Source organism: Triticum aestivum, chromosome 1B, assembly GCF_018294505.1.
Source record: "Triticum aestivum cultivar Chinese Spring chromosome 1B, IWGSC CS RefSeq v2.1, whole genome shotgun sequence".
In the NCBI taxonomy this organism is placed as follows: Eukaryota; Viridiplantae; Streptophyta; class Magnoliopsida; order Poales; family Poaceae; genus Triticum; species Triticum aestivum.
In genome coordinates this window covers 609,907,461-610,051,639 of record NC_057795.1, presented here as the reverse complement: position 1 = coordinate 610,051,639, position 144,179 = coordinate 609,907,461, and positions in this window count along the sequence as shown.

The window sequence follows — 144,179 nt, the reverse complement described above, 5'->3', positions numbered from 1 at the left end:
ATTATGGGCTCTGGCATAGTTGAGTAAGTTGTGTGACCTCTTTCCGTGGTAGACTAGAAGATGTAGTGGGAAAGTAGGTGTACCGGTATACCAAGGGTTTATAGGAAATGCTTCAGAAAGACTATGTCTCGATCTTCTGATCATGGATGCGGTCGAGTCTTGTGGGGAAAAGTGCGCAAACCTCTGCAGAGTGTACAAACTAATCATGGTTAGCCGTGTCCCCGGTTATAGACAATTTGAGTATCTGGAATCGAATTCTTTGTTGATCTCATCACTCTTTAATTAATGTATTGGGTTATTGTTTTTACTTGGTAATTTTGGGATTGAGTTGGAGGAACCTTCTCAATAATGGCATAAACTTGGTAATAAATAAAATTCATTCCTTTGTTGTAGGGAAAATATTAGCTTTATGCCAAAAAAATAAACATAGAGCCTCCACCAGCCAAATATGCATGTAGATATAGGCTCTTTCATTCATTGCTCAATAGTGTGACTTTGCCAGCATGTCCCATGTGCTGACCTACACGGCTGCAACGTCTCATGTTGTAGAGTTTTCAGACGAAGAATAAGGCGCGCTAGGTCATTGTCATGCACTCAATTTTGCCGTGGAGTTGATGGACTCATTTATCTTCGAAGCTTCCGCAGTTATTTTATTTAGTTGGCCTTCAGCCATATTATTGTAATAGACACTCTTTATGAGGACCTTGATGTAATAAGTGTGTGACTAAACTCTGTCATAATTCCTCGAGTACTTCGTGTGTCAGCATACTGATCCAGGGATGACACTTATGCACAGACACTTCAATCCATTGGGATCGGGTCACTACATGCAGTGCTCATGAGAGCCACTACACATGAGCTGAAGACGGTGATTCCTGACCCAGTGTAGGGCGGGATGCCAGTCGACATCATTCGTTGGACCATGAATCAGGTCGTCTCCGACGACGCTAAACAGAGGAAGAAGTGGTCCAAGTACAAGAGCTACTAGGCTCCTAATGACCGCCGTGCCGCAGTGTACTGGGAGAGGGCAATCGTGCCGCTGGCGGTCATTGCTGGGGAGCCTAAGGAGGAGGAGGAAGAACCGGTGCAGATGCCAGCGAGGGCGCCGGAGCCAGGCCGTCGTACCTGGCAAATCAACCTCAACTATGCCGAGGACGACGACGATGACGCGCCGCCCCGCACGGCGATGAAGAAGAAGATGAAGGCCATCCACTCAACCTGCCACTCCGCACGCCGATGACGGTGGCCACGGTTAGCCAGTGTCTGTTTTGTACCCCCAATCCCCCAATCCCCCTTCTACTCCAATCACATCTACCTCTATTCCGATCTTGCATGAACTACTATGAACTCCTATGTACTCGTATGAACTAGTATGAACTACTATGAACTGCCATGCTTATCTACCTCTATTCCCCATTCCCCTCTCTGCCGTTGATCGAATCTACCGCCGGATCGAAAGCGAAAAAGTAGTGCATGAAGAACAGAGAAGTGCTTACCACCATTGCTGCTGCCCAGGTGACGATCCGCTCGCCCGTGATGGAGTCCGGTGGTCTTCTTGCTCTCCTCCGATCTGCCGCTGTCGGTGAGAGTTGGGAGAGGGAGCGGTGAGGGGCAATGAGGCTAATAACTGCCAAAACTTTGGGAAGCAACACAGCTTCTCGAGCGTGGCCACGCGCGTGCAGCCGCCGCCGCCCACGTGCACCGCTCGGGCCTAGCCCTAGAGAAACTGCCAATTCGAGCGTTCCCAGGGAGCCAGTGTTGGGGAAAGTAGTAATTTCAAAAAAATTCCTACGCACACGCAAGATCATGGTGATGCATAGCAACAAGAGGGGAGCGTGTTATCCACGTACCCTCATAGACCTAAAGTGGAAGCATTAGCACAACGCGGTTGATGTAGTTATATGTCTTTACTATCCGACCGATCAAGTACCAAACGTACAACACCTCGGAGTTCAGCACACGTTCAGCTCGATGACGTCCCATGAACTCCGATCCAGCAGAGCTTTGCGGGAGAGTTCCGTCAGCACGATGGTGTGATGAGGGTGTTGATGATGCTACCGACGCAGGGCTTCGCCTAAGCACCGCTACGATATTACCAATGTGGAATATGGTGGAGAGGGGCACCGCACACGGCTAACAGATCAAGAGATCAATTGTTGTGTCTAGAGGTGCCCCCCTGCCCCCATATATAAAGGATCAAGGGGGAGGGGGCAGCCGACCAGGAGGAGGGCGCGCCAGGGAGGAGTCCTACTCCCACCGGGAGTAGGACTCCCTCTTTTCCTAGTTGGAGTAGGAGGGGGAAAGGAAGGGAGAGAGGAGAGGAAGGAAAGGGGGGGCGCCGCCCCCCTCCTTGTCCAATTCGGACTAGAGGGGGAGGGGGCACGCGGCCTGCACTACCCGCCCCTCCTCTTCTCCACTAGGGCTCATGAGTCCCACTAAATCTCCCGGGGGGTTCCGGTAACCCCCTGGTACTCCAGTATATGTCCGAAACCTCCCGAAACACTTCCGCTGTCCGAACATAGTCATCCAATATATCGACCTTTACATGTCAACCATTTCGAGACTCCTCGTCATGTCCGTGATCATATCCGTGACTCTGAACTACGTTCGGTACATCAAAACACAAAAACTCATAATACCGATCGTCACCAAACTTTAAGCGTACGGGTTCGAGAACTATGTAGACATGACCGAGACACGTCTCCGGTCAATAACCAATAGCGGAACCTGGATGCTCATATTGGCTCCTACATATTTTACGAAGATCTTTATCGGTCAAACCGCATAACAACATATGTTGTTCCCTTTGTCATCGGTATGTTACTTGCCCGAGATTCGATCGTCGGTATCACAATACCTAGTTCAATCCGTTACCGGCAAGTCTCTTTACTTGTTACATAATGCATCATCCCGCAACTAACTCATTTAGCTACATTGCTTGCAAGGCTTATAGTGATGTGCATTACCGAGAGGGCCCAGAGATACCTCTCCGACAATCGAAGTGACAAATCCTAATCTCAAAATACACCAACTCAGCATGTACCTTCAGAAACAGTTGTAGAGCTCCTTTATAATCACCCAGTTATGTTGTGACGTTTGGTGGCACACAAAGTGTTCCTCCGGTAAACGGGAGTGACGTAATCTCATAGTCATAGGAACATGTATAAGTCATGAAGAAAGCAATGGCAACATACTAAACGATCAAGTGCTAAGCTAACAGAATGGGTCAAGTCAATCAGATCATTCTCCTAATGATGTGATGCCGTTAATCAAATGACAACTCATGTCTATGGCCAGGAAACACAACCATCTTTGATCAACGAGCCAGTCAAGTAGAGGCATACTAGTGACACTATGTTTGTCTATGTATTCACACATGTATTATGTTTCTGGTTAATACAATTCTAGCATGAATAATAAACATTTATCATCATATGAGGAAATAAATAATAACTTTATTATTGCATCTAGGGCATATTTCCTTCAGTCTCCCACTTGCACTAGAGTCAATAATCTAGATTACATAGTAATGATTCTAACACCCATGGAGCCTTGGTGCTGATCATGTTTTGCTCGTGGAAGAGGCTTAGTCAACGGGTCTGCAACATTCAAATCTGTATGTATCTTGCAAATCACTATGTCCCCCACCTGGACTTGGTCCCAGATGGAATTGAAGCGTCTCTTGATGTGCTTGGTTCTCTTGTGAAATCTGGAGTGCTTTAAGGTTCATGCCATGCGGGCCGAACAGTAAAAGTAGGCAACCAAACAGGCTGGATTCTTCCCGCGCGGGCCAGGTTGGGCCTCATGCAAGCAACCAAACACGCCCAGTGTTGTCGTCGAGGCTATCTGGACTGGATGGCCTTATTCAGTAAGTTTTCTTTTAGCTTGAAAAAGTTTTCTATATTATTGGAAGAAGGAAGTAATATAAGACCGATTATATTTCCGTCAAAAAATCATTTAGATCACTTATAGGGGGAGCAAGTCTTAAGATCTATGTGTGAGGTAGCGTTCTGCTTCGGTGCTCCCCCTAGGTTGAGCGCAAGGGGTAAAACTCAAGGACGGCGAGGATCAACCAAAAATCCTTCGGAATGAGGGGCACAATCATCTTTGTTGCCCCCGCGTATAGCCGTCGAGGAGCCCTGGGAGGCCTGTATGGGCCCGGTTAGATCGTATGCCCGGCCATATACGTATTTGCATACAGCGGGTGTTTCGTTTTCGCGAGCAGCCGCCCGCGGCCGTGGGTAGCACATGTCCATGGGAACATGCCAAATACGTCCCATCAAATAAATGTGGAGGGGAACCACCTCTGGCTGCATCGCCCACCATTTCCCCCTGCCGCATCATCTCCCTTTTCTCTCACACCGCGTCGTCTCCCTCTCCCCCACTGCATCCTATCCATCACCTCCATTGCCATGTAGGACGCAGGAGGCGAGCGCCCCGATTAGGGCGCAGATCTGGTGGCGATGGTGCAGCAAGTCATGGCACCCGCAGCGGTGAAGGGAGATGCCGGTGTCCAGTCGGTGTAGCAGATACTACAGATCTGGAGAAGGTGGAGGTAGGCTGGAGCGATGTAGTCCAGCCAGATGCGCCCGCTCTGGCGAGCTCCGGCGAGGCACAAAAGGTGGAGGCGGGCTCTGGCGAGGCACACAAGGTGGACATGGTGGAGACCGGCTCTGGCGAGGAGCGGGTGGAGTAGAAGGTAATTCCTTATCCCTTTTAGTTGGTAGTTTTTAGATTCAAGAGTTTGGCCAGAAGTTTCTTGGGTTAGATTAGTTGGATGGAGGGTTTTCTCTGCATTAGGGTTTACTGTATTTGATTCGTGCAAGAATGGTGGACCACATATGATTATTAGATTAGGTTAGAAGTAGCCGGATTGGGGGATGTGTTTTTTTTCAGATGCTTATTAGATTAGTAGTTGAAATTTTGCTTCCAAGATTTTAATTAGTATGAGGTTGAAAACCTTATTTATGTGGGAATTTAAGGACATATAGACCATATATGATTATTAGATCCGTAGTTCAATGCTATAGACATATATGATTATTAGATTAGATATGTGGTTCAATGCTACACAGATTGGTGTTTTTTATGTCATATGCCCAAATGGAATGCATTAATTTTGATGTGCCAATGAATTGATTTAGATGATACTTGATTCATCTATAGTATAAATTTTTGTTGTTTAGGTAAGTAATGAAATTTTAGATGTTAGTTGGAGATGTATGCATTTATAGTTGAAGTTGTACCTAAGTAACTAATGCATTATGTTAATATATGTAGGAGCTTTGGTGCATTATCCCAAAAAATGCTTAGTTACTTTTAAATTATTCTTTTGTGTAGGTTTCCGGTAATTAGAAAGTTTTCCAGAATATGTAGTTATGTTAGCTATGTTGTTCAGATTGTGTGCATGAAAATGGAAAATGCAAGTATGATCATAGTTTAGATAAGCTGATCAATGTGTCATGTGTGCATATTAAAATTTGCAGTTGGTTTCTGTAATTAGTACTAATGGATGTAATTTCATATTTAGGTGGATGGTTCTGTGGAGAAGAAGAGGAAGCTGGACATGACTGACTTTGAAGACCCGTATAGTGAAGGCTCTGGTGATGACGAAGTCTTTGAGGTAAGCCCACCATGAAATTTAGATTGTTCATTCAGTTCATTTGACATGTTGTCATATACATTGGAGAATATATGATGGAAACATATGGTGGGCTCAAAACTTAGACACTAATGTAAATTAAGAGTTTTATTTTACAATATAGGTTTATTAGGTATAAATTTCCAATCATGGATGTAATTATGTAGAGTGGAGAATCTATGATGAAAATAAAGGTTGGGCTCAACACTTAGACAATAGTGTAAATTAAATTTTTTATTTAAAGTATAGGTTCATTAACTTAAATTTTGAATCAAGGATATAATTATAGAGTGGAGAGCCTATGATGTAAACAGAGTCTGGGCTCAAAACCTAGACAATCCTGTCAATACATCGTGTTTCTGTTGTATAATTTCATCTACGAACCTGTGAGGTTTGTGTCTTCTCTGTCTTGCCAGATGCTAGAGGAAGCAAATGACTGAGGCCAGCTAGCTAGTTGGGTCACGTGTTAATTAAGGCCAGATGATGTTTGCTTCATCCACAACTGTGGGATGTATATGAACATGATGCCTTAAGTGATTTGCTTGCATGGCTGAAGGCCTATACATATATATAGTAGTCTATTTCTAGCACAATTATATGGTAGGCTGAAGCCTATATTGTATTATCAGCACTGGTTTTATATAAGTAATAATGGAATTCATTCATGTGTGTAGTATGACTCTGGAGATGAGGTGGACCACACCAACGTCGAATATTTCATAGAGAAGGAGGTGTAGAAGATCAGGGACAAGGGTCTTTCTTGCTACTACAAGGGGAAGAAGTTTGTATGCCCCTACTTCACGAAGCCAAAGCCCAAGGATGGGCTCTATGAGCATCTTCTGTCTCATGCACATGCTTCATCGGTCAGCGAGGACGACGTGAAGATCAAGGCACAACATGCTGCTCTCGTGAAGGCCCTGTATCCAGTGTAGTTGCGCTACATCATGCTGATCATCTGAAGCTGGAAGCCCTACTCATTATTAGTAGATTTGATGATGTTTTACTTTTGGAAAGCTGCATTTGGGTGTGAACTGTGGGAAACTAGCTCTACTAATCTAACGTATTAATGTAACATATTATGTGTCTGAATTGGATCTGTTGTGAACTGGATGGTACCTGTGGTGGTAATCTAGAATGATATCTATTTGTGTGGCCTTAAATTTATTTGTGGTGAATGCTACCTTCTGCTTAAATGTTGTTTCAGTGTGTAGTTTACGAGTTTCGATGGTGCAAGGATCACAAATGTTGCTTCAGTGTTGCTTCAGACATGCTGCAACACTTATCCATGTTGTGGCAAGTGCAACATGCTGTGCCCATGTGCAAATCCTACCAAATTTAGAATCTGGCAATGTTCCAAATTAGTTGTGTCATGAATTATGGTACATGGGATTAGTAAAGTTACTGATAATTGTTCATCCTCACACATTCCATCTTTGCATCATTTGAATAAGCAAAAAGATCAAATATTCCATCATTTCAACAACTCTTGCAATAACAGAGCAAATATTCCATCATCGAAGTGTGAAGGAAATAAAATGTAAATTTATAAGAGTAATGTAATACTAGTTAAAAACTAGAAGAACGCCCGTGCATTGCAACAGGGTCACATTAACTTTGAGAGTTCAATATTACGACATTGGCGACCTTTTTTACCATCAAATCCTCACACACACACTCTCCTCCCTCCCTCTTCCTCACTCTCTCTCCCTCTCTCTCTAACATACACACACATAGCCTATTTTTCCCGCCAATAAGACTTATTCAATTGGCACGGGCTTTTTAAAAACTTACTTATTGCGTATATAAACATAATGCATGTCAAATTTCAGATGTGTAGAAAAATTGAATTCCACTTTAATTGCAATGTATTTAGATAAAAAAATGTAATTCAATGACCTATACTGACTCATCTGATGCACAAAATAAAAGAAGGTGGTTTAAGAATATATAACAATTTTGCACTGCATCACAAACGATAGATAACACCTGAAAGCGTTTTTATACAGGTGCTATCTACTCCCTCCATTCCTAAATATAAGTCTTTTTCGAGATTCTAACGTGTAGTACATACGGAGAAAATAGTTTAAATGTCATATATTTGGAGTCTTAAATACTTCAAACAAAAGGCAAACAAGCCATCATGTTTGACCACATAGATTAAAATATCTGAACCATAAATTTCACATATTAACAGATGCGATTTAAAAATGTAGCATTACTTATAAATATTACCATGTATAAGTAGTTTAACATGTCACATATCATTCTGAAAAAATTACAGATAGATCAATGCCTTTCTATTAAAAAACTTAGCTGCGTAATATGACAACCACAAGGTTTTCGGTAACCATCTTATGGTAGACTAAAAAAAGAATCCAAATAAAAAAAGAAGACCCTAAGGAAGAGTCCAATCAAAACACATGTGATTATGTTCAATACCAGAAGGAGAAGTCAGACTCCTGCTTCTTTCTTATAACTTACTCAACTCTTTAGAAGAAAACTTTCTGTACTTAGATTGGAAAATAGATTTGTAGTATACATATCAAAAAAAGCTTGGGAAAGATCAATTGATCTAGATTATAATGGTTGAGATCTAAAATCTAATAATAGTTATGTACCATGTAATTTTTTGGAAGTTAAAAACAAATAATTTAGTTTTGGTTCTTCGCCTTCTAGGCAAAGGCCGTGATGCAAGACCCTTAGGTTCTTGTCGCTAGTCCTGGCCTTCTCCTCCGTGAGCCAAGCAAAGGAAGCAAGCAAATGAACCAAGCGATGCAGCGTTGAGCTACACAGGAAGAGCAAGTCAGGGGAGGAAATCCAAACCAGATCAAAGCACAAAATCAGTAAATAAGCCATCCATCTCACTGGTCCTGTCTACAAAAGCAATTTTCCTCATATCCCAGGTTGGCAACCAATTTGTTCCACATACCAACATGAACCTCGAGCCAGAGCCTAAGATACTAACGTAAGATCTGAGAAATAATTAGAGGAAATGGACATTGTAGGTTTTAAATAATGCTAAATCTCATGGGTAAACTCAGGAGCGTGTATTATTTTTTCTTGATATTCCTCAAAATTAAATTCACCTATTGTACTTCAAAATAGGTGTGTCCCTGAACTAAGAGATACAAAATAAGGCATCAATTTGAGAAATCCAAACGACGAGCATGAGCCATCTAGCATAACACACACACACACAAACACACACACACAGAGAGAGAGAGAGAGAGAGAGAGAGGGAGAGAGAGAGAAGAAAAGGAAAGCATGAAGGAAGAAAAGTGAATACAAAACACACATCCAGTTATGTTTACTATACTGCAATAAATCATACACCCACATAAGACCCAAAAAAACTACACTATAAGCAACAATGCTAGATACAAAATAAAATGGATATACTTCATAATTTCTCATGTTTGAAGGTGCCACCTCCATTAGTAATGACAGATATGAACTTTACATGAATTAAACGGGATAATTGTTTATTTGCTTCACTTCAACCCATGTAGAAATATAATGACTACTTCTTGTAATTAATCTAAATGGTTCCAATAAATTAATATTCAAGGTTGACTACATGGGAAAGTTGTATTTGAAATACATCCATAAGGAAGTTGACTAAAAGGTGAACAATGTACTAAAAATATCATTAAAAATTAAGACTTGCAGGTCAATACATATCATTAAAATCTCTAAGATTTATGTTATGACGTACTGGTAGATTTTGAGATTAAAGGGAGATTAAGAGCATATGCCCTTCTGTTTCAATACCAGTAAATTTCGATAATGGCTTACAATCTAGTCAGGATATACATGCATAGGAAGGCATCTACTTGCTGAACAAGATGTTGTCTGCAAGACTGCAATCAAAACATTGTGTTTCTCACTTAGTCTTTGCATATTACTGAAGAATATACAATCTGCAATCAAAATATTGTGTCTCAGCCTTTTGTAGGCAGCATCTAAGATTTTGTAAGCTCTGATAGTAAAAGACCAACGAGTGCCAGAGTTGGAACACAGAAGAATCTTACCTAGGCATGATGCCATCAGGTTCTATGCCAAGATCGAGGTAGTAGAGCTCCCTCAATCTCTCTTGCCAAGCCCTCCCTCTGACAATCAATAGAACAGTCACTCTCGCTTGCCCTGCTTTTGAAATCTCCTTCTGCGCCGCCGCAGATCAGTTGGCAGCATAGGCCGAGCTCTCCCATGTATCATCACATTGAACAAAATACGCATCTATGCTTACTTCTCTTGTATCATCACAACGGATGCTATAAATTTGCTTGTGTCCTCGTCATAAATCTGAATCCTGCACAATATGAAAAAGAAAGAAAGTCAGATTTGTTAATACAACATAATGATAGTTCTTTGGAAACACGTACTACATCGAAACTGGCCATGATAGTACGGATGTCATGTGGATGGACGTATTTGTCCAGGAATAACTAGGAAGAGTACTCAGAGCTCGACAACCCACCGGAGAGATCAGTGCACCCTACTTTAAACGTAGTTTTGTGGTTATGGCCGAGGCACATGTCGCCACAGTTGTTGATGTTGCAGCAGTACCTGAGTCTGGCTTCAAAATTCAAAGAGCATGGCTCCATCGACAACACCCAAGGATGCAGTGAGAGCACGGAGACCGCTCTGCCAAACGGGATCAACGCCATGTTCAGCAGGAACAGGTACTGCCGTCCTTTGGCATGGGTCGAGAAGGCTTTGAAGCCATCACAGAGCTGGACCTCGATGCACACCCATGCCCGAAGCTCAGTCGTGCACGGCCACCCATGCGCGTCGGCGAAGTGGTCCAGGAGCTCCCGTGGAGCGAGCGAAACCGCAGTCTGCCCGCGGACAGTAGCACGACATCGTGAGGGCACGCGTTGAGGTGGGGGGGGGGTCGTAGTAGGCCGGCGTGTCAGTGCAGCAGTGGGCGGCGTTGGCGCAAGGCACCCGGATGGACTCCATTAGCCTCTCCAGTGCGATGTTCCAGTGATAGCCGACGGTCAACCGGACGTGACACACATGGAACCTCCTTGCAACCATCATCTTGTCGCAGCACCGCGAGCATATGGTATGACCGAAGCCACACTGCACCTGAGCAGAAATGACGTTCCAGTGTTATTGGTACACAAACTTGTGATGGATCGGCCTAGCATGGACGACGAGCGTACGCACTTGGAAGACTGCTGGCTTGAGAGGGAGGTAGCAGATGGCACAGTTGAGGGTATCGGCGTCATCCACTATCACAGTATCATGTTTGCAAGCGCCATGCGCTTCGCTGCCGGCTCCATCGTACCTAGAACCCGAGATGGTCGTCATTCTTGTTCTTCTTCTCTTTTTTCCCTCTAGAAATACTAACCACATTTCCTCCCTCTTTGGTGGTCTCAGGCCAACACCTTGAATCTGGAGGCGTCGCAGGCGCTCCTCCTGATGCCACAAACCCTCACCGTCGTCTGCCTCACACGGATGGCCGTCCTATCCCGCATCCTGCCTTGTACCGCAACACCGACACCAGCACCACCGATCCCCGTTTCCGGTGCCACCCTGCCATCGCAAATTAAATAGGTACATAAATGCTTTCATGATGAGATTTATTTGTCATGATAGGTATATGCATGTGCGTTGCATCGGGCATTAATTTTTTTAAGCGATAGGGGAACATATGGGCACACATCATGATGCAAATCAAATAACAAAAAGGAGATTATGTTTTGGTTATGAAGCATAGAACTTCTGACAACTTTGTCCTAAGATATAGTAAAGCCAAAGAATATCATAGAGGGAAATCAAATTATCTGAAAGGCATGATGTTATTTCACAAAATAAGTTAAATGTACATTTAAAATTTAAAATTTCCAATTGGTTATCTTTACATGTAAATAAAAAGGTGGGAGTCAATATTACAATACCCTTACCAAAAAAGTTCCTCTACAAAAAATTATCATGAAGAATCACCTGCCAAGAATAAAAACTGAGAGCAAGTCTGCAAAATAACAAATTGTTAACAATATGTTCAGTAATATAAATCTCACTATTCTTGCACACCCTTGAGACTTGAGAGCATATCATTTTTTTCCTTCAGACTATACTCTCGTCTATGAACAGAAAAAGAAAATCATAGAAACTAAATTCAAGTCTGCAGAATAACACAAAGCATCACTAATAGTTCAGTACCATGTGAATGGAGACATACCATACTATCCTTTTTACCTTCTGACTGCACTTCTATTTGTGAGAATTCCAGTAAGTAGATGGGCAATTTAGCAAAATACAACCATTGGAATATGGGAAGCCGTATACACTGAATAATGTAGATAATATCACATGTGCATTATTGGCCTCTAAGATGGAACAAAACTGAATACTACCCAAAACAACACACAAATCTGACTGACACTTTTAAAATTTCATATCTCTCCTATACTACCTAATAAATTCAAGTTGTATACACCTTTTCCAATTGCACAAAATTTAATTCAGCTTCTAAAGTCTGCAATAGCCCCATAATTCAAAACAGTCTGCAATACCCCCATTACTAACTCTAGTTCAACAAATCCCTCAGGAAGAGTCATTGGTGAGGATGGGCTAACTCCGCCATATACCATAACTATTCTCAACTACCATATCCAGAAAAAGTATTGTTAATTTGACAGGATACCAAAGTTGAGTTACAAATAGAAATAACAAAAGTAAAATGTCAAGAATAAGTAGTCTATTCAGAGGAATCATTCCCAAAAGCAATTTTGAGCTGAACACTAGAGCACAGCAAGTTGTGACAACTCACGTCCCAAATGATAGCAGATTTATTTAAACTGCCAGTGGCATCACAGTACAAACGTTAAAACCAGTAGCATCACACAGGAACACTGTACAGTCAGTTAATGCATGCACACCTGCCGGTAACCTTGCTGCCATCACCGCTCACACTCCTCTGTGTGTCCTTCATCGTCATCTTTCCTTCGACCTAATGCTTCGGCAACTCCAACAACACGTTGTTGCTCCAAGAAATCAGTGAACACCATAGAGAGGGGCGTACTTGGATCCTAAACTCCAAGCAAACAATTAATTAAGATCCCTTGCACACGCACAGACACACAGAGAGAGAGAGAGAGAGATCAGGGTATCCCAGGGTGAGGGATGAGAGAATCTGAGCTACGGAGTGCGACGCCAGTTGTGTGTCGCCGACTCGCCACTACCGCTGCAGAGATAACACGACCATCGCCGTAAGACGCAGAATCTCTCGGCGCTCGCTCGCTTGGAACCGACGAGGAACACCGCCGCCAAGAACTTGGAGTTCAAGCCCCGCCGCTGGACCTCCTCCCGTGCCTCCGAGATCATCTTCACACCATCCCCGGAACACGATCAGACTCCTACTCACCTCCTCAACCGGATCTGGCCGGAGATCGCCGTCACCGTGCCCAGCGGCGCGCAGCAGCGTGGCGGTGGGTGGTGAGGCACTGGAGGCGGCACACTGGAGGTGGGGGGTGGCACACAGCAACGTGGTGGCGGGTGGCGGTGCATTGGAGGCGTGGGAGGGGTCGTGCGGGTGGGGGTTCTTTTTTTATTTTCTCTCTTTGTTAGGAATGTAATGCGTACTTTATTAATATGGAAGGAGATCGGTGGGAGAAATAAATCACACTGGAGCACTGTACAGACAGTTAATGCATGCATACCTGTCGGTAACCTTGCTGCCATCACCGCTCACACTCCTCTGTGTGTCCTTCATCGTCATCTTTCCTTCAACCTAATGCTTCGGCAACTCCAACAACACGTTGTTGCTCCAAGAAATCAGTGAACACCATAGAGAGGGGCGTACTTGGATCCTAAACTCCAAGCAAACAATTAATTAAGATCCCTTGCACACACACACACACACACACACACACACAGAGAGAGAGAGATCAGGGTATCCCAGGGTGAGGGATGAGAGAATCTGACCTACGGAGCACGGCGCCAGTTGTGTGTCACCAACTCACCACTGCCGCTGCAGAGATAACACGACCATCGCTGCAAGACGCAGAATCTGTCAGAGCTCGCTCGCTCGGAACTAGCAAGGAACGCCGCCGCCAAGAACTTGGAGTTCAAGCCCCGCCGCTGGACCTCCTCCCGCGCCTCCTAGATCATCTCCATGCCGTCCCCAGAACAGGATCCGACTCCTACTCGCCTCCTCAGCCAGATCTGGTCGGAGATCGCCGTCGCCGCGCCCGGCGGCGCGCAGCAGTGTGGCGGTGGGTGGCGGGGCACTAGAGGTGGGGGGGGGGTGGCGCGCAGCAACATGTTGGCGGGTGGCGGCGCACTGGAGGCGTGGGAGGTGTCGTGCGGGTGGGGGGGTTCTTTTTTTATTTTCTCTCTTCGTTAGGAATGTAATGCGTACTTTATTAGTATGGAAGGAGATCGGTGGGAGAAATAAATCAGAGAGGGAGGTGATTTGTTTGGAAGGTGATCTTCTGCATATGGTATTATTTTTGAAATCTTAATTATCAAATATTTACATGATTAAATTGAATCGACACCTGCCAGATCAAGCACGAATATACGGTAACTAATCTGATGGGTTTATGTGGGTGGTGAAGCGAAAAGGCAGGTGGGAGGGAGACGAAATAAAACCAGCGAAATAAAACCAACGAAAGTGGTGAGACGAAAAAAAACCTGCGAAAAATAATCGACGGACTATTCACCAACTGCTCCATTAGGAGTAGATGTTGTGTGTGAAATAAAGTTATATTATCCTGTTTATGAGAATTTTGAAAATGTCACTTATTTTTAAGAAAAGAAAATATAAATATTTAAAGAGTTGTGTTTGATAAAAATACCTTTTGAATTCATAGGGAATAATTAAAAAGTATGTAATTTACATGTAATTTTTTGAGGGGCCAGGTAATTTTTTTGTAAACAAAAGGAAAAGCATGGGCCAGCCTAGCCATCTAGACCCATGCGTGGTCCAACACGCGGGTTAGGATGGAATGTGAAAGCCCATCTAATTTGGCCCATTGCATGGGCGCACCAGGGCAGAGCAGACGGTGGTGGGAGTTTAGCCCCACCTCACCAAGCAAGAGGCAGTCGCACCAGCTTATATACCCGGCTGCCAGTACCTTAGCACGAGCCTCTTTCCCCCAAACTTAAGCCAGTTTTTGAACAAAGGTGGTTTTTCCCACCACCTCCAAATCACCCCAATTTTCTTTTACATGATGACCTACATGTGCCAAACATGGCTATGAAAGAAAATTAAAAAAAGTATTTTACAATGCCCACTTTAGGTGTAGACCGATATTTTGATTAGTCAAACTAGAGGGCAGTATAAATAAAAAAAATATGAACATTGAAAACCTAGGTGTGTTTGTTCAAGAGATCATGTGTGCACAAATTGATGTGATTTGTAGGTGTTCAAAAAATCACCGCCAAACTAAGGCAGGAGAATTCATACACCACAACCTCATATTTGTTGAAATTCCATTCATAGCCATGTGTATTACATGTAAGTTAGCATGTGTAAAATTTATGAGGTGATTTGAAGAAGGCAAAACATTAACATGCCACATATGCAAAAAAATTGTGTATTACATGTAAGTGAGCATGTAAGATTTAGGAGGTGATTTGAAGAAGGTCAAAACATTAACATGTCACATATGCAAAAAATGCCTATCTACTAAGAGGCAGGAGAATTCATACACCACGGCCTGCATACGACTAGGAACCCAACAGATTATGGACCAGGATGCAGACCCGTGGGGCAGAATTCGCTGCTGCTTGTAGGCCCCATGGGGCAGAGCGATGATGGTTAGGCAATGTACTGCCTGCATATGAGAGGAGCTTGAGAGGAGAGTCGTAGCAGGGTATATAAACCGGTGTGATGTCCTCTTGCTTAGCGAGGTGGGACTAAAACTCCCACCACCCCATGGCTGTGCCCTGTGCAGCTCTGCCTTGGGCCCAATTTGGGTGGGCTGGCCCAGGGCAGCCTCACCCGCGCGCTGAAATAATTTACTTTTATAAATTCTTATATTCTTTTTTTGTTTTTTATTCTATTTTATTTCAGTTCTTAATTCCAATATTTCTTTTATTTTTTATATTTCAAATATCTTAAATTCAAATCTCTGTTTTTTCTATTTTATTTCTAATAGTGTTTAGTAAAATTCAAAAATGTACCAAAATATGTTGTGTTTTATTTCATTTGGTCATTCTCTTTTTTATATTTGAAATATTTACAAAATGTAAGATAAAATGATGTGTTTTATTTCACTTCTTCATTCTAATTTTTCTTATCTTTTTATATTCGACATATTTTTAAAATATGAGATAAAATGTTGTGTTTTATTTCACTTCTTCATTCTAATATTTCTGCTCTTCTTTATATTTGAAATATTTTTAAAATGTAAGACAATATGTTATATTTTATTTCACTTCTTCATTCTAATAGATCTTATTTTTTATATTTGAAGTATTTTTAAAATGTAAGATAATATTTTGTCTTTTATTTCACTTATTCATTCAATTTTTTCTTCTCTTTTCTATATTCTCCTCTTTTGTTTGTTCTGACAGTTATAAATTTCAAAAATGTACGATATCATGTTGTCTTTTATTTCACTTTTCATGTTTGTCCTTCCTAATTATAAATTTTCTTTTCTGTTTGATACTTGAAATATTTTTCTATCAAATCTAGTTGGGACCATCGCATGTATGCCTCCACATGCACGATGTACTACAAGCAGGTTTTTCTTCCCGGTCTCACCAATTGAGACCAAATTTTATGCGCACCCTAAGATGACCATGGCAAGCATACATGACAAGTATCGTTCATTTCCGACACTCGATGAATTCTCTAGGATTTTTTCGTTGAAAAAACCATATAACGCTGCCTCGACGTGACGCAACATGCGTTTTATGTCCGAATTCATGCAGACCTAGCCTGGGGACCACATTGGCCATGCCGACATGGTCCCAAAAGTTGGGTTCATCTCATGCATGCCTCCACATGTACCATGTACAAGCATGACCATTCGGGTTTGTCAGAGAGCAAGTCTGAAAGAGGTTTTCCTTACCAGTCCCACCAATTGATCCCAAACTTTAAGCACACCATAGGATGACCATGGCAAGCATGCATGACAAGTATCGTTCATTTCCGACACTCGACACATTTTCTAGGGTTTTTCCGGCGAAAAAACCATAGAACACTGCCCCGATGTGATGCAACATGTGTTTTGTGTCCAAATTCATGCAGACCTTGCCTGGCGGACCACATTGGCCATGCCCACATGGTCCCAAAAGTTGGGGTCATCTCATACATGTCTCCACATGCACCTTGTACAAGCAGGACCATTCGGGTTTGCCGGAGGGCAAGTCTGAAAGAGTTTTTCCTTGCTGGTCCCACCAATTGATCCCAAACATTATGCACACCCTAGGATGACCATGGAAAGCATGCATGACAAGTATCGGTCATTTTCGACACTTGATGTATTTTCTAGGGTTTTTCTGGCAAAAAAACCATAGAACACTGCCCCGACGTGACGCAACCTGCATTTTGTATCCGAATTCGTGCAGATCTTGCCTGAGGGATGATACGTCTCCAATGTATCTATAATTTATGAAGCATTCAAGCTATTTTATTATCTGTTTTGAATGATTATGGGCTTTATTATACACTTTTATATTACTTTTGGGACTAACCTACTAACCGGAGGCCCAACCCATATTGTTGTTTTATTGCCTGTTTCAGTATTTCGAAGAAAAGGAATATCAAACGGAGTCCAAACGGAATGAAACCTTCAGGAGCTTGATTTTCGGAAAGGATATGATCCGGGAGACTTGGAGTTCAAGCCAGGAAAGGTTCGAGGAAGCCAGGAGATAGGAGGGCGCGCCCACCCCCCTGGGCGCGCCCCTTGTCTCCTGGGCCCCTCGAGGCTCCCCCGACCGACTTCTTTCGCCTATATAAGTCCACGTACCCTAAAAACATCGAAGAAGAAGATAGATCGGGAGTTCCGCCGCCGCAAGCCTCTGTAGCCACCAAAAACCTCTCGGGAGCCCATTTCGGCACCTCGCCGGAGGGGGGATCCCTCACCGGTGGCCATCTTCATCATCCCGACGCTCTCCATGACGAGGATGGAGTAGTTCACCCTCAGGGCTGAGGGTATGTACCATTAGCTATGTGTTTGATCTCTCTCTCTCTCTCTCTCTCTCTCTCTATCTATCTCTCTCTCTCGTGCTCTCTCTATGTTACGATCTTGATGTATCGCGAGCTTTGCTATTATAGTTGGATCTTATGATGTTTCTCCCCCTCTACTCTCTTGTGATGAATTGAGTTTTCCTCTTGAAGTTATCTTATCAGATTGAGTCTTTAATGATTTGAGAACACTTGATGTATGTCTTGCCGTGCGTATCTGTGGTGACAATGGGATACCGGGTGATTCACTTGATGTATGTTTTGGTGATCAACTTGAGGGTTCCGGCCATGAACCTATGCATAGGGGTTGGCACATGTTTTCATCTTGACTCTCCGGTAGAAACTTTGGCGCACTCTTTGAAGTACTTTGTGTTGGTTGAATAGATGAATCTGAGATTGTGTGATCCATATCGTATAATCATGCCCACGGATACTTGAGGTGACAATGGAGTATCTAGGTGACATTAGGGTTTTGGTTGATTTTTGTCTTAAGGTGTTATTCTAGTATGAACTCTATGATAGATTGAATGGAAAGAATAGCTTCATGTTATTTTACTATGAACTCTTGAATAGATAGAACAGAAAGGATAACTTTGAGGTGGTTTCATACCCTACCATAATCTCTTCGTTTGTTCTCCGCTAATAGTGGCTTTGGAGTGACTCTTTGTTGCATGTTGAGGGATTGTTATATGATCTATCTATGTTATTATTGTTGAGAGAACTGGCACTGGTGTCGGGGGAAACTGATCCACGAACACCTATGGGACCGGAGCCCCTTTCGGTTCGGCGGGGGGCGGAGATCGCACGAAGAGCAGATCGAGGCGGAGCACACGAGCAGTTTACCCAGCTTCGGAGCTCTCCGGAGAGATAACACTCCTACTACTGCTTGTCTGATTCTATTATGTTCTTGCTCTAGAGCGAGCTAAGTGTTTTTCTAGCTTATGAAAGAGTCGAACCTCTCCTACGTTGCGCATGGGCCTCCTTTTATACGTTAAAGGGGTCACCGACAGGTGGCAACGCAGAGAAGGGTACAAATGTAAAAAGTGAGGTGGTTGGTACAGTCACTTGTACAGTGTTTCCTACCTAACCCTGACGGCAGGGGACAAGGGCATTAAATGCCCGTCTGCGTCGCCCAAACAATGCAGGAGAAGTACCGTCGGGGACGCCTCCGTTCGCCATGATGGCGATCTTGTCAGCGTCGCATGCCACTGCGCACCCCTAGCTGCACAGCCTCCCACCACGCGTGCCTGGAAAAGCCCTCAGGGCGACACGTAGGTGGATGCGCTGGAGCGCGGGCGCAGAGTGGCCGCTTGCCGCGGCAAGCGCCTTGCGGCGGCCGTTGTCTTGTCGGGCTCGGAAGCTTGTCTCTCGCCGAGCCTTGAGGTGCCTTGGTTGGCCTTCCCGGCAAGCTCCTCTTGCCGGGGCCTTGTCTCTTGAGCTTAAATACCTTGTTCTTGAATGGCTCCAAAGGAGCCATGGAGGATCTTGGCAGTCACCTGGCAAGCCCTTGATGCGGGGCGCTACAACTGCCCGTGCACAAGTTCGGGGTACTAGGGTACCCCTATTCTAGTACATCGACAGGAGCCCCCGGGCCTGGGCCATACATGGTGCCGAGCGCTGTTGGGCCAGGCCCAAAACAGGGCACGGGCACACGCGTCCTGGATTTTGCCATTACTCACCCCGTATCCACCGCGCCCTCCCTAACAGCACGCGTTGAACGTGGCATCATGGGAGAGATCGTGGGTGGATTCTTTATTCGGAAGGGCGAAACGTTCGCCCTGTACCTCTTTATAAGCAGGGGAAACAGGGGCAGTTTCCCCACTTCGCCGTTCATTGCTCCAAGTCTAGAAATCTCCGCCGCTCCCCCCTCCTCCTCAGAGCCGAAAGAGAGCAGTGTTCCGTCCCCCATCGCCACCAGCACCACCACGCCGCCGATCTCCCCTGCCACTTCCGCCCTCAGCTCGGCGCCAAGGAGCTGAGGGAATACTACTACCTTTTCTGGTCGACGAAGACGCGTGCGCACCCGCGCACGAGGGTACTCCCGGCCACCGCATCGGAGATGGCTCCAACCGGGTACCCGTTCTTCGCACTTTTCTTCTACTGCGGGCTCTGCCCGCCCTTCTCGGAGTTCTTTTGTGATATCATGAACACGTACGGCCTCCGCCTCCTAGACTTCACCCCCAACGCCGTGCTTACGATGGCAGTTTTTGCACATTTGTGCGAAAACTTTGTCGGAGTCCACCCCAATGTAGCCCTTTTCCGCCATTTCTTCATGCCTCGGGTCGAGAGAGGAGAGCCGCTTGCCGGAGGGATCGCCTGGATCTCGACAGTCGGCAAGAAGGAGGCGTATCTGGAGGGTGAGCTTCGCAGCAAATGGGAGGAGTGGAGAGCGGAGTGGTGTTGGATTGTTGAGGAGAACCCGCAGCCGTTCACTGCCATGCGCCAAGCCCCAATAGTACGCGGCAACGATTGGAGCAATGTGGCCCCGGAAGATGACAGGCTTAAGATCGCCGTCACCAGAATCCTCCGTCTTAGGCTTGTCGGGCTCACTGTAGGCGCCGTCGGTGCAGACTTCCTTCGCCGCCGCATCGCCCCCCTGCAGGAGAGAGGGAGGCCTGCCTGGGAGTTCAAGAACTCAGCGGACATCATGAGGCTGCGCCCGGGCCTCAACTTCAATTTCACCGTCTTGGAGATTGATGCAATGCTCATGGATCTCTTCAAACGCGACCCCCAGCACCCATTCCTGTTGCCGAGGGGCGTCGTTCCGCTGTGCAACAATTCGTCACTTGACCGGATCCGCGCGATGATGCCGTTGTGCGACGCTCACGGAATCACCCCAACTTGGCAAGAGCCGGCGGATGACGTCGTGCGGGCGTTCTTCGATAGCTTGGAGGAAGTGCCGGTCCGCGCCGACGAGCAGAGGAGCCTCACCCGTGACACCACCGATGAGGAGCTGCAGCGCATCGCCACTAGGGCGGAAGAGGCTGCGGCAGCAGCTGCCGCGGGCGAGTTCGGGTTCACCGAGGCGGAGGCAGAGGCAGTAGAGGCGGCAAGCCTTGCCGAGCGCGAGGAGTTCGCCGGCGAGGAAGATCTTGCCGGCCCCGAAGCCGAGCCGAGCGAGCCCGGCGAGGAAGAGCCAGAGCCTTCAGACAGCCTGCCGCAAGTGGAGCCCCCGGCTGCACCAAGAAGGCGTCTCCGTAGGACCGGTGACGCAGCAGGGCGCCAGACAGGGCAACAACCGCCGAGCCGTGCGACACGCTCCACCGCGGTAAGCACCGTCGCCGCGGGAGCGCCTCCCGCCGCTACGACAACTAGATCGGGACCTTCCTGGTCCACCGCTGCTGCTCCCGCCAAGCGGACAAGGGAGCCCACTCCTCCGCCTCGTCGCACCGGAGGCGAGCCGGACTTCGACCTCTCCGCGCTCAGCTCCGATGACGAAGAAGAAGAGTAAGCTTTTCTTGCTGTCTTCATAGTTCTTCAATTCTTGTTGTTCTTCAATCTTATTCCTGACTTGCTTCGATCTGAACTTATTCCTTTTCAGGATGCTGGCTCAAAGAGCGGCAAAGAGAGCCAAGGCCGCGGTGATCGTCATTGAAGATGATCCTACCGTGTCAGCAGGGGGCGTGCATGAGCCCACCTTGCCGGACCTGGCCACTACTCCGCAGAGCAGCCCCCAGCGCAGCCCCCAACGTAAGTTTATAATTTATTCCCCATCGTCAGGTGCGCATGGTTGCTCTTTTCTCTTACTGATATCTTGATTGTTGGACTTGTGCAGGAGCAGAGGAGCCTCACCAGGAGCGCCCGGAAGCCGTCCCCGAAGCGCCGTCTGCTTTGACTATGCCGCCAAGGGTGGAAAACCCGGCAAGGGAGCGCTCTCCGGCAAGGAGAACTCTCCGGCAAGGGCTGGTTCTCCGGCAAGGGAAGACGTCAGTGATCCTCCGGCGGCTGAGACCGTGACCGCAGATCCCATCACAGGTAATCCGCTCGCCTAAAAACTTGCCCTTGGATTTTTGTTCTTCTGACTTTATTTTGCATATTTGCTTGACTCCTCTCCATTCTTCTCCCTTCTTCGTTCCTCAGATCCATCTGCTGCGGAGCCAATGGGGACTGAGGGCGCCGGCGAGGAAGGCGCGCGTGGCAGCAACGTCGATGCTGCCGCTAACGAAGAAGGGGCCGATGCTGATGAACCCGCCGGCGAGGAGGCCGCCAAGGCTGCCGGCGCAGAAGCTGGCGAGGGGTCGGGCGATCGCACTGACGGCCCTGAGGCCGCAGGAGCGCCAGGTGCCGCACCGACCGCCGATCCCTCCGCCGCCGCTGCGGAGCCAGGCTCCGAAGAGCCTCAGCCTGGCGCCTACTTGAAGGCCGGCGACGGCATCTTCATCAAGCTCCCCTGGGCATCGAGCTCCAGGGCGCCGGTCGAAGGAGAGACTTTCGATGAGGAGCTGCTCGCCTCCACTGGGCTGTCCTTGGTCGACGCGCCAAGCAGCAGTGGCGAGCCTGAGGAGGAACAACTGCTGCGCAAGCTGCTGTCACTCTACCGCACCCGACAAGCCAAGCTGGCTTCCCGGGAAGCACTTGTCGCAAAGGCGGGAGTGGATATGGAGAAGCGCGCGGAGGAGCTCCGGAGCATCAACCAGGAAGCTCTCCGGTCCCTGGCATAGGAGCGGGAGAGACTCGCAGAGGAGCGTACGGCCTTCCTTCTTGAGAAGGCCGAAGTTGAGGAGGAACAAAGGCTCGCTGCCGAGAAGCAGTCCGTGCGAGAAGGCGAGTTGGTGCAGCGGAAGGCCTATCTTGACAGCTACGAGGAGGAGCTCGTCGCGCATGAGGAAAAACTTGGCGGGACTCTCAAGGAAGCAAGGGATGCTGCCGCAACTGCAGAGGCCGCCAAGAAGGAGCTGGAGGCGAGGGTGGCGCAGCTGGAGGCAAACATCCAGAAGAGCGGCGAGGAGCTTGCCGTGCTCCAGCGCGAGCGTGAGAAGGATGCTGCTGCTCATGGTGAGCTGCAGGGTCTTCTCGCTGAGAGGAGCAGGGAGCTCAGCGCCGCCAAGGACTCCAACGCGGATCTCGGGCTGAAGCTGACCACGCTAACTCAGACGCTGGACGGCGCCAAGGAGCGGGAGAAGACTTTATCGGAGAAGGTCCAGGCCGACGAGGCGCTGCTGGCGAGCATCACCGTCACCCAGAATGCATTCAAGGAGACTGTGGAGCACTAGACCGAGGGTCTGGTGAACATCGCCGCAGTCATCGACGGGGAGCTGGCGCAGCTGGGGATGGAAGACCTCGGGTACTCTTCTGACGAGCATCTCCAACCCAGCGCCAAGCTCAGCCTATTCTTCAAGGGCGTGACGACAGCTCTCCAGCGGCTTCGGGAGAAAATCCCAAAGCAGCTGGCCGACGAGTCGCGCAAGATTTGTGCCGGCGCTCTTCAGAAGGTGCTGATGAAGGTGGCTTTCCGCAACCCAGGCCTCAACTTCACCAACGTCCTCAAGTCCTTGCCGCCGGATGCCGACGTGGAAGCGCTCAAGGCCCTTTGTCGCACCCATTGTGGACAAGGTGAGCGGGATCAAGAGGGTCGAGGGCGATCATGTAGACTAGGCCGCCCGTTTTATCTTGTTTTCCCTTGTCGCTGCTAATCATGTTATGAAAACAGTCTGTTAGAGCTGCGACAAGTTATCTTGTAATATAACTTTATCTCTGGTATTGATTTCTACGTTATTTCCTTTACTAGATAATTTGCTTTGTATGTTTTTACCCTACGCTTTTAGGGAACTTGTCGACGCAGGCACCCGAGCCGCGAGCGCTGAGTGCGGAACATCAGCAGCCTGCTGGTGGTGCCGCCCCGACAAGAAACCTTGTCGCGACTAGTTGCAGCACACTTAAGTTGTTCAGCGGACTCGAAACAAAGTAAGGGCGCATCTAGTTACGAGCTGGTTCCTCCGCGCACAGGTTTTCCACACAAAGCAGAGTCGTTTGAGGAAGATAACTTAAAAACTAAAACTAATTGCTCAGACTTTGGCAACTTAGCTTTTCTGTCGTTTGCTTCCCGGCAAGGCAAATGCAAGGCAAATCTTCCTTGAACTACGCCTGGTCCATACCATCATCTTCTCCTTCCCCCCGGCAAACTTGTGTGCGAGGAAACCTTCTTTTCCTTTGTTTGAGAAAAAGAAAGAAGAGAAAATATAGATATGGGGCCTTTCGGCGCGTTATTGCTTACCGGGGATAGGTGCTGCACAAAGTGTCAGATAAAGTATGCAAATGTAAAGTAAAAAGCATGAAATTGACAAGATGTGCGAAGCACATGAGCTTTACTGATGCACGGGATCTGCGCCCGGCTTTGTACAAAGGATTACATGCAACAGCGGCAAGACTTGTACAAAAGGTGGTTGCCGGAACAGGTTCCGGCAACCGTGCCCTACGGGTAAAACTTACGAAGATGTTCAATGTTCTAGGAGTTGCTCACCGGAATGCCATCTTTGGTCTCAAGGCGGACAACGCCAGGCCTAGTGACTCGTTTCACCCGGTAAGGGCCTTCGCACTTCGGCGTCAACTTGTTGGAATTCTTGGCGGATTAAACGCGCCGAAGAACAAGGTCGCCTTCCTCGAAGCTTTTGGCATTAACTTTGCGGCTATGGTAGCGGCGCAAAGCTTGCTGGTATGGAGCAGCTCGTACAGCAGCCTGAAGACGATCCTCCTCAAGGAGCAGCGCGTCATCTTGTCACAGCTGCTCTTGCTCAAGCTCATCATAAGCGAGCACTCGAGGTGACCCGCATACGAGTTCCATGGGGAGAACTGCCTCTGCTCCATAGACTAGAGCGAAAGGTGTCTGTCCAGTGGCTCGATTTGGCGTCGTTCTGATCGACCAAAGAGCCACCGGCAGCTCCTCGATCCAGTTTCTTCCGCACTTGTGCAGCCTATGAAAGTCCTGGTCTTGAGCCCGCGCAGCACTTCGGCATTTGCCCTCTCCGCTTGACCGTTGCTTCTCGGATGAGCAACAGAAGCAAAGCAGACCTTGGCGCCAAGGTCTTGGACATACTGCATGAAGGTGCGGCTCGTGAATTGCGTGCCGTTGTCGGTGATGATCCTGTTAGGGATCCCGAAACGGCAAACAATCGACCTGAATAACTTGACTGCTGACTGTGCTATCACCTTCCTCACTGGTTCCACTTTCGGCCACTTTGTGAACTTGTCGATTGCAACGTACAAGTACTCAAAGCCCCCGACAGCTCGGGGGAAGGGGCCGAGGATATCGAGCCCCCAGACCGAAAATGGCCAGGATAAAGGGATCGTCTGGAGAGCTTGAGCTGGTTGGTGAATCTGCTTGGAATGGAACTAGCATGCTTCACACTTGGTTACTTGTGCAGTTGCATCCTGAAGGGCTGTCGGCCAAAAGAAACCTTGCCGGAAAGCTTTGCCGGCAAGTGCTCTGGCGCCAATGTGGTGACCACATATGACTCCATGTATTTTTGCCAACAGCTTCTGTCCGTCTTACCGGCAAATACACTTCAATTTCACGCCATTGAGTCTTCTTCTGTACAGTATGTTGTCAACAAACTGGTACATACTTGACTGCCGGGCTACATTTTCCGCTTCTTCTTGCTCTTCGGGAAGTTCTCCTGTCTGAAGGAAACGGACAATTCGCTGTGCCCATGCTGGAGCTTGTGGCTCGACAACAAGGACTAAAGGCACATCTGCTGCTGCGGGAACATCCGCTTCTATGGCGAGAACCTTGGGCTCAACCGGAGCTTGATGTCCCCCGGCAAGCTTGCCGGAGCAAAACTTGTCGGGAGCGTCTGCTTCAACGGAACAAGCACTAAGACTTGCCGGAGCAAACTGCTTCTCAGCATTGTTGGCGTTGATCTTGGTGACCTTCTTGGCGGCGGCTTCGGGAAGGTCTGCCGGAAAGTAGTCACCAGAAATCAACTTTCTCTTCTTGCTCTGTCCAGTTGATGGTGCTACGGATGGATGAGTCAGCTTGAACACAAAGATCCCTGGTTCCACAGGTAACTTAAGTGCGGCGCACTTTGACAGGCCATCAGCAACGTCATTCTGAGCTCTTGGAACATGTTCCATCTGTAGGCCGTCAAAATGCTCTTCTAACTTTCTCACTTCATCAACATAAGCTTCCATCAATGGACTCTGGTAACTCTTGTTTACCTGGCGAACGACAAGCTGTGAGTCTCCCCTGACAATGAGTTTCTTAATCCCAAGGTCTGTCGCGATTCTGAGACCGGCAAGCAAGCCTTCATACTCTGCAGTATTGTTCGTTGCTTGCTCCTTGGGAAAGTGCATCTGGACTACGTACTTGAGGTGCTCTCCGGTGGGCGCGACAAGCAGGACGCCCGCACCGGCGCCTTGCAGCGAAAAGGCACCATCAAAGTACATCAGCCACTCTTTGCTTGCCTCCTCGATGGGGATGCTCGTCTCTGGAATATCCTCATCTGGTGTTGGCGTCCACTCTGCTATGAACTCTGCCAATGCTCTGCTTTGGATAGTTGAAGTGCTTTCAAACCTGAGGCCAAAGCTTGACAGTTCCAGTGCCCACTCGACAATCCTGCCTGTTGCTTCTAGATTTTGCAGTATCCTCTTCAACGGAAAGCGAGTGACAACTGTGATCTCATGTGCTTGGAAGTAATGGCGCAGCTTTCTCGAGGCCATGAGAAGGCTGAAAAGCAACTTCTCCACACCGGAGTACCTTGACCTAGCCCCCTGCAAAAGGGAACTGACAAAGTAAACTGGGCGCTGCACCATTCTCTTCTGCACCTCCTTATGTGTCTGCGCAGATCCATCTTTGTCGGGACAGAAGCTTGACGGACCAGAGCTTGTCGGTGAAGCCCCCTGCTTGTCGCTGGATGCATCTGCCGTGGTTGCTGGCTCATCATCTGCCTCCCTCTCCGCCACTAACGCAGCACCAACCACTTGATTGGTTGCCGCTATATACAGCAGCAACTTCTCTTGTGGCCTAGGTGCGACAAGTGTTGGAGCGGAGGACAGGTATCTCTTCAAGTCCTGCAACGCAGCCTCCGCTTCCGGAGTCCATTTCATTGGACCTGCCTTCTTCAAAATTTTGAAGAATGGCAGGGCGCGCTCAGCAGATCTAGAGATGAACCTGCTGAGAGCAGCCACGCAACCGGCAAGCCTTCGCACATCCTTGACGCGCTTTGGTGCTTCGATCTGCTCGATGGCCTTGATCTTGTCGGGATTTGCTTCAATTCCCCTCTGAGACACGAAGAACCCGAGAAGCTTGCCGGAGGGGACTCCAAACACACACTTCTCGGGGTTCAGCTTGAGGTTGATCTTGCGCAGATTTGCAAATGTCTCATCTAAATCTTGAATCAGGGTTGCCCTGTCCTTGCTCTTGACCACTATGTCATCCATGTAAGCTTCCACATTTCTGTGCATTTGTGGCTCAAAAGCATGATGGACTACCCTTGCAAATGTCGAACCAACATTCTTCAAACCAAAGGGCATCCGTACAAAGCAGTATGTGCCACATGGGGTAATGAACGCGGTTTTCTCCTCATCGTCTTCTGCCATGAAGATCTGATGGTATCCTGAGTATGCATCAAGAAATGAAAGCAAGTCACATCCGGCTGTGGAGTCAACAATCTGGTCGATGCGCGGCAAGGGAAATGGGTCTTTGGGACAAGCTTTATTGGCATCAGTAAAATCAATACAAAGCCTCCATTTCCCATTGGCTTTGCGCACGACAACAGGATTGGCCAACCACGTAGGATGGAGCACTCCTCTGACAAGGCCTGCCGCTTCCAACTTCTTGATTTCTTCTGCAATGAACTCTTGGCGCTCCACTGCCTGCTTCCTGACTTTTTGCTTGATGGGCCGCGCATGAGGACAGACGGCAAGGTGGTGCTCAATTACTTTCCTGGGAACACCGGGGATGTCAGACGGTTGCCACGCAAACACGTCAACGTTCGCCCGCAGGAAAGCAATGAGCGCGCTTTCCTATTTAGGGTCGAGCGTGGCACTGATGGTGAAGGTACCACCAATGTCGTCCTCCTTGGCGGACACCTTCTTGGTCTCTGGTGGAGCTGCCATTGCCTTCTTACACTTGCCAGTGGAGCTCGATGGTGCGTTCTCGACGGTAGCGCAGCACTCCGAAGAGGTGCGCTTGCCGGAGTGGGCATCAGAACTCCTGCCGGACTTGGCCTTCTTCTTCCCTCCGGGAGCTTCAGTGGCAAGTGACTTGCGATCAGCGGCGGCTGCTGCTTCCCGGTAGATGTTGTCGGCGCAGATAAGGGCATCTTTCTTGTCGCCAGGGACAGAGATGACACTTATCGGGCCTGGCATCTTCAGAACGTTGTAGGCATAGTGAGAGGCTGCCATGAACTTGGCGAGCGCTGGACGGCCAAGTATCCCATTGTAGGGCAATGGAAAATCAGCAACGTCAAAAGTGACCCTCTCAGTCCTGAAGTTCAGCTCGCTGCCAAATGTTACCGGCAACGTGATCTTTCCCTTCGGCTTGCTCCTTCCCGGGTTGATTCCTTGGAATGTGCCGGTCTCTTCGAGCTCGCTGTCAGGGATCTGGAGTTTCTGGAGCACCGCGAAGGAGATCAGGTTCAGGCCGGCCCCGCCGTCAACTAACATCTTGGTGACCTTGAGGTTGCGGATAGTTGGTGAAACCAACATCGGCAAGCACCCGACCGCAGTTATGCGATCAGGGTGGTCCTCAATATCAAAGATGATAGGCGTGCTGGACCATTTCAGACGCTTGCGCGACTCGACGGGTGGTTCTGCTGCATTGACTTCCCGCACCCATTGCTTGAGCTGGCGGTGCGAAGTATGCAGAGAAGCACCACCGTCAACGCATAGGACCTCTGTGGCCTTCTGGAACTCCTGCTCGTCAGTCTCGTCGTCATCCATGTCTTCGTCATCGTCGTCTTGATCCTCGTCGCAGCCGCGGGGAGGCCTGTCTCCTTGCCGCTGCTTGGCCTTGCCGCGGCGTCCTCCCCGGCCGGGACGCTTCTTGCCGGATCCTACAACACCCTCTTGGGCCTTCTCCTTGTCGCATCGCTCGTATTCAGCTTTCTGCTGCTCAACAAGCTACTTGACTTTCTTGCAGCTCTGGAGATCATGACCCTTGGTGCGGTGGATCTTGCAGTACTGCTTGTTGGTGCCGTCCTGCTTGTCGGCAGCCGCCACAGCCTCCGCGGCAGTCTCCTTGCCGGAGCTACCAGTTTTGGCTTTGTTGGCGCCACCTCCGTTGCCAGACTGCTCGACAACTAGCACCTCTTTACCTTTCTTCCTTCGGTTATTCCGCCGCCGGTTCTTCCTTGTCGGGGCGGTATCCTCACTGTCAGATCCTCCTGCTCCTATATTCTCTCCGGGGAGTCTCCTCCCTTCCTCAGCACGTGCACACTTGTTGGCCAGGGCATATAGCTCACTGACGTCACTGATCTTGCACATCGCCATCTCCTCCCGCATCCTGCGGTTCCGCACGTTCTGATGGAACACGTGATTACCGCGGCAGGGTGGATGTCTGGGATGTTGTGTTGTACGTTGCTGAATCTCTGTATGTACTTGCGCAGGGATTCTCCTTCCTTCTGGGCAAGCAGGTGAAGGTCACTCTCTTGGCCAGGAGGTTTGTGGCTTCCTGTGAAGGCGCCGACAAACTGATGGCACAGGTCAGCCCAGGAGGATATGGAGTTGTCCGGCAAGTGCATGAGCCAGGATTTGACGTTGGGTTTGAGCACCAGTGGGAAGTAGTTGGCAAGGATCTTGTCGTCTCGCCCCCCGGCAGCCTGCACCGCGATGGTGTAGATGCTGAGGAACTCCGACGGGTGTGTCTTGCCGTCGTACTTCTCCGGCACATCCGGCTTGAAGTTCTTCGTGCTGGGCCACTGGACCTGCCGCAGCTCACGAGTGAACGCAGGGCAACCTACCGCGTACGGCAAGTCGCCTGGTTCTCCGGGCGCGTGCATGTCAACAGAGGGCCCAGCGCGCTTGTCGGATTGACGTCGCGCTTCTCTTCGGCGCTCGATGCGAGTACGAGCGTCTTCTTGTTGTCGTTCATGAAGAACTTGGCGCTGATCATGACGAGCTCGTGGATCCGACGATGCGGTGGAGTCGCTGTCGAGGTGGATCCGGCGAGTCGGCGATCTTGGCCTTCGGGGTGGAGAGTGCACGGTGGTTGCACCATCACCAGTTTTATCGCCGTCGGCTCGCGCCTGGCAACCCTGCCGCGGCAGCGACGCGCTCGGCTGCCATGGAGTGTCGCCGTTGGCGAAGCCAATGAGACTCTGAATGGTGGCCCTCCATTGGTCGAGCTTGTCTTCCGCAGGAGGATAATCCAGGAGCAGCTGAGCTCGCGCTAATGCTTCTGCTGGAGTGGTGGGCGGTAGTGGCGAGCGGTGCGAGGAGCGGGATGTGCTCGGACTTCTAACTATGTTAGAAGGAGCAGTACCCCGTCCAGGCGACCGTACTTCACTCGTGCCAGCATGTTGGCGTGCATGCTGGTCTTGGGCATCCCGAGACCCACCAGGTTGATCTTGGTCCAACAAGCGTATGGTACTGCGAATACCATGACGCTGTCGGTCTTGCGTCTCCTGAGAGGGACGCGGCGGATGCGAAGACGCCAAGATTTGTGCAGCCTTGTCCTTGGACCTGGCAGCACCGTGAGCATCCTTGCCGATGTCCGTTCTTCCACCAGCGTCAACCTCACCACCCGTTTGCTCCGGTGGCGGTGAGATCGACGCGGACGGAGCAGGTAGGAAACACTGTACAAGTGACTGTACCAACCACCTCACTTTTTACATTTGTACCCTTCTCTGCGTTGCCACCTGTCGGTGACCCCTTTAACGTATAAAAGGAGGCCCATGGGCAACGTAGGAGAGGTTCGACTCTTTCATAAGCCAGAAAAACACTTAGCTCTCTCTAGAGCAAGAACATAATAGAATCAGACAAGCAGCAGTAGGAGTGTTATCTCTCCGGAGAGCTCCGAAGCTGGGTAAACTGCTCATGTGCTCCGCCTCGATCTGCTCTTCGTGCGATCTCCGCCCCCCGCCGAACCGAAACGGGCTCCGGTCCCATAGGTGTTCGTGGATCAGTTTCCCCCGACATCTTTTTAATATCTTTCGTGAGTATGATGAAAAGGAAAATTGTGCTCAAGTGCTAGAAGAAGAAATTTATAAAATGCTTGATACTAAATCTTTGAATGATGAGCATGATTGCATTGTTGTTAGTATGAACTCTTTGAATATCCATAGTACTAATGATGATTGCACTAGTTATGATGAAAATATCTCTTATAAGCATGTCAATTTTTGTGGAGTAGATAGGGTTTGCAAGTACACACCAAATAGGGAAAATAGATATTGCAAGAGGCATAAGTATTTAGAAACTAAAGGGTTGCAAGAAAGTCTTGATGATTGTGCTGAAAAATTCAATATTTTTCGCGCTCCTTGTGAACTTTGCAATGAACGTGGTCATTTAAATCTCCAATGCAAATTGTTTCAAGACCAAATCATGTCTAAAAATTGTGATAAATTGATTACCCTTGAGCATCATAAAGAGCTTAGTCTTATTTTGGGGTATGAAGAAATGAAACGTATAACTGAGGGTATTCCAAAATTTAATCTTGATAGATGTCTTGATTTTGATCTAGAGAAGATTTATTTATATTGTGCGGTGAATTGCATTGAAAATCCTTATATGTCCAATTAACTAAAGAAAAGAAAGTAATTAGAAGATGAGAATACTAATGAAAGGGAAGAGACTTCCCAATCTCCTCGTATTATTTCTTATGATGAATCAGGTAACGAGGAGGAGCTTTCTATTCAACCAATCTCATCAATAAGGAGCTCAAAGAACAAGGTTGAACCCACACATAATGTGAAGAAGAAAAAGAAAATAAGGAGCAACAAAGGTAAAAAGGTATCTCTCTCAAATGAAGTTGCTCCTACTACTCATTGTGATGATGATAATTGCTATACTATTGGTGCTATCCATACTATTAATGATGAGAGTGACTATGCTTATGATATGAAAAGGCCCAAACTTGGGGAAGCTATGTTTGATGAGGATGACATATCTGAGAATATATTTGCTGCAATTAATGTTTGTCCCAAGCTTGGGGATGCTATGTTTAATGAAGATGATATTTTTAGCATCCCAAGTTTCGATATGCAAAGTTGTTATGATGATAGCATGCCTCTTACCTATGATGATTATATTGATGAAAGTGGGTTTGGAAGAGTGTCAACTTTAGGAAGTAGTGATCCCACTATTTTGGAGGATGTTGAATCTTATTGTGATGAATATGAAAGTAGATTTGGAAGAGTGTCAACTTTATTTAGTGATGATTCCACTACCTTGGAAGAGGTTTCAATCGATTATGATGAGAACAAAGTTGCTACTTATGATGATTATTGTGATAAAACTTATGCTATAAAAAGTAGTGATGATTATATTTATAAAACCTGTCATGATTATGATTACCCTTTTTCTGAACATTACTCTTTTAATGTGGAAACAATTTATAGTATTCAAGTCTCTTATGATACTCCCACTATTCTGAATAAGAAGAATTTTGCTTATGTGGAGAGTAGTAAATTTTCTATGCTTGTAGATCATGAAAAGAATGCTTTAGGTTCTGGTTATATTGTTGAATTCATTCATGATGCTACTGAAAATTATTATGAGGGAGGAACATATGCTTGTAGGAATTGCAATAATATCAAGTTTCCTCTCTATGTGCTTAAAATTTTAAAACTATGCTTGTTTTACCTTCCTATGCTAGTTGATTATTGTTCCCATAAGTTATTTGCTCACAAAATCCTTATGCATAGGAAGTGGGTTAGACTTAAATGTGCTAGTCATATGCTTCATGATGCTCCCGTTATGTTTCAATTCTTATCTTTTATGTGAGCATCATTGTCATCATCATGCCTAGCTACAAAGGCACTAAAGAAAAGCGCTTGTTGGGAGACAACCCAATATTTACCTTTACTGTTTTTATGTGTTCACATGATTATGCTACTGTAGTAATCATGTTTTATAGCTTTTGTTTCAATAAAGTGCCAAGTAAGACCTTTAGGATAGTTTACAGTGATAGTTGTGTTGATCCTGCTGAAAATCAGAAACTTTTGCACCAAGTGAGTTAGTTTTGTTAATTCACAGAGACATGCTTCTGATCGGATTCTTTTTGCACTGGATTGGTAAAAAAATTTCGTAGGACTTCCTAATTTGGTAGGATTTTTGGAGTTCCAGAAGTATACATTTGATACAGATTACTACAGACTGTTCTGTTTTTGACAGATTCTGTTTTCAATGTGTTGTTTGCTTATTTTGATGAATCTATGAGTAGTATCGGAAGGTATGAACCATAGATAAGTTGGAGTATAGTAGATATTAAACCAATATAAATTTATAATGAGTTCATTACAGTACCTAAGTGGTGGTTTTATTTTCTTATACTAACAAAGCTTACGAGTTTTCTGTTGAGTTTTATGTTGTGAAGTTTTCAAGTTTTGGGTAAAGATTCGATGGACTATGGAATAAGGAGTGACAAGTGACTAATCTTGGGGATGCCCAAGGCACCCCAAGATATTCGAGAATAGCCAAAAGCCTAAGCTTGGGGATGCCCCCGGAAGGCATCCCCTCTTCCGTCTTCGTTCATCGGTAACTTTACTTGGAGCTATATTTTAATTCACCACATGATATGTGTTTTGCTTGGAGCGTCATTTTCTTTTGTTAGTATTTTCTTGATGTTATTTAGAATAATGTTTTGCATCTTTAGTTTCAATAAAAATGTCAAGGATAGCCTTTACCATGCTTATTTTGCTGGTATACATGTTGCTGTTTGAAAACAGAAAGTTTACCGCTGTTGCAAAAATTCTCTAGAAACGTCAGAGAATGGTATAATGTTGAAACTTTTTGCATATTGAGCTCTGATAAATCTTCTACAGAGTAGTATTTTTCTCATAATTTTTGGAGTTAGGTAAGTATTTATACTCTTGCATTCTTTACAGACTGTACTGTTTTGGCAGATTGCTGTTATGTTTGCATTGTTTGCATATGTTTGCTTGTGTAATGATTCTATTTGAGGATAGGAGTATTACATATGCAGAGGCATTTACTATTTAATATTGAATAATAATTATAGTGATTTGTTACAGTAGAAAATGATAAGGTTTTGCATTGGTTTATACTAACCTATCTCACGAGTTCTTGTTGAGTTTGGTGTGGATGAAGCTTTTGATAAAAAGAGAAACCATGATATGAGAGGAATTAAGGAGACACAAAAGTTCAAGCGTGGGGATTCCCAAGGCACCCCAAGATAATATTTCAAGAAGTCTCAAGAATCTAAGCTTGGTGATGCCCCGTTAGGCATCCCACCTTTCTTCTTCAACAACTATCGGTTAGTATCGGTTGAACCTAAGTTTTTGCTTCTTCACATGAGTTGTGCTATCCTTGCAATGTCATTTTTTTTGCTTTCTGTTTGAATAAAGTACCAAGATCGGAAATTCTTAAATGAGAGAGAGTCTTCACATAGTTACACAATTATTTAGCTACTCATTGATCTTCACTTATATCTTTTTGGAGTAGTTTGTCTTTTACTCGTGTGCTTCACTTATATCCTATGAGTAAATGGTTGAATGAGTTGAATGTCATAAATCTGAAATTTTATATGTTTCATTTGCTTATCCCATGGGCAGTAATGGATTCACATCTATGAAGTAGAGGTTGTAAATTTATTGAAGGTTAGCAAGCATTGTATTAGTCATTTGAACAATTCATGAAAGAATATTGAAGGAAGAGAGATTCCACATATAAATATACTATCCTAGACATCTCTTATAATTGTGAGCACTCATTAAGTATGACATGCTAAAGAGTTGATGTTGGACAAGGAAGACAACGTAGTGGGTTATGTTTTCTCACATCTCAGTTAAAGTATATTGTCATGGATCATTCAAACATGTTGAGCTTGCCTTTCCCCCTCATGCTAACCAAAATTCCTTGACCAAGTACAGATACTACTTGTGCTTCCAAATATCCTTAAACCCAGTTTTGCCATGAGAGTCCACCATACCTACCTATGGATTGAGTAAGATCCTTCAAGTAAGTTGTCATCGGTGCAAGCAATAAAAATTGCTCTCTAAATATGTATGATCTATTAGTGTGAAGAAAATAAGCTTTATACGATCTTGTTATGGAAGCAATAAAAGCGACGGACTGCATAATAAAGGTCCATATACAAGTGGCAATATAAAGTGACGTTCTTTTGCATTAAGATTTTGTGCATCCAACCATAAAAGCGCATGACAATCTCTGCTTCCCTCTGCGAAGGGCCTATCTTTTACTTTATGTTACTTTATGCAAGAGTCAAGGTGATCTTCACCTTTCCCTTTTTCATTTTATCCTTTGGCAAGCACCTCGTGTTGGAAAGATCCTGATATATATATCCTATTGGATGTAAGTTAGCATGAACTATTATGTTGACATCACCCAAAGGTGAATACGTTGGGAGGCAACACTATAAGCCCCTATCTTTCTCAGTGTCCGATTAAAACTCCATAACCATTAGTATTGCGTGAGTGTTAGCAATTGTAGAAGACTATATGATAGTTGAGTATGTGGAGTTTGCTAAATCAAAGCTCTGACATAGACCCTTCCTGAAAATAAGATGAATTATAATTGTTTGATGACTTAGAATGAAGTTTGCTAGTTTTCAAGAAAGTTTATGGTCTATGCTTTAACATGTGAATAGCTTGTTACTTGATCTTGAGAAGTTTTATGAGATGAACTACTGTTATGACATATAATCATGCTAGAAAAGGTGATTGAAATTATCATTGATGAAACTTGTGCACCTTCTAGCAATCACACTTCATAAATTCTTTCTTTAATCATTTACCTACTCGAGGACGAGTATGAATTAAGCTTGGGGATGCTGATACGTCTCCAACGTATCTATAATTTATGAAGCATTCATGCTATTTTATTATCTGTTTTGAATGATTACAGGCTTTATTATACACTTTTATATTACTTTTGGGACTAACCTACTATCCGGAGGCCCAGCCCATATTGCTGTTTTATTGCCTGTTTTTAGCATTTCGATGAAAAGGAATATCAAATGGAGTCCAAATGGAATGAAACCTTCAGGAGCATGATTTTTGGAAAGGCTATGATCCGCGAGACTTGGAGTTCAAGCCAGGGAAGGTTCGAGGAAGCCAGGAGATAGGAGGGCGCGTCCACCCCCCTGGGCGCGCCCCCTGTCTCCTGGGCCCCTCAAGGCTCCCCCGAGCGACTTCTTTCGCCTATATAAGTCCATGTACCCTAAAAGCATCTAAGAAGAAGATAGATCGAGAGTTCCGCCACCGCAAGCCTCTGTAGCCACCAAAAATCTCTCGGGAGCCCATTCCGGCACCCTGCCGGAGGGGGGATCCCTCACCGGTGGCCATCTTCATCATCCCGACGCTCTCCATGACGAGGAGGGAGTAGTTCACCCTCGGGGCTGAGGGTATGTACCATTAGCTATGTGTTTGATCTCTCTCTCTCTCTCTCGTGCTCTCTCTATGGCACGATCTTGATGTATCACGAGCTTTGCTATTATAGTTGGATCTTATGATGTTTCTCCCCCTCTACTCTCTTGTAATGAATTGAGTTTTCCTCTTGAAGTTATCTTATCGGATTGAGTCCTTAATGATTTGAGAACACTTGATGTATGTCTTGCCGTGCGTATCTATGGTGACAATGGGATATCACGTGATTCACTTGATGTATGTTTTGGTGATCAACTTGCGGGTTCCGCCCATGTTCCTATGCATAGGGGTCAGCACATGTTTTTGTCTTGACTCTCCGGTACAAAACTTTGGGGCACGCTTTGAAGTACTTTGTGTTGGTTGAATAGATGAATCTGAGATTGTGTGATGCATATCGTATAATCATGCCCACGGATACTTGAGGTGACAATGGAGTATCTTGGTGACATTAGGGTTTTGGTTGATTTGTGTCTTAAGGTGTTATTCTAGTATGAATTCTATGATAGATTGAACGGAAAGAATAGCTTCATGTTATTTTACTACAAACTCTTAAATAGATAGAACAGAAAGGATAACTTTGAGGTGGTTTCGAACCCTACCATAATCTCTTCGTTTGTTCTCCGCTATTTGTGGCTTTGGAGTGACTCTTTGTTGCATGTTAAGGGATTGTTATATGATCTATCTATGTTATTATTGTTGAGAGAACTTGCACTAGTGAAAGTATGAACCTTAGGCCTTGTTTCCTAGCATTGCAATACCGTTTACGCTCACTTTTATCATTAGTTACCTTTCTGTTTTTGTAATTTCGGATTACAAATACTCATATCTACCATCCATATTGCACTTGTATCACCATCTCTTCGCCGAACTAGTGCACCTATACAACGTACCATTGTTTTGGGTGTGTTGGGGACACAAGAGACTTTTTGTTATTTGGTTGCAGGATTGTTTGAGAGAGACCATCTTCATCCTACGCCTCCCACGGATTGATAAACCTTAGGTCATCCACTTGAGGGAAATTTGCTACTGTCCTACAAACCTGTGCACTTGGAGGCCCAACAACGTCTACAAGAAGAAGGTTGTGTAGTAGACATCAAGGGACTACATTGTCCATGCCCATGTGGTCCCAAAAGTTGGGGTCATCCCATGCATGCCCCCACATCCACCATGTACAAGTAGGACCATTCGGGTCTGTTAGAGGGCAAGTCTGAAAGAGGTTTTCCTTGTCGGTCCCACCAATTGATCACAAACTTTACGACCTTGGCAAGCATTCATGACAAGTATCTGTCATTTTCGACACTCGATGCATTTTCTAGGGTTTTTCCGGTGAAAAAACCCTAGAACACTACCCCAACATGATGCAAGCTGTGTTTTGTGCCCGAATTCATGCAGACCTTGCCTGAGGGACCACATTGGCCACGCCCACATGGTCCCAAAAGTTGGGTCATCTCATGCATGCCTCCATATGCACCATGTACAACCAGGACCATTCGGGTCTGCCGGAGGGCAAGCCTGAAAGAGGTTTCCCTAGCCGGTCCCACCAATTAGGAAGTCAAAAATAGGACAACATTTTATCATACCTATTTGAAATTGAAAACTATGAGAAGAAATGATATGGAATTATAAAACATAAAAAACAATTAGGAATAAGAAGGTGAAAACATAAATAACAGGAAAACCAAAAAAGAAAATAGGAACAATACATTTGAATTTAAAATATTGCAGATATGAAAGAGATACTATAAATATTGTTAAACATAAACAAATATACAACAACTAATAGGTGAAACAAAGATTATATATTGTTTTTTTATGGAAGAAACAAAGATTTTTTTGAGCATCAGAAACAAAGATGATATGGTTATAGAGGTAGGTTGGTGGGCCGACCCAGATCGCAAATACTAGTCGTATCCATTGTGTGGGGTCCCACAATGGTGTGTTTTTCATGCACGTCGATCAAATGCACGTCGATCACATGAGTAGTTGCCGTTTTGTTACACAATTCTGGGACCGTGCTAATCCATATCTTCCTAATCCCTACGATTGAGGAGCACGTTGTGCCTTGTGTCAATGGAGGAAAATATAGATCCGGAGATACACCGCAGGGAAGTTATGACGACTTAGGAGATCGACCTCGTATATAATCTCCACCTGCTCGCACATGTCGTCGTGTAGATTGCCTCCTGTCAGCGAGTCATCGACAGCTCCGTCCGCCGCATCCCACACGCCACAAAAAACCCAAGAACATCAAGGTCGTCTTAACGTGGTGGCTGCCCTCGACGAACTACGTCGACACTGCATCGCTGACTACTTCCATCTTTATCGAATGATCAAGTATGTTGTCCTCCTTACCGCCTTCATAGCAAGCTAGTTCCTACATGTCATTTCTTTGATGGACCTAGGATTAGCATATATTTTCAAATAATATAAACTCGACAAGATGCGTTCTGACCAGATGGCGTAGATGAACTAAATCTTTTATTATTTGATAGCATGGTCGAATAAGATGTTGTTTCTCGACTAGCATGATCCAATAATTTTTTTGTCACATGATCCAGTTATATTATTATGCACAAACAACATTAAAGAGTTATGCATTAGATGTTGATGAACCTCAAATAGGCACCATTGCTATAGACTAATCAATTTGTCACCGTGTTAATAAGACAACTTGACAAATTTCTAATAGTTTACTATATTAAATTAACTGAGTATATAATTTATCTGATACTCAAAGAAATTGATCAGATGCTAGTAAATTCAATTACCAATTATAGTTTTTGTTTGATAGCCTCATATCAACACGCTTCACTGCATGTTGCAGTATGCCTGATTCTTCTATTGTTATTTTTGCATTACTGTTAGCTACTGTCAGAAAGTTTTATATTTTTTTTAAACAGAATGGATGAGCTCAATGGAGAAATTGTGTGCGCCGTTGAAAAATGGTGCAAGCTTGTTGCCGCTCTATTGAGCGGTCAACGTGCTAAAGGCGCCGAAACAACACTACATAACATGCTTTAGATACCATCGCTTAAGATGCATACACTATTGATAAGGTACATGGTTGAGAATTTTGAGGCCAACACGACCAGATTCATTATACAAGAGCAGGTTGGGGAGGTGTCTCTCGATGCCGTGGACGTCAAGTGCATCTTCAACTTGGAGAACCAAGAACTGTCCGCTTCAGACATTCTCATTGAAGAAGGTGAGGATATTAAGGACCGGGTGCTGCCACAATTTCTAAGTAAGATAACAGGTAACATAGTCATTGCTGATCTTATTGCGGACATCGTTAAAAATAAATCCACCAACGACGATTTCCTTCGGGAAGTAGTCCTTGTCCTGCTAGGAACAGTTCTTGCTCCCATGTCGAGCAAGATTGTCCCAAAACAGTCTGATGCATTGGTGAATGATGTCAAATGTATTTCCAAGATTAACTGGAATGAGTTCACCCTCTGTGTTTCTTCGATTGCCTTCGCATAGCCAAGAAAGGCAAACACCTCCGCCAATGGTCGAAAGGAAATTTAGCTCTCTTGCAGGTACACATATGAGACCTATTGCATATTGTCAAATATTATATCATTGCAATTTTATATGATGTATTGTACTAACTTTAAATCTTGTGTCTTTCTTAAATGTTTTGTAAGTAAATAATATTTATTTTTAGTACATTGATACATCCATTTTGCATCATGCTTTTATATCAATATTGATTGCATCATGGGCTGTTACTACACATTATGTCACAATACTTATGCCTTTTCTCTCTTATTTTACAAGGTTTATATAAAGACGGAGAATGCTGGCAGCTGGAATTTTGGGCTGGAAAAGGAGCAAATATTTAGAGACCTATTCTGCACAACTCCAAAAGTCCTGAAACTCCACGAAAGTCAGTTTTGGAATATATTAAGAATATTGGGTGAAGAAAGCACCAGAGGGGGGCACCCACCATCCACGAGAGTGGAGGGAGCGCCCTACCCCCCTGGGTGCGCCCCCTGCCTCGTCGGCCACCTGGCAGGCCCCTGATGCCCATCTTCTGCTATACGGTGTCTTTTGCCCTGAAAAATATCATAAGGAAGATTTTGGGACGACGCGCCGCTATCTCGAGGCGGAACCTTGGTGGAACCTGTCGGTGTACTAGAATAGGGGTACCCTAGTACCCCGAACTTGTGCACGGGCAGTTGCAGCACCCCGCGGCAAAGGCTTGCCGGGTGATCGCCAAGATCCCCCAAGGTTCCCTTGGAGCCATCCGAGAACAAAGTATTTAAGCTAAGGAGACAAGACCCCGGCAAGAGGAGCTTGCCAGGAAGGTCAACCAAGACGCTCCAAGGAACTTGCCACGACGCGCCACACGCTCCGGCAAGGCAGCAAGGCCCCGGCAAGAGGATCTTGCCGGGAAGACCAACCAAGGTACCTCGAAGCCCGGTGAGCGACAAGCTTCCGGACCCGACAAGATAACAAACAGCGGCAAGGCGCTTGCCGCGGCAGGCGGCCACTCTGCGTCCACGCTCCAGCGCATCCACCAACGTGTCGCTCTGGGGGCCTCTCCGGGCGTGCGTGGCGGGAGGCTGTGCAGCCAGCGGTGTGCAGTGGCATGCGAAGCTGACAAGATCGCCATCATGGCGAACGATGGCGCCCCTAACGGTCCTTTTCTGCACTGTTCGGGCGACTCAGACGGGCATTTAATGCCCTTGTCCCCTGCCGTCAGGGTTAGGTAGGGTGCACTGTGCAAGCAACTGTATCAACTACCTCGCTTTTTACGTTTTTACCCTCCTCTGCGTTGCTACCTGTCGGTGACCCCTTTAGCGTATAAAAGGAGGCCCATGCGCAACGTAGGGGGGGTTCGGCTAATAGGTTCAGAGCCTCAGACAATTTGCATCGATCCATTGGTAGCCCAGAGAACATCACACTCTCGCTTTGGAGAGCAAGAACACCAGATAATACAACCAGACAAGCAGCAGTAGGAGTGTTATCTCTCCGGAGAGCTCCGAAGCTGGGTAAACTGCTCGTGTGCCTCGCCTCGATCTGCTCTTCGTGCGATCTCCGCCCCCCGCCGAACCGAAAGGGGTCCGGTCCGCCGGCCCCATAGGTGTTCGAGGATCAGTTCACCCCGACATCTTTGGCGCGCCAGGTAGGGGGCGTCGAGATTGCGTGAATCTGATCCGGCGTTCACACGAGCTAGATCCTTATTCCCTTCATCAACATGCCACCGAAGAAGAAGACTTCAGCGGCGGCCGCTCCATCCACGTCACTTCCGCCACCGTTGGAGCAAACGAGTGGTGGGATGGACGCCGGCGGAAGAAAAGACGTCGACGAGGAAGCCCATGATGCCGCCAGGTCCAAGAACAAGGCTGCACAAACCTCGGCGACTGTACATGTTCCACGCCACTCTCAGGAGGCGCAAGATCAACAGCGTCATGGCACTAGTAGTGCCATACGCATGATAGCCCAAGACCAAGCTGGTGGATCTCGGAGCGCTCAAGACCAGCATGCACGCCAGCGTGCTGGCACGAGCGGGGCACGGTCGCCTGGACGGGATACTGCTCCTTCTAACATAGTTAGAAGTTCGAGCACGTCCCGTTCCTCGCGCCGTCCGCCACTGCCACCCACCACTCCAGCAGAAGCTTTGGCGCGAGCTCAACTTCTCCTAGATTACCCTCCGACGTCGGACAAGATCGACGAATGGAGAGCCACCATTCAGAGTCTCATCGGCTACGCCAACGGCGACACTCCACGGCGGCCGAGCGCGTCGCCGCCGCGGCAGGACCGCCGGACGCGAGCCGGTGGCGACGAAACGGGCGGAGGTGCAACTACCATGCAATCACCGCCCCGAAGGCCAAGATCGCCGACTCGCCGGATCCACCTCGACAGCGACTCCACTGCATCTTCGGATCCACGAGCTCGTCGCGATCAGCGCCAAGTTCTTCATGATCGACAACAAGAAGACGCTCGAACCCGCATCGAGCGCCGAAGAGAAGCGCGACGTCAATCCGACAAGCGCGCTGGGCCCTCTGTTGACATGCATGCGCCAGGGGAACCAGGCGATCTGCCGTACGCGGTAGGTTGTCCTGCGTTCACTCGTGAGCTGCGGCAAGTCCAGTGGCCCAGTACAAAGAACTTCAAGCCAGACGTACCGGAGAAGTACGACGGCAAGACGCATCCGTCAGAGTTCCTCAGCATCTACACCATTGCGGTGCAAGCTGCCGGGGGACGAGATGACAAGATCCTTGCCAACTACTTCCCGCTGGTGCTCAAGCCCAATGTCAGATCCTGGCTCATGCACTTGCCGGACAACTCCATATCCTCTTGGGCTGATCTGTGCCATCAGTTTGTCGGCGCCTTTACAGGCGGACACAAGCCTCATGGCCAGGAGAGTGATCTTCATCTGCTCGCCCAGAAGGAAGGAGAGCCCCTGCGCAAGTACATTCAGAGATTCAGTAGTGTGCAGCACAACATCCCAGACGTCCACCCTGCTGCGGTGATCAGCGCGTTCCATCAGAACGTGCGGAACCGCAGGATGCGGGAGGAAATGGCGATGTGCAAGATCAGGGACGTCAGTGAGTTATATGCACTGGCCGACAAGTGCGCGCGTGCTGAGGAAGGGAGGAGACTCCCCGGAGAAAATATAGGAGCAGGGGGATCTGACAGTGAAGATGCTGCCCCGACAAGGAAAAACCGGCGGCGGAACAACAGAAGGAGGAAAGGCAAAGAAGTGCTAGTTGTTGAGCAGTCCGGCAACGGTGGTAGCGCCAAGGAAGCCAAAGCTGGTGACTCCGGCAAGGAGGTTGCCGCGGAGGTAGCGGTCGCCGACAAGCAGGATGGCACCAACAAGCAGTATTGCAAGATTCACCGCACCAAGGGCCATGATCTTCAGAACTGTAAGAGAGTCGAGCAGCTTGTTGAGCAACAGAAAGCTGAATACGAGCGGCGCGACAAAGAGAAGGCCCAGGAAGGAGCTGGTGGATCCGGCAAGAAACGTCCCGGCCGAGGAGGACGCCGCGGCAAGGCCAAGCAGCGGCAAGGAGACAGACCTCCTCGCGGCCGCGACAAGGATGAAGATGACGGCGACGATGAAGATATGGATGATGAGGAGACTGATGAGCAGGAGTTCCAGAAAGCCACAGAGGTCCTGTGCGTTGACGGTGGTGCTTCTCTGCATGCCTCGCACCGCCAGCTCAAGCAGTGGGTGCGGGAAGTTAATGCAGCAGAACCACCCGTCGAGTCACGCAAGCCTCTGAAATGGTCCGGCACGCCTATCATCTTTGATATTGAGGACCACCCGGATCGCATAACTGCGGTCGGGTGCTTGCCGATGTTGGTTTCACCAACAATCCGCAACCTCAAGGTCACTAAGATGCTAGTTGACGGCGGGGCCGGCTTGAATCTGATCTCCTCCGCGGTGCTCCAGAAACTCCAGATCCCTGACAGCGAGCTCGAAGAGACCGGCACATTTCAAGGAATCAACCCGGGAAGGAGCAAGCCAAAGGGAAAGATCACGTTGCCGGTAACATTTGGCAGTGAGCTGAACTTCAGGACTGAGAGGGTCACGTTTGACGTTGCCGACATTCCATTACCTTACAATGGAATCCTTGGCCGTCCGGCACTCGCCAAGTTCATGGCAGCCTCTCACTATGCGTACAACGTACTGAAAATGCCAGGCCCAATAAGTGTCATCTCTGTCCCTGGCGACAAGAAGGATGCTCTTATCTGTGCCGACAAGATCTACCGGGAAGCAGCAGCCGCAGCAGAACGAAGGACACTTGCCGCTGAAGCTCCCGGGGGGAAGAAGAAGACCAAGTCCGGCAAGAGCTCTGATGCCTACTCCGGCAAGCGCACCTCCTTCGGAGTGCTGCGCTACCGTCGAGGACGCACCATCGAGCTCCACCGGCAAGTGTAAGAAGGCAATGGCAGCTCCACCTGAGACTAAGAAGGTGTCCGCCAAGGAGGATGGCACTGGTGGTACCTTCACCATCAGCGCCACTCTTGACCCCAAATAGGAAAGCGCGCTCGTTGCTTTCCTGCGGGCGAATGTCGACGTGTTTGCGTGGCAACCGTCTGATATCCCCGGTGTTCCCAGGAAAGTGATTGAGCACCACCTTGCCGTCTGTCCTCATGCGCGGCCCGTCAAGCAGAGAGTCAGGAAGCAGGCAGTAGAGCGCCAAGAATTCATCGCAGAAGAAATCAAGAAGTTGGAAGCAGCAGGCCTTGTCAGAGGAGTACTCCATCCCACGTGGTTGGCCAATCCTGTTGTTGTGCGCAAGGCTAATGGGAAATGGAGACTTTGTATTGACTTCACTGATGTTAATAAAGCTTGTCCCAAAGACCCATTTCCCTTGCCGCGTATTGACCAGATTGTTGACTCCACAGCCGGATGTGATTTGCTTTCATTTCTTGATGCATACTCAGGATATCATCAGATCTTCATGGCAGAAGAGGATGAAGAGAAAACCGCATTTATCACCCCGTGTGGCACGTACTGCTTCGTACGGATGCCTTTCGGTTTGAAGAATGCTGGTTCAACATTCGCAAGGGTAGTCCACCATGCTTTTGAGCCACAAATACACAGAAATGTGGAAGCTTACATGGATGACATAGTGGTCAAGAGCAAGAGCAAGGCGACCTTGATTCAAGATTTAGACGAAACATTTGCAAACCTGCGCAAGATCAACCTCAAGCTTAACCCCGAGAAGTGCGTGTTTGGAGTCCCTTCCGGCAAGCTTCTCGGGTTCTTCGTGTCTCAGCGGGGAATTGAAGCCAATCCCGACAAGATCAAAGCCATCGAGCAGATCGAAGCACCAAAGCGCGTCAAGGATGTACGAAGGCTTGCCGGTTGCGTGGCTGCTCTCAGCAGGTTTATCTCTAGATCTGCTGAGCGCGCCCTGCCATTTTTCAAAATTTTGAAAAAGGCAGGTCCAATGAAATGGACTCCGGAAGCGGAGGCTGCGCTGCAGGACTTGAAGAGATACCTGTCCTCCACTCCAACGCTTGTCGCACCTAAGCCGCAAGAGAAGTTGCTGCTGTATATAGCAGCAACCAATCAAGTGGTTAGTGCTGCGTTAGTGGCGGAGAGGGAGGCGGATGATGAGCCAGCAACCACGGCAGATCCATCCAGCGACAAGCAGGGGGCTTCGCCGACAAGCTCTGGTCCCGACAAACATGGGTTTGCGCAGGAGCATGATGAGATGCCAAGGAGAATGGTGCAGCGCCCAGTTTACTTTGTCAGTTCTCTTCTGCAGGGGGCTAGATCAAGGTACTCTGGTGTGCAGAAGTTGCTTTTCGGCCTCCTCATGGCCTCGAGAAAGCTGCGCCATTACTTCCAAGCACATGAGATCACAGTCGTCACTCGCTTTCCGCTGAAGAGGATACTGCAAAATCCAGAAGCAACGGGCAGGATTGTCGAGTGGGCGCTGGAACTGTCAAGCTTTGGCCTCAAATTTGAGAGCACCTCAACTATCCAAAGCAGAGCATTGGCAGAGTTCGTAGCAGAGTGGACGCCAACCCCAGATGAAGAAATTTCAGAAACGAGCATCCCCGTCAAAGAGGCAAACAAAGAGTGGCTGATGTACTTTGATGGTGCCTTCTCGCTGCAAGGCGCCGGTGCAGGCGTGCTGCTTGTCGCACCCACCGGAGAGCACCTCAAGTACATAGTCCAGATGCACTTTCCCAAAGAGCAAGCAACCAACAATACAGCAGAGTATGAAGGATTACTTGCCGGTCTCAGAATCGCAGCAGACCTTGGGATCAAGAAGCTCATTGTCAGGGGTGACTCACAGCTTGTCGTCCGACAAGTGAACAAGAACTACCAGAGTCCGTTGATGGAAGCGTATGTCGATGAAGTGAGGAAGCTAGAAGAGCACTTTGACGGCCTACAAATGGAGCATATCCCAAGAGCTCAGAATGATATTGCTGACGGCCTGTCAAAGTGCGCCGCACTAAAGTTACCTGTGGAACCAGGGATCTTTGTGCTTAAGTTGACTCAACCATCCGTAACACCATCAACTGGACAAAGCAAGAAGAGGAAGTTGGTTTCTGGTGACTACTTTCCGGCAGAGCTCCCCGAAGCCGCCGCCAAGAAAGTCCCCAAGATCAACATCAAGGATGCTGAGGGGCAGTCTGCTCCGGCAAGCCTTATGGTTTGTTCCGTTGAAGCAGACGCTCCCGACAAGTTTTGCTCCGGCAAGCTTGCCGGGGAACATCAAGCTCCGGCAGGGCCGCAAGTCCTTGCCGTAGAAGCGGATGTTCCCGCAGCAGCAGATGTGCCTTTAGTCCTTGTTGTCGAGCCACAAGCTCCAGCATGGGCACAGCAGATTGTCCATTTCCTTCAGACAGGAGAACTTCCCGAAGAGCAAGAAGAAGCGGAAAGAGTAGCCCGGCAGTCAAGTATGTACCAGTTTGTCGATAGCATACTGTACAGAAGAAGACTCAACGGTGTGAAATTGAAGTGTATTCGCCGGGAAGATGGACAAAAGCTGTTGGCAGAGATACATGGAGGCATATGTGGCCACCACATAGGCGCAAGAGCACTTGCCGGCAAAGCTTTCCGGCAAGGTTTCTTTTGGCCGACAGCCCTCCAGGATGCAACTGCACAAGTAACCAAGTGTGAAGCGTGCCAGTTCCACTCCAAACAGATACACCAGCCAGCTCAAGCTCTCCAGACGATCCCTTTATCCTGGCCATTTTCGGTCTGGGGGCTCGATATCATCGGCCCCTTCCCCCGAGCTGTCGGGGGCTTTGAGTACTTGTACGTCGCAATCGACAAGTTCACAAAGTGGCCGGAAGTGCAGCCAGTGAGGAAGGTGACAGCACAGTCAGCAGTCAAGTTCTTTAGGTCGATTGTTTGCCGTTTCGGGATCCCTAACAGGATCATCACCGACAACGGCACGCAATTCACGAGCCGCACCTTCATGCAGTACGTCCAAGACCTTGGCGCCAAGGTCTGCTTCGCTTCTGTTGCTCATCCGAGAAGCAACGGTCAAGCAGAGAGGGCAAATGCTGAAGTGCTGCGCGGGACTCAAGACCAGAACTTTCGACAGGCTGCACAGGTGCGGAAGGAACTGGATCGAGGAGCTGCCGGTGGTTCTTTGGTCGATCAGAACGACGCCAAATCGAGCCACTGGCCAGACACCTTTCGCTCTAGTCTATGGAGCAGAGGCAGTTCTCCCCACGGAACTCGTATACGGATCACCTCGAGTGCTCGCTTATGATGAGCTTGAGCAAGAACAGCTGCGGCAAGACGACGCGCTGCTCCTTGAGGAAGATCGTCTTCAGGCTGCTGTACGAGCTGCTCGATACCAGCAAGCTTTGCGCCGCTATCATAGCCGCAAAGTTAAAGCCAGAAGCTTCGAGGAAGGCGACCTTGTTCTTCGGCGCGTTCAGTCCGCCAAGAATTCCAACAAGTTGACGCCGAAGTGGGAAGGCCCTTATCGGGTGAGACGAGTCACAAGGCCTGGCGCTGTCCGCCTTGAGACCGAAGATGGCATTCCAGTGAGCAACTCCTGGAACATAGAACATCTTCGTAAGTTTTTCCCATAAGGCGCGGTTGCCGGAACCCGTTCCGGCAACCACCTTTTGTACAAGTCTTGCCGCTGTTGCATGTAATCCTTTGTACAAAGCCGGGCGCAGATCCCGTGCATAAGTAAAACCCCATGTGCTCCGCACAGCTTGTCCATTTCATGCGTTAGTTCCTTTCTTGCATGTGATTATCTGACACTTTGTGCAGCACTTACATCCGGTAAGCAGTAACGAGCCGAAGAGCTCCATATTATTATTTTCTCTTCTTTCTTTTTCTTTTAAAGGAAAAGAAGGTTCTCTCGCACACAAGTTTGCCGGGGGGAAGGAGAAGATTGTGGTGTGGGCCAAGCGTCGTTCAAGCAAGACTTGCCTTACCGGGAAGCAGATGACAGAAAAGCTAAGTTGCCAACGTTTGAGCAATCACTTTTTAAATTTTTGAGTTATCTTCCTCGAACGACCCTGCTTTGTATGGAAAACCTGTGCGCGGAGGAACCAACTCATGGCTAGTTGCGCCCTTACTTTGTTTCGAGTCCGCTCAACAGCTTAAGCGTGCTGCATCTAGTCGCGACAAGGTTTCTTGTCGGAAGCAGCGCCGCCAGCAGGCTGTTGAAGTTCCGCACTCAGCGCTCGCGGCTCGGGTGCCTGCGCCGACAAGTTCCCTAGAAGCGTAGGGTAATAACATACAAAGGAAGGAATCTAGTAGAGGAAATAACATTGCAATTGATAAACAGAAATAAAGTTATATTACAAAGATAACTTGTCGCAGCTCTAACAGACTGTTCTCATAACATGACTAGCAGCGACAAGGGAAAAGAAGAAATGGGCGGCCTAATCTACGCGTCCGCCCTCGACTCGCTTGATCTCCCTCACCTTGTCCACAATGGGTGCGACAAGGGCCTTGAGTGCATCCAGATCGGCGTCAGGCGGCAAGGATCGGTTGGTGAAGCTGAGGCCTGGATTGCGGAAGGCTACCTTCATCAGCACCTTCTGGAGAATCCCGGCGCAGATTTTGCATGACTCATCGGCCAGCTGCTTCAGGATCCTCTCTCGGAGCCGCTGGAGTGCCGTCGCCACGGCCTTAAAGAATAGACTGAGCTTGGCGCTGGGTTGAAGGCTCTCATCGGAAGGATACCCAAAGTCATCCATCCCCAGCTGTGCTAGCTCCTCGTTGATGACGGCGGCAGTGTTCACCAGACCCTCGGTCCAGTGCTCCACCGTGTCTCTGAACGAGTTCTGGGTAACCGCAATGCTCTCCAGCAACGCCGCGTCAGCCTTGACCTTCTCCGCCAAGGTCTTCTCCCGCTCCTTGGCAGCCTGCAGCGTCAGCGTCAGCGTCGCCAGCTTCAGCTCCAGGTCTGCTTTGGAATCCTTGGCGGCGCTGAGCTCCTTGCCTCTCTCAGCGAGAAGGCCTTGCAGCTCACCGTGGGTGGCAGCATCCTTCTCGCGCTCACACTTGAGCGCGGCAATCTCCTCGCCGCTCTTCCCAATATCGGCCTCCAGCCGCGCCACTTTCTCCTCTAGCTCTTTCTTGGCGGCCTCTGCAGTTGCCGCGGCGTCCTTTGCCTCCTTGAGCGCCCTGCCAAGTGCTCGCTCGCGCTCGGCGAGCTATTCCTCATAGCTGTCGAGGTGGGCCTTCCGCTGCACTAGCTCGCCTTCCCGCGCGGACTGCTTCTCGGCAGCAAGCCTTTGTTCCTCCTCAGCCTCGGCCTTCTCGAGAAGAAAGGCCATGCGCTCCTCGTCTACTCGCTCCCGCTCCTGCGCCAGGGACCGAAGAGTTTCTTGATTTTGGCTCCGGAGCTCTTCCGCGCGCTTTTCCATGTCAACTCTCGCCTTCGCGACAAGCCCTTCCCGGGAAGCCAGCTTGGCTTGCCGGGTGCAGTAGAGTGACAGCAGCTTCCGCAGCAGCTGCTCCTCCTCAGGCTCGCCGCTGCTGCTGCCGGGCGCGTCGACCAATGACAGCCCAGCAGAGGCGAGCACCTCCCCGTCAAAAGTCTCCCCCTCGACCGGCGCACTGGAGCTCGACGCCCATGGTAGCTTGATGAAGATGTCGTCGCCGGCCTTCAAATTGGCGCCGGACTGGGGCTCCTCGGAGCCCGGCTCCGCAGAAGCGGCAGAGGGTTCGGCGGTCGGTGCAGCGCCCAGCGCTCCTGCGGCCTCAGGGTCATCAGTGCGATCGCCCGACCCCTCGCCGGCTTCCGCAGCAGCAGCCCCGGCGGCCTCCTCGCCGGCGGTCACATCAGCACCGGCACCTTCCTCGCCGGCGCCCTCAGTCTCCATTGGCTCAGCCGAAGATGGGTCTGAAGAACGAAGAGGGGAGGAAAATCAATCAGAAAATCCAAGAAAGGAAAAACGAAAGAAGCAGAACCAAAGGGAAAGTTTTTGGCAAGTGGATTACCTGCGCCAAGATCTTCAGTTGCGGCCTCGGTCGCCGCAGGATCAGCAGTGCCGTCCCTTGCCGGAGAGTCCCCCCTTGCCGGAGAGCGCTCCCTTGCCGGGGACTCCTCCCTTGGCGGCGCAGTCGAAGAAGGTGGCACTTCGGGACCAGCCTCCGGGCACTCCTGATGAGGCTGCTCTGCTCCTGCACAAGTCAACAAGCAAGATATCAACAAAGGAAAAAGCACTCAAGCGCGCCCGACAGCAGAAGGCTAAACTATGAACTTACGCTGGGGGCTGCTCCGAGGGGTGATTGCCGGGTCCGTCAAGATGGTCTCGGGCCCACCTCCTGCCGACGTGATGGGGTCATCCTCGATGACGATCACCGCGGCCTTGGCCCTCTTCGCCGCTCTCTGGGACAGTGTTTTGAAAAGAAAAGAGTCCAGATTGGAGCAAGTCAGATACAAGATATAAACAGCAAGATTGAAGGATTATAAGAGCACCAAAGAAACTCACTCTTCTTCCTCCTCGTCGGAGCTGAGCGCGGAGAGATCGAAGTTCGGCCCTCCTCCGGCGCGACGAGGTGGAGGAGTAGGATCCCTTGCCCGCTTGGCGGGGGCAGTGGCGGTGGCCCGGGAAGATCCCGCTCCAGTTGCCGCTGTTGCGTGAGGCGCTCCCGCGGCAACATTGCTTGCCGCGGTAGAGCGCGTCGTGCGGCTCGGTGGCTGTGGAGCCGGCTGCCGCCCCGCTGTGTCCTCGGCCCTGCGAAGGCGCCTCCTTGGCGGGGCCGGGGGCTCCGCCTGCGGCAAGCTCTCTGAAGGCTCAGCCTCCTCCTCGCCGGCCTCGCTCGACTCGGCTTCAGAACCGGCAGGCTCCTCTTCGCCCATGAACTCCGCGCGTTCGGCAAGGTTTGCCGCCTCTGCAGCCTCCGCCTCCTCCACAGTGAACCCAAACACACCCGCAGCAGCTGCGGCCGCAGCCTCTTCCGCCCTAGTAGCGATGAGTTGCAGCTCCTCGTCGGTGGTGTCACGGGTGAGGCTCTTCTGCTCGTCGGTGCGGACTGGCACTTCCTCCAAGGTGTCAAAGAACGTTTGCACAACGTCATCCATAGGCTCTTGCCAAGTTGGGACGATGCCGTGTGAATCGCACAACGGCATCATGGCGCGGATCCGGTCAAGCGAAGAGTTATTGCACAAAGGAACTACGCCCCTCGGCAGTGTGAATGGGTGCTGGGGGTCGCGTTTGAATAATTCCAAGAGCATTGCATCCAACTCCAAGACGGTGAAGTTGTAGTTGTGGCCCGGCCGCAGCCTCATGATGTCCGCCAAATTCTTGAATTCCCAGGCGGGCCTCCCCCTCTCCTGCAGGGGGGCAATGCGGCGGCGGAGGAAATCTGCCCCGACAGCACCTACGGTGAGCCCGGCAAGCCTGAGGCGAAGAATCCTAGTGATGGCGATCTTCAGCCTCTCGTCTTCCGGGACCACGTTGCTCCAGTCATTGCCGCGCACTATTGGAGTTTGGCGCACGGCGGTGAAGGGCTGCGGATCCTCCTCGACGATCCAACACCATTCCGCTCTCCACTCCTCCCACTTGCTGCGGAGCTCACCCTCCAAGTACGCATCCTTCTTGCCGACTCTCGAGATCCAAGCAATCCCTCCGGCAAGCGGCTCTCCTCTCTCTACCCGAGGCATGAAGTAATGGCGGAAAAGGGCTACACTAGGGTGGACTCCGACAAAGTTTTCGCACAAGTGTGCGAAAACTGCCATGGTCAGGACAGCATTGGGGGTGAAGTCAAGGAGGCGGAAGCCATATGTGTTCATAATGTCACAAAAAAACTCCGAGAAGGGCGGGCAGAGCCTGCAATAGAAGAATAGCGGGAAGAACGGGTACCCATTTGGAGCCGACCCCGAGGCAGTGGCCGGAAGTACCCTCGTGCGCGGATGCGCACGCGTCTCCGTCGCCCAAAATAGGTAGAAGTACTCCCTCAGCTCCTGCACGCCGAGCTGGGGGGTGAAGATCGCCCGCTCCTTCCGCTGCGCCACGAGCCGCTGCGCCTCGGCCGACTTCACGCCCTTTCCCTTGTCGGCTTTCGGGGCCATGGCGGAGGTGGTGGAGAAGGTCGACGGCGTGGTGATGCTGGTGGCAATGGGGGGGCGGAACGTAGCTCTCTCGGCTTTGAGAAGAAGGAGGGAGCGATGGAGTTTGTGAAGAAAGAGTAGCAGCAACCAGCGAGGAGGGACGAACTGCCCCTGTTTCCTCTGCTTATAAAGAGGGACGGGGCAGACGTTTCGGCCTTCCGAATAAACAACCACCCACGATCTCTCCCACGATGCCGCATTCAATGCGTGCCATTATGGGAGAGTGCGGTGGATACGGAACAAGATTTGGCGTGGCCCGGCCCGCGTCTGCCCGTGCCCTGACTTGGGCCTGGCCCAACAGCGCTCGGCACCGTGTCTGGCCTAGGCCCGGGGGCTCCTGTCGGTGTACTAGAATAGGGGTACCCTAGTACCCCGAACTTGTGCACGGACAGTTGCAGCACCCCACGGCAAAGGCTCGCTGGGTGATCGCCAAGATCCCCCAAGGTTCCCTTGGAGCCATCCAAGAACAAAGTATTTAAGCTAAGGAGACAAGACCCCGGCAAGAGGAGCTTGCCGGGAAGGTCAACCAAGGCGCTCCAAGGAACTAGCCGCGACGCGCCACGTGCTCCGGCAAGGCAACAAGGCCCCGGCAAGAGGAGCTTGCCGAGAAGACCAACCAAGGTACCTCGAAGCCCGGTGAGCGACAAGCTTCCGGACCCGACAAGATAACAAACAGCGGCAAGGCGCTTGCCGTGGCAGGCGGCCACTCTGCGTCCACGCTCCAGCGCATCCACCAACGTGTCGCTCTGGGGGCCTCTCCGGGCGTGCATGGCGGGAGGCTGTGCAGCTAGCGGTGCGCAGTGGCATGCGAAGCTGACAAGATCACCATCGTGGCGAACGATGGCGCCCCTATCGGTCCTTTTCTGCACTGTTCGGGCGACTCAGACGGGCATTTAATGCCCTTGTCCCCTGCCGTCAGGGTTAGGTAGGGTGCACTGTGCAAGCAACTGTATCAACTACCTCGCTTTTGGTTTTTACCCTCCTCTGCGTTGCCACCTGTCGGTGACCCCTTTAGCGTATAAAAGGAGGCCCATGCACAACGTAGGGTGGTTCGGCTAATATGTTTGGAGCCTCAGACAGTTTGCTTCGATCCATTGGTAGCCCAGAGAACATCACACTCTCGCTTTGGAGAGCAAGAACACCAGATAATACAACCAGACAAGCAGCAGTAGGAGTGTTATCTCTCCGGAGAGCTCCGGAGCTGGGTAAACTGCTCGTGTGCCTCGCCTCGATCTGCTCTTCGTGCGATCTCCGCCCCCCGCCGAACCGAAAGGGGTCCGGTCCGCTGGCCCCATAGGTGTTCGAGGATCAGTTCACCCCGACAGAACCAATCTAGGGCTCTGGCGGAGCTGTTCTGCCGGGGAAACATCCCTCCGGGAGGGGGAAATCATCGCCAACGTCATCACCATCGATCCTCTCATCGATAGGGGGGTCGATCGCCATCAACATCTTCACCAGCACCATCTCCTCTCAAACCCTAGTTCACCTCTTGTATCTGATCTTTGTCTCAAAACCTTAGATTGGTACATGTGGGTTGCTAGTAGTGTTGATTACTCCTTGTAGTTGATGCTAGTTGGTTTACTCGGTGGAAGATCATATGTTCAGATCCTTTATGCATATTAATACCCCTCTGATTATGAACATGAATATGATTTGTGAGTTGTTATATTTGTTCCTGAGGACATGGGAAAAGTCTTGTTATAAGTAGTCATGTGAATTTGGTATTCATTCGATATTTTGATGAGATGTATGTTGTCTCTCCTCTAGTTGTGTTATGTGAACGTCGACTACATGACACTTCACCATTGTTTGGGCCTATGGAAAGGCATTGGGAAGTAATAAATAGATGATGGGTTGCTAGCGTGGCAGAAGCTTAAACCCTAGTTTATGCCTTGCTTCGTAAGGGGCTGATTTGGATCCATATGTTTCATGCTATGGTTAGGTTTGCCTTAATTCTTCTTTAGTAGTTGCGGATGCTTGCGAGAGGGGTTAATCATAAGTGGGATGCTTGTCCAAGGAAGGGCAGTACCCAAGCACCGGCCCACCAACATATCAAATTATCAAAGTAACGAACGTGAATCATATGAGCATGATGAAAACTAGCTTGACGATAATTCCCATGTGTCCTCGGGAGCGCTTTGCTTTATATAAGAGTTTGTCCAGGCTTGTCCTTTGCTACAAAAAGGATTGGGCCACCTTGCTGAACCTTAGTTACTTTTGTTACTTGTTACCCGTTACGAATTACCTTATCACAAAACTATCTGTTACCGATAATTTCAGTGCTTGCAGAGAATACCTTACTGAAAACCGCTTGTCATTTCCTTCTGCTCCTCGTTGGGTTCAACACTCTTACTTATCGAAAGGACTACGATAGATCCCCTATACTTGTGGGTAATCAAGACTCTTTTCTTGCGCCGTTGCCGGGGAGTGAAGCGCCTTTGGTAGGTGGAATTTGGTAAGGAAACATATATATAGTGTGCTGAAATTTACTTTCACTTGTTAGTATGGAAAATAATCCTTTAACGGGCTTGTTCGGGGTATCTTCACCCCGAACATAAGAGCAAAGAGTTGCTCCTCAACCTACTGAACCTACTGAAAATGTTTACTTTGAAATCCCTTTGGGCAGGATAGAGAAACTGCTAGCTAATCCTTTTACAGGAGATGAAACATTACATCCCGATATGCACCTAATCTATGTGGATGATTTAAGCTTGCAAGTATGCCCGAGGATGTTATCAAGAAGAAGGTCCTCCCTTTATCTTTGAAGGGAAAGGCATTGACATGGCTTAGGCTATGTGATGATATTGGGTCATGGAACTACAACAGGTTGAAATTGGAATTTCGTAAGAAGTTCTATCCTATGCATCTGGTTCATCGTGGTCTTAATTTTATATATAACTTTTGGCCTCACAAAGGAGAAAGTATCGCTCAAGCTTGGGGGAGGCTTAAGTCGATGTTATATTCATGCCCCAATCATGAGCTCTCAAGAGAAAGTATTTTTCAAAAATTTTATGCTCGGCTTTCTCTCAATAATCGCTCCATGCTCGATACTTCTTGTACTGGTTCTTTTATGATGAAGACTAGTGAATTCAGATGGGATTTATTGGAAAGAATTAAACGCAACTCTGAAGATTGGGAGCTCGATGAAGGTAAGGAGTCAGGTATAACACCTAAGTTTGATTGTGTTAAATCTTTTATGGATACCGATGCTTTTCGTGAATTTAGCACTAAATATGGACTTGACTCTGAGATAGTAGCTTCTTTCTATGAATCATTTGCTACTCATGTTGATCTCCCTAAGGAGAAGTGGTTTAAATATCATCCTCCCATTGAAGTAAAAGTAGTAGAACCTATTAAAGCTGAAGAAAAGACTATTACTTATAATGTTGATCCTATTGTTCCTACCGCTTACATTGAGAAACCACCTTTCTCTGTTAGAATAAAGGATCATGCTAAAGCTTCAATTGTGGTTCGTAAGAGTAATGCTAGAACACCTACACCCCCTAAGCAAATTAAAGTTGAACCTAGTATCGCTATGGTTAAAGATCTCTTGGTCGATAATATTGATGGGCATGTTATTTACTTTTGTGATGAAGCTGCTAGAATTGCTAGACCCGATATTAAAAATAAACATAGACCTGTTGTTGGCATGCCTGTTGTTTATTTTAAAATAGGAGATCATTGTTATCATGGCTTATGTGATATGGGTGCTAGTGCGAGTGCAATACCTCATTCCTTATACGAAGAAATTATGCATGATATCGCACCTGCTGAAATAGAAGGTATTGATGTTACTATTAAGCTTGCCAATAGAGACACCATTTCACCAATTGGGATTGTTAGAGATGTTGAAGTCTTGTGTGGGAAAATGAAATATCCTACTGATTTTCTTGTTCTTGGTTCCCCACAAGATGACTTTTGTCCCATTATATTTGGTAGACCCTTCTTGAATACTGTTAATGCTAAGATAGACTGCGAAAAGAATATTGTTACTGTTGGTTTAGGGGATATGTCTCATGATTTTTAATTTTGCTAAATTCCGTAGACAACCCCATGATAAAGAATTGCCTAGTAAAGATGAAATAATTGGTCTTGCTTCTATTGCCATGCCTCCTAATGATCATTTAGAACAATATTTGGTAGACCATGAAAATGACATGTTTATGAATGAAAGAAGGGAAATAGATGAAGTATTCTTTAAACAGGGACCTATCTTGAAACACAACTTGCCTGTTGAAATCCTTGGGGATCCTCCTCCACCCGAGGATGATCCCGTGTTTGATCTTAAACAATTACCTAATACTCTCGAATATGCTTATCTTGATGAAAAGAAGATATATCCTGTTATTATTAGTGCTAACCTTTCAGAGCCTTAAGAAGAAAAAATATTGAAAACTCTGAAGAAGCACTGTGCTGCTATTGGATATACTCTTGATGATCTTAAGGGCATCAGTCCCACTCTATGCCAACACAAAATAAAACTGGAGAAAGATGCTAAACCAGTTGTTGATCACCAACTATGGTTAAATCCCAAGATGAAAGAAGTGGTAAGAAATAAAATACTAAAGCTTGTGGAAGAAGCTATAATTTATCCTGTTGATGATAGTCAGTTGGTAAGTCCTGTCCATTGTGTCCCTAAGAAGGGAGGTATTATTGTTGTTCCTAATGATAAAGATGAATTGATCCCACAAAGAATTGTTACAGGTTATAGAATGGTAGTTGATTTCTGCAAATTAAATAAAGCTACTATAAAAGATCATTACCCTCTTCCTTTAATTGATCAAATGCTAGAAAGACTATCCAAACATACACATTTCTGCTTTCTAGATGGTTATTCTGGTTTCTCTAAAATACCTATGTCAAAAGAGGATTAGGATAATACCACTTTTACCTGCCCTTTCGATACCTTTGCTTATAGACGTATGACTTTTGGTTTATGTAATGCACTTGCTACCTTTCAAAGATGTATGACTACTATATTCTCTGAGTTTTGTGAAAAGATTGTTGAGGTTTTCATGGATGATTTCTCCATGTATAGAACTTCTTTTGATGATTGCTTAAGAAACCTTGATCGAGTCTTGCAGAGATGTGAAGAAATTAATCTTGTCTTGAATTGGGAGAAGTGCCAATTTATGGTTAATGAAGGTATTGTCTTGGGGCATAAAATTTCCGAAAAAGATATTGAAGTTGATAAAGCTAAAGTTGATGCTATTGAAAAGATGCCGTGTCCTAAGGACATCACAGGTATAAGAAGTTTCCTTGGCCATGCTGGTTTTTATAGGAGGTTCGATAAAGACTTGTCAAAAATTTCTAGGCCTCTGACTAATCTCTTACAAAAAGATGTTCCTTTTGTCTTTGATGATGATTGTGTAGAAGCATTTGAAATACTTAAGAAAGCCTTGATTTCTGCATCTATTGTTCAGCCACCTGATTGGAATTTACCCTTTGAAATCATGTGTGATGCTAGTGATTATGTTGTAGGTTCTGTTCTAGGACAAACAATTGATAAAAAATTAAATGTTATTCAATATGCTAGTAAAACTCTAGACAGTGCCCAGAGAAATTATGCCACTACTGAAAAAGAATTTTTAGCAGTTGTGTTCGCTTGTGATAAGTTCAGACCTTATATTGTTGATTCCAAAGTAACTGTTCACACTAATCATGCTGCTATTAAATACCTTATGAAAAGAAAGATGCTAAACCTAGACTTATTAGATGGGTTCTATTGCTACAAGAATTTGATTTGCATATTATTGATAGAAAGGGAGCTGAGAACCCCATTGCAGACAACTTGTCTAGGTTAGAAAATGTTCTTGATGACCCACTACCTATGGATGATAGCTTTCCTGATGAACAATTAGCTGTCATACATGCTTCTTGTACTCCTCCTTGGTATGCTGATTATGCTAATTACATTGTTGCTAAATTTATACCACCTAGTTTCACATACTAGCAAAAGAAAAAGTTTTTCTATGATTTAAGACATTACTTTTGGGATGACCCACACATTTATAAAGGAGTAGATGGTGTTATTAGACGATGTGTACCTGAGCATGAACAGGAACAGATCCTACGCAAGTGTCACTCCGAGGCATATGGAGGACATCACACGGGAGATAGAACTGCACATAAGGAAAGCTTCTCTCTAAATGGGAAGCTCCTTACGTTGTTGAGGAGGTCTATCATTCCGGTGCCATAAAAATCAACAACACCGAAGGCACAAATCCGAAGGTGGTGATCGATTAAAGAATCAAACATTATATCACAGGTAATCCCATAAATGCTGAAACCAATGTTATTCACACTGTAACCACGGAGGAGTACATAAGGGACACTTTCCAGAATGTTTCAGACTCCGAAAAGGAATAGGTATGTGATATGGTAAGTAACCGACTCCAAAACAGTTCTAATAGCAATTTTTCTCCATTTTGGAATATTTAAAAAATTAGGAAAAGAAGAAGTAGTACAAAATGGACACAAGGCATCCATGAGGGTGGAGGGCGCGCCCCCTACCTCGTGGACACCTCGTGTGCCCTCCGGATTTCGTTTTCTTGCACGATACTTCTTTTGGTTGGTAAAAATTCATTATATAATCTCCCGAAGGTTTTGACCACCGTACCATGAAAAAATCCTCTGCTTTTGTTTCGAGCTGTTTTTCTGACAAATCTAGATCACGATGACGTCTACATGTGCTCCCAAGAACAAGTTTTTCGAGAAGGTCATCAACCCTTACTTCGCGGAGGTGCTGCAACATCCTCAAACCATTGAGATGCGTGAGGGGGTGCTGCACATCCACGATGTTGAGGGACCAAGGAGGACCGGAAGCGTGGAGACAAGACTCGAAGCAATGGAGCAACAAGTTTTCAAGTGCCAAGGGATGGTGGAACGTGGACTCAACGCCAACCACATGATGATCACAGAGTTCACCAACAACCACAAGTTGGATGCCAAAAACATTGGGGATACCATCTTCAAGCTTCAGGAGAAAATCGAGCATCTCCAAGCCCAGATCTATGACCTACAAAACCAAAACTGTGAGTATGAATATAGATTCAAGAGGATGAGTTTGGCTGCAGATTTGAGGATCCCAGAGACTCGATCATCCTTCTATGATGGTGAGCCTATGCCTTGGAAGATGGACGACAAGCCTACATCATCAACAACTCCATCATCACCACCTCTGAAGAAAGAGACATAAATACATGGGTATGGGCACTCCCATTGGCAACTGCCAAGCTTGGGGGAGGTGCCCTGGTATCGTATCACCATCACACTCCTATCTTTACCATTTTTCTTAGTTCAATCCTTTCGGTTATATCTTGATCTAGTAGAATAAAGTTTAGTATGATCTAGCTTTGAGTTTTGTGTTGATCCCTATCTCTGTAATCGAGTTCGTGAGCTATATAATAAAAATTAGTTTTGAGTTGAGGGCTTTTGCTATTTTGCTGTGACCTTGAGGGAATAAAAGAAAAAGAAAGAATAAAAAGAAAATAAAAAGTCCATATTGATCTTATGGAGAGTAATGACTTCACATATAAAGAGTATGATGAATAAAAGCTGTTGAGAGTTGACAAACATAGTTTTGGTCATCGTTGCAATTAATAGGAAGTAATAAAGAAAGAGAGGTTTCCACATATAAGCATACTATCTTGGACATCTTTTATGATTGTGAGCACTCATTAAAATATGACATGCTAAAAATTTGATGTTGGACAAGGAAGACAACATAATGAGTTATGTTTGCTTATATCCGAAATAAATTATATTGTCATGGATCATCCAACATGTTGAGCTTGCCTTTCCCCCTCATGCTAGCCAGATTCTTTGCACCAAGTAGACACATTACTTGTTCTTCCAAACATCCCTAAACCCAGTTTTGCCATGAGAGCCACCATACCTACCTATGGATTGAGTAAGATCCTTCAAGTAAGTTGTCATCGGTGCAAGCAATAAAAATTGCTCTCTAAATATGTGTGATCTATTAGTGTGAAGAAAATAAGCTTTATACGAGCTTGTGATATGGAAGAAATAAATGCGACAGACTGCATAATAAAGGTCCTTATCACAAGTGGCAATATAAAGTTATGTTCTTTTGCATTAAGATTTTGTGAATCCAACAATAAAAGCGCATGACAACTTCTTCTTCCCTCTGCGAAGGGCCTATCTTTTATTTTTGTCTTCTACCTTATACAAGAGTCATGGTGACCTTCACCTTTCCTTTTTACACTTTATCCTTTGGCAAGCACTATGTGTTGGAAAGATCCTGATATATATATATATATATATATATATATATATCCAATTGGATGTAGGCTTTCATAAAGTATTATTGTTATCATTACCCTTGAGGTAGAAGCTTGGGACGCAAAACTATAAGCCCCTATCTTTCTCTGTGTCCGAAAACTTCATACCCAGAAGTATCGCGTGAGTGTTAGAAATTGTGAAAGATTAAATGATAGTTGAGTATGTGGACTTGCTGAAAAGCTCTTATATTGGCTCTTTCTAATGTTATGATAAATTGCAATTCTTTCAATGACTGAGATTATAGTTTGTTAGTTTTCATTGAAATTTCTGATTCATACTTTACTTTGTGAATAGGTTGTTACTTAAGCATAAGAAATCATATGACAATATATATGTTGCTATTCTAAGAATGATCATGATGCCCTCACATCCGTATTTTATTTTATTGACACCTCTATCTCTAAACATGTGGACATATATTTCGATATCGGCTTTCGCTTGAGTACAAGCGAGGTCTAGGCTTGGGGGAGTTGATACGTCCATTTTGCATCATGCTTTTATATCAATATTTATTGCATTATGGGCTGTTACTACATATTATGTCACAATACTTATGCCTTTTCTCTCTTATTTTACAAGGTTTATATGAAGAGGGAGAATGCCGGCAGCTGGAATTCTGGGCTGGAAAAAGAGCAAATATTAGAGACCTATTCTGCACAACTCCAGAAGTCCTGAAACTCTACGAAAGTCAGTTTTGGAATATATTAAAAATATTGGGTGAAGAAAGCACCAGAGGGGGGCCACCCACCGTCCATGAGGGTGGAGGGCGCGCCCTACCCCCTGGGCACGCTCCCTGCCTCATGGGCCACCTGGCAGGCCCCCCATGCCTATCTTCTGCTATATGGTGTCCTTTGCCCTGAATAAAATCATAAGGAAGCTTTCGGGACGAAGCGCCGCCGTCTCGAGGAGGAACCTTGGCGGAACCAATCTAGTCCTCTGATGTAGCTGTTCTGCCGGGGAAACATCCCTCCGGGCGGGGGAAATCATCGTCATCGTCATCACCATCGATCCTCTCATCGAGAGGGGGTCAATCTCCATCAACATCTTCACCAGTACCATCTCCTCTCAAAACCTAGTTCATCTGTTGTATCTGTGGGTTGCTAGTAGTGTTGATTACTCCTTGTAGTTGGTGCTAGTTGGTTTATTCGGTGGAAGATCATATGTTCAGATCCTTTATGCATATTAATACCCCTCTGATTATGAACATGAATATGATTTGTGTGTAGTTACGTTGGTTCCTGAGGACATGGGAGAAGTCTTGTTATAAGTAGTCATGTGAATTTGGTATCCGTTCGATATTTTGATGAGATGTATGTTGTCTCTCCTCTAGTGGTGTTATGTGAACGTCGACTACATGACACTTCACCATTGTTTGGGCCTAGGGAAGCCATTGGGAAGTAGTAAGTAGACGATGGGTTGCTAGAGTGACAGAAGCTTAAACCCTAGTTTATGCCTTCCTTCGTAAGGGGCTGATTTGAATCCATATGTTTCATGTCATGGTTAGGTTTACTTTAATTCTCCTTTCGTAGTTGTGGATGCTTGCGAGAGGGGTTAATCATAAGTGGGATGCTTGTCCAAGGAAGGGCAGTACCCAAGCATCGATCCACCCACATATCAAATTATCAAAGTAACGAATGTGAATCATATGAGCATGATGAAAACTAGCTTGACGATAATTCCCATGTGTCCTCGGGAGCGCTTTGCTTTATATAAGAGATTGTCCAGGCTTGTCCTTTGCTACAAAAAGGATTGGGCCACCTTGCTGCACCTTAGTTACTTTTGTTACTTGTTACCCGTTACGAATTAGCTTATCACAAAACTATCTGTTACTGATAATTTCAGTGCTTGCAGAGAATACCTTACTGAAAACCGCTTGTCATTTCCTTCTGCTCCTCGTTGGGTTCGACACTCTTACTTATGGAAAGGACTACGATAGATCCCCTATACTTGTGGGTCATCATACATCACATGTACTTCAGTATCGCATGCAGATCGAAGATAATATAACCCAAGAATAAAGGACGTAGGAGCCCAAAATCCCAGATTGTGCCTATAGAGAAGCCAAAAACCAAGCCCGCCAATGGAACTGCAAAGAAGTCGAAGACAGCCCCAAACTCAGATGAGATGATGGAGGTTCTAATTAAGAAGTGTATGGACTTCATACACACCCAGATGAGGCAAATCCCTCATCAAGTTGTTGAGGTGTCACACCCTAACTTTATAGTTTATAATATGTTTGCTATTTTAAAAACCATGGAGGCATTACTAACTTTATATTTCTATTGCAGAGATTGTTGGAGAAGTTGAACAAAGCAGGTGTCATGTACAAGCCGGCTGATGCCGTGCCATCCGCACAGAATGATGTGGGTGAGGAAGTGGATTCGTTCGAGAATGGTCCATATGAAAAGAAGGAATTCGTGTACAAGGAAGACAAAGACTCTCAAGGAGTGCCGGTCATTGACATGACGCAACCTGATGAAGTGGTTTCTAACCATAAACCATAGCTGAGGTACTATGTATTTATATTTTTTTCTATAATTTTCTCATTTAATTTTTTTACATGCTAATATGTTCACACGATTTTGTTTGCCAAAAAGAAAAAACCACCGAAGATGAATGTCCACAAGGGTGCTTCACCTATTAAGCCTAATGATGAATGTGGGGCTACACCGGAAAACTCTTAGATCTTTGGTAATTCTACTCAAGCACCTCCATCGGACATAGATATTTGTCCATCTTCTGTCAGCAAGTTCATGGCTAAGGCGAATGGATAAAAGGGTGCAACAATCGATAAGGATGATGAAGTTATGTCCCGGGAGCGGAAGTGTGACACCCCAAAAATTTGGCCTTGTTTTAAAAAAAAAAATTGCCAGGAATTAAAACTTTAGATTTCTGAGCTCCATTGTTTTGATTTTTTTAAATCATTTCCTTCCCTGTTATGATGAGTTTTTCCAAGAGAGAAAACTTTTCAATTATGTTGTTGGACTTGTTTAACCTCTCAAGAAAAAATTTGCTGTTATCAGTATAACTAATTAAATAAATAAGTTGCTTGCTCTTTATTTTCTTGAAAAAGGTTTTCAAGGTTATCTGACCATATTTGAACTACAACCATTTGATGGACTCACTTAAAATTTCCACAAAAATTTGGAGATGTCATGTGATGTTTTTGATCAACTTTTATGCAAAAATATATTTCATTCATAAAATATTTTGAGCCCTGCACTCAATTTTTCTTCTCTGGTCCAGAGTGCATTTTGCACTACAACCTATTTAAATATTTCTCTAAAACTTCTACCAAAATTAAGGGAGGTCAGTAGGAGCATATTATTTCACTTTGTGCAAAAACCTAATTATGTTCTTTGAAAAATTTGAATGAATCAACCTCATTTCCATTCTGGACCAACTTGAGGATTTGTACAGCAACCACCATTTTAGTTGCTCCTATACCCTTGATTATTTCTCCTACTTGTAGTCCCCCATGTTAAACCCTTAAGTCCAGCAGCATTCACCTTTTGGATCATTTTTGGTTCATGAAATAATGTTATTTATTTCCTGTCCAGAAATGTAGTTTTGTAAAACTTGCACTAGCAAGTCTCCCCTTTTGTCCAACTAACCTCACCACTCTCTCTTGCATCTAAAGAGACCCCAATCTGGAGCTTTTGGCCACTCCAAGACTTGCCTAAGTGCCATTGGAATTTTCTCAAACACCCTGCGGACATGTTCTGTTTTGACATGAATTGTGGCATTACACTGTGAGCTTGCACCGTTGATCAAACAAGCATGTCCACTAGACTCCCAGTTACTCCTAACCTCGATCTGGTAAACCCCACCCTCACCTGCGACCTGTAGCATGCCGCGGCATTGTGTCGAACACCTGGTGTGCGTGCACTGGACGCGCCCAGAGCGCGCGTATTGCAGCCACGCGCCCGAGCCGACACGCCGGCCCCACGGCTTTGGCTCGCTCTGCAGCACCACGCCACGCGCTCCCCTCCTCGCAGCAACGCGCCAAGCAGCCCCCGCCGCGCCCGGCAGGCCAAGAGCTAGCCGCCGCCGCCGCCCGACAGCCCTGCGCCGTGCAGCGCCGCCCAAGCCACCCCGGCTCGCCACCTGGCCCCTGGAGCAGTGCCCTCCCGTCCACTAGCTCTTGCCGTCGTCCCCAGCCGCGCCACGTTGCCCTGCAAGCTACAGCGAGGCGGTTCGCCGGAGAGCTTATCCGGGCTATAAGAGGAGGCCCCGAGCCACCCCGGGCACGCAGGAAGCCTTAGAGTGCTCCCCTAGTCCTCCCATGGCAGCCAATCGACTCGGGGGAGGTCTTCATCCCCATCTCCGGCAACGGCGGCCGCCACCACTGCCCCGCCCAATTCGGCACCACCAGGGCCTCCCACTCTTCGTTCTCTCCACCAAGAACCCCCTCATCCTCCCGTAAACCTTCCCCCTACTCCATTTCGATCGAGAACCACCGCCGCCCCGAAGCCACTTTGCACCGAAACCTCCCTCCGCCGCGAAGCTCACCGCCGACGACTTCTTCCACCACTGTCGACCCCTCGACCACCGGGAGAAACGCCCCAGCCGTGCGGATCCATCCCCGCCCTCCAGAGGCCGCGAGGAGCCGCCGCTCGCCGGCGTTGGTCGCCGGAGTCCCGCCTCCGCTCGGGACAGAGGAAGAAGGAGGAGGGCGGACTGGTCAAACCTGACCAGTGGGCCAGGCGGGCCCACTGTCAGTGACCCTGCGCATATCCACGTCGGTTAAGTGAAGACGTATTAACCCCAGTACGTCTCCCGTTTTCGAAGACGTATTCTGCCGAAACGTTTTCTTTTCTGTTTTATTTTTAAAAACAGATTTTGACCAGAACTTTGACTGGCTATAACTTTTTAAATATAAATCCAAATGAGTTGATTCTTTTTCCTACCTTCTTCAAATTTGGTCTAGTTTATTTTAAGATTTATTTGAAAAATTTTCAAACAACTTTTTGGTTCTGTTTTTGAAATATGTGTTAATTCAAATATATTTTAAAATAGGATTTTGGGAGAGAGAAGAAGCTTTCAAAAGTTTTGGAGTGCACCCTGCCTTTCCACACATTGAAGGCAAGCATTCTGAATCCCGGCATAATATTTTTGGTGTGATCGTTGATGCATTTATAACACCACTGCATTTCGAAGGACTTGTTATTTCATGTGATATGATCATATGCATGGGTGCATGTTATTGATTTCCATGCTGTTGGAAACGAACACACTTGTGATGATAATCACCCTCATATGCCTTGAAATGCATACCGGCAGAAAACCGTGAAAAACCTCTGCCTTGGGTAGGTATGAGTTTGTCACCGGTCTCCGTCGGGACGGTTATGTCTGATATGGCATGGCAAGGTGATATGAGCGGTGACCCTGTTGGATGGATTATATTTGTTATACTAATCATGCAGGGAATACTTGAACCTCCTGAGTCGACCGTAGATCGAGTCTTGTTCCAGTAACCCCCATACTTGTTTCGTACTACCACTCGTCTCTACAGCAAGTAGAGTACGGTTCAGTAAGTTGTCAACCTCTTTCTAGCACACACCGTACAGAGAGGCCATGGTGGAAGATACTGGTTGTAACTGGTAGGCAGGCCACCTGGTCCGGGAGCATGGGTGTTTCCGGTTGGGACCGAGAGGGGAGGCCACCCCTTAGAGCGCGCGATATAAATTTGATCCCATGCTACGCGAGGTTGTAGCCTCCCCACTTAGAGTTTGCTTAACAGGTGTCGTGGGTGATTCCAGACACGTGTGTGATAAGCTGGTGTGTGCAAGTTAGGTGTGTTTTCAACAAAAAGACCGTAGATGGAATTAGTCCTGATGGACTAAAGAAATCCGTTACTCGTGGGTAAAGAGTACACCCTCTGCAGAGAATAAACCTATTCGAATAGCCGTGTCCATGGTTAAGGATCACAGTCTGGGATGGGTCAAGTATCGGTCTTAGTGTCGGTCTTCGGAGGTGAAACTGTTAACCAGAAAAATGGAATTACTACCCGTGACTTGTGATATCTGTGATGATTATTATTATTGTTGACTAACCCGTGATATTATTGTTATTACCGAATATCTCTGGGATGGTTCTACCTCCGGGATATTCATTATGATCATTTCTTTTAAAGCCCTTTATGTGGCGTCGCTCAGACGCCCGACTGTGGCATTTCTTTTAAAGCCCTTTATGTGGCGTCGCTCAGACGCCCGACTGTGGCATTTTCTTTTAAAGCCCTTTATGTGGCGTCGCTCAGACGCCCGACTGTGGCATTTTCTTTTAAAGCCCTTTATGTGGCGTCGCTCAGACGCCCGACTGTGGCATTTTCTTTTAAAGCCCTTTATGTGGCGTCGCTCAGACGCCCGACTGTGGCATTACTTGATTATTTGTTTCATAAGTTTTTATACTACCATGTTATTGCAATTTTATAAATAACTTGCTTGCACGCATCAGAATTTCATTTATCTATTGTGACTGACGTCATGAGCATAAAATATTTTAGCACATCATTGTTATATTATACCTGTGTTCATAATGTTTGCGAGTACATTCAAAGTACTCACTGGCTTGTCCCTGGCTATTGTCTTGGCCAGATTTTCTTGCACGGAGAGGAGTGACGCGGTGACAGCCCCGGAACCTAAGCAATGGAGATAGCAGCCTCGCGAAGATAGGAGTTAACCTGGTCAGCTGTTCCTGTGGGAATTGGAGTCCCATAGACACTGATGATCCACAAACCGCTTCCGCCATCAACCACTAGAAACCATTTGTTGTACTCACAGGCCAGAATGGTCTTGTACTGCATATTTTGTATGTTGCTTGGAATTTCTGTATCAAGTTGGAGCCTCATCAGCTAACAGTAATCCTGGGGCTGATGAGCACGACGGTCTTTTCTGGAAATTTATTTCCCGGAAAGCCGGTCGCGACAGACTTGGTATCAGAGCCAGGCTGACCATTGGCTAATCCTATCTTAGCCCGGTCAATAAACTTAGGCAAACCAACCCACCAGACCTCAACCAAACCCCAACCAAGCTTCTCGTGCAAGATAGCCACACAGTGACCCAACACCTTTTGGCAGTCGGTGCCCAACCTATCAACCGAACCTGTCGCTCATGCGCCAGTGACCGGCCCCTAAATAGTCCTTTCTCGCAAGCGTTCGAAGGAAGATTCCGTCCCCTTTTTCCTATAAAAAGGGCGCGCTAACACCCAAACCAGCACCGCACAGCCGCTACCCCCAAACCGAGCCACAATGCCTGGCCCTGTCGTGCACAACGAAACCACAGCAACCAACCTTGGAGGTTTTGTGACCATCCTCGCAAACCTCACCCGTCGTGCCTACGCGTTAGAAGAGCCACCAGAATATGTTGTGTATCAAGGACCCATGAGCGGTGAAGACCGCCAATTCTGGGCCACTGTGCACATTTACGGTAGGAGTCTAGCACCCGAGCGTCCCTACCGGTTCACCGGAAGGACAACTTCCTTTGAGCCACAAGCCATCCAGCTAGCCGCTCGAGAGGCTATAGTTCATCTCAGGCACTTGTCGCCCAGAGTTAACTGTCGCTCGTTCCACTACTACCCCAGACGAGAAGGGTATGGTAGACCACCCCAAGTTGCCAATGGAGACCACAAGACGGACCCCGCATTGTTGCACCTAGTGCGCTATGTAAGTGCACTAGAGGCACTGTTCGACCAGATCACTATTGATCTAATCGCAGCTCGTGGAGAGCTGGTTCGTCGAGCCCCGGCGAGAGAAGAAACGAGCCCAACACCGACAACCCAGTCGTGCTGTTTGGACAACCAATCGAGACCCCGAGATCTGCCCCAGCCATCGGCCAAGGTGCTGCGATAACCCCAGAAGTGCTTCGTCGCATTTTGGGAGCACACTCCAACGGGGTTGTGGCCAACAATCCCCGTGATGGTCATTCTCACTACCCCGACCCTGCAGTTCCTCCGCCATCTCCGACTAATCCCGGCAGGGAGACACGTGGAGAAGCCTCGACATCCACCAGGCACGCCCGTTTAGACATAAACGAAGTAGACTAAGCAGTATGAGTAGCACCAAGTTTCAATGTATCTCGCCTTGTAATCATGCGACCGCGTATATTAACGCAGCCTGTCTTTGTGCCTCTGTTTTAATAGTAGCCTTGCCTGTTTGGTCAGCGCATAGCTGCATATTCTTCCGGGCACAACTACCAAAACCAACCCGACGACAACCACAGTAACACGTCTCTTTATGAGATATGTGTATCTCTGACACTGACCCGACCTTTGGAGCCAAGCTGGCAAATTTATTACCTTTCACCACGGTAAAATGATCCAGCTCCATTGCTATATAAAGGCCACCTTGTGACCTTACCCAGCAACCCCCACTTTGTGCACAACACTCACGCTTTTTCTGTCATGCCGAACCCCAGCATTCATCTGAGAACCCCAGATGCAACCCCAGGTAGCTTTGTCAAATATTGTGGGATTTTACCCGCAGTACCATGGGTTCTACCCAGCCACCCCAGTACGAGCTGTTCAAATCAAGGATCACCCCATCCACCTCGGAATATTGGGCAGCAGTGCACATTCCTCCTGTAGACCCCAACCAAGATCCAATAGAAGTTTCCTTCGTGGGGAAATCTATGCCAACCCCACACTTGGCCATAGAAGCTGCTGCGAAAGAAGCAATTGCCCGTCTTCGATCCGCAGTACCCTATGCCCGCGAGCGAGGATATTATTACTTTCCGAGTCGTGCAGCACCCGGAGAAGTAACGTCTTTTCCCGGTGGACGGATTGAGAGAGACCCAGTTCTGGCCAACCTTATCCAGTACATCATAGCTCAAGAGCATTTAAACCAGCGAGTGATGGATTATCTCCAGAGCCTCGCAGATTTAAATCCTCAGGTTGCCATCGGCAGACCACTGAGACCCGACACGGAGAGACGCATACATCGACTGGTCAATCCACTTCCTCCAATAGAAGGGGAGTGTATTCCTTTACCAGAGACATTTTATCAGGACCCCGTTCCAGTTACCGTTTTCATTTTAGACGTCGCTGCTGTATTCGTTCTTTGCAGCATTTATTTATGTGTGTGACTTATGCGTGATACCCTGAGTTTGTACGACGAGTCATTTAATTGGCTTCTACTTATGTGTGTAGTTTTTGTTGTGGTTTATGCTCCTTTAAATTAACTGCTCTTCCCTCGCGAAATCCTGGAGTGAGATTTCTTTTCCCTAATTTGCTACACCTGCCACTTCACGACATGGATTAATTAATTTCACACAGCACCACGAGCAGACTCACAGCCATAATCATACGGACACATACACTGTTTGCAAAACTTTGCAACGGTGTTACATCCAGTTAATCACCCACCCTAACAATAGTAAGCAACCGGCATACTTCATCTACTCCTCATGATCACCACCACCGCGGAGAGCCAACACCCGAGCCGCGGCATCGCAATACTCGTCGAAGATCATCGCGTACAGGAGCACAGAGAGCCCCAGCAGCGTCGCCAGCCCTCCGCATATCAGGATCACAAACCAGTATGGCATCGCCTCCGCCATTAGAGCCTCGACCGAGCTTCTGTAAGCAGTAATGGAGAAAGGAGGAGGAGAAGTGAGGCCAGATGTGAGGAAGAAGAGAGAGGCACCCCGGCCGTTTTTATAGCTCGAGCTTGGTGTACGGTGGGCGAAGTCCACCAACGCCGCTCGTCGCCGATCGCCAGTGTTCGGAGTCGAATCCGCGAGCAGTGCCGACAGCGCGCTGGCCCGCGAGGTGAGTGCACGCTGCACCGGCAGCTAGCACGCCGCGCACTACCACGGTACGGCCTAGATGCCCTACGCATTAGGCATCGCCGGTGGAGAAAGCGCGAGAAAGCGCGCGGGAGAGAGGAGGAAGAGAGAGCCAGAGGTAGAAGGAAGAGCCAGTGGGAGAAGAAGAGGCTGACAGTGGGCCCCGGGTCCACCTGTCGGCCAGAGAGAGCACTGTGCTCTCGGGTACGACCAGCGTATATTTAAATTTAGAAGAATATTCTAAATTTTTATCCAGCGTAGAAATCACCCGGTTTTGTCTCGAACCGTAGACTTTTCCGCGCAGCACCAGTATTCACACTGTGGTTTTTCACCACTTATTGCCCTCTCACTGTAGCCATTTTTTTTATTTGCGTATAGTTTTCTTAAATAGCTTTTAACAAATCTCGAGGACGAGATTTTTCTTAAGGGGGTAGTATCTGTGACACCCCAAAAATTTGGCCTTGTTTTATTTAAAAAAAATTTGCCAGGAATTAAAACTTTAGATTTCTGAGCTCCATTGTTTTGATTTTTTTAAATCATTTCCTTCCCTGTTATGATGAGTTTTTCCCAGAGAGAAAACTTTTCAATTATGTTGTTGGACTTGTTTAACCTCTCAAGAAAAACTTTGCTGTTATCAGTATAACTAATTAAATAAATAAGTTGCTTGCTCTTTATTTTCTTGAAAAAGTTTTTCAAGGTTATCTGACCATATTTGAACTACAACCATTTGATGGACTCACTTAAAATTTCCACAAAAATTTGGAGATGTCATGTGATGTTTTGAATAACTTTTATGCAAAAATATATTTCATTCATAAAATATTTTGAGCCCTGCACTCAATTTTTCTTCTCTGGTCCAGAGTGCATTTTGCACTACAACCTATTTAAATATTTCTTTAAAACTTCTACCAAAATTAAGGGAGGTCAGTAGGAGCATATTATTTCACTTTGTGCAAAAACCTATTTATGTTCTTTTAAAAATTTGAGTGGATCAACCTCATTTCCATTCTGGTCCAATTTGAGGATTTGTACAGCAACCACCATTTTAGTTGCTCCTATACCCTTAATTATTTCTCCTACTTGTAGTCCCCCATGTTAAACCCTTAAGTCCAAGAGCATGCACCTTTTGGATCATTTTTGGTTCATGAAATAATGCTATTTATTTCCTGTCCAGAAATGTAGTTTTGTAAAACTTGCACTAGCAAGTCTCCCCTTTTGTCCAACTAACCTCACCACTCTCTCTTGCATCTAAAGAGACCCCAATCTGGAGTTTTTGGCCACTCCAAGACTTGCCTAAGTGCCATTGGCATTTTCTCAAACACCCTGCGGACATGTTCTGTTTTGACATGAATTGTGGCATTGCACTGTGAGCTTGCACCGTTGATCAAACAAGCATGTCCACTAGACTCCCAGTTACTCCTAACCTCGATCTGGTAAACCCCACCCTCACCTGCGACCTGTAGCATGCCGCGGCATTGTGTCGAACACCTGGTGTGCGTGCACTGGACGCGCCCAGAGCGCGCGTATTGCAGCCACGCGCCCGAGCCGACACGCCGGCCCCACGGCTTTGGCTCGCTCTGCAGCACCACGCCACGCGCTCCCCTCCTCGCAGCAACGCGCCAAGCAGCCCCCGCCGCGCCCGGCAGGCCAAGAGCTAGCCGCCGCCGCCGCCCGACAGCCCTGCGCCGTGCAGCGCCGCCCAAGCCACCCCGGCTCGCCACCTGGCCCCTGGAGCAGTGCCCTCTCGTCCACTAGCTCTTGCCGTCATCCCCAGCCGCGCCACGTTGCCCTGCAAGCTACAGCGAGGCGGTTCGCCGGAGAGCTTATCCGGCCGCCGCGGAACCGACCTCGACGGGCTATAAGAGGAGGCCCCGAGCCACCCCGGGCACGCAGGAAGCCTTAGAGTGCTCCCCTAGTCCTCCCATGGCAGCCAATCGACTCGGGGGAGGTCTTCATCCCCATCTCCGGCAACGGCGGCCGCCACCACTGCCCCGGCCAATTCGGCACCACCAGGGCCTCCCACTCTTCGTTCTCTCCACCAAGAACCCCCTCATCCTCCCGTAAACCTTCCCCCTACTCCATTTCGATCGAGAACCACCGCCGCCCCGAAGCCACTTTGCACCGAAACCTCCCTCCGCCGCGAAGCTCACCGCCGACGACTTCTTCCACCACTGTCGACCCCTCGACCACCGGGAGAAACGCCCCAGCCGTGCGGATCCATCCCCGCCCTCCAGAGGCCGCGAGGAGCCGCCGCTCGCCGGCGTTGGTCGCCGGAGTCCCGCCTCCGCTCGGGACAGAGGAAGAAGGAGGAGGGCGGACTGGTCAAACCTGACCAGTGGGCCAGGCGGGCCCACTGTCAGTGACCCTGCGCATATCCACGTCGGTTAAGTGAAGACGTATTAACCCCAGTACGTCTCCCGTTTTCGAAGACGTATTCTGCCGAAACGTTTTCTTTTCTGTTTTATTTTAAAAACAGATTTTGACCAGAACTTTGACTGGCTATAACTTTTTAAATATAAATCCAAATGAGTTGATTCTTTTTCCTACCTTCTTCAAATTTGGTCTAGTTTATTTTAAGATTTATTTGAAAAATTTCAAACAACTTTTTGGTTCTGTTTTTGAAATATGTGTTAATTCAAATATATTTTAAAATAGGATTTTGGGAGAGAGAAGAAGCTTTCAAAAGTTTTGGAGTGCACCCTGCCTTTCCACACATTGAAGGCAAGCATTCTGAATCCCGGCATAATATTTTTGGTGTGATCGTTGATGCATTTATAACACCACTGCATTTCGAAGGACTTGTTATTTCATGTGATATGATCATATGCATGGGTGCATGTTATTGATTTCCATGCTGTTGGAAACGAACACACTTGTGATGATAATCACCCTCATATGCCTTGAAATGCATACCGGCAGAAAACCGTGAAAAAACTCTGCCTTGGGTAGGTATGAGTTTGTCACCGGTCTCCGTCGGGACGGTTATGTCTGATATGGCATGGCAAGGTGATATGAGCGGTGACCCTGTTGGATGGATTATATTTGTTATACTAATCATGCAGGGAATACTTTAACCTCCTGAGTCGACCGTAGATCGAGTCTTGTTCCAGTAACCCCCATACTTGTTTCGTACTACCACTCGTCTCTACAGCAAGTAGAGTACGGTTCAGTAAGTTGTCAACCTCTTTCTAGCACACACCGTACAGAGAGGCCATGGTGGAAGATACTGGTTGTAACTGGTAGGCAGGCCACCTGGTCCGGGAGCATGGGTGTTTCCGGTTGGGACCGAGAGGGGAGGCCACCCCTTAGAGCGCGCGATATAAATTTGATCCCATGCTACGCGAGGTTGTAGCCTCCCCACTTAGAGTTTGCTTAACAGGTGTCGTGGGTGATTCCAGACACGTGTGTGATAAGCTGGTGTGTGCAAGTTAGGTGTGTTTTCAACAAAAAGACCGTAGATGGAATTAGTCCTGATGGACTAAAGAAATCCGTTACTCGTGGGTAAAGAGTACACCCTCTGCAGAGAATAAACCTATTCGAATAGCCGTATCCATGGTTAAGGATCACAGTCTGGGATGGGTCAAGTATCGGTCTTAGTGTCGGTCTTCGGAGGTGAAACTGTTAACCAGAAAAATGGAATTACTACCCGGGACTTGTGATATCTGTGATGATTATTATTATTGTTGACTAACCCGTGATATTATTGTTATTACCGAATATCTCTGGGATGGTTCTACCTCCGGGATATTCATTATGATCATTTCTTATAAAGCCCTTTATGTGGCGTCGCTCAGACGCCCGACTGTGGCATTTCTTTTAAAGCCCTTTATGTGGCGTCGCTCAGACGCTCGACTGTGGCATTTTCTTTTAAAGCCCTTTATGTGGCGTCGCTCAGACGCCCGACTGTGGCATTTTCTTTTAAAGCCCTTTATGTGGCGTCGCTCAGACGTCTGACTGTGGCATTTTCTTTTAAAGCCCTTTATGTGGCGTCGCTCAGACGCCCGACCGTGGCATTTTCTTTTAAAGCCTTTTAGGTGGCGTCGCTCAGACGCCCGACTGTGGCATTTTCTTTTAAAGCCCTTTATGTGGCGTCGCTCAGACGCCCGACTGTGGCATTACTTGATTATTTGTTTCATAAGTTTTTATACTACCATGTTATTGCAATTTTTATAAATAACTTGCTTGCACGCATCAGAATTTCATTTATCTATTGTGACTGACGTCATGAGCATAAAATATTTTAGCACATCATTGTTATATTATACCTGTGTTCATAATGTTTGTGAGTACATTCAAAGTACTCACTGGCTTGTCCCTGGCTATTGTCTTGGCCAGATTTTCTTGCACGGAGAGGAGTGACGCGGTGACAGCCCCGGAACCTAAGCAATGGAGATAGCAGCCTCGCGAAGATAGGAGTTAACCTGGTCAGCTGTTCCTGTGGGAATTGGAGTCCCATAGACACTGATGATCCACAAACCGCTTCCGCCATCAACCACTAGAAACCATTTGTTGTACTCACAGGCCAGAATGGTCTTGTACTGCATATTTTGTATGTTGCTTGGAATTTCTGTATCAAGTTGGAGCCTCATCAGCTAACAGTAATCCTGGGGCTGATGAGCACGACGGTCTTTTCTGGAAATTTATTTCCCGGAAAGCCGGTCGCGACAGGAAGCGACCGTTCCCAAGAAATTTGAATCCACCTACGCACTTGACAAGCCCAGCAGGCATACCAACCGTGATCATAGACCCTCTGGTACTACTACCACTAGTAGAGGTATCGTTACTAACTTTCTTAATTTGTTATTTACTATGAATACATATAATCACTATTGTTGATGTTCATATTATTTCATGCAGCTCTGTTTTCTGACAATGAAGTGCCGGAGGTTGTGGCAAACGAGTTGACGCTGGAAATAATTGATGCAGCTGTTTCATTTGTCGAATTAGCTGCTCGGACCGAGAAGAATAAGGGAAAAAATTACTATAGTGATGGACATGGCATATCTCTGACTTCTGAAAGGATTCAACCGGTACTAAATCATAGATGGCTGTCGGACGATGTAAGTACTACTTGCATGTCCTGTTATTAAATTGCTCAATCATGTATGTCTCAACTTTCAACATGTAATGCCCTGATATTCTATGAAGGTTATTGATGCTTATATGGGACATTTGGAGCTGCGCGTTAGTCATGATCGTTACCTCTATCCAGTGTGGAGGTCCAAATTCCTTGTAGATCATCTTATCACACGAGACGATCCATTACCGTCGAGCTGCAACATGGATAGTGCTCTGTCCAAAGATGGAGCAGTTAATAGAGTCAGACAAGAGTATACTGTGTGTGATAAGGTACGTTCTGTTTGTAATTGTTCACTACATGACATTTCATCAAGTATTTCGTTTGATCCATAATGTTTTGTTGCACTGTAGATGCATATCACGTTGAATATCGCAATACCCACTGGATGACCATGGTAATGCACATGGTCAAGCAAGAATTCCAAGTTCTTAATTCCCTCTATCCTCTGGAGCTGACTCCGAAGACTGTTAAAGCACTGGTAATGTAACCAACATTTGTAGCATTAGTCTTATATATTGTTTTATGATTCTTCGTTAACACTATCCTATTTATAGCGATTGGCTATAGCACACGATATGCGTGAGGCAAACCTTATTACACCAGGGAAATATCCGGACGTAAATAAGTGGCCTATCAATGAGTATGACATGCCCCAGCAAGAGGATGGGTGAGTTAATAGTAAATAATAATCAAACAACGACACATGTTCGTATTGCCCACCGCTAATGTTTGCATATATACCATGAACTCTTGTGGCCTTTTTGTCACAGAATGTCTAGAACATTGGGATGTGACCGAATGACCCACGATTTTACCCAGGTATGCTGTTATTTATGTTTGCAGACTAGCTAGTATGGTCGTGTAGCAACTTCGGTTCATGTAACCTTTATGTCAATTTTTGCAGGCCACCGTTGACGCTAAGAGAATACGTTTCATTGCCGAGTTGATTATGTCACCTTCAAAGACGATGGAGTGTGTGAAGAAAAAAATTCGTGAAATCGCAAAGAAAAGGCGCGCGTGAAGACTTCATACATCATGCAAGATTGAAGTTTTAGTGGGTTGGATTTAGTCCGGAAGAAGGTTTCGACGGCATGAATATCTTAGGGTTTCTATCATTTTTATGTAATAAACAGGGCATCTCGAATATTATGACTTATATATACTTACACATACATGTCTATCTATTTGTCAGACAATTCGCTCGTACAAGACAATTCGGTCGTACTAATAAATTGTTTGCTTCACTTATCAATTTTTCTTGCTTAATATTTTTCTCGTTCTCCAATTTTTTACAATTCTATTTTTCACATTAATATTATTCACATTCTATTTTTCACTTCAAGTGCTCTCCTAAGTTTCATATTAAAATTTTCACATTCTCTACTATTTTAAAAATGAATGAAGCTTAGCCTTGTGCCTAAGCTATCTGCATATCATCATCTTGCATAATCTCCTTGTAATTCCCCCTCATCACATGATTAACAAAATTAGTCTTGTCAGCTCAGAAAATATATCGAGCCAAAATTACACAGATGGAAACAGAGTGCTCATTGGCTCTATCGCGTGCTATCTAGCTTAATGTTTTCCATTTTGTTTGACAAACCCCTCACCTTTGTTTATTTAATGTACAAATAAGTTTTTGTGTACTCATCATGATGCCAGGCACGGCCCATCTAACCATGTGAGTGGCCCGGGAGGTGCCCTATCGTGCCGGCAGGGCTACACCTGCCCATTTGGCCAGGTTGACATCTATCTTTCCCCTTTTCTCGTTTCCCTTTCCAAATCCCTAGCCCTCTCTTTCCCTTTGCCCCTCCAAATCTCGACGGCAGAAAGCATGACAGCGAGGTGGGCGTCGGGCGATGGTGGCTTGATGTATACTACGCAACCTTCTCCTTGTAGACGTTGTTGGGCCTCCAAGTGCAGAGGTTTGTAGGACAGTAGCAAATTTCCCTCATGTGGATGACCTAAGGTTTATCAATCCGTGGGAGGCATAGGATGAAGATGGTCTCTCTCAAACAACCCTGCAACCAAATAGCAAAGAGTCTCTTGTGTCCACAACACACCCAATACAATGGTAAATTGTATAGGTGCACTAGTTCGGCGAAGAGATGGTGATACAAGTGCAATATGGATGATAGATATAGGTTTTTGTAATCTGAAAATATAAAAACAGCAAGGTAACAAGTGGTAAAAGTGAGCATAAACGGTATTGCCATGCTAGGAAACAAGGCCTAAGGTTCATACTTTCACTAGTGCAAGTTCTCTCAACAATAATAACATAATTGGATCATATAACTATCCCTCAACATGCAACAAAGAGTCACTCCAGAGTTACTAATAGCGGAGAACAGACGAAGACATTATTGTAGGGTACGAAACCACCTCAAAGTTATCCTTTCTGATCGATCTATTCGAGAGTCCGTAGTAAAATAACATGAAGCTATTCTTTCTGTTCAATCTATCATAGAGTTTGTACTAGAATAACACCTTAAGACACAAATCAACCACAACCATAATGTCACCTAGATACTCCAATGTCACCTAACGTATCCATGGGTATGATTATACGATATGCATCACACAATCTTAGATTCATCTATTCAACCAACACAAAGTACTTCAGAGAGTGCCCCAAAGTTTCTACCGAAGAGTCAAGATAAAAACGTGTGTCAACCCCTATGCATAAGTTCACAAGGTTACGAAACCCGCAAGTTGAGCACCGAAACATACATCAAGTAGATCACGTGAATATCCCATTGTCACCACAGATAAGCACATGCAAGACAAACATCAGGTGTTCTCAAATCCTTAAAGACTCAATCCGATAAGATAACTTCAAGGGAAAACTCAATCCATTACAAGAGAGTAGAGGGGGAGAAACATCATAAGATCCAACTATAATAGCAAAGCTCTCGATACATCAAGATCATGCCAAATGAAGAACACGAGAGAGAGATCAAACACATAGCTACTGGTACATACCCTCAGCCCCGAGGGTGAACTACTGCCTCCTCGTCATGGAGAGCTCCGGGATGATGAAGATGGCCACCGGTGATGGATTCCCCCTCAGGCAGGGTGCTGGAACGGGCTTCCGAGAGGTTTTTGGTGGCTACAGAGGTTGCGGCGGCGGAACTCCTAACCTATTGTGTTCCTTGATGTTTTTGGGGTATATGGATATATATAGGTGAAAGATGTCGGTCAGGGGAGCCACGAGGGGCCCACGAGGTGGGGAGCGCGCCCAGGGGGTAGGGCGCACCTTCCTGCCTCATGGCTTCCTTGAAGCTTCCCTGACGTCTACTCCAAGTCTCCTGGATTGCTTTCGTTATAAAAACAACTCTCCCAAAGGTTTCATTCCATTTGGACTCCGTTTAATATTCCTTTTCTGCGGAACACTGAAATAGGCGAAAAAATAGCAATTTGGGTTGGGCCTCCGGTTAATAGGTTTGTCCCAAAAATAATATAAAAGTGTATAGTAAAGACCATAAACATCCAAAATAGGTAATATAATAGCATGGAACAATCAAAAATTATAGATACGTTAGAGACGTATGAAGCATCCCCAAGCTTAATTCCTGCTCGTCCTCGAGTAGGTAAATGATAAAAATAGAATGTTTGATGTGGAATGCTACCTAGCATATTTCTCAATGTAATTTTCTTTATTTTGGCATGAATGTTCAGATCCAAATGATTCAAGATAAAAGTTCATATTAACATAAAAATAATAATACTTTAAGCATACTAACAAGGAATCATGTCATATCAAAATAACATAGCCAAAGAAATATTATCCCTACAAAATCATATATTTATGTCATGCTTCATTTTCGTCACACAAAATGCTCCCATCATGCACAACCCCGGTTTCAGCCATGCAATTGGTTCATACTTTTTAACGCGCTTCGGCTTTTTCAACCTTCACGCAATACATGAGCGTAAGCCATGGATATAGCACTATGGAGGGAATAGAGTATGATGATGGAGATTATGTGGAGAAGACAAAAAAGGAGAAAGCCTCACATTGACGCAGCTAATCAGCGGGCTATGGAGATGCCCATCAAATTGATGTCAATGCGAGGAGTAGGGATTGCCATGCAACGGATGCACTAGAGCTATTAATATATGAAAGCTCAACGAAAGAAGCTAAGTGGGTGTGCATGCAACTCGCTTGCTCACAAAGACCTAGGGTATTTTGAGGAAGCCCATCATTGGAATATACAAGCCAAGTTCTAAAATGAAAAATTCCCACTAGTATATGAAAGTGACAACACAGGAGACTCTCTATCATGAAGATCATGGTGCTACTTTGAAGCACAAGTGTGGAAAAAGGATAGTAACATTGTCCCTTCTCTCTTTTTCTCTCATTTTTTTATTTTATTTTGGTGGGCTTCTTTGGCCTTTTTTTCATTTGGGCTTCTTTGGCCTCTTTTATTTTTCATAAAGTCCAGAGTCTCATCCCGACTTGTGGGGGAATCATAGTCTCCATCATCCTTTCCTTACTTGGGACAATGCTCTAATAATGAAGATCATCACACTTTTATTTACTTACAACTCAAGAATTACAACTCGATACTTAGAACAAAATATGACTCTATATGAATGCCTCCGGCGGTGTACCGGGATGTGCAATGAATCAAGAGTGACATGTATGAAAGAATTATGAACGGTGGCTTTGCCACAAATACGATGTCAACTACATGATCATGCAAAGCAATATGACAATGATGAAACGTGTCCTAATAAATGAAACGGTGGAAAGCAATATCTCTTATTTAATTAATGCATCTATATACTTGGTAAAGGGTGGAAGGCTCGGCCTTATGCCTGGTGTCTTGTTCCACTATTGCTGCCCTAGTTTCCGTCATACTGGTGTTATGTTCCTTGATTTTGCGTTCCTTAAGAGGTTGGGTGTTATGGGAACCCCTTGATAGTTCGCCTTGAATAAAACTCCTCCAGCAAGGCCCAACCTTGGTTTTACATTTGCCTCACCTAAACCTTTTTTCCCTTGGGAGTCGCGCTCCCGAGGGTCATCTTATTTTACCCCCCCCCCCCGGGCTAGTGCTTGTCGTGAGTGTTGGTCCAACCTGTCAGCTGCTGGTGGCCACCAGGGGCAACTCTGGGCTAGCCTACCGGAAGTTTGGACAATCCGGTGTGCCCTGAGAACGTGATATGTACAGCTCCTATCGGGATTTGTCGGCACATTCGGGCGGCTTTGCTGGTCTTGTTTTACCATTGTCGAAATGTCTTGTAACCGGGATTCCGAGTCTGATCGGGTCTTCCTGGGAGAAGGAATATCCTTCGTTGACCGTGAGAGCTTGTGATGGGCTAAGTTGGGACACCCCTGCAGGGTATTAATACGTCCATTTTGCATCATGCTTTTATATCAATATTTATTGCATTATGGGCTGTTATTTCACGTTATGTCACAATACTTATGGCTATTCTCTCTTATGTTACAAGGTTTACATGAAGAGGGAGAATGCCGGCAGCTGGAATTCTGGGCTGGAAAAGGAGCAAATATTGGAGACCAATTCTGTGCAACTCCAAAAGTCTTGAAACTCCACGAAATATCTTAAAATAAATAAAGAAAAATCATCGCCAAAGATGAAGGCCAGGGGGCCCACACCTGCTCACGAGGGTGAGGGGCGCCCCCCCCTGGGGCACGCCCCCCTACCTCGTGGGCCCCCTGGTGTCTCTCCGATGCCCATCTTCTCCTATATGAAGTATTTCGATGAGAAAAAACATCAAGCAACCTTTCGGGACGAGACTCCGCCGCCACGAGGCGGAACCTTGGCGGAACCAATCTAGGGCTCCGACAGAGCTGTTCTGCCGGGGACACTTCCCTCCGGGAGCGGGAAATCATCGTCATCATCATCACCAACGCTCCTCTCATCGGGAGAGGGCAATCTCCATCAATATCTTCACCAGCACCATCTCATCCCTAAACCCTAGTTCATCTCTTGTATCCAATTCTTGTCTCCAAGTCTGGGATTGGTGTTAGTAGTTTGCTAGTAGTGTTGATTACTCCTTGTAGTTGATGCTAGTTGGTTTATTTGGTGGAAGATCATATGTTCATATCCTTTATGCATATTATTACCCCTCTGATTATGAACATGAATATGCTTTGTGAGTAGTTATGTTTGTTCCTGAGGACAAGGCAGAAGTCTTGCTATTAGTAGTCATGTGAATTTGGTATTCGTTCGATATTTTGATAAGATGTATGTTGTCTAGCCTCTAGTGGTGTTATGTGAACGTCGACTACATAACACTTCACCATTATTTGGGCCTAGAGGAAGGCATTGGGAAGTAATAAGTAGATGATGGGTTGCTAGAGTGACAGAAGCTTAAACCCTAGTTTATGCGTTGCTTCGTAAGGGGCTGATTTGGATCCATATGTTTCATGCTATGGTTAGGTTTACCTTAATACTTTTGTTGTAGTTGCGGATGCTTGCAATATAGGTTAATCATAAGTGGGATGCTTGTTCAAGTAAGAACAGCACCCAAGCTCTGGTCCACCCTCATATCAAATTATCAAAGTACCGAACGCGAATCATATGAGCGTGATGAAAACTAGCTTGACGATATTCCCATGTGTATTTGGGAGCGCTTTTCCTATTATACGAGTTTGTCCAGGCTTGTGCTTTGCTATAAAAAGGATTGGGCCACCTTGCTGCACTCTATTTACATTTTTTACTTGTTGCTCCTTACGATTTATCTTATCACAAAACTATCTGTTACCACTTATTTCAGTACTTGCAGAGAATACCTTGCTGAAAACCGCTTATCATTTCCTTCTGCTCCTCGTTGGGTTCGACACTCTTACTTATCGGAAGGACTACGATATATCCCCTATACTTGTGGGTCATCAAGACTCTTTTCTGGCGCTGTTGCCGGGGAGTGTAGCGCCTTTGGTAGGTGGAATTTGGTAAGGAAAAATTTATATAGTGTGCTGAAATTTTCTATAACTTGTTACTATGGAAAGTGATTCTCTGAGGGGCTTGTTCGGGGTATCTTCACCCCGTCCAGTAGAGCAAAGAGTTGCTCCTGAACCTACTGAACCTATTGAAAATGAAACTCCTTTTGAAATTCCTTCGGGTATGATGGAAAAACTGCTAGCTAACACTTTTACAGGAGATGGAACAAAGCATCCTGATGAACATCTACTCTATGTGGATGAAGTTTGTGGACTATTTAAGCTTGCAGGTATACCCGATGATGTTGTTAAGAAGAAGGTCTTCCCATTATCTTTGAAGGGAGACGCATTGACATGGTACAAGCTATGTGATGATATGAGATCATGGAATTATAAAAGATTGAAATTGGAATTTCATCAAAAGTATTACTCTATGCATCTTATTCATCGTGATTGCAATTATATATATAATTTTTGGCCTAGCGAAGGAGAAAGCATCGCTCAAGCTTGGGGGAGGCTTAAATCAATGTTATATTCATGCCCTAATCATGAGCTCCCAAGAGAAAAAATTATTCAAAGTTTTTATGCTTGGCTTTCTGATAACAATCGCGCCATGCTTGATACTTCTTGTGCTGGCTCTTTTATGATGAAGACTATTGAATTTAAATGGAATTTATTGGATAGAATTAAACGCAACTCTGAATATTGGGACCTTGACGAAGCTAAGGAGTCAGGTATGACACCTAAGTTTGATTGTGTTAAATCTTTTAGGGATACCGATATTTTCCGTAAGTTTAGCACTAAATATGGACTTGACTCTGAGATAGTAGCTTCTTTCTGTGAATCTTTTGCTACTTATGTTGATCTCCCCAAGGAGAAGTGGTTTAAATATCATCCTCCCATAGAAGTCAAAGTAGTTGCACCTATTAAAGTTGAAAAAAAGACTGTCACTTATAATGATCCAACTGTTCCCACTTCTTATGTTGAGAAACCACCTTTCCCTATTAGAATGCAGGATCATGATAAAGATTCAACTATTGTTCTTAAAAGCAATATTAGAACTTATACACCTCCTGATCAAATCAAAGTAGAACCTAATATTGCTATTGTTAAAGATCTCTTGTCTGATAATATTGATGGGCATGTTATTCAATTCTGTGGTGAATCTACTAGAATTGCTAAACCTTATGCTAAAGATAAACATAGACCTGTGGTAGGCGTGCCTGTTATTTCTATTAAAATAGGAGATCATTGTTATCATGGCTTATGTGATATGGGTGCTAGTGCTAGTGTTATACCTTATGATTTATATAAAGAAATTAAGCATGAAATTTCACCTGCTGAGTTAGAAGAAATTGATGTCACAATTAAACTTGCCAATAGAGATACTATTTCACCAGTGGGAATTGTTAGAGATGTTGAACTCTTGTGTGGGAAAACTAAATATCCTGCTGATTTTCTTGTTCTCAGTTCCCCACAAGATAGCTTTTGTCCCATTATATTTGGTAGACCCTTCTTGAATACTGTCAATGCTAAGATAGATTGCGAAAAGAATGTTGTTACTATTGGCTTGGATGACATGATTCATGAGTTTAATTTCTCTAAGTTTAGTAAACAACATCGTGAGGAAGAATTGCCTAGTAAGGATGAAATTATTGGTCTTTCTTCTATTGCCATACCTCCTAGAGATCCTTTAGAACAATATTTGCTAGACCATGAAAATGATATGTTCATGAATGAAAGAAGGGAAATAGATGAAGTATTCTTTAAACAGGAACCTATTCTGCAACACAATTTGCCTGTTGAAATTCTAGGGGATCCTCCTCCACCCAAGGGTGATCCCATGTTTGAGCTTAAACCGTTGCCTGATAATCTTAAATATGCTTATCTTGATGAAAAGAAAATATATCCTGTCATTATTAGTGCTAACCTTTCAGAGCATGAAGAAGAAAGATTATTGAAAACTCTGAAGAAGCACCGTGCCGCTATTGGATATACTCTTGATGATCTTAAGGGCATTAGTCCCACTCTATGTCAACATAAAATAAATTTGGAAGCGGATGCCAAACTAGTTCGTGATCCTCAACGATGTTTGAATCCTAAAATGAAAGAAGTGGTAAGAAAAGAAATACTAAAGCTTCTGGAGGCAGGTATAATTTATCCCGTTGCTGATAGTCAGTGGGTAAGTCCTGTCCATTGTGTCCCTAAGAAGGGAGGTATTACTGTTGTCCCTAATGATAAAGATGAATTGATCCCGCAAAGAATTCTCACAGGTTATAGGATGGTAATTGATTTCCGCAAATTAAATAAAGCTACTAAGAAAGATCATTACCCCTTACCTTTTATTGATCAAATGCTAGAAAGATGGTTATTCTGGTTTCTCTCAAATACATGTGTTGGCTAAAGATCAATCAAAGACTACTTTTACATGCCCTTTTCGTACTTTTGCTTATAGACGTTTGCCTTTTGGTTTATGTAATGCACCTGCTACCTTTCAAAGATGCATGATGGCTATACTCTCTGACTTTTGTGAAAAAAAATTGTGAGGTTTTCATGGACAATTTTTCCGTCTATGGTTCCTCTTTTGATGATTGCTTGAGAAGTCTTAATCAAGTTTTGCAGAGATGCGAAGAAACTAATCTTGTCTTGAATTGGGAAAAGTGCCACTTTATGGTTAATGAAGGTATTGTCTTGGGGCACAAAGTTTCTGAAAGAGGTATTGAAGTTGATAAAGCCAAGGTTGATTCTATTGAAAAGGTGCCATGTCCCAAGGACATCAAAGGTATAAGAAATTTCCTTGGTCACGCTGGATTTTATAGGAGGTTCATTAAGGACTTCTCAAAAATTTCTCGGCCTCTGACTAATTTATTACAAAAAGATGTACCATTTGTCTTTGATGATGATTGTGTAGAAGCATTTGAAATACTTAAGAAAGCATTAGCCTTTGCACCTGTTGTTCAGCCACCTGATTGGAATTTACCCTTTGAAATTATGTGTGATGCTAGTGATTATGTTGTAGGCGCTGTTCTAGGGCAAAGAGGTTATAAGAAATTAAATGTTATCCATTATGCTAGTAAGACTCTAGACAATGCTCAAAGAAATTATGCTACTACAGAAAAGGAATTTTTAGCAGTTGTATTTGCTTGTGATAAATTCAGACCCTATATTGTAGATACTAAAGTAACTATTCACACTGATCATGCTGCTATTAAATTTCTTATGGAAAAGAAAGATGCAAAACCTAGACTTATTAGATGGGTTCTCTTGCTGCAAGAATTTGATTTGCATATTGTTGATAGAAAAGGAGCCGAGAACCCCGTTGCAGATAACTTATCTAGGTTAGAGAATGTTCTTGATGACCCACTACCTATTGGTGATAGCTTTCCTGATGAGCAATTAAATGTCATAAGCACTTCTCGTAGCACTCCATGGTATGCTGATTATGCTAATTTTAGTGTCGCTAAGTTTATACCACCTAGCTTCACATACCAACAAAAGAAAAAGTTTTTCTATGATTTGCGACATTACTTTTGGGATGACCCACATCTTTATAAAGAAGGAGTAGATGGTGTTATTAGACGTTGTGTGCCTGAGCATGAACAGGAACAAATCCTACGCAAGTGTCACTTCGAAGCTTATGGAGGATACCACGCTGGAGATAGAACTGCACATAAGGTATTGCAATCTGTTTTTTATTGGCCTACTCTCTTCAAGGATGCCCGTGAGTTTGTTTTGTCTTGCGATGAATGTCAAAGAATTGGTAATATTAGTAGACGTCAAGAAATGCCTATGAATTATTCACTTGTTATTGAACCATTTGATGTTCGGGGCTTTGATTATATGGGACCTTTTCCTGCCTCTAATGGATATACACATATTTTAGTTGTTGTTGATTATGTTACTAAGTGGGTAGAAGCTATTCCAACTAGTAGTGTTGATCATAACACTTCTATTAAAATGCTTAAGGAAGTTATTTTGACGTGGTTTGGAGTCCCTAGATATTTAATGAATGATGGTGGATCACACTTTATTCATGGTGCTTTCCGCAAAATGCTTGCTAAATATGACGTTAATCATAGAATTGCATCTCCTTATCACCCACAGTCTAGTGGTCAAGTAGAATTGAGTAATAGAGAGCTCAAATAAATTTTGCAAAAGACTGTTAATAGGTCTAGAAAGAATTGGTCCAAGAAACTTTATGATGCATTATGGGCCTATAGAACCGCGTATAAGAATCCTATGGGTATGTCTCCGTATAAAATGGTTTATGGAAAAGCATGTCACTTACCTCTCGAACTAGAGCATAAGGCATATTGGGCTATTAAAGAGCTCAACTATGATTTCAAACTTGCCGGTGAGAAGAGGTTATTTGATATTAGCTCACTTGATGAATGGAGAACCCAAGCTTATGAAAATGCCAAGTTGTTTAAAGAAAAAGTTAAAATATGGCATGACAAAAGAATACAAAGGCGTGAGTTTAATGTAGGTGATTATGTATTGCTATACAACTCTCGTTTAAGATTTTTTGCAGGAAAACTTCTCTCTAAATGGGAAGGTCCCTACGTTATCGAGGAGGTCTATCGTTCCGGTGCCATAAAAATCAACAACTTTGAAGGCACAAAGCCGAAGGTGGTAAACGGTCAAAGAATCAAACATTATATCTCAGCTAATCCCATAAATGTTGAAACCAATATTATTGAAACCGTAACCCCAGAGGAATACATAAGGGACACTTTCCAGACCGTTTTAGACTCCAAAAAGGAATAGGTATGTGGTACAGTAAGTAAACCGACTCCAAAACAATTTTTAAGTCAATATTTCTCCGTTTGGAATATTTAGAAAAATAGAAAAATTAGTGGCAGTCCGGGAAGGACACGAGGCCTCCACGAGGGTGGAGGGCGCGCCCTACCCCCTGGGCGCGCCCCCCTACCTCGTGAGCACCTCGTGTGCCCTCCGGACTCCGTTTTCTTTCACGATATGTATTTTGGTTGGTAAAAATTCATTATATATACTCCTGAAGGTTCTGGCCACCATATCACGCAAATATCCTCTATTTTCGTTTTGAGTTGTTCCTGTTGCAGATTTGAACAAGATGTTGTCCCATGATTTGGAGGGAGAGAGCTACATAGCTGATTATATTGCAAATCCAAAAGTATATGGGGATGTGGAACACTATGGTTGGACCATAGAGGAAGAAGAAGACTATGATCCAAAGAGGAAGGAGGAGACAAGCTCTGATGAAGAGGACGGCCCACTGCCTCAACCTGGTGATATGCATGTGGAGTTCAAAAATTCAAGCCTCCCTAAGGTCCAATCTATCCCACCATGTTTTTTGCAGGACAGGAAGGCAACACTATGCAAAAAGATAATGAAACTTGAGCTCGAGAATGAGGATCTGAGGGAGGAAAATTTTATCCTCAGGCGTAAGCTAGAGAAGAAAAGTGCAACAACTCCTACTTCACCACCTCCGAAGAAATAATCACATGGGAATGGGCACTACCCTTGGCAACTGCCAAGCTTGGGGGAGGTGCCCTGGTATCGTATCACCATCACAATTCCTATCTTTACCGTTTTTCTTAGTTCGATCCTATTACTAGTATCTTGATCTAGTAAGATAAAGTTTATGGCATGATCTAGTTTTGAGTTTTGCTTTATGATCCCTCTATGTAATGGAGTCCATGAGGTATCTATATAATAAAGATTAGTGTTGAGTCAAGGGCTTGATTATTTTGCCATGATCAGGGTGAATAGAAAGAAGAAAAAGAAGAAAAAGAAACAAATAGTTCATATTGATCTTATTGAGAGTAATGACTTTACATAGAAAAGAGTATGATGATTAAAAGTTGTTGGGAGTTGGCAAATATAGCTTTGGTCATCATTGCAATTAATAGGAAGTAATAGGGAAAGAGATGTTTCACATATAGATATATTATCATTGACATCTCTTATGATTGGGAGCACTCATTAAAATATGACATGCTAAAGAGTTGAGGTTGGACAAGGAAGACAACATAATGAGTTATGTTTTCTTCCTTCTGAGATAAAGTATGTTGTCATGGATCCTCTAATGTGTTGAGCTTGCCTGTCCCCCTCATGCTAGCCAAATTCTCAGCACCAAGTAGAAATACTACTTGTGCTTCAAAATACCCTTAAACAAGTTTTGCCATGAGAGTCCACCATATCTACCTATGGATTGAGTAAGATCCTTCAAGTAAGTTGTCATCGGTGCAAGCAATAAAAATTGCTCTCTAAATATGCATGCCTAATTAGTGCAGAGAAAATAAGCTTTGTACAAACTTGTTGTGGAAGTAATAAATGCGACGGACTGCATAATAAAGGTCCACATACAAGGGGCAATATAAAGTGACATTCTTTTGCATTAAGATTTTGTGCATCAACCCTAAACGTGCATGACAACCTTTGCTTCCCTCTGGAAGGGCCTATCTTTTATTACTATTCTCTACTTTATGCAAGAGTCACGGTGATCTTCACCTTTCCTTTTTCATTTTATCCTTTGGCAAGCTCAGCATGTTGGAAAGAACATGATATATATCTAATTGTATGTAGGGGAGCATGAATTATTATTGTTGACATTACCCTTGAGGTAAAAGGTTGTGGGGCAAAACTATAAGCCCCTATCTTTATCTGTGTCCGATTAAAACTCTGTAACCATAAGTATTGCGCGAGTGTCAGCAATTATGAAGGACTATGTGATAGTTGAGTATGTGGACTTGCTTTTAAGCTCTGACATGGACTCTTTCCGATGTTATGATAAATTGCAATTGCTTCAATGACTGAGGTTATGATTTGTTGGTGCTCAATAAGGTTTCTGATTCATACTTTTGCATTGTGAAAAGATCATCACTTGAACATAAGTAATCATATGACAAAATCTATATATGTTGCTGTTATGGAAATAATCATGATGTCTTCATGTCTGTACTTTATTTTTATCGACGCCTCTACCTCTAAACACGAGGACATATTTATTATTATCGGCTTTTCGCTTGAGGACAAGCGAGGTCTAAGCTTGGGGGAGTTGATACGTCCATTTTGCATAATGCTTTTATATCAATATTTATTGCATTATGGGCTATTATTTCACGTTATGTCACAATACTTATGGCTATTCTCTCTTATTTTACAAGGTTTACATGAAGAGGGAGAATCCCGGCAGCTGAAATTCTGGACTGGAAAAGGAGAAAATATTGGAGACCTATTCTGTGCAACTCCAAAAGTCCTAAAACTCCATGGAATATCTTAAAGTAAATAAAGAAAAATTGTCGCCAAAGATGAAGGCCAGGGGGCCCACACCCTGCTCATGAGGGTGGGGGGCGCCCCACCCTGGGGCGCGGCCCCCTACCTCGTGGGCCCCCTTGTGGCTCTCCAACGCCCATCTTCTCCTATATGAAGTCTTTCAATGAGAAAAAAACATCAAGCAACCTTTCGGGACAAGACTCCGCTGCCATGAGGTGAAACCTTGGCGGAACCAATCTAGGCCTCCAGAACAGCTGTTCTGCTGGGGACACTTTCCTCCAGGAGGGGGAAATCATCGTCATCATCATCACCAACGCTCCTCTCATCGGGAGAGGGCAATCTCCATGAACATCTTCACCAGCACCATCTCATCCCCAAACCATAGTTCATCTCTTGTATCCAATTCTTGTCTCCAAGTCCGGGATTGGTGCTAGTAGGTTGCTAGTAGTGTTGATTCCTCCTTGTAGTTGATGCTAGTTGGTTTATTTGGTGGAAGATCATATGTTCCAATCCTTTATGCATATTATTACCCCTCTGATTATGAACATGAATATGCTTTGTGAGTAGTTATGTTTGTTCTTGAGGACAAGGGATAAGTCTTGCTATTAGTAGTCATGTGAATTTGGTATTCGTTCGATATTTTGATAAGATGTATGTTGTCTAGCCTCTAGTGGTGTTATGTGAACGTCGACTACATAACACTTCACCATTATTTGGGCCTATAGGAAGGCATTGGGAAGTAATAAGTAGATGATGGGTTGCTAGAGTGACAGAAGCTTAAACCCTAGTTTATGTGTTGCTTTGTAAGGGGCTGATTTGGATCCATATGTTTCATGCTATGGTTAGGTTTACCTTAATACTTTTGTTGTAGTTGCGGATGCTTGCAATAGAGGTTAATAATAAGTGGAATGCTTGTTCAAGTAAGAACAGCACCCAAGCTCCGGTCCACCCACATATCAAATTATCAAAGTACCGAACGCGAATCATATGAGCTGATGAAAACTAGCTTGATGATATTCCCATGTGTCCTCGGGAACACTTTTCCTATTATACGAGTTTGTCCAGGCTTGTCCTTTGCTATAAAAAGGATTGGGCCACCTTCCTGCACTCTATTTACTTTTGTTACTTGTTGCTTGTTACGATTTATCTTATCACAAAACTATCTATTACCACTTATTTCAGTACTTGCAGATAATACCTTGCTGAAAACCGCTTATCATTTCCTTCTGCTCCTCGTTGGGTTCGATACTCTTACTTATCGAAAGGACTACGATAGATCCCCTATACTTGTGGGTCATCAGGTATAAACTTTCGAAAGCCATGCCCGCGGTTATGTGGCAGATGGGAATTTGTTAATATCCGGTTGTAGAGAACTTGACACTAGATTTGAATTAAAATGCATCAACCACGTGCGTAGCCGTGATGGTCTCTTTTTGGCGGAGTCCGGGAAGTGAACACGGTTTGGGTTATGTTTGAACGTAAGTAGTTTCAGGATCACTTCTTGATCATTACTAGCTTCACGACCGTTCCATTGCTTCTCTTCTCGCTCTTGTTTGCGTATGTTAGCCACCATATATGCTTAGTCACTGCTACAACCTCACCACTTATCCATTCCTTTACCCATATAGCTTTGCTAGTCTTGATACCCATGGTAATGGGATTGCTGAGTCCTCGTGGCTCACAGATTACTACAACAACAGTTGCAGGTACAGGTTATGCGATGATCTTGACGCGAGAGCGATGTTACATGTTTTGGAGTTCTTCTTCTGCTTCTTCTTCGATCAGGGGATAGGTTCCAGGTCGGCAGCCCTGGCTAGCAGGGTGGATGTTGTTTGAGTTTCTTTTTGTGTTTCATCCGTAGTCGGATGTTGGTCTTATGTATGATAATGTTGTATTCATGTGGCATTCTATGCCTCTTGTATGTTTCCCCAACCATTATGTAATGGTACAATGTAGTGATATCCACCTTGCAAAAGCGTCTCCAATATGTGCTTCTATCCTTAGTGGGACCTTCGAGTTCCTTTAGGATAGAGTCGCACATTGGGCGTGACAAGTTGGTATCAGAGCCTCGACCGACCATAGGAGCCCCCTTGATTGATCGTGTAGTTTGGTCGATGTCGAGTCTAGAAGAAAACTATTTTCGGAGTCTAGTTATATCAGAGAGTAGGTATTCTTTTTACTCCGCAGCCCCTTCGTCGCTCTGGTGAGGAATCTTGACGTAGGTGTTTTGAATTACTCCTCTTCCCTTTCAAACTTTCTTTAGGATCACGCAGTTGGTTTTCCGATCGTTGTTCCTCATCTCTTTGCATCCGGTGCATTTCTCGTCAAGTTGACTCGTTTTTGCAAGTTCAATCCTCAGTTGTTTTATTTTCCCACCCGCCCACCCTTTTCTTTATCAGAGCCGGAGTCCGTAATCGAGTATCCATCCTACTCGTGCGAAGCCTTTGCATTCCTTCAACTGGTGTTTTCTATTCAAGTTATTCGTCGGTTCTCCCTGCCAAGTTGCCTTTGTTTTCCCGCCCTACCACCCTCTTCTTCCCGGAGCCTGAGTCTCTTTCGAGCATCAATTTCATTCGTACGGAGCCTCTTCAGTCTTCCCTCAATCATTTCAACCGGTGAATTCTCGTCTCAGTGGACATTCTTCATCTCTTTTTCTTCTCCGGTGGATTCAATTCCAATTTTTGGTAGTGATTATATTATTGCCCTCGGCTCAAGTGTTTTCCCTGCTCATTCGCCTCTCGCCAGTTTATCCTTTCGGGGTGCTCAAGACATCTCAGGAGATTCATCTGTGTTTGAATTAATTCGAGATTGTCACCTCATTCAAATATTTCAATCGTTTCGGTGCATCATCTATCTCAACAATCCTTTTTCCAATATTGTTTTCTTTTAGTGGGCCCTAACCCACAGGTCTTTTCCCAAGATCTTACCTAACTCTTCTAATTCTCCCGGAGTTATTCTCAAATTCTATTGAAGGTGACATAAGAATGGATCCCATCAGTCAGATGCCTTTCAAGATCGATTTCAAATCATTTCATTGTTGGCTCAACTTCTTTGCTTTCCATTCTACCGGAGTATCTCAGCAATTTTGGTGGTGTTTCTCGTCGTCATTTGAAGATCGAAGAAGAGTTCCTCTTAAATCTTGTCCGTTCTCTCAAAGATTCATTGTTCTAGCTTCATGTTATCCTCTTGAATTATTCTATTTCTCAGATATTCCTTTTCTTACACATCCGAAGCATGTCAGAAGTTGTTCTCCTGTTTCTTTTCACCGGCGGCCATCGTTCTAGAAGAATTCTTCATCCTCACATTCTAGCTGCCATTCTCCAATTATCCCGGTGCATCAGTCAAATATGCTTTAATCAGTTTGTTATCTCTTCATTCTTTTGCATCTAAATCCCCTCAAGCATATTTGTTCTTCTCGGTGATTCATTCTCTTTCATCAGTCATTTTCAAATTCTTACGGTGGTTCGTTCAAGATTCCTTTTCTTTGATTATCATATTAATTCATTCGTTCTTTCCAATCCTACCAGTGGTTCATGAAGACTTTCTCAACATTTGTGCTATGCCCCCCTTAATCCTTTTCCAATAAGAATAAGGAGTATGCAAAATCCATTGCTTGCCGTCAATTTAACTTGATGAAGGATAAAGATACAATAAATCTTATTCTTATTTCCTCCAAGTGATTAATCCCTTCCTTCGAAGTTTGTTCTTGATGAATAAATTCTAGTTCCAAGTGTTTTCATCTTCTCTTTCCGGAGTTCAAAATTTTCCTCGACCATTTCGTCGGGACCTCCATCCAAATCACCGCAAGGCTTGAATCTTTATTTTTTCATACTTCATTTCTATCTCATCATCCTTTTGTCACCGGAGTTCTTCATGGTGGTTCTTCATGATTTAATTCATTCTTCAAGAGTTCATCAAGATTTTTTTGGACGAGTTCAAGTATCTTTTCTTCTCGCGTCTTGAAGTGCAAATAATTCTCCGTTTTCTTCTGAAGTGGAGTTTTGCATTTCTTCATTCTTCTCAGCTATTCAGACATTGATTGTGGTATAATTTCACCTCAAGTTTTGAGTTGTTTTTGTTAAGTCCACAACAAGCTTATTCTTTTGTTGTTGAATTTCTCAACAACTTTGTTCAATCCTTCCTTCTAAGGATGCTATCGAATTCTTTCTTGGTGGAAGCTGTTGTTCTCTCATCCCTTCTTTTCATTCCATTCTTTGAATTCTTCCGAAGGCATTGCATTGTTTATCTCGTCAACTGTCATTCCATCTTGTGAAGTTCATATTCTACTCCTTTCATTATTAGCCGGAGTGCTGCCGAATTTTTTCCGTTCTTATTCCTTTTCTATTTTCTTCCAACCGGAGTGGTTTCAGAGTCTAGCTTATTCCTTGAGCTTTTGATTCTCGTCATATCCGCCATTCCTCATTTCTACCCAAGTGCTCTCGACTTTGTTCATCTTCTCTCTTGCGTTGTTACTTCACCTCTTCCTCTTTCTCTTCCGTCTTGTTCCTAAGATCTCGGGACGAGATCTCTTGTTAGTGGAGGCGAGTTGTAACGCCCCAGAAACGATGCGCCAGGTGTCTTCAAGCTATTCGTCATTGTTGCCATGTCATTTGCCTGTGTGTTGCATTTTGCCATGTCATCATCTGCATTGCATCTGCATATTTTTCAAAACTTGCATCCGTTCAGGTTCCCCTGGTTCTCTCCGTTGTCCGTTCTGCGCCCAACCACATTCGCATGCGCCCATCGCCCCTCTCAGACCTTGTTTCGTGACCGGGAGAAAAAAACATTCTCGGAATGGGCCGAGATTTGCCGAGTGGCCTTGGTATATCACCGGTAGACCGCCCGTCAAATTTCATTCCATTTGGCGGTCGTTTGATGCCCCAACCATTAACTGTGTAGCCCGAAACCCCTCCCTCTTTGCAGCCTAGCACCCCTGCACCACAGCCCGCTAGCCCATCTAAGCCCCCTCCATGCTCTCCACCGTTCGATCACGATCGTGTGGGCAAAAACCGCACCTTATTTGGAATCTCCTAACTCCCTTTATCTATAAATATGTCCTCCCCCTCCATTTTTTGCGGATGAAACACTAGCATCTTCCTCCTCGCGCCTCCGGACACGTCCGTCTGCGCCGGACATGTCCGCCGGCCACGTCACCCCGACCAATCGCAAGCCGCCACGTCACCCCCGCCGCCGCTCTCCTCCAACCATGCGCCTCCACCTGTCCCACCGTTGTTCCCCACCGCACGGCCTGGGGAAGCCCATCGCGGGCCCGCCTGGGCCCAGATCCGACGCTGCCGCCCGGATCCAGCCCCGCCGCCCGTCTTCGCCGTTGTCCTTCGGACCTCGCCGGCCGGTCGCCTCCGCCCCGGCGTCCGCAGCCGTGTGCGTGCCCCGCCTCGCGCAGCGAGCCGCGCCCCGCATTCCCCTCGTTGCCTGATACGTCTCTAACGTATCTATAATTTCTGATTGCTCCATGCTACTTTATCTACTGTTTTAGGCAATATTGGGCTTTATTATCCACTTTTATATTATTTTTGGGACTAACCTATTAACCGGAGGCCCAGCCCAGATTTGTTGTTTTATGCCTATTTTAGTATTTCGAGGAAAAGGAATATCAGACGGAGTCAAAACGGAACAAAATCAACTGGAGAAGTTAATTTTGGAAGGAAACCCACCTGATGGACTTGGAGTGCATGTCAAGGGAGTCCCGGGCAGCCCACAAGGGTGCGGGGCGCCCCCCTGGGCGCGCCCCCTGCCTCGTGAGCACCCCGGAGGTCCAGCGACGTACCCCTTGCACCCATATATACCTACGTACCCAAAAACTTCCAGAACAGAAGATAGATCGGGAGTTCCTCCACCGCAAGCCTCTGTAGCCACCAAAAACCAATCGGGACCCTGTTCCGGCACCCCTCCTGAGGGGGATCCCATCACCGGAGGCCATCTTCATCATCCCGGTGCTATCCATGACGAGGCAGGAGTAGTTCACCCTCGGGGCTGAGGGTATGTATCAGTAGCTATGTGTTTGATCTCTCTCTCTCTCTCTCTCTCTCTCGTGTTCTCTCTCGTGTTCCATCTGTGGCACGATCTTGATGTATCCCGAGCTTTGCTATTGTAGTTGGATCTTATGATGTTTCTCCCCCTCTACTCTCTTGTGATGAATTGAGTTTCCCCTTTGAAGTTATCTTATCGGATTGAGTCTTTATGAGAACACTTGATGTATGTCTTGCCGTGATTATCTGTGGTGACAATGGGATATCATATGCCACTTGATGTATGTTTTGGTGACCAACTTGCGAGTTCCACCCATGAACCTATGCATAGGGGTTGGCACACGTTCTTGACTCTCCGGTAGTAGCTTTGGGGCACTCTTTGAAGTACTTTTATGTTGGTTGGATGAATCTGAGATTGTGTGATGCATATCGTATAATCATGCCCACGGATACTTGAGGTGACAATGGAGTATCTAGGTGACATTAGGGTTTTGGTTGATTCGTCTCTTAAGGTGTTATTCTAGTACGAACACTTTTATAGATCGATCCGAACGAATAACTTTGAGGTGGTTTCGTACCCTACCATAATCTCTACGTTTGTTCTCCGCTATTAGTGGCTTTGGAGTTACTCTTTGTTGCATGTTGAGGGCTTGTTATATGATCTATCTATGTTATTATTGTTGAGAGAACTTGCACTAGGGAAAGTATGAACCCTAGGCCTTGTTTCCTATCATTGCAATACCGTTTACGCTCACTTTTACCACTTGTTACCTTGCTGTTTTTATTATTTCAGATTACAAAAACCTTTATCTACTATCTATTTTGCACTTGTATCACCATCTCTTCGCCGAACTAGTGAACCTATACAATTTACCATTGTATTGGGTGTGTTGGGGACACAAGAGACACTTTGTTATTTGGTTGCAGGGTTGCTTGAGAGAGACCATCTTTATCCTATGCCTCCTACGGATTGATAAACCTTAGGTCATCCACTTGAGGGAAATTTGCTACTGTCCTACAAACCTGTGCACTTGCAGGCCCAACAACATCTACAATAAGAAGGTTGTCTAGTAGACATCAAGCTCTTTTCTGGCGCCGTTGCCGAGGAGGCTAGGTATAGGGCGCTAACTCACACCCCGTCAACTAAGCTCTTTTCTGGCGCCGTTGCGGGGAGGTTAGCGCTTGAAGGTATATCTTTAGATCTTGCAATCGAATCTTTTTGTTTCTTGTTTTAGCACTAGTTTAGTTTATAAAAGAAAATTAAAAAAAAATGGAGTTAAGTTTGTCTCATACGCTTCACCTTTTTAATATCTTTCGTGAGTATGATGGAAAGGATAATTGTGCTCAAGTGCTAGAAGAAGAAATCTCTAAATTGTTTGGAACTAAATCTTTGCATGATGAGCATGATTGCAATGTTGTTAGTACGAATTCTTTGAATATCCATGATGCTAATGATGATTGCACTAGTTATGATGGAAATGCCTCCTATAAGCATGTCAATTTTTGTGGAGTGCATTGGGCTTGCAAGGACACACCAAACAGGGAAGATAGATATTGCAAGAGGCATAAGTACTTAGAAACCAAATTGTTGCAAGAAGAGCTAGATGAATGTGCTGAAAGATTCAATATTTTTCGCGCTCCTTGTGAACTTTGCAATGAACATGGTCATTTAAAGCTCCAATGCTATTTGTTTCATGATCAAGTCGTGTCCAAATATTGTTATAATTTGATTACCCTTGAACATCATAAAGAGCTTAGCCTTCTTTTGGGTTATGAAGAAATGAAACGTATAACTGTGGGTATTCCAAAATTTAATCTTGACAAAATTCTTGATTTTGATCTAGAGAAAATTTATATGTATTGTGCGGAGAATTGCATTGAAAATCCTTATATTGCCAATTACCTAAAGAAAAGAAAGCAAATGGAAGATGATGAGAATACTAATGAAAGGGAAGAGGCTTCCCAATATCCTCCTATTATTTCTTATGATGAATCAGGTGACGAGGAGGAGATTTCTATTCAACCAATCTCATCAATAAGGAGCTCAAAAAGGAAGGTTGAACCTACACATAATGTGAAGAAGAAAAAGAAAAGAAGGAGCAACAAAGGTAGAAAGGTATCCCTCCCAAATGATGTTGCTCCTACTACTCATTGTGAAGATGATAATTGCTTTACTATTGGTGCTATCCATATTTTTAATGATGAGAGTGATTATGCTCATGATATGAAAGAGCCCAAGCTTGGGGATGCTATGTTTAATGAAGATGATATTTTTAGCATCCCAAGTTTTGATATGCCAAGTTGTTATGATGATAGCATGCCTCCTACCTATGATGATTATATTGATAAAAGCAGGTTCGGAAGAGTGTCAACTTTAGGAAGTAGTGATCCCACTATTTTGGAGGGTGTTGAATTTTATTGTGATGAATATTAAAGTGGATTCGTAAGAGTGTCAACTTTATTTAGTGATTCCACTATCTTGGGAGAGGTTTCAATCGATTATGATGAGAACGAAGTTGCTACTTATGATGATTATTGTGATGAAAATTATGCTATAAAAAGTAGTGATTATTATATTTAGAAACCTTGTCATGATTATGATACCCTTTTTCTGAACATTACTCTTTTAATGTGGAAACAATTTTAGTGTTCAAGTCTCTTATGATACTCCCATTATTCCGAATGAGAAGAATTTTGCTTATGTGGAGAGTAGTAAATTTTCTGTGCTTGTAGATCATGAAAAGAATGCCTTAAGTGCTGGTTGTATTGTTGAATTCATTCATGATGCTACTGAACATTATTATGAGAGAGGAACATATGCTTGTAGGAATTGCAATAATGTCAAGTTTCCTCTCTATGTGCTTAAATTCTTGAAGCTATGCTTGTATTACCTTCCTATGCTAGTTGATTATTGTTACCATAAGTTGTTTGCTCACAAAATCCCTATGCATAGGAAGTGGTTTAGACTTAAATGTGCTAGTTATATGCTTCATGATGCTCCCGTTATGTTTCAATTCTTAACTTTTATGTGAGCTTCATAGCCATCATCATGCCTAGCTAGAAAGGCATTAAAGAAAAGCGCTTGTTGGGAGACTACCCAATATTTATCCTTACTGTTTTTGTGTGTCCACATGATTATTCTACTGTAGTAATCATGTTTTATAGCTTTTGTTTCAATAAAGTGCCAAGTAGAACCTTTGGGAGGACTTGGGTGAAGTTTATATGATCTTGCTGTGAAAAACAGAAACTTTAGCACTCACGATAATGGCTGACATTTTTTACTGGAGAGTTATTTTATGTTGATTATTTTTTCAGATGATTAATAGACAAATTTCTCAGGTCCAGAAATTTATTTCATAATTTTTGGGGTTCCAGAAGTATACGTTTGATACAGATTACTACAGACTGTTCTGTTTTTGACAGATTCTGTTTTCTATGTGTTGTTTGCTTATTTTGATGCATCTATGAGTAGTATCTGAGGGTATGAACCATAGATAAGTTGGAGTACAGTAGATATTACACCAATATGAATTTAGAGTGAGTTCATTACAGTACATAAGTGGTGGTTTTATTTTCTTATACTAACGGAGCTTACGAGTTTTGTTTTGAGTTTTATGTGGTTGAAGTTTTCAAGTTTTGGGTAAGGATTCGATGGACTATGGAATAAGGAGTGGCAAGAGCCTAAGATTGGGGATGCCCAAGGTACCCCAAGGTAAAATTCAAGGACAACCAAGATCCTAAGCTTGGGGATGCCCCGGAAGGCATCCCCTCTTTCGTCTTCGTTCATCGGTAACTTTACTTGGAGCTATATTTTTATTCACCACATGATATGTGTTTTGCTTGGAGCATCATTTTATTTTGTTAGTTTTTGCTTTCCTTTAGTTATAATAGTTTTTTTGCATCTTTAGTTTCAATAAAAAAGTCAAGGATAGCCTTTGCCATGCTTATTTTGCTAATTTGCATGTTGCTGTTTGAAAACAGAAAGTTTACCGCTGTTGCAAAAATTTCCTAGAAAAGTCAGAGCATGGTCTAACATTGAATCTTTTTGCATATTGAGATCTGATAAATTTATTACAGTGGGAATTTTAGTTCATAATTTTTGGGGTCAGGCAAGTATTGATACTCTTGCATTTTTTACAGACTGTACTGTTTTGGCAGATTGCTGTTATGGTTGCATTCTTTGCATATGTTTGCTTGTTTAATGATTCTATTTGATGATAGGAGTATTAAATATGCAGAGGAATTTATTATGCAATGTTGAATAATTATTTAAGTGATTTGTTACAGTAGAAAATGATAATGTTTTGCATTGGTTTATACTAACCTATCTCACGAGTTCTTGTTGAGTTTGTTGTGAATGAAGCTTTTGATAAAAAGAGAAACCATGATATGAGAGGAATTAAGGAGACACAAAAGTTCAAGCTTGGGGATGCCCAAGGCACCCCAATATAATATTTCAAGAAGTCTCAAGCATCTAAGCTTGGGGATGCCCCAGTAGGCATCCCACCTTTCCTCTTCAACAACTATCGGTTAGTATCGATTGAGCCTAAGTTTTTACTTCTTCACATGAGTTGTGCTATCCTTGCATTGTAGTTTTCTTTAGCTTTGCTTGCTGTTTGAATAAGTATCAAGATATGAAATTCTTTAATGAGAGAGAGCCTTACACAAATTAGAATTTGCTAGAATACTCTTTGTGCTTCACTTATATCTTTTGAGCGTGATAATTTTTGCTCTAGTGCTTCACTTAGATCTTTTATAGCACGATGGTGGATTTGTTTTAAAGAAACTTTTGATCTCTCATGCTTCACTTAGATTATTTTGAGAGTTGTTAGTATCATGGCAATTTTCTTAAAGATAATATACTTGGTATTCAAGATATGTGATACTTTCTTTTGAGTGCGTTGAATACTAAGATAAGTTTGATGCTTGATAATTGTTTTGAGATATGGAGGTGATAATATCAAAACAATGCTAGTTGGGGTGATTATGAATTTAAAGAATGCTTGTGTTGAAGTTTGTGATTCCCGTAGCATGCACATATGGTGAACCACTTTGTGATGAAGTCGGAGCACAATTTTATTTATTGATTGTCTTCCTTATGAGTGGCAGTCGGGGACGAGCGATGGTATTTTCCTACCAATCTATCCCCCTAGGAGTATGCGTTTAGTGCTTTGGTTTTTGATGACTTCTAAATTTTTGCAACAAGTGCATGAGTTCTTTTGATTAATGTTGAGTCCATGGATTATACGCACTCTCACCCTTCCACCATTGCTAGCCTCTCTAATACCGCACACTCTTCGCCGGTATCATACACCCACCATATACCTTCCTCAAAGCAGCCACCATACCTACCTATCATGGCATTTCCATAGCCATTCCGAGATATATTGCCGTGCAACTTTCCACTGTTCCGTTCATATGACACACATTACTTTTGTCATATTTCTTTTTGCATGAACATGTAGTTGACATTGTATTTGTGGCAAGGCCACCTTCATAATTTTCATACATGTCACTCATGATTCATAGCATATCCCGGTACACCGCCGGAGGCATTCATATAGAGTCATACTTTGTTCTAGTATCGAGTTGTAATTGTTGAGTTGTAAGAAAAAATAAAAGTGTGATGATCATCATTATTGGAGTGTTGTCCCAGTGAGGAAAGGATGATGGAGACTATGATTCCCCCATAAGTCGGGATGAGACTCTGGATGAAAAAAAAAGAGGCCAAAGAAGCCCAAATAAAAAAAAGAGGCCATAAAAAAGAGAAAAGGCCCAAATAAAAAAATGAGAGAAAAAGAGATAAGGGACAATGCTACTATCCTTTTAACACACTTGTGCTTCAAAGTAGCACCATGTTCTTCATGATAGAGAGTCTCATATGTTGTCACTTTCATATACTAGTGGGAATTTTTCATTATAGAACTTGGCTTGTATATTCCAATGAAGGCCTTCCTCAAAAGTGCCCTAGGTCTTCGTGAGCAAGCAAGTTGGATGCACACCCACTTAGTTTCTTTTGTTGAGCTTTTATATACTTATAGCTCTAGTGCATCCGTTGCATGGCAATCCCTACTCACTCACATCAATATCTATTGATGGGCATCTCCATAGCTCATTGATACGCCTAGTTGATGCGAGACTATCTTCTCCTTTTTGTCTTCTCCACAACCACCATTCTATTCCACCTATAGTGCTATGTCCATGGCTCACGCTCATGTATTGCGTGAAAGTTGAAAAACTTTGAGATTATTAAAGTATGAAACACTTGCTTGGCTCGTCATCGAGGTTGTGCATGATTAAATACTTTGTGTGATGAAGATAGAGCTTAGCCAGACCATATGATTTTGTAAGGATAACTTTCTTTAACCATGCTATTTTGAGAAGACATGATTGCTTTGATTAGTACGCTTGAAGTATTATTTCTTTTATGTCAATATGAACTTTTGTCTTGAATCTTTCGGATCTGAATATTCATACCACAATTAAGAAGATTTACATTGAAATTATGCCAAAGTATCACTCCGCATCAAAAATTCTTTTTTATCATTTACCTACTCGAGGACGAGCAGCAATTAAGCTTGGGGATGCTTGATACGTCTCCACCGTATCTATAATTTTTGATTGCTCCATGCTACTTTATCGACTGTTTTAGGCAATATTGGGCTTTATTATCCACTTTTATATTATTTTTGGGACTAACCTATTAACCGGAGGCCCAGCCCAGATTTGTTGTTTTATGCCTATTTCAGTATTTCAAGGAAAAGGAATATCAGACGGAGTCAAAACGGAACGAAATGAACTCAAGAAGTTAATTTTGGAAGGAAACCCACCTGTTGGACTTGGAGTGCACGTCAGGGGAGTCCCGGGCTTCCCGCAAGGGTGGGGGCGCCCCCCCCCCCCTAGGCGCGCCCCCTGCCTCGTGAGCACCCCGGAGGTCCACCGACGTACCCCTTGCACCCATATATACCCACATACCCAAAAACTTCTAGAACGGAAGATAGATCGGGAGTTCCGCCGCCGCAAGCCTCTATAGCCACCAAAAACCAATCGGGACCCTGTTCCGGCATCCTGCCGGAGGGGGATCCCATCACCGGAGGCCATCTTCATCATGCCGGCGCTATCCATGACGAGGAGGGAGTAGTTCACCCTCGGGGCTGAGGGTATGTATCAGTAGCTATGTGTTTGATCTCTCTCTCTCTCTCGTGTTCTCTCTCGTGTTCCATCTATGGCACGATCTTGATGTATCCCGAGCTTTGCTATTGTAGTTGGATCTTATGATGCCCTCTACTCTCTTGTGATGAAATAAGTTTCCCCTTTGAAGTTATCTTATCGGATTGAGTCTTTATGAGAACACTTGATGTATGTCTTGCCGTGATTATCTGTGGTGACAATGGGATATCATGTGCCACTTGATTTATGTTTTGGTGACCAACTTGCGGGTTCCACCCATGAACCTATGCATAGGGGTTGGCACACGTTCTTGACTCTCCGGTAGTAGCTTTGGGGCACTCTTTGAAGTACTTTTATGTTGGTTGGATGGATCTGAGATTGTGTGATGCATATCATATAATCATGCCCACGGATACTTGATGTGACAATGGAGTATCTAGGTCACGTTAGGGTTTTGGTTGATTTGTGTATTAAGGTGTTATTCTAGTATGAACTCTTTTAGAGATCAATCCAAACGAATAACTTTGAGGTGGTTTCATACCCTACCATAATATCTACATTTGTTCTCTGCTATTAGTGGCTTTGGAGTGACTCTTTGTTGCATGTTGAGGGCTTGATATATGATCTATCTATGTCATTATTGTTGAGATAACTTGCACTAGTGAAAGTATGAACCCTAGGCCTTGTTTCCTATCATTGCAATACCGTTTACGCCCACTTTTACAACTTGTTACCTTGCCGTTTTTATTATTTCAGATTACAAAAACCTTTATCTACTATCTATTTTGCACTTGTATCACCATCTCTTCGCCGAACTAGTGCACCTATACAATTTACTATTGTATTGGGTGTGTTGGGGACACAAGAGACTCTTTGTTATTTGGACGCAGGGTTGCTTGAGAGAGACCATCTTCATCCTACGCCTCCTATGGATTGATAAACCTTAGGTCATCCACTTGAGGGAAATTTGCTACTGTCCTACAAACCTGTGCACTTGCAGGCCCAACAACCTCTACAAGAAGAAGGTTGTGTAGTAGACATCATCGTCCCACGCCCGAGCGGCTCCTCCGCCGTTGCCGTCCTCGGGCCCGACCGCCATCGCCACCATAGCCTTCCCCGTGCCTCGGCTCGCCGGAGACGCGCCTCCTCTTCGCCTCGACCTCGACCTGCGACCCCCGTCGGACCCGATCTGCCGGTCCCTGTCGCCTCCTCTCCGGCCCCTGCCTCGTCGCCGTCCCTGCATCGCCGGAGCCCCGCCAGCGCCGCCGCCTTGCTCAGCCTCCCAGATCGGGCGACGAGCTCGGTCGATCGGCCCCGTCCTGGGCCTCCTCCAGCCGCGCAGGCCTCGTGGGCCACGGCCCAGCCCGGCTCCCCCCACCGTCATGCCTCACCTCCTCTTCACATGGGCCGAGCCCATTGGTGAGCAACCCCTCTAAACCCGCCCGCGCGCTTTTCAACTATTTGTCGCTCGCTGTAATATCTGCCAAGTCCCATAATTTTCAATATATGTGCTCATGTTTGCCATACCATAACTTCATGCATATAGATCGATTTTGTGCATATGTTATATAGAAATGTTCACTATGAGATGCTCTTCATTTCATTCCATTGTGGCATGCTTGTTTGAGTTCATCTTGATGCCTTAATCATCATTGCAAGAGTGCTATATGATGTTAACTGTTGTCTGTTAACAGAACTTGGTGATTTGTTTTTTTAATTGCATTTTGTGTGTGCATCTTTTGAGCATGATGTCTACATGTTTTGGGAGCATATTCATGCCATCTTTACAGTGGCGCAATACATGTATTTTTTTGAGTTTTGTAGTGAGTGCATCAAGCTCGTGAAGTAGGGTACTTGTTGTTACTGTTTTGCTAGGCTGAAACTGCTATATCAGGTTGCTATGTTTGATTGATGCTACCATCCATTATATGTATAATATGTAGATATTAACTAAGGATGTTTTGTTATAAATGTTATTCTCTATCCATCCATGCCCTTGTTTGCATTTATATCCTGCTGTAGCTTGTTGTTATCATGCTCCAAAGTTGCTAAAAAATTGTTGTCAGCCTGTTAACGTGAAGTTCAGTTTTGCCATGTGTTTTCCTAGTGATCCATGCACCCTATGACTATTCTATTGCCAAGTTTAGCTCCATAAATGTGTCTTCTTACTGTTAGTCACCTTGTCATGCCATGTATTGCTCTGTGGTGAGTTGTTGTTATCATGCTCCAAAGTTGCTAAAAAATTGTTGTCAGCCTGTTAACGTGAAGTTCAGTTTTGCCATGTGTTTTCCTAGTGATCCATGCACCCTATGACTATTCTATTGCCAAGTTTAGCTCCATAAATGTGTCTTCTTACTGTTAGTCACCTTGTCATGCCATGTATTGCTCTGTGGTGAGTTGTACAAGCTCACCAACATGCCTACTTATCGTTGTTTCTGCCATGTACTGTTATTTTCAGTGTCTGAATGTGTCATATTACTTGCCATGTTGGCATGAACGCTACCATGTTTTCTGTTGATCTTTGGAATAAGTTTAGTAGGGAAGTGTTGTTAAGTGCTTTTAGTACTAGCATGACATGCTTAAGTTTGCCATGGTAGCTTGATGTAACTTGTAGTTTGCTAGCTCTAAACTTTGCAACCTGATGTTAATTTCTGTCATGTCCAATGAATGTCTGCCAAGTTTGTGAAACTGTTATTATTTGCAATCTCGCCATGTCCTTTTGAGCATGTTCTAGTGGTTTCTAGAGATAGCTTAGTGTTCATGTATTGTTAAGCTTCATTTATACTTCACGCCCATGTCTTCTGTTTTCATGTTGGGGTGCTGTAGCATATTTCCATGATGCTTGCAAGATGCCTAGTTGCTGTTTTGGACAGATTGTTGTTATATCTTGTTTGGAGTGTATGTGTTGCACCGATGCTCCGTTTGGAGTGTGCTCTATATGAAACATGTTTAGAATTGCATGTAGTTTCATCATGTCATGCTACATCCATGTTTTGAGTGTGTTTGATTGATGTTTGAATGTGTTTTGCATCAATGCCATGCTTAACTTGTTTTGCTCATATCTTCTAGGCCGTAGCTCCGAACTAAATGGACTTTATATGTAACTTGACTAGAATTTTGTGTAGATCATCTTGGTGCATCTTAACTTGATGTTCAATAACTTGAACATAAGGTTTATTCAGATCTGGACCAAATTTCTAAATCTGCATATGAGGACTTACGGAATTGTTACATGTTGTTTCTGGCCTCATTTAAACTTGCTTTGATGTGTTGCTCTTGTATGCATCATCTCTTGCCATGAGTAGCTGCATGTATCCTTGTCATGCATCATTCTTGGTTGTGCATCTTGTCATGTTTATGTGTTGTGTGTTTACCATGTGGTTTACTCCTTTCCGGTTGTGCTTCTTCTCGATAGTTCCTGTTTCGTTGCGACTATGAGGATTCATTCGACTACGCTTGGTTCATCTTCGTCCGTTCGTCTTCTTCATGGACTCGTTCTTCTTCCTAGCGGGATTTTAGGCAAGATGACCACTACTCTAGATCTCACTACTATCATTGCTATGCTAGTTGCTTCGTTCTATCGCTATGCTGCGCTACCTATCACTTGCTCTTTAAGCCTCCCAAATTGCCATGTCAGCCTCTAACCTTTTCACCCTTCCTAGAAAATGGTTGTTTGGCTATGTTACCCTCTTTGCTCAGCCCCTCTTATAGCGTTGTTAGTTGCAGGTGAAGTTGAAGATTGCTCCATGATGGACAGGATTATGTTGGGATATCACAAGCATGGCAATATATCTCGGAATGGCTATGGAAATGCCATAATAGGTAGGTATGGTGGCTATTTTGAGAAAGATATAAGGAGGTTTATGTGTGATAGAGCATATCATATCATGGGGTTTGGATGCACCGACAAAGTTTGCACCAACTCTCAAGGTGAGAAAGCGCAATGCACGATACCGTAGAGGCTAGAAATGATGGAAGGGTAAGAGTGCGTATAATCCATGGACTCACATTAGTCATAAAGAACTCATATACTTATTGCAAAAGTTTATTAGCCCTCGAAGCAAAGTACTACTACGCATGCTCCTAGGTGAAGGGTTGGTAGGAGTTAACCATCGCGCGATCCCGACCTCCACACATATGGAAGGCTATCAAAGAGCACCCCATGCTACAATTTGTCACACAACTTTTTCCATACGTGCATGCTACGGGACTTGCCAACTTTAACACAAGCATTTCTCAATTTCATAATTACCCAACTAGCATGACTCTAACATTACCACCTTTATATCTCAAAACAATTATCAAGTATCAAATTTATCATAGTATTCAATGCACTTTATATGAAAGTTTTTATTCAAATTACCATGCTGTTTAAGACTCTCAAAATAATATAAATGAAGCATGAGAGTTCATCTATTTCTACAAAATAAAATCACCATTGTGCTCTGAAAGATATAAGTGAAGCACTAGAGCAAATGATAAACTACTAAGTGAAGATCAATGAGTAGTCGAATAGTTATGTAACTATGTGAAGACTTTCTAACATTTAAGAATTTTAGATCTTGGTATTCTGCTCAAACAGCAAGCAAAACAAAATAAAATGACATTTCAAGGATAGCACACATCATGTGAAGAAGCAAAAACTTAGGTTCAACTGATACTAACCGATAATTATTGAAGAAGAAAGGTGGGATGCCTACCGGGGCATCCCCAAGCTTGGATGCTTGAGACTTCTTGAAATATTTGGGGTGCCTTGGGCATCCCCAAGCTTTAGCTTTTGTATCTCCTTAATTCCTTTTATATCTCGGTTTCCTAAATCTTGAAAGCTTCATCTACATCAAACTCAGCAAGAACTCGTGAGATAAGTTAGTATAAACCAATGCAAAAACCTTATCATTTTCTACTGTAACAAATCACAAAAATTATTATTCAACATTGCATACTAAATGTCTCTGCATATTTAATACTCCTATCCTCAAATAGAATCATTAAACAAGCAAACATATGCAAACAATGCAAACATAACAGCAATCTGCCAAAATAGTACAGTCCGTAAAGAATGCAAGATTCATCATACATCCCTAACTCCAAAACTATGAAAGTCTACCACACTGTAGAAGATTTATCAGATCTTAATATGCAAAAAGTTTCAACATTTTATCATTTTCTGACTTTTCTAGGGAATTTTTGCAACAGCGGTAAACTTTTTGTTTTGAAACAACAACATGTATACTTACAAAATAAACATGGTAAAGGCTATCCTTGACATTTTTATTGAAAATATAGATGCAATACATTATTATAAATAGCATCAAGCAAATACAAAAGAAAATAAAATGACGCTCCAAGCGAAACACATATCATGTGGTGAATAAAAATATAGCTCCAACTAAAGTTACCGATGAACGAAGACGAAAGAGGGGATGCCTTCTGGGGCATCACCAAGCTAGGCTTTTGGTTGTCCTTGAATATTACCTTGGGGTGCCTTAGGCATACCCAAGCTTAGGATTTTGCCACTCCTTATTCCATAGTCCATCGAATCTTTACCCAAAACTTGAAAACTTCACAACACAAAACTCAACAGAAAACTCGTAAGCTCTGTTAGTATAAGAAAATAAACCACCACTTAGGTGCTGTTATGAACTCATTCTAAATTCATATTGGTGTAATATATACTATATTCCAACTTCTCTAAGGTTCATACCCTCCGATAATACTCATAGATTCATCAAAATAAGCAAACAACATAATGGAAACAGAATCTGTCAAAAATAGAACAGTCTGTAGTAATCTGTAACTCTTGAATACTTCTGTAACTCCAAAAATTCTACCAAATTAGAAAAACCTGAGAATTTTGTATACCAATCCAGAGCAACATGAATCATATCACAATCACGTTTCTGTGAATTATCAACACTTATTTACTCGGTGTAAAAGTTTTTGATTTTCAGGAGGATCAACACAACTATCACCGTAAGCTATCCTAAAGGTCTTACTTGGCACTTTATTGAAACAAAAGCTATAAAACATGATTACTACCGTAGCATAATCATGTGAACACACAAAAGCATTAGGGGTAAATATTGGGTTGTCTCCCAACAAGCACTTTTCTTTAATGCCTTTTAGCTAGGCATGATGATGACAATGATGCTCACATAAAAGATAGGAATTGAAACATAAAGAGAGCATCATGAAGAATATGACTAGCACATTTAAGTACAACCCACTTCCTATGCATAGGGATTTTGTGAGCAAACAACTTATGGGAACAATAATCAACTAGCATAGGAAGGCAAAACAAGCATAACTTCAAGATTTTAAGCACATAGAGAGGAAACTTGATATTATTGCAATTCCTACAAGCATATGTTCCTCCCTCATAATAATTTTCAGTAGCATCATGAATGAATTCAACAATATAACCATCACATAAAGAATTATTTTCATGATCTACAAGCATAGAATTTTTATTACTCTCCACATAAACTATATTCTTCTCATTCAGAGAAGTGGGAGTATCATAAGACACTCAAATAGTATAAATTGTTTCCATATTAAAAGAGTAATGTTCAGAAAAAGGGTAATCATAATCATGAAAAGTTTTATAAATATAATCATCACTACTTTTTATAGCATAAGTTTCATCACAATAATCATCATAAGTAGCAACTTTGTTCTCATCATAATCAATTGAAACCTCTTCCAAAATAGTGGATTGATCACTAAATATAGTCATGACCTCTCCAAATCCACTTTCATAAATATTATAAGATTCAAAACCCTCCAAAATAGTGGGATCATTACTTCCTAAATTTGACACTCTTCCAAACCCACTTTCATCAATATAACCATCATAAATAGGAGGCATGCTATCATCATAAGAAATTTGCTCATCGAAACTTGGGAGGCTAAAAGTATCATCTTCATTAAACGTAGCATCCCCAAGCTTAGGACAAACATTAATTGCAGCAAATATATTCTCAAACATGTCATTCTCATCAAACATAGCATCCCCAAGCTTGGGACTTTTCATATCATAAGCATAATCACTCTCATCATTAATAGTATGGATAGCACCAATAGTATAGCAATTATCATCATCACAATGGGTAATAGGAGCAACATCATTTGAGAGGGATACCTTTCTACCTTTGCTTCTCCATCTTTTTATTATTATTCACATCATGTGTGGGTTTAACCCTCTTTTTTGAGCTCCTTATTAATGAGATTGGTTGAATAAAGAGATCCTCCTCATTACCTGATTCATCATAAGAAATAATAGGAGGATATTGGGAAGTCTCTTTCCTTTCATTAGTATTCTCTTCATATTCTATTTGTTTTCTTTTCTTCATGTAATTGGCAATATAAGGATTTTCAATGCAATTCACCGCACAATACATAAAAATTTCTTCTAGATCAAAATCAAGAACTTTATCAAGGACAAATTCTGGCATATCGTTAGTTATAAGTTTCATTTCTTCATAACCCAAAAGCAAACTAAGTTCATTATGATGTGAAAGGGAAATCAAGTCATCACAATTTTTGGACACGATACGATCATGAAACAATTTGCATTGGTGATTTAAATGATAAAGTTCATTGCAAAGTTCACAAGGATGGCAAATAAAATTTAAATTTTCAGTACAAGCATCTAGCCTTTCTTGCAACCATTTAGTTTCTGAATACTTATGTCTCTTGCAAAATCTATCTTCCCTATTTGATGTGTACTTGCAAACTCTATGCACTCCACAAAAGTTGACATGCTTATAAGAGACATTTTCATCATGACTAGTGCAATCATCATTAGTACTATGGATATTCAAAGAGTTCATACTAACAACATTGCAATCATGCTCATCATTCAAAGATTTAGTGCCAAACATTTTATAGACTTCTTCTTCTAGCACTTGAGCGCAATTTTCCTTTCCATCATTCTCATGAAAGATATTAAAAAGATGAAGCATATGAGGCAAACTCAATTCCAATTTTTTGTAGTTTTATTTTATAAACTAAACTAGTGATAAAACAAGAAACAAAAAGATTCGATTGCAAGATCTAAAGATATACCTTCAAGCACTTACCTCCCCGGCAACAGCGCCAGAAGAGAGCTTGATGTCTACTACGCAACCTTCTCCTTATAGACATTGTTGGGCCTCCAAGTGCAGAGGTTTGTAGGACAGTAATTTCCCTCAAGTGGATGACCTAGGTTTATCAATCCGTAGGAGGCGTAGGATGAATATGGTCTCTCTCAAACAACCCTGCAACCAAATAACAAAGAGTCTCTTGTGTCCCCAACACACCCAATACAATGGTGAATTGTATAGGTGCACTAGTTCGGCGAAGAGATGGTGATACAAGTGCAATATGGATGATAGATATAGGGTTTTGTAATCTGAAAATATAAAAACAGCAAGGTAACAAGTGGTAAAAGTGAGCGTAAACGGTATTGCAATGCTAGGAAACAAGGCCTAAGGTTCATACTTTCACAAGTGCAAGTTCTCTCAACAATAATAACATAATTGGATCATATAACTATCCCTCAACATGCAACAAAGAGTCACTCCAAAGTCACTAATAGCGGAGAACAAACGAAGAGATTATTGTAGGGTACGAAACCACCTCAAAGTTATCGTTTCTGATCGATCTATTCAAGAGTCCATAGTAAAATAACATGAAGCTATTCTTTCCGTTTGATCTATCATAGAGTTCGTACTAGAATAACACCTTAAGACACAAATCAACCACAACCCTAATGTCACCTAGATACTCCAATGTCACCTCAAGTATCCGTGGATATGATTATACGATATGCATCACACAATCTCAGATTCATCTATTCGACCAACACAAAGTACTTCAAAGAGTGCCCCAAAGCTTCTACCGAAGAGTCAAGACGAAAATGTGTGTCAACCCCTATGCATAAGTTCACAAGGTTACGGAACCCGCAAGTTGATCACCGAAACATACATCAAGTAGATCACGTGAATATCCCATTGTCACCACAGATAAGCACATGCAAGACATACATCAAGTGTTCTCAAATCCTTAAAGACTCAATCCGATAAGATAACTTCAAAGGGAAAACTCAATCCATTACAAGAGAGTAGAGGGGGAGAAACATCATAAGATCCAACTATAATAGCAAAGCTTGCGATACATCAAGATCGTGCCGAATCAAGAACACGAGAGAGAGCGATCAAACACATAGCTACTGGTACATACCCTCAGCCCCGAGGGTGAACTACTCCCTCATCATCATGGAGAGGGCCGGGATGATGAAGATGGCCACCGGTGATGGATTCCCCCTCTGGCAGGTGCCGGAACGGGCTCCCGAGAGGTTTTTGGTGGCTACAGAGGCTTGCGGCGACGGAACTCCCGATCTAAGTCGGTCAGGGGAGCCACGAGGGGCCCACGAGGGTGGGGGCGTGCCCAGGGGGTAGGGTGAGCCTCCCTGCCTCGTGGCTTCCTCGAAGCTTCCCTGACGTCTACTCCAAGTCTCCTGGATTGCTTTCGTTCCAAATATAACTCTCCCGAAGGTTTCATTCCGTTTGGACTCCGTTTGATATTCGTTTTCTGCGAAACACCGAAATAGGCGAAAAACAACAATTTGGGCTGGGCCTCCAGTGTAGGGGAACGCAGTAGAAAATAAAAAATTTCCGACCTACGCACCAGCCCAGGACCACTATGGAGACTACATACAGGGTTAGATCTTTTTCATTACCGACTCGTAGCGCAGCGGGAAGTAGAGTCCATGACGAACGGCGGTGCAGATCCCCGCAGCTAGGATTTATAACCTACCAACCGTGAGGATGTATACCCTCATCTACTCCTCAGACAGCCCTCCGGGAGACGGTCGAACAGACCCCCGGATGGTGTCGCGGACAGCCCTTCGGGAGGACCTTCAAAACTCGAACGGTCACTCGGACAGCCCTTCGGGAGGACCTTCGAAACTCGGAAGGTCACACGGACAGCCCTTCGGGAGGCACACACGAACTAAGACTGAAACTACGATCTCTCTACAGAGTTGCACACATACGGTGTCATCTATCCAGCAGGGCTTCGCCGTCCAGAACTAGTTCTTGCCGGAACCCAGACAAACTTACGGCTCTACGAAACTCTTTTCGTGGGAGGCAGAGAAGAAGCCAGATCATGCATGGCACTTGTATGTGAGAAAGAGTGAGTGTGGAGGGCTGCCCCTCCACCTCTATTTATAGGAAATCCCAAGGGGTAGGGTAGTTTAACACAAAAACCCAAAATGCACATGAATGAAGTCCTTCCTCAAGGGCATAAGAGTGAAACCAAGGAACAAGAGGGGCTCCGAGGTGGAGCCCCTAGTGTGGCCGGCCACACCCCTTGGGGGCCCCCATGAGGGCCTCCCAATCCATCCATGTCATCCCTAGATCTTTTGAGTAAAGCCCCAAAAGGTGTCTTTCCATAAAATATCCCAAAAAGCACTTTCACTATTTACGACGACATTTTTCAGCGTCCGTTCGAACTGAAAATATTTATGTGGGATTAGAACATTTCCAATACCCACCATAATAATTTTCAACGTGTTCTGGAACAATTCCATTTTAGTGATTTTCATCTGCGAAACGCATCTGAAGTGGTTCCGGCAGCTCCGGAACATTTTCGGTTTTTATCTCAGAAAATTCCAAAAATCTTCGAGAATGATTCTGGCACCCTCCAAGAATTATCAGGCATGTGCCGAAACCAATTTGACTTAATGGTATATCCTGAAACAACTTTTCGGTATCATCGAAACTTATCCGATGACCTCTCTCTGCGGTACGATTCCGCTGTCCGAAACTTTTCCGGTGTCCGAAACTTTTTCGGTGATTTTCTCTCAGACTCCTTGTCTAGTATTCAACAGATAGATGACCCTTAAGCGTGTGACCCTATAGGTTCGGTGAACTATAGACACGATTGGAACCCTTTCCAATCAATGATCAACATCGGAGCCGTGGACACCCATATTGACCCCTATACCCACATGAATGATATTCGAGCGAACCTCCAGTTGATGTGTGCTATTCCTGTTGCTTCGCGATATGTTACAAAGATCCGAGGTGAGATTTACTTGCATCCCTGTGGATCAACAACTTGTCCACTATGCTAGTTACCTCGTTACTGGTTTTGTTCTCTTTTCTCGTTTCCGTGTTCCGGCATCCCTGTGACCAAATCAAACTGTGTCTGGCCAGACGATGATGGATACCGTAACACCGAGAGGGCCCAAGAATATCTATCGATTGTCGGAGGAGCAAATCCCAATCTAGAGCTATCAAGTTACTTGACACACTTTTCCATGAACCCGTAAGCCCCCGTAATAGCCACCCATTTACGGATGACGTTTAACAAACCCCAAAGTTCATGAAGCAAGCATGAAGAAACTCGATACTCTCATGGTCTAAGGAATCATGCAAATGTTAACCATCTCTGTGTTATTTACCATTAACTTGTGATGAATGAATCTCATAGCATAGCATCAAACCGGGTCGATTCAACACAAATGTTTTCTTAACATTGTGCCCTCAAAGTTGTTGGCATAGACATGCCCATGATCAGGAAAACGGAACCATCATGCCACACTTGAGCTAGTCTTAGAGGCCAAACTAGGAATACTTCTTACCGTTTATTATTCCACACGTGCATATGAGTCTTCCTTCGAGCCTCGTGGATATTGCAGACTCGAGAATCATTGCAGTTATAGCATGGAACATAAAAATAATTATGAACTCGGAGATAAATAATATCATTTATTATTGCCTCTAGGGCATATCTCTTACAGACTCCCACTTGCACTGGAGTCAATAATCTAGTTAATGCTAATGCACTTTACACCTATGGCATGCCGGTGTAAAAAATGCTTCGCATGTGGTATAGCCTGATGTCCATCAGATCTGACAACTTCAGCTCCGTGTTTATCTCTGCATATCCTCACATTTTCACGCTTTCACAAAATTCATATTTTGTGCGGACTTGGCTTTTATATAAATGTGAATCACAGGTTGAACCTGGATTCCTCAGACTGAGTTATGGAGAAACTACCTGCAGTAGTGTCCCATTGACAAAAGCCATCTTGGAACCATACTAAGTTCAAGAATGACCTATATGATTCAACATCTTGTTTATCGCTTCTAAAGTGTCAACATACTTAGTCATTTGTTATAGAATTCGCCACAGTATCCTGTTGGGAACAATTTCCATCTACCGTGCCACCATATTGTGTATTACACAAAACCCTTAACTTAAATCGAAAATTGCATGGAGAAAAGATGAAGACTGTATCGATGTAACATTTTGCAACGAACTCTTCATGATCTCCGCTTGCGAGAAAACATATCATCAGTACTTACTCTAGTACTCAATGACATCTTTCATTGTTGTCCCATGATCCGTACTTTGATCACTTTAGTATCCATACTCGCAACACCTTGGGAGTATCGGACATATCTGGTTGTTTTACATAACATGGAATACATGATTAATCCAAACACAAAAGTGTGTGGAATCGGCATCATGCATTTTGCTCATCAGTGTTTTGGGACACCGAGTCTTGCAAAAAACTCTTCCATGTGACTCCGGCAAGAATCACTCCTTGGCGGTTTTAAATGCTAAAAGGTTTTAGCACCTTGTCAATATGTATTCATTCCTTAGCCCTATTAGGTAAATCTATCTCCATAGATCATTATGCCTAATGTTGAGGATATTTAGCCTAAGCACTTCATCAAAAAACTATTTTTAAATGAAGTCCTAATTTTTGTCAAGAAATTTATTTCCAATTAACAATGTGTCAAGCACACAAGGTTTTTAGAAATATTATTATGCTCCCACTTACTTTCTTGAATTACAAGCATCTTTGTTACCCATTGATGAAGTCAAACCCCTTTGACCATTTCATCAAAGCACGAAGATTCCAACTCCATTTTGCTCTCTTCTATCCATCGCTAGAACTCTGAAGTTTGCACCTTTACTAGCATCCTCTGGATAGAAAAAATGCCTTGGACTGTAACACATGCAAGTCCTTGGTCTCATTTCCGTCAGATCAAAATCCTATTGTCATCCATGTGTCATATCTCATGATTGAAATATGTATTAATTGCTAGTTCAACCCGAACCTACTTTAAGCATCGCTACGATGAAAACAACCTCATCATACTCAACTCTTGAACTTGTTATTTCAACAAGTCAAGCTTTATGGATAAAACATTTTTATCCGTATCAGTTTTAAGTTCCATAAATATTTGTTAGACTCTAAGTCTTCCGAAAGGTGTATCAAGGTTTTAATCTTGAATCACTTATATGGAAACTAACTCAGGTTGTATTGGCATTTAGCCAATTCCGTAGTCAGGGCCCATCAACGCTTCCTTGTGTCTCATAGGTATAATGTTGTCTAACAACAATATCTCGTTTGCGCAGCTGAGAGGTTTGCACGAGCCTTGCCTACATGGTTCAGCTGCAAGTTCGACCGAAGTTCATACATTTTATTGTAGAGACTTCCGTATCAGTCGTAGTAGGAAACTCTGGAATTACTTCCAAGGTCTCTTTCCTTTGATCTAATGACGAAGATATTGTTTATCTCGTTGAGTTGCACTATTCTCCCACTCACCTTTTTGAAAGAACCATTCTCTTTAAAAGCACACCGTTTCGCGGCAAAACTATTTGCCTCGGTATAGTGAGGGAGGAATACCCAACATTTTGGTACAACCTACAAAGTAGCACTTGTCTGATTTGGAATAGGTTTGTAACCTTTTACACAAGCCCCATATTCCAAATGTTAAGAAATGATATAACATGGTTGGGCGTACCATACCATGGCTTCATTTCATCAAACTCGATGTAGCTCTTTTCAGTGTAAAAGTCGCAGTCTCTAAAGCATCACTTTAAAAGGGATAATGGAAAATTTATTTATGTCATCTTTGATCTTACCATGTCATAAATGGTTAGATTACATCTCCACGGACTTTTCACTTGCAGTTGTGTTCCGGGAGGTGCAAGTTATGAAATCCCTTTCACAACTCATCAGACATTCGCTAAACATGTAACTCAAATATTCCTTTGTGCAATCAAATTGCAGAAACATAATTTTCTTGTTACAATAACTTCTACTTCATTTTTGAAAACCTTTCGAATGATTTCAAAAGATCCGGACTTACGTCTCATCAAGTAAATATCCATATATCTACTTGAGTCATTTCTGAAGATAAATAAATCCACCACTTGCAACAACATTTATTGAACTACACACATCAAAATGTGTGATCACCAATAAGTTTGTTGCTCGTTCCTTATGGCCTGTGAACGGTATTTTAGTCACTTCACTTTTCGGAGGAAAGTTGCAAGTGTCAGATGATTCAAAATCAAACGACAACAAAATCCATCATAATGGAATTTTTCCATGCGGGTTTCTCCAATGTGACCAAATGTAGTGCCACACATGTGTGGTATTCTCATAGTCTCGCGACATTTAGCGTCAGCGTTATGGATGTATCATATTACCATCAATATTCATAACATACATCCCATCTTGGATGGAAGCATGGCCCTTCATGTTATTCATAATACTTAACAACAATTGTTGGTTTTATGAACAACTCTTTTGCAACAAACATTGTGTAGTGGGCTAGAGTGTATGAAACTCTAAAATGAATTATGAAAGTAAAATGGGCTAGTATGGCCCTTGTGTTATTCATAACATCGAACATAAAAACTTCTCCTATGAACAACCTTCTTGCAAGATACCTGATGCAATGACCTAGAGTTTGTAAAACTGTAAATGAATTATGAAAATAAATATAGATGGCAATACACCGATGGAAGGTATAGTAACATTTACTATGTTCCCTGTGTATACCTTAACCTCATTTTTGGCTAGTCTTTTTAGGCCATAGTAGCTCTTACATTGATTCACAACAGAATGCAATCAAGCGGGTATCTTTGTGATTAACTCACAATACCCAAGACTTAGTGATTAACATGTTTAACCATAATTCCCAAGAACTATATCTTTGACCAGCCTACTTATACATCAAAAACTTGCATGACATTCATACATGAGCTGGATATTCCAGTCATCTTTCCTTCTACCTTTATACTTCTAACAGTTTAACTTTTAGTATTTCTCCTACTCGCAAAAGAAGCACCCAACTTAAGAGTGGCGTTAGCCCCGGACTTCCTAGGCGTGTAAGTCACACTAACACCCTTTGGACACTTCCTTTCTCTTTAAGTTGTTGTTTTATTCACCTTTCATCATATGACAGGTGTTCTTCTGGATCCCTTTCCCAACAGTCAAATGCATAGTAAACACATTTGCTAATACTTGCAAACAAACATTACTTTGGATATTTCATATCTTTCAGCCTTTGTTTGTATGTGAAAATTAATTTTCAGTTCCATGAATATCATATAACTATCCCAACTTTCGAAGTTTGGGTTTCATGGAAGCAAACATATTCCACTTGACCGTAACAGAGTTCTAGCATTTGGATCGAAGGACGAGAGTCACATGATCCATAGCATTAGCGGGAGGATACAGAAAGCATGCGATAGGACAAAGTCCTTCTCGACACCATTGAGGACAATCCTCACATTACATTACCAATCGTAATGTTTTAACCAGATATTTAATAGCTATTCAATTTTAACAGGGAAGGTCGAAACGCGAGCCATTATTCTATAACTATTTTGCAAGAAACACTTAGACAGTGTTCATAATTAATTGCACTAAGAATTAAGCATGTTAATTCAACAGTGCGCTCCCACTCAAATCAATATCTCTCATAATTGATTTAGAGTGATTCAAGATCCATATTTCTATTCGATGCCATTGACGAGTTCATCACTGATGACACGAATTTCAATTGGTAGGCCAACTTGCCGATCACATCTCTATGTGATTCTTGTTCATCTTTCGATGGGTGTGTTCCGAGCTCAGGACTCTCCTGCCTGAACGTCAAAGGCAACCAAGTGATCTTGCTGCGAGGTCTAACCTCACCCGCCTCATTCCTCTCGATTCGTTCGTGCTCATGTGTACATGGCGCACCCCGAAAAGATATGAATTTCAAACGGTACTACACTTGGGAGAACACTAACTACTTGATATTTTTGTGAGAGATCACCCTAATAAAAAGCGACTACCGCCCAATCAAGAAGGGTGCATCATAAAGGGATAAACATCTCAGGAAATTCATAATAGCATGATATCGTATAGCCCTTTCTGACGGAGAAGTCTTTCATTTCTTCTTCTTTGGCATTTGCGTCGGTGTTCACCTTTCCTAAGATTGCCACCACCTTGTCGATGCACCGGATAATATTGCTATCTCCATAGAGGATAAAATAAATGCATTACTTAAGGTTGACACGTAGGTCATTAAAGTGCAATCATATGGCTCCAGCCATCATGCCAAATCATGACACGCAGGTCATGTTAATTAAATCATATAGTCATCTCATACATAATCAAATTGAATATGAGCATTGCTATACCACATCACATGCACATGCAAACCCTCCTGCAAAACCAAGTTAGACGTTTCTAATCGGTTCATGCAAAAACTTGTTTTTCATGGCTTCTAAGGTTTCGACTTAAACCGCAGCTACCAACGTTTTATCATCAAGTATGATTACTCAAGTTGCTAGATTAACATCTCGGGGTGTATGAAACACGAGAAAATTAAATCTCGAGCCCCATACTAAACTTCGTCATACGCATGACCCCCCGTGCAGATCATATCTGCAATGCCCTTTCATCTGCAAATTTCATCTTTCTTTTGACTACGTCATAACCCAAAGAACTGATAGCACTTCCATGATCAATCAGGATCACGGATTGCCAAAACTTTGTCAAATTCCACCATGCTGTGTCGAGATTGAGCAAACGCAAATTCTAGGGAAGCAACAAGAACGTCGGGTAACAGATTTGATCTGTCACCTGTATAAATAATTTTCAGCAATGGATCTCATCTACTCCAAAATTATATTATGAAATACCCATACATCTCCATGTATTCTAGATCGTAACCTGCATCTACTCATAGCAAGGCTCTTGATGCCACTGTAGGGGAATGCAGCAGAAAACAAAAAATTTCCGACCTACGCACCAGCCCAGGACCACTATGGAGACTGCATACATGGTTAGATCTTTTTTATTACCGACTCGTAGCGCAGCGGGAAGAGTCGATGACGAACGGCGGTGCAGATCCCCGCAGCTAGGATTTACAACCTCCCAACCGCGAGGATGTATACCCTCATCTGCTCCTCAGACAGCCCTTCGAGAGACGGTCGAACATCCCCCCCGCACGGTGTCGCGGACAGCCCTTCGGGAGGACCTTCGAAACTCGAACGGTCACTCGGACAACCCTTCGGGAGGACCTTCGAAACTCGGACGGTCACACGGACAGCCCTTCGGGAGGCACTCATGAACTAAGACCGAAACTACAATCTCTCTACAGAGTTGCACACATACGGTATCATCTATCCAGCAGGGCTTCGCCGTCCAGAACTAGTTCCTGCCGGAACCCAGACAGCCTTACGGCTCTACGAAACTCTTTTCGTGGGAGGGAGAGAAGAAGCCAGATCATGCATGTCACTTGTATTTGAGAAAGAGTGAGTGTGGAGGGCTTCCCGTCCACCTCTATTTATAGGAAATCCCAAGGGGTAGGGTAGTTTAACACAAAAACCCAAAATGCACATGAATGAAGTCCTTCCTCAAGGGCATAAGAGTGAAACCAAGGAACAAGAGGGGCTCCAAGGTGGAGCCCCAAGTGTGGCCGGCCACACCCCTTGGGGGGCCCCCATGAGGGCCTCCCAATCCATCCATGTCATCCCTAGATCTTTTGAGTAAAGCCCCAAAAGGTGGCTTTCCATAAGATATCCCGAAAGGCACTTTCACTATTCACAACAACATTTTTCAGCGTTCGTTCGAACTGAAAATATTTATGTGGGCTTAGAACATTTCCAATACCCACCATAATAATTTTCAACGCATTTTGGAACAATTCCATTTTAGTGGTTTTCATCTGCGAAACGCATCTAAAGTGGTTCCAGCAGCTCCGGAACATTTCCGGTTTTTATCTCAGAAAATTCCAAAAAGCTTCCAGAATGATTCTGGCACCCTCCAACAATTATCAGGCATGTGCAGAAACCAATTTGACTTAATGGTATATCCCGAAACAACTTTTCGGTATCATCGAAACTTATCCGATGACCTCTCTCTGCAGTACGATTCCGCTGTCCGAAACTTTTCCGGTGTCCGAAACTTTTTCGGTGATTTTCTCTCAGACTCCTTGTCTAGTATTCAACAGATAGATGACCCTTAAGCGTGTGACCCTATAGGTTCGGTGAAGTATAGACATGACCGGAACCCTTTCCAATCAATGATCAACATCGGAGCCGTGGACACCCATATTGACCCCTATACCCACACGAATGAATATTCGAGTGAACCTCCAGTTGTCGTGTGCTATTCCTGTTGCTTCGCGATATGTTACAAAGACCCGAGGTGAGATTTACTTGCATCCCCATGGATCAACAACTTGTCCACTATGCTAGTTACCTCGTTACTGGTTTTGTTCTCTTTTCTCGTTTCCGTGTTCCAGCATCCCTATGATCAAATCACACTATGTCTGGCCAGACGATGATGGATACCTTAACACCGAGAGGGCCCGAGAATATCTCTGCATTTTCGGAGGAGCAAATCCCAATCTTGAGCTATCAAGTTACTTGACACACTTTTCCATGAACCCGTAAGCCACCGTAATAGCCACCCATTTACGGATGACGTTTAACAAACCCCAAAGTTCATGAAGCAAGCATAAAGAAACTCGATACTCTCATGGTCTAAGGAATCATGCAAACGTTAACCATCTCTGTGTTATTTACCATTAACTTGTAACGAATGAATCTCATAGCATAACATGAAACTGGGTCGATTCAACACAAATCTTCTCTTAACATTGTGCCCTCAAAGTTGCTGGCATAGACATGCCCATGATCAGGAAAACGGAACCATCATGCAACACTTGAGCTAGCCTTAGAGGCCAAACTAGGAATACTTCTTACTGTTTATTATTCCACACATGCATATGAGTCTTCCTTCGAGCCTCGTGGATATTGCAGACTTGAGAATCATTGCAGTTATAGCATGGAACATAAACATAATTATGAACTCAGAGATAAATAATATCATTTATTATTGCCTCTAGGGCATATCTCGTACATCCAGTTAATAGGTTAGTCTCAAAAATAATATAAAAGTGTATAGTAAAGCCCTTAAACATCCAAAACAGGTAATATAATAGCATGGAACAATCAAAGATTATAGATATGTTGGAGACATATCACGGCTGCGGCGAGAAGAGTGGTGGCGACCGCAAGTTAGGTGGAACCCTGGGTCCTGGAAGCGGGGGCAGATTCAGTTGCACAGGAGGCAACGGCCAAGGATCCAATGGAACAAGGGACGAGGGTTTCCTGGGCGGCGGCGGTCCGGGAGAACCGACGGCTATAGGGTCTCTTCAGTGCTACACTTTGATGGCAATAAGGTAAGTTCTTTACCGTTGTTCTTTACATCCCAGCATTTTTGCCCACAATTCATGACCTGTGGCCCTGAGAAGCTCCATCTATGTGGTCATCAGGAAACTCCTGGTGGCTGTGTCTGCATAGATGCAGAGAATTTTGGCAGCGCATTCTTGGGATGTGGGTTTGAGGTTAGTCTACTGTGCATGATCTTCAAAGTAGTACTGCTATTGCGGTCAAGCTGCAAAAAAGTTCATTGTTTACCGCTTGCAGTGACAAGTTTAGTTATAAATTGACTTGAATTGCTCATGATTTTTTAGGATGCGATCACTCCTGATTATGTTGAATGGGTTGATGGCGAGTGCGATAGCAAATCAAAGTCAGTAGTTAAGTATCTTGCCATGAAGAACAAGAAACTGAAGACTAAGATTACGAAATATGAAGCAGAAATTAAAAGGAATGAGAATGGAAAGGGAGCAATGGTTGAGATGCAGAAGGAAATATTGCTCTATAGGGATAGGATTTTAGGATTTGGAGGTTTGTTGTATCTTGGCTTGTTTGCCATTATGATTGGTGTCATAGTTAGCAAGTAGATTGTTCACAAAGTTATTGACATCATTGTTATTGACATGATGAAATGATGATGAACTATTTGCTATTCAGTTTATGGGCACATTGTAATAGAGATTGCAGCAGAAATAACCTGGGGCCATCATGATGGCATGTTCCATATTTGGAAGACAATGCACATTTGGCATGTTCTATATGCACAGTTCATTGTCTTGTTACTACATAGGAGCAACATCTAGCAGCACCTACACCATCGATGCAACACTGAAGCAAAGCAACAGTAGATATTCAATATTCTGACATTTAACTGAACTTGACACATAGAATTAACACTACATATTCAGTTCTACAGTCACAAAGAACCCGACCAAAGCATACCGATTGCATAACTTATACGCTTACATATACCAGCATACCTAACCAACATCAAACTCAAAATATTTTTAACTTATATGCTTACCTAACTAAAGATAACTCCAGCAGCTTCCTCGTCCTTCAGCAATTGTCCCCATCTTCACTTCTTCACAAATTTGAAGCAGCGTGAGCGGTGCACCACACACGGAGAAGTCTTCTTCCTGACCGTTGTCCTCTTCGACAGCTGGGCCACCTGATCATGAGCCACCTCCTCTTCTTCCACCTTCACTATGTCAGGGAGAAGGGGAAGGAGCTTGACGTTGATGGGCAGTGTCTTGCCACCCTCGATGGCGACCGACGCTACCATCTACACGGTGTCCACCTCGCCCTCTTCATTGTCATCAGGGATGACCAGTACCTCGTCCACGTCGTCCTCCACGACATCAGAGCCCATCGACGGGACTAGTGCAGGCATGTGGCAGACATGGTAGTCTGGGCTGACACGCGCTGGGAGAGCAATCTCGACTGTAACGCCCCGGATGCAACTTTCCATATTCGTAATTCCAACTCTCGCCATTTCCGGCTATGTGTTATATTATTTTCTCCATGGTTGGGTTTTTGTCTTTCGTTTTACATTTTGTTCATGTCATGCATTTCATCATCGCATCATCTGCATTGCATCCGCATGTTTTCATAAAACCTCGTAGCTGTTCGTAGTTACCGTTTCTATCTTAGTCTTCGTTGACCTGTTGTCAAACCTCTTGTCCTTGTTGACCTTCTCTCAGACCAATTGGACCCCTCTCTTCTCTCTTTCTCCGAGACCAACAAAACCCCCCTTGTCCCCATGGCCTTACGTCGGACCCCATTGTCTTTGTTTTCCTCTCTCGTCTAAATGCCCACCCTCTCTGCACAGCCACCAACCCCTTTGCGCGCGTCCGAAACTGCCCCGAACCCGAACCGGTCGGTCGTGACCGATGAGTCCGGATCATCCCCTAACATCTATAAATCATCTCCGTTTTCTTTGTTGGACTCTCCTAAGCTATATTTCTCGACCGCTCGATTTTGATCGGAGGGTTCGATTAACCGCCTAACCAAAACCCACTTGCTATATAAACAGTCTAACCCTAATATTTAGGACAGCTGTCCCATCCTTCCTATTCTGCACTGCCACTCCACCGAGTCCCCCTCGGGATCTCCCCTCCCGATCGCCCAACCAAGCACCAGCCTGCTCCTCCCTCCTCCTCGTTTTCCGCAGCCGGCCAATCCCCACCGAGATCCAGCTCCACCAGCCACCACCAACTCCTCCTCCTGTTGCCTCCGTCGGCCACACAAGGAGCAGCATCCCCAGGTCGTTCCTGACCTTCCCTTTCTCTCTCGTCTCTTTTTCTTATACTCCCTCCTCTGCTCCAATCTCTCTCTCGCTCACCTTCACAGGAGGCCGACTCCAACGCCATCGTGCGCGCCTGCCTCGAGAGCTGCTGCTCCGCCAAGTTGCTCACCTGCGTCTTCCCGTCGAGCTCCAGGAAGAACAGCAGCAGCCAGCTCGCGACCTTCCCGACCACGCGCCAAGTCCGTCTTCGAGCCAAGTCGCCCGGGAGCTTCTTCGCTGTCCCCGTCAAAGTCCTCGCCCCGTTGCAGCCCCGCTCCATCCAAATATCCCCGCGTCTCGTCGCCATGGATCCGCGCCAAGCTCCGGCCTCCCCGCTGCGTCGCCTGCCGGATCCGCCCGTCCGCTCCATCCCGCCGCTTGCCAGAGCCCTTGCATCCCCGCCGTCGCCGTCTTCTGCTGCGTTCTTGAACGAGCGTCTCGCCCGTGTTGACTTCCCGGCCACGAGCCGACCCCGCCTCCTCTGCTCGCCTGCGTGGGCCTCGATCCCAAGCCGGCATTGCCCAGCGGCCTCGCTCGGCCTGGCTCCACCAACGGGCTGTAGCCCATGGGTGAGCTGCCCCCCCCTTCTTGTTGGGCCCGAGATTCAGATTCATCCCGACTCATGTTTTTTTCTGTGCTGCGATTTTAGCATTATACAGTGATTTACCAGTTTTACAGAAAAAACCCCTAGAGTTCATGCATTAATAACTTCATAACCATTCATCGGAATTAAACAAACTTTACATGTAAAATGCTTAGTTTTTCATCCAATTTCATAATATGCTACTCTCATCCATGTTTAAAATGTTTAACATGTTGTTTGATTAAATTTGCATAAATACCATGTTAAAATGATTTATTTCATAACTATTTAACCGTAGCTCCGAACCTAACAAACTTTATATGTAAATGCGGCGGAAAAATGCCTAGTTTAACATGGTGCACTTTATTTTCCTGTTTAACAACAATAAAATATGGTTTAGGGCAGAACAGGACCAATTTAGAAATATGGACATGAGGATTTTCCGGAATTGTTGTTTCTTGTTCCGGCCTCATTTAAACTTGCCTAGATAGGTAGTTTAGTTATGCTTCACCTCTTGCCTTGTTTAACAACATTTAATATTGTTTGGTAGGTTAAACGAGATTAAACTAAATATGTCAATGTGAGGTTTTGTCAATATGCAACTTGTTGCATATTGAGCTCCACTTAACTAGTAGTATTGTTCGTTGCGCTTTGCCATGCCATGCCTCATTAAACCGGACATGCATCATACTTGATTGTGCACCATGCCATGATTATGCTTGTGTGTTTACCATGTTTGCTTCTTTCCGGGTTGCTTCTCTCGTTAGCTTCGGTTTCGTTCCGGAGTTGTGAGGATTCGTTCGACCATGTCTGCTTGTCTTCTTCACGGACTCGTTCTTCTTCCTAGCGGGATTTTAGGCAAGATGACCGTCACCTTGGATCTCATTACTATCATTGCTATGCTGGTTGCTTCGTTCTATCGCTATGATGCGCTTCCTATCACTTGTTCTTCAAGCCTTCCCAAATTGCCATGAACCTCTAACCTTTGTCACCCTTCCTAGCAAACCGTTGCTTGGCTATGTTACCTCTTTTGCTCAGCCCCTTTTATAGCGTTGTTAGTTGCATGTGAAGTTGAAGATTACTCCATGGTGGACAGGGTTATGTTGGGATATCACAATATCTCTTATTTAATTAATGCATCTATATACTTGGTAAAGGGTGGAAGGCTCGGCCTTATGCCTGGTGTTTTGTTCCACTCTTGCGGCCCTAGTTTCTGTCCTATCGGTATTATGTTCCCGGATTTTGCATCCCTAATGCGGTTGGGTGATTTATGGGACCCCCTTGACAGTTTGCTTTGAATAAAACTCCTCCGGCAAGGCCCAACCTTGGTTTTACCATTTGCCTCACCACCACCTACTTTTCCCTTGGGAGTCGCTCTCTCGAGGGTCATCTTTATTTAGCCCCCCCGGGCCAGTGCTTCTCTAAGTGCTGGTCTGAACCGAGTAGACTGCGGTGCCCCCTCGGGGAAACTCGAGGTCTGGTTTTACTCGTAGGATGTCTCATCCGGTGTTGCCCTGAGAACGAGATATGTGCAGCTCTTATCGGGATTGTCGGTGCATCGGGCGGCTTTGCTGGTCTTGTTTTACCATTGTCGAAATGTCTTGTAACCGGGATTCCGAGACTGATTGGGTCTTCCTGGGAGAAGGAATATCCTTCGTTGATCGGGAGAGCTTATCATGGGCTAAGTTGGGACACTCCTACAGGGTATAAACTTTCGAGAGTCGTGCCCACGGTTATGTGGCAGATGGGAATTTGTTAATGTCCGGTTGTAGATAACTTGACACCTGATTCGAATTAAAATGCATCAACTGTGTGTGTAGCCGTGATGGTCTCTTTTCGGCAGAGTCCGGGAAGTGAACACGGTTTTGGGTTATGTTTAACATAAGTAGGAGTTCTGGATCACCTCTTGATCATTGCTAGCTTCACGACCTTTCCTTTGCTTCTGTTCTCGCTCTTATTTGCGTATGTTAGCCACCATACTTGCTTAGCCGCTGCTGCAACCTCACCACTTTACCCTTCCTTTCCCATTAAGCTTTGCTAGTCTTGATACCCATGGTAATGGGATTGCTGAGTCCTCGTGGCTCACAGATTACTACAACAATAGTTGCAGGTACAGGTTATGCGATGATCATGACGCGAGAGCGATGTTTGCTTGTGTTGGAGTTCTTCTTCTACTTCTTCTTTGCTCAGGGGATAGGTTCCAGGTCGGCAGCCTGGGCTAGCAGGGAGGATGTTGTTTGTGTTTCATCCGTAGTCGGATGGTGCTCTTATGTAAGAGGATGTTGTATTCGTGTGGCATCGTATGCCTTTTGTATGTATCCCCATCTATTATGTAATATTGATGTAATGATATCCACCTTGCAAAAATGTCTTCAAGATGCGCTTCTATCCTTGGTGGGACCTTCGAGTTCCTTTAGGATAGGGTCGCATCTTGGGTGTGACAAGTTGGTATCAGAGCCTCGACCGACCATAGGAGCCCCCTTGTTTGTTGGTTGTTGTTGAGTCTAGAAGGAAACTATTTTGAGTCTTAGGATTATATATAACGGAGAGTAGGATTCTTTTTACTCCTCAACTCCCTTCGTCGGTCTGGTGAGGACTCTCGACGTAGATCTTTTATCTTTCCTCTCCTCAATTTTTCACAATTTTTTTAGGATCACGCGGGTATCTTGGAATCGTTTCGATATTCATGTGACGAGAACATTGTTCTTGGTGCCCCCTGACATTTAGGGGCTGTGGCAGTGTCCCGGGGAGTTGAGCTCCGAGGTGTTGTCGTCACAATATTATCGTTATAGTTCTGGAATACCTGAGTTTTGCCGACATCGAAAATCTCTTCTATGCAGTTGTTGGTGAGATAACCTCGACGCCACCCAGTACTGGGGAGTTAGGGAGTATTGCCATAGCTCGTATAACGAATGCTTTTAGAAGGTTGAGGTACACGATTTCTGGAGTTTTCTTGGTTATGTGTTGACGGATGGATACAACTGGATGTAGGGATTGTTAGTTTGGGTGAGATATATTGCTTCCCCTGTATCCCCAACACTAGATTGCATAACCAGAAAGTTTCAGGAGTTTTATAGGTGGGAATTCGAGTAGCTCCTAGAATATTTTTTCGCTAGATGCATGATATGAGATTGGGGTTCGACGTCTAGTGGTCCGCCTATCCACGGTCGTTTTTACAGTGGTCTCGTTGTGTCTTGAAGAGCCCTTGGCTATGCTGGTTCGGGGACACTTCATATGTCATGTGCACTGCCTTGTACATGATGGTGTTGTACGATCGAGCCCGTGTGGGCCCCACCACGAAAACTTCGGACAAAATCTCTATCATATGTTTGTTCCGGTTTATTCTGCAAGCCAAATCCTTTGTTTTGTTTTATTTGTGGTATTCGAGTTGCTTCAATGTCAAGTGTTGATTCCATACCTTTTCTAAACGGAGTTCTCATATTTTCTATGGGAGTACTAATCCATTTTGATCACTGAGGTTGTCATTTCAACTCTTTTCCAACCGGTGTGCTTCTCTTCAAGTGGATTCGTTCATTTTCAACATCCGCAAGATCAACTCTAAGTTTTCTCATCAGTGTTTGTTTCATCCGTCCCCAAGTTGCCTTTGTTTTCCCGCCCTCCCACCTTTTTTCTTCAAGGACTCAGATTTCTTAATCATGTATCCTTTTATTTGTGGGAAGTCTCTTCATTCTTTTCTTTCAATGTTCTTATCCGGTGATTTCCCATGAAGATGCTCAATAGTTTCAAGTTCATCATTCTTCATTCTTGTATTCTTCTCCGGTGGATTAATTTCAAGATTTCAGTGTTGATCATATTCTTTTCCTCGTGTCAAATGCTTTTTCATACCGGTGCACCTCTTAATCTTTCACTTCTCGCTATTCATTTGTTCTGGAGTGCTGAAGATATCTCGGAAGACTCGTGTTTCCATTCTCAATCCGTTCAAGCTATTTGGAGATTATTATCTCATTCAAGTCATTTAATTCAACTGGTACAATCTCTTTTTCAAGTAATATTTTCCAACGGTGTTTCCTTTTAGTGGGCCCTAACCCACAGGTCTTTTCCCAGTATCTTACCTGAATCTTCTAATTATTCTGGAGTTATTCTCAAATCCTTTTCGAAGTTTCACGTAAGTATGAATTTCATCAATCATATGCCTTGTCCAAGATCGCTTTCAAATTCTTTTCATCTTTGGCTCAACCTTTTTCTTTTAATCCTTCCGGAGTGTCTCAACAATTCATGGTGGTGTTTCTCCTCGTCATTCTCGGATTTTGAAGACCGAAGAAGAGTTCCTCTTAAATCCTTACCCTTTCTTCCAAAGATGCGTAGTTCAAGCTTGATGCCATCCTCTCATAAGTGTTTCTGATTGTGAAAATTCTTTTTTTACCATACGGAGCACTTCTTGAGTTGTTTCCATTTCTTTCCTCCGAAGGCCATCAGGTCATAATTCTTCATTCTCAGCATGTAACTATCGTTCTCCAAATCTTACCAGTGAATCGTTCAAATATCCTCTAATCAGTTCATGTTCTCTTCGTTCTCATGTATCTAAATCCCTTCAAGTATCCTCATTCATTTTCAAATTCTTTCCGGTGAATTGTGCCCTTGCTACTCTCTTTTGCAATTTTTACGGTGGTTAGTTCAAGATTTCACTTCCTTTGTTATCATATCAATTCATTCGTTCTTTTTAATCCCGCCGGTGGTTCCATCAATACCTTCTCAAATTTGCTCTATATCTCTCTTAATCCTTTCGACGGGAATAAGTAGTATGCCAAATCCATTGCTTGTCATCAATTTAATTTGATGAAGGATAAGCATATAATAAATCTTATTCTTATTTCCTCGAGGTGATTCAATTCTTTTCTTCCGGAGATTGTTCATGATGAAGTAATTCACGGTTCTAATGTTTCATCTTTTCCTTTTTCGGAGTTCCAAGTTTTCTCGGTTACATCGTCGCGAAGCTCCATCTAAATCATTACAAGGCTTCACCTTGTGTTTTCAACTTATTTTTCTTTTCATCATCCTTTTATTACCGGAGTTCTTCATGGAGGCTCTACATGGTGGTTCGTCAAGGATTCCTTTGATTCCTCAATTGTTGTTCAAGATTTCTCTCGAAGTTATGACCCGCCAAGCTATACTCTAAAAATAAACATGGTGCACAACACATGTTTTGTTTTGAGGAGTTCAATCATTCTTCTTCTTGCATCCGAAGTGCAAATCTCCTACCTTTTCTTTTGAGGTGGTGTTATATCATTCTTGGCAATTTCTATTCAGGTTTCACGATTCACATGTTGTCAAGAATGAGGTATTTTAAATCCATCAATCTCTTCTTTGGAGTTATCTTGGTATAGATTTCACCTAAAGCCTTCCCTAAGGAATGTTACTATTTGTGGTGCTTATCAATGATCCGAGTTTTCTCCTATCCTCTCGGCGAAAGAAGTTTTCATCTCTTCTTTGATCTCAAGCAAACATTTGTTTTTCGTTAATGGAAGAATTTCACCTCATAGTCTTGAGATGTTTTCCATAAGCCCACTACAATCTTATTTGTTTCGTTGTTGGTTTTCCAACAACTCCATTATAACCTTCTTGGAAGGGTGCTTTCCAAACTCATTTGTGGCAGAAGTTGGGATTTTCTTCTCCATTCTGTTATTCCAATGATCTATCTTATATTCTTTCTTATGGAGGCATTGTGATGTTGCTCCTTTCACTCATCATCTCGAATTATGCGGATCATGTTCCTTTCATGCTTATCCATTTAACCGGAGTGTTGTGTCATCTTTTCAAGTTCTTTTCATCTTATCAAGTCTTGCATCTCTTTTCAACCGGAGTGCTGTCCGAATTTGATCGTCCTTGTTCCTTGTTTATCTTGTTTCAACTAGAGTGGTTCCAATTCCTTCTTGTCCATTGTACTCGTCATTCATAGCTTTGCAACCTCCAAGGTTCACATGGTGTTCCTTACTTCTATTTTCTACCGCAGTGCTCTCAATTTTGTTCAACTCTGTTGTGTTCTTTCTTTCAAGTTTTTCAACCTCTCAAGGATCGTGGTTTCACTCGTTTGTCAAAGAAGCAACTTAGTTTTACCTCTTCTCTTCCTCTTCTATTTTCTCTCCGGTGCCATCCTAGATCTCGGGACGAGATCCTCTCGTAGTGATGGAGTGTTGTAACGCCCCGGATGCAACTTTCCATATTCGTAATTCCAACTCTTGCCATTTCCAGCTATGTGTTATATTATTTTCTCCGTGGTTGGGTTTTTGTCTTTCGTTTTACATTTTGTTCATGTCATGCATTTCATCATCGCATCATCCGCATTGCATACGCATGTTTTCATAAAACCTCATAGCCGTTCATAGTTACAGTTTCTATCTTAGTCTTTGTTGACCTGTTGTCAGACCGCTTGTCCTTGTTGACCTTCTCTCAGACCAATTGGACCCGTCTCTTCTCTCTTTCTCCGAGACCAACAAAACCCCCCTTGTCCCCGTGGCCTTTCGTCGGACCCCATTGTCCTTGTTTTCCTCTCTCGTCTAAATGCCCACCCTCTCTCCACAGCCACCAACCCCTTTGCGCGCGTCCGAAACTGGCCCGAACCCGAACTGGTCGGTCGTGACTGATGAGTCCGGATCATCCCCTAACATCTATAAATCATCTCTGTTTTCTTTTTTGGACTCTCCTAAGCTATATTTCTCGACCGTTCGATTTTGATCGGAGGGTTCGATTAACCCCTGACCAAAACCCACTTTCTATATAAACAGTCTAACCCTAATTTTTAGGAGAGCTGTCCCATCCTTCCTATTGCGCGCCGCCACTCCACCGAGTCCCCCTCGGGATCTCCCCTCCCGATCCCCCAACCAACCACCAGCCTGCTCCTCCCTCCTTCCTCGTTTTCCCCAGCCGGCCAATCCCCACCGAGATCCAGCTCCACTAGCCACCACCAAATCCTCCTCCTGTCACCTCCGTCGGCCACCCAAGCAGCAGCAGCCCCAGGTCGTTCTTGACCTTCCCTTTCTCTCCCGTCTCTTTTTCTTCTACTCCCTCCTCTGCTCTAATCTCTCTCTCGCTCACCTTCATAGGAGGCCGACTCCAACGCCATCGCGCGCGCCTGCCTCAAGAGCCGCCACTCCGCCAAGTTCCTCGCCTGCGTCTTCCCGTCGAGCTCCAGGAAGAACAGCAACAGCCAGCTCGCGACCTTCCCGACCACGTGCCAAGTCCGTCTACGAGCCAAGTCGCCCGGGAGCTTCTTCGTTGTCCCCGACCAAGTCCTCGCCCCGTTGCAGCCCCGCTCCGTCCGGAGACCCCCGCGTCTCGTCGCCATGGATCCGCGCCAAGCTCCGACCTCCCTGCCGCGTCGCCCGCCGGATCCGCCCGTCCGCTCCATCCCGCCACTCGCCGGAGCCCCTGCATTGTTAGCTAATCTAGATGTTGGTTTTTTTAGGGTTTTAGTCTAGTTTTATTTTCTGTCAAAATAAACGGACTGCATGAGCCGCAACATGTGCGTGCGATGCAAGTAGCTAGCTTGGGCGGGCTGGACTTGGTCATCGCGGCCCGGCAGCCTCGCAGCTGGACTAGGAGGCACGATCAGCGCCCGTGGGATGGTGCGACCACGGCGGGTCGTGGCGCATAGATGGGATCTCCACCTGCTTCTCCTTCTTTGTAACGAATAAATAGCGAGTAAGAAAACGGGAAAAGTTGCAGGTTTTGCACGCGACGCAAAAACCCTTGTCTCCTCTTTGATCGTGAGCTGCGAGAGTCTAGTTTGCTAACAAGTGGTATTCATAGCCTCATTTAGCGATCCCGGTGAGCATGTCCGATCACGAAGAAAAGCTGGACGCGGCTGCGGCGGCGGCCGCCACGGCCCTCAATGCAGGCGGGGGCAGGCTGGGCGCTCGACGACTCCACCACGGGAGCGCAGCCGCGGGCGAAGCCGCGTGAGGCGGGAACGGCAGGTGGTGATCCACCAGGCGGCGGCCTCGGAGCGCGCACCGTTCATACCGGGCACTGGCACCATGTTCCCGACCCTCACCTCGACCAACTATATCGAGTGGTCGTTGGTGATGAAGGTCCACCTGGAGTCCTGGGGGCTCTGGGACTCGATCGAGGGCAACGCGCAACACGTGCGCGATGACAAGTCGGCGCTCGGCGTCCTCCTCCGAGCTGTTCCGCTGGAGATGCTCGGCGTCCTTGTCGTCAAGGAAACGGCCAAGGCGGCCTGGGACACCATCAAGGTCATGCGGATGGGGGTGCACCGTGTGCGGCAGGCCACCGCGCAGCGACTCCTTGCAGAGTTCGAGCAGATCGCCTTCCACGATGGCGAGACCCTCGACGCCTTCGGGATGCGGATCACCAGCCTCGTCAACCAGCTGCGCACCCTTGGGGACAGCGTCGAGGAGGTACGTGTCGTTCAGAAGCTACTGCGTGTGGTTCCCCCCCTTTACTCACAGATCACAGTGGCGATCGAAACCCTTCTCGACCTGAGAACGATCTCGGTTGAGGAGCTGATCGGCCGGCTGAGGACCGCCGAGGAGCACTGCGCCGCGCCCGCGCCGAGCCAAGGCGGCGGGCAGCTGTATCTCACTGAGCAACAGTGGGAGGCACGCAAGCAGGCGCGCAAGAGCGGCCAGGGCTCCGGCCGTGGCGGCAATGGCGGCGGGCAGAACAATCACCGCGGGAAGAACCAGGGGCAGAGGAACGACGCCCGCCCACCTCAGAACGCCGGCGGCTCTGGAGGCTGTGGCGGTGCTGGGGGCTCCGGCGGTCGCGGCGGCGGCAACGACATGAGCAAAGTGAAGTGCTACAACTGCAACAAGCCGGGGCACTTATCGCGGGACTGCACCGAGCTCCGGTGTGAGCGCAAGGAGCAGGCACATCTGACGGAGGGCGGGACCGAGGAGTCCACGCTCCTCCTGGCGAGCCTGCACGCGCTCACTGCGACCACGACGACGGGCACGGAGCTCGTCCTGCTCAACGAAGAGCGCTCCCAGGCTCGCCCCGCGCCGGACGGTGGAGGATGCGACACCTCCTGGTTCCTGGACACCGGGGCCAGCAACCATATGTCCGGGCGGCGGGAAATCTTCTTCGAGCTGGACTGAGGCGTGCGCGGCTCCGTCAAACTTGGCGATGGTTCAGCGCTGCAGATAGAGGGGAGAGGAACCATCCTTTTCTAGTGCCTCAACGGTGAGCATCTGGTTCTGTCAGAAGTGTATTACATCCCCAGCTTGTGCAGCAATATTGTCAGCATAGGCCAGCTGGATGAGAACGGCTACGAGGCACACATCTCTCATGGTGTGCTGCAGCTGCGCGATCCGGGCGGGCGGCTACTCACGTGAGTGTAGCGCAACCACGGGCGCCTGTATGTGCTGCGCCTGAACCTTGGCACGTCTGGTGTGCCTCGCAGTGCACGCCGGCGAGGACGCGTGGCTGTGGCACGCGCGCTACGGCCACATTGGGTTCCAGGCGCTCCGATCACTCGCATGGGAGGGCATGGTGCATGGTCTGCCCCTCCTCGACGAGGTGGACCGCGTCTGCGAGGCATGCCTGGCGGGGAAGCACCGTCGAGCTCCTTTTCCTCGCCAAGCACTGAACCGCGTCGGGGAGGTGCTCGAGCTTATGCATGCGGATCTGTGCGGGCCTATCTCCCCTGCTACACCGGGCGGGAAGCGGTACTTCATCCTGCTCATCGAGGAAAAGAGCCGTTTCATGTGGCTGCGGCTGCTCACGACAAAGGACGAGGCGGAGATGGCGCTCTGTCAATTCCAGGTAGCAGCAGAGCGTGAATCCGGCCACCGTCTCAAGACCCTGCGCACCGATCGTGGGGGTGAATTCAACTCCACCAGCCTTGGGGAGTTCTTCACGGAGTTGGGAGTGCACCATCACCTCACCGCCCCATACACGCCGCAGCAGAACGGCGTGGTCGAGCGCCGTAACCAAACGATCGTGGGCATGGCGAGGAGCTTGCTCAAGGTCAAGGGTGTTCCGGCTCGCTTCTGGGGCGAGGCTGTGACGACCGCGGTGCACCTCTTCAACAGGGCGACAGCCAAGAGCGTGACCGGCATGACCCCGTACCAGGCGTGGTTTGGGAGCCGGCCAAGCGTCCAGCACTTTCGTACCTTTGGGTGCGTCGCTCATGTGAAGGTGACACGCCCAAACGTGAAGAAGCTGGACGATCGCAGCGTGCCCATGGTGTTTCTCGGGTATGAGCGTGGATCAGCGGCTTACCATGTCTATCACCCGCCCTCCGGGCGTTCTCATGTCTCGCGCGACGTTGTGTTCGACGAGAGCGCATTGTGGGATTGGAGCTCCGTGGCAGAAGGACAGAGCACCGGCATGGACACCTTCACCGTCAAGCCGGTGCCTGCATCTACGACCAGCGCCCGGGCGGAGACGGTGCATGCTCCGGGCGCACACGACGCGGTGCCCACGCCCAATGCCGAGCCATCCACGCCACAGAGCGCGATCTGCATGCCCTCACCTGCCTCCCCGGCGTACGGAATGCCGATCTCGACACCAACAGGCGTTGAATTCGTCTCACCACCCACCGGTGCGTCGGAAGCACCTGCCGGCGCGGAGGCGCCGCGCCGGTACCGCACCCTCGAGAACGTGTGGGACATGACAGAGGAGGTGGAGGCTGTCTACAGTGACAACGACCTATGCCTGCTAGCGGGCGAGGAGCCGGCCTCGTTCACTGAGGTGGAGAGGGAGCAGGGAGGGCGTGCAGCAATGGACGAAGAAATGCAGAGCATAATCGCCAACAACAGCTGGGAGCTGAGCGAGCTCCCACCTGGTCACCATCCGATCGGCCTGAAATGGGTCTACAAACTGAAGAAGGATGCTCGTGGCGCCGTGGTGAAGCACAAGGCGCGCTTGGTGGCAAAAGGCTACGTCCAGCGGCAGGGCATCGACTTTGAGGAGGTTTTCGCTCCAGTCACGAGAATGGACTCGGTGCGCGTGCTCGTCGCACTCGCGGCGCACCACGGCTGGCAGGTTCATCATATGGACGTCAAGTCCGCATTCCTGAACGGGGACCTGCTCGAGGAAGTCTACGTGCAGCAGCCGCCTGGGTATGCTGTGGCCGGCCAGGAGGGCAAAGTGTTGCGCCTCCGCAAGGCGCTGTATGGGCTCCGCCAGGCGCCGAGGGCCTGGAACGCAAAGCTGGACGAGAGCCTCTGCGAGCTGGGCTTCGAGCGCTGCCCGTCGGAGCACGCGGTGTACCGACGCGGCACAGGCGGCTCTCTCCTCATCGTTGGAGTCTACGTAGATGACCTCAGCATCACCGGCGCGGCCGCATCGGAGATCGACGCCTTCAAACAGCAAATGACCAGGCTGTTCCGCATGAGCGATTAGGGCAAGCTCAGCTACTACCTCGGGATCGAGGTGAGCCAGGAGCGCGACTAGATCGTGCTCGGGTAGGCAGCCTACGCCAAGCGGCTGCTGGAGCGTGCGGGCATGGAGGACTGCAACCCTAGCAACACTCCTATGGAGGCTCGGCTCAAACTGAGCAAGGAGAGCGATGCGGCCCCGGTGGACAAGACGAAGTATCGTAGCATCATCGGCGGGCTGCGGTATCTGGTACACACGAGACCCGACATTACGTTTGCAGTCGGGTACTTGAGCAGGTTCATGGAGAAGCCCGCCTCTGACCACTACGCCGCCGTGAAGCACCTCTTGCGGTACGTGGCAGGGACGCTGGATCACGGCTGCGCATATGAGCGCGGCGAAGGGGAGCTGCGACTAACCGGCTACAGCGACTCAGATCACGCGGGGGACATGGACGATAGGAGGAGCACGACGGGGGTGATCTTCTTCCTCGGCAAGAGCCCGGTGAGCTGGCAGTCTCAGAAGCAAAGGGTGGTGGCGATCTCCTCGTGCGAGGCCGAGTACATGGCTGCCACCACAATGGCCTGCCAAGGCATTTGGCTGGCACGGCTCCTTGGCGAGATGCTGAACAAGGAAGCAATACCGCTGATGCTCCTCATCGACAACAAGTCAGCGATCTCTCTCACGAAGAACCCTGTATTCCACGATCGCAGCAAACACATTGAGATCAGGTACCACTTCATTCGCGAGTGCGTGGAACAAGGGCGGATCCTCATCGACTACATCAGTACAAGTGATCAACTGGCTGATGTCCTGACAAAGGCACTTGGACGTCTCATCTACCAGGGACTGAAGAAAAGGACAGGCATGGTTGAAATAATTCGCCAACATCAAGATTCGGGGGGGGGGGGGGTGATTTGTTAGCTAATCTAGATGTTGGTTTTTTTAGGGTTTTAGTCGAGTTTTATTTTTTGTCAAAATAAACGGACTGCATGAGCCGCAACATGTGCGTGCGATGCAAGTAGCTAGCTTGGGCGGGCTGGACGTGGTCACCGCGGCCCGGCAGCCTCGCAGGTGGACTAGGAGGCACGATCAGCGCTCGTGGGATGGCGCGAGCACGGCGGGTCGTGGCGCATAGATAGGATCTCCACCTGCTTCTCCTTCTTTGTAACGAATAAATTGCGAGTAAGAAAACGGGAAAAGTCGCAGGTTTTGCACGCGACGCAAAAACCCTTGTCTCCTCTGTGATCACGAGCTACGAGAGTCTAGTTTGCTAACATGCATCCCCGCCGTCGCCATCTTCTGCTGCATTCTTGAACGAGCGCCTCGCCCGCGTTGACTTCCCAGCCGCGAGCCGACCCCGCCTCCTCTGCTCGCCCGTGTGGGCCTCGATCCCAAGCTGACATTGCCCAGCGGCCTCGCTCGGCCTGCCTCCACCAACGGGCTGTAGCCCATGGGTGAGCTGCCCCCCCCCCTTCCTGTTGGGCCCGTGATTCAGTAAAAAAATTCAGCCCGACTCATGTTTTTTTCCGAGCTGCGATTTTAGCATTATCTAGTGATTTACTAGTTTTACAGAAAAACCCCTAGAGTTCATGCATTAATAACTTCATAACCATGCATCGGAATTAAACAAACTTTACATGTAAAATGCTTAGTTTTTCATCTAGTTTCATAATATGCTACTATCATCCATGTTTAAAATGTTTAACATGTTGTTTGATTAAATTTGCATAAATGCCATGCTAAAATGATTTATTTCATAACTATTTAACCGTAGCTCCGAACCTAACAAACTTTATATGTAAATGGGGTGGAAAATGCCTAGTTTAACATGGTGCACTTTATTTTCCTGTTTAACAACAATAAAATATGGTTTAGGACAGAACAGTACCAATTTCGAAATATGGACATGAGGATTTTCCGGAATTGTTGTTTATTGTTCCGGCCTCATTTAACCTTGCCTAGATAGGTAGTTTAATTATGCTTCACCTCTTGCCATGTTTAACAACATTTAATATTGTTTGGTAGCTTAAACGAGATTAAACTAAATATGTCAATGTGAGGTTTTGTCAATATGCAACACGTTGCATATTGAGCTCGACTTAACTTGTAGTATTGTTTGTTGCGCTTTACCATGCCATGCCTCATTAAACCGGACATGCATCATACTTGATTGTGCATCATGCCATGATTATGCTTGTGTGTTTACCATGTTGTTTGCTTATTTCCGGGTTGCTTCTCTCGTTAGCTTCGGTTTTGTTCCGGAGTTGTGAGGATTCGTTCGACCACGTCTGCTTGTCTTCTTCACGGACTCGTTCTTCTTTCTAGCGGGATTTCAGGCAAGATGACCGTCACCTTGGATCTCATTACTATCATTGCTATGCTGGTTGCTTTGTTCTATCGCTATGCTGCGCTTCCTATCACGTGTTCTTCAAGCCTTCCCAAATTGCCATGAACCTCTAACCTTTGTCACCCTTCCTAGCAAATCGTTGCTTGGCTATGTTACCGCTTTTGCTCAGCCCCTTTTATAGCGTTGTTAGTTGCATGTGAAGTTGAAGATTAGTCCATGGTGGACAGGGTTATGTTGGGATATCACAATATCTCTTATTTAATTAATGCATCTATATACTTGGTAAAGGGTGCAAGGCTCGGCCTTATGCCTGGTGTTTTGTTGCACTCTTGCCGCCCTAGTTTCCGTCCTATCGGTATTATGTTCCCGGATTTTGCGTCCCTAACGCGGTTGGGTGATTTATGGGACCCCCTTGACAGTTCGCTTTGAATAAAACTCCTCCAGCAAGGCCCAACCTTGGTTTTACCATTTGCCTCACCAACACCTACTTTTCCCTTGGGAGTCGCTCTCTTGAGGGTCATTTTTATTTAGCCCCCCAGGGCCAGTGCTTCTCTAAGTGCTGGTCTGAACCCAGTAGACTGCGGGGCCCCATCGGGGAAACTCGAGGTCTGGTTTTACTCGTAGGATGTCTCATCCGGTGTTGCCCTGAGAATTAGATATGTGCAGCTCCTATCGGGATTGTCGGCGCATCGGGCGGCTTTGCTGGTCTTGTTTTTACCATTGTCGAAATGTCTTGTAACCGGGATTCCGAGACTGATCGGGTCTTCCTGGGAGAAGGAATATCCTTCGTTGATCGCGAGGGCTTATCATGGGCTAAGTTGGGACACCCCTGCAGGGTATAAACTTTCGAGAGCCGTGCCCGCAGTTATGTGGCAGATGGGAATTTGTTAATGTCCGGTTGTAGATAACGTGACACCTGATTCGAATTAAAACGCATCAACCGTGTGTGTAGCCGTGATGGTCTCTTTTCGGCGGAGTCCGGGAAGTGAACACGGTTTTGGGTTATGTTTGACGTAAGTAGGAGTTCGGAATCACCTCTTGATCATTGCTAGCTTCACGACCGGTCCTTTTCTTCTCTTCTTGCTCTTATTTGTGTATGTTAGCCACCATACTTGCTTAGCCGCTGCTGCAACCTTACCACTTTACCCTTCCTTGCCCATTAAGCTTTGCTAGTCTTGATACCCATGGTAATGGGATTGCTGAGTCCTCGTGGCTTACAGATTACTACAACAACAGTTGCAGGTACAGATTATGCGATGATCATGACGCGAGAGCGGTGTTTGCTTGTTTTGGAGTTCTTCTTCTGCTTCTTCTTCGATCAGGGGATAGGTTCCAGGTCGGCAGCCTGGGCTAGCAGGGTGGATGTTGTTTGAGTTTCTGTTTGTGTTTCATCCGTAGTTGGATGGTGCTCTTATGTAAGAGGATGTTGTATTCATGTGGCATTGTATGCCTTTGCTATACCTGACCTTACCCTCTCTAATGCTGAAACTATTATCTCTATCGCCTACAAACGCAGCATCGTGAGACATAAAAGTCATTTTCATTATCTGCATGAGTATATCCCTCTTATCATCTGCACTGGCAGTATCTTGGATATTCTTTCCCCCCTCATCTTCTGTCACTTACACAATCAAAACATAGTCATGAAAATAGTTTTCTATGGTTTAACATTACTTTCATACAACATTGATTACATACATACCTCACTCATGATAACCGATGACTGCGACTCCCGAGAATCAGGTGCATCTAATGATTCGTCATTAAGGCCTGTCTCCGCGTCGGATTCACCCTAATAGTCGTACGCATTATGACATTCAGAAATGAGCTGAAAAATACAACACAAATACATAATGACGCGGCATCGGGAGAAGGGCGCGGCGGGGCGCTGAAGGCGAGGAAGAAGGGGACGGCGGGGAAGAAGAAGGCGCTGGAGTGGGGCTGCTTTTCCCCGCGCTAAAACATGCTTTCCAAGACGCAGTAAACAGGGAAACCCAATCTCAAACAAATAATAATACCACGCACGGTCTTCTCGGTTTCCTTTTTCCAAGTCGTGATCAAAAAGATAACTCCTGATCAAAAGGATAACTGTAACACGATCAGGGCAAATACAAGTTGGAAAGAGAACAGCACAAACCCTCACGCAAAAGGTATACTAACATAAACAGACTCCAATCTGCGTTTGCCTCCGACGATCGAGGGTTTTTGCTGATTGGAGTCCGATCGCACGTCAGATCGCTCACAGGTACCGCTCCGGCCCACGGGCGATCGATCGATGGAGAAGCTGCCGGACGACGTCGTCCTGGCGATCCTGGTGCGCGTGGCGGGCATCCCGGACCTCTTCCGCTGCGCCGTGACGTGCACGCGATGGCGCCGCCTCATAGCCGACGCTTCTTTCCTCCGCCGCCGCTGGCCGGAGGGCGTGCGCCACCCGTCCTCCCTCACTGGCTTCTTCACCGAGCAACGGCATCATGATCCCCAGGGACGACAAGAAATATGGAGCGCCCCTCAGCCCGTGATGCCCCTGTCCTTCGTCCCGGCACCGTGGTCTCCTCTCGGCCCTCGCCGCCCCTACTCCGACGTCGTCCCTGACGATCAGACCATCCGGGCGGCACTGCTCGGCTCGCGCCACGGTCTTCTCGTCGTGCGACTCGTCCCACGCGACGAACTAATCGACGCGCCCGTTAGATTCAACAGATTGGCCCTCTTCGACCCGCTCGCTGGCACAAGTCGTGTGCTACCGCTGCTAGACACCAATGGGCATCTCACAATCACCGGATGCGCCATTATAACAGATGCGGATCGTTGCCCGAACGAACTGGTTAAGTCTATGTATCTTGATATCATTAATTCATCCGTGATACCTACGTCCAATGTAGTCTGGAACGTTAAGGTTCCTTTGAAGATTAAAGTGTTTATGTGGTTTGTGCATAAACAGGTAATTCTTACAAAGGACAATCTAGTTAAGCGCAACTGGACAGGATCTACTAGGTGTAGCTTCTGTGATCGGGATGAGTCTATCAAACATTTATTTTTTGATTGCCCGTTGGCACAAGGGTTGTGGCGCACCGTGCAAATTGCCTTTAATATTACTCCACCGAGATCGGTAAACACGCTTTTTGGGGCGTGGTTGCTCGGGACGGAGCCCGAAACAGCCAGACAAATTCGTGTAGGAGTATGTGCGTTATTATGGGCAATTTGGAACTGCAGGAATGACTTGGTTTTTAACAGGACATCAAATACTCATTTTTTGCAGGTGTTGTTCCGGGCTACGGCGCTGATCCGTACTTGGTCCTTACTCACTCCGACGGAGGCCAGGGAGCGTTTGGTTACTGGATCTGTCCGGTGGGAGACGGTTGCGCGGGATATCTTCAACCGGTTTGGATGGCGATCATGTAATAGGATAGGCATCTAGTTTACCTACGTCATATTATGCCAGCCGGTTTGTGGCTTTTCCCGTTTGTGTCTTTTAGTCGTTGCTCTGTGTGAGCTACGTGCTACCTTTTTTCATTTGTTTGTAAGACTTATGTTCTGAACCTCTTTATTTCATTAATAAGAGAGGCTGTATGCATCGATCTGATGCAGAGGCCGGGGTAAACCCCCTTTTCCAAAAAAAAAAAAAAACAGATGCGGATCGTTGCCCGAACGAACCGCGATGCCCCGCTCCGACGTCGTCAACCTACCAAGCCGTCTTCAAGGTGCTAATCATTGGTTTCTTCCAAGTTGGTGATCTGCCAGGGTACAAGCTATGCACGTTCACGTCCTCCGAGTCAAGGTGGAGCACGCCCGAAAATTTCTACGACCCTTGGGAGCGTCAAGTATATGCGGCGCCAATGCAAGCCAATGCTGTTGTGTGCCAAGGCACGGCACACTGGCTATTCAAGAGCGCCTCAAATGACTACGTACTAGAAGTAAGCCTTGAGACCGCCCACATCTCCCTTACAGAGCTCCCGGTCACACTGAGCAACGCCGGTTGCAGATATTCTGGTACATCACTGCTTAGTGTCAATAGTGATGGAAAGTTGTTGTTGCTTTCCATACATAACAAACTCCAGTCGCTAGAGATCTGGACACATCAAGGCGGCAACATGAGTGGAGATGGCACTGCAGACTGGCTCCGCACTAAAACAATTGAGCTAAACCGACCGCAACAAGGTTGGGTCATCCCGATGCAATGCATGTGCCTGGGTGAGATGGGCGGTGCATTGCTCCTCAAGGACAACCAAGGTTGTGTGCACATTGTTGATCTCCAAACTGGGGCAATGGAGATGGTCCAAAGCTGGTTTCGCGGTGTTGTTGACATAGCTATCCCGTTTGAGATCGACTGGCCGGCCTTCTTCATGTCTCGCTTGGTGGGCGGTAGCATTGAGAGGATTAAATTTGGAGGAGCTATATTGGACTCTTTTGGGGAGGAATTGTTCGGCCAGTTACTTTTGGGTTAATAAGTTGTACTGCATGTGCCTCGTAAGAGCTAAAAAAGTGTTAAATTTTGTGTGTGGCAGATGTTTTTTGTTTTGAACGTGAAGTGTGGCAAACTTGATGGACATGCAAAATAATTAAGATCATGCATGAACACTGGCTACGGGCTACGGCTTCTTTGTCGGATCAAGAGGGTGAAATTGCAGTATGCAACTTAATTTGTGCTTGGGGTGCAGAATGTCCTCTCTGGGTTCCTTCAAGCTGCCCATTTTGACATGTTCTTCTTTAGACATGGTGTGCTAGTAATGAATGGTGTCATCTGTACTATGTGAATATCAATTACTATCTAAAAAGAAAAGTTTACATTTAATTGTGATTAAAATTGACATGCTTGCATCTATTGCATTGCACTATCTTGTTTCTTAGTTCGTCAATACTTCTTTATAAACAAAGCTCATTGAAACAGAGGACCATGGTGATCCCATCTGATACACGAGGGCAAGATTGTGAAACATGAAAGGTTGTAAATGAGTTGGGATGTAGTTACACCTCAACTAAAAAAAATCCACTCTCCGATTAAAGTTAGTTGGCAGCGACACAAAATGGTGTCCTTCCTTTTCCCTATGGTACGATGGAAGCCATGAATAGGTTGAACTAGTGGCAATGACCAAAAGCCCCTAAGTATAGTACATAACAATGCGCTGAACCACACAGGATTTAGCCAAAGCACACAAAAACTCAAACTGAATCAAAAGAGGAAAAGACCAAGGAAAAGAAGAAGAACAGAAAAAAAAATAGAGATGGGCAAGCCTCAAGTGATAGCCTCCCAAAGCAGCGAAAGACGCTACAAAAGAAAGGGATATAACATCGATGCAAAATGAAGATCACCGGACTCAAATTAATAAACAACT